This window comes from Diadema antillarum, unplaced genomic scaffold, assembly GCF_040938485.1.
Source record: "Diadema antillarum isolate AM-2024a unplaced genomic scaffold, OU_Dant_1.0 scf00000107, whole genome shotgun sequence".
Taxonomy (NCBI): Eukaryota; Metazoa; Echinodermata; class Echinoidea; order Diadematoida; family Diadematidae; genus Diadema; species Diadema antillarum.
The window spans coordinates 2,940,242-3,084,312 of NW_027270996.1; the positions used below are offsets into that span (position 1 = coordinate 2,940,242).

At 38.9% G+C, this 144,071-nt stretch overlaps 6 protein-coding genes and 1 pseudogene across 7 annotated transcripts in view; 3 read left to right on the forward strand and 4 right to left on the reverse strand.

The window, feature by feature from the left end:
• The window catches only part of LOC139719202 (solute carrier family 49 member A3-like), an 11,919-nt gene extending 5,037 nt beyond the window's left edge, over window positions 1–6,882 (reverse strand). Inside the window, exons 1-5 of the mRNA XM_071630633.1 lie at window positions 6,652–6,882; window positions 6,100–6,258; window positions 1,496–1,789; window positions 994–1,128; window positions 98–214 (exon numbers count right to left, since the gene is read on the reverse strand). Of these exons, the coding sequence (XP_071486734.1) occupies window positions 98–214; window positions 994–1,128; window positions 1,496–1,789; window positions 6,100–6,258; window positions 6,652–6,882 (936 nt within the window). The remainder of the gene's footprint in view (window positions 1–97; window positions 215–993; window positions 1,129–1,495; window positions 1,790–6,099; window positions 6,259–6,651) is intronic.
• Window positions 2,858–5,143, forward strand: LOC139719203 (uncharacterized; annotated as a pseudogene).
• A 7,844-nt stretch (window positions 6,883–14,726) lies between the features above and the next one.
• Window positions 14,727–33,627, reverse strand: LOC139719197 (uncharacterized). Its single transcript, XM_071630626.1, has 5 exons — window positions 33,267–33,627; window positions 23,665–23,790; window positions 22,573–22,738; window positions 16,925–17,073; window positions 14,727–15,553 (listed from the first exon to the last, which is right to left on the reverse strand). The coding sequence occupies exons 2-5, from the start codon at window positions 23,773–23,775 to the stop codon at window positions 15,509–15,511; spliced, it is 471 nt and encodes a 156-aa protein (XP_071486727.1). The 5' UTR covers window positions 23,776–23,790; window positions 33,267–33,627; the 3' UTR covers window positions 14,727–15,508.
• A 329-nt stretch (window positions 33,628–33,956) lies between these two features.
• LOC139719198 (uncharacterized) lies at window positions 33,957–67,451 on the forward strand. The gene is made up of 5 exons (XM_071630628.1): window positions 33,957–34,031; window positions 39,839–40,011; window positions 41,889–42,058; window positions 61,893–62,078; window positions 66,061–67,451. Exons 2-5 carry the CDS (start codon window positions 39,861–39,863, stop codon window positions 67,114–67,116), a joined length of 1,563 nt encoding a protein of 520 aa, XP_071486729.1. The 5' UTR covers window positions 33,957–34,031; window positions 39,839–39,860; the 3' UTR covers window positions 67,117–67,451.
• A 20,855-nt stretch (window positions 67,452–88,306) lies between these two features.
• Window positions 88,307–107,211, reverse strand: LOC139719248 (E3 ubiquitin-protein ligase NEURL1-like). Of its 2 annotated transcripts, none has more exons than XM_071630679.1 (4): window positions 107,038–107,211; window positions 103,045–103,725; window positions 98,797–99,498; window positions 88,307–93,139 (listed from the first exon to the last, which is right to left on the reverse strand). In XM_071630679.1, the coding sequence occupies exons 1-4, from the start codon at window positions 107,093–107,095 to the stop codon at window positions 92,646–92,648; spliced, it is 1,935 nt and encodes a 644-aa protein (XP_071486780.1). In that variant the 5' UTR covers window positions 107,096–107,211; the 3' UTR covers window positions 88,307–92,645. The 2 variants fall into 2 exon arrangements, with proteins under 2 accessions (XP_071486780.1, XP_071486778.1); XM_071630677.1 differs by having other exon boundaries at window positions 103,045–103,728.
• Window positions 107,212–121,825: 14,614 nt separating this feature from the next.
• Window positions 121,826–132,045, forward strand: LOC139719199 (protein TEX261-like). Its single transcript, XM_071630629.1, has 6 exons — window positions 121,826–121,954; window positions 125,015–125,094; window positions 125,751–125,904; window positions 127,120–127,187; window positions 127,774–127,879; window positions 131,123–132,045. The coding sequence occupies exons 1-6, from the start codon at window positions 121,885–121,887 to the stop codon at window positions 131,236–131,238; spliced, it is 594 nt and encodes a 197-aa protein (XP_071486730.1). The 5' UTR covers window positions 121,826–121,884; the 3' UTR covers window positions 131,239–132,045.
• Window positions 132,046–139,706: 7,661 nt separating this feature from the next.
• Window positions 139,707–143,445, reverse strand: LOC139719204 (uncharacterized). Its single transcript, XM_071630634.1, has 4 exons — window positions 143,254–143,445; window positions 142,317–142,516; window positions 141,226–141,390; window positions 139,707–140,744 (listed from the first exon to the last, which is right to left on the reverse strand). Exons 1-4 carry the CDS (start codon window positions 143,443–143,445, stop codon window positions 139,850–139,852), a joined length of 1,452 nt encoding a protein of 483 aa, XP_071486735.1. The 3' UTR covers window positions 139,707–139,849.
• Between the last annotated feature and the right edge of the window lie 626 nt (window positions 143,446–144,071).

Genomic DNA, 144,071 nt, shown 5'->3' on the forward strand with positions numbered 1-144,071 from the left:
ATGCAAAGTGAAATTCTGAGTTGCAAATTTGACAATGAGGAAAGATGATAATTTCTGCAGCGAGATTCAGCTTGATGGTTCAAATGTCATTACTTACATCGTTGAAGCCGATTGGACAGACTATGACTTCCACGAACGTGCTAACGGCGCTGAAGATTCCGTACCCTGCCCCAAAGGAGAAAATGAGGATCCAGAACGGCCTGTTCTTCATGCACTGAAGTAGTAAATGAAAGATGCAGACGTTGGAAGAAAAAAAACAACAACTATTAATGAGGGCGGAAAACACTGAACTGAATAAGAGACACACAAACATACTCCTGTAGACAAATCAATGGCAATGTGCTTTACATTTCAAAGTTTAACAACAAGTAACATTTTGTGCAAGAATCCTAAGAGCATGATTTCAGGGGTGAGGGACAGGAAAATGAACAAACATAGTTTTGTGAAAAGTAGACACTTTTAGAATGTAATTGCACACCAGCTTTTTTTTTTTTTTTTTTTTTTTTTTTTTAGGCATCACTGGTAAGATTATCTCCATTGTAGACTCTTGTATGCTCTAAATCTGGTAGGCCTAACAACTGTGCTTTGGTCGTTGCAGGTATAAGTCAATTGTTTGCATATGATTACCCATATAACACATGCATATATCTTCTCATCTACTTTGCACAAACTAGCTTCCTTGTATGGAAAATCATCAAATTACCAAACAAGTCTACAATTACTCATGCGCTCACCCAGTCACATTTTACATACAGTTCATTTTTTCATTTTAATATTCATATATAATCATGTAGTCATAAAGAAATATATATTTTTGTAAGTACATGTATGTTATGATGACGGGGAAATAAATAACAAGTGAAATATTATCACTTTTCTACTTGGCCCGAGATATAAACATGATATGTTTTGTTTCCTCCAACCTGAACTTCTGTGGTGGAAATAAGGCTTCATATTTTCTTTTTTCTTTCAAGCGGGAAATGGTCCACCCACCTTCTTGAATCCTTCTGAGAAAGGCTCATGTTCGCTTTTTGCACTCGGAGAGGGAGGGGTGGGTGGGGCACTACTGCACACCCCAAGGGTTGCCATGGCAACGCCAATGGCAGCAGGCGCTGCAAACACTCCAAGCTGTCGGAAAGGGCAAAACAAGGCAAGAATGGATATCAAGACAGAGCTCTTCAAAACTTTGCAACTCCAAACATTCCTGATGAACCAGCCACTTGTCATTAATTGCTAGTATTAAAGTTGAAAAATCAAATATATTTAACCAAGCTTTTTTTTTTCCTCAAACAATTGTCAATTCATGAATATATACAAAATCCTTCCTATTCTACTTTATTCCTATCCTGCACTGTTGACAGTTTAACATGGCACTCATTACATCAAAGACATAACTATCAGTATGACGAAATAAGAGACAGACTTACATAACACAAGACCATAAATTATCATGCTCTGTTCCTATGGAAACCGGCGTATGTTCAGCCGGACTCACCATAAGAGGGATATCTGATGCGGAGCTGACGAGGCCGGCAGAGAGAGCAAATGAAATGAGGATACCCAGAGGGTTGGCCATGGAGGCCAGCATGTTTGCGGTGGCACGCTGGTTGTCAGGGAACCACAGAGCAGCCATCTTGGTTGGCGAGAAGAGGAGGAAAGGCTGGGACAGGGCGCACATCGTCTGACCAACCATGGCCACAGCATACTGGGAGGTGGGTGGGATTCCGAAGACGGTACCGAGGTAGCGCAGCAAATTGCCGAAAAAGTTTAGCCACGCCCCACCAACAATCTGTGGATCACGGCAAGATGCAAATCATTCGCCTTTAAATCTGTTTCATTCACATAGCTAACTCTGAGGCTCAGTAAGGTTTGAATAAGAACTCTCTAAAGTGCACTATTACTGGTACATGTATAGAATACTGTACACGTAAAAAGAAGGAAAAGGATTTTGCAAAAAAACACCTTTTGGCAGAAATAGAAGCTGTGGAGAAAAAATTAAGTACTGATTTAAATAACAATGATCTTATTAATGAAAAAGAATCTTTGATACATGCTTTGAATGATATCTTAGAAGTTGAAGCCAAAGGTTTAATTGTCCGTTCACAACTACGATGGGCTGAAGATGGGGAAAAAAGCTCCAAATATTTTTGTAACTTAGAAAAAAGAAGTGGAGAGAAAAAAAGTATTTTTAAAATAAAGAATGATGATGATGATATAATTGTTAATCAACACACTATAATAGAACAAATTAATTCATTTTATCAAACCCTGTACAAAAAACAGTGTGATCAGGAGAGTAATAAAATAGAACATTTTTTAGACTCTGTTGAATTCCCCAGCTGTGTGACGCCGATAAGGTCTTACTTGATAAACCCATCTCTAAAAAGGAATTATTTGATACAATTGTTTCAATGAAACACAATAAATCACCAGGTTTAGATGGATTACCAGTAGAATTTTATATTGTGTTTTGGAAAGATATTTCTGATATGTTTGTTAACACATTTAATTTTTCTTTACAAAATGGACGAATGTCCAGCTCACAAAGAAATGGTGTTATTACCTTGATACCGAAAAAAGACAGGGATGTCTCCTATTTGAAAAATTACAGACCAATATCTCTCTTAACAGTAGATTATAAAATCTTAGCCAAAACTTTAGCAAACCACCTCAAAAAATATCTTTCAGACTTGATTCACTCAGACCAATCTGGTTTTTTGAAAGGAAGGCATATTGGAAATAATATCCGACTAATAATCGATATTATTGAATATACAGAATTGAATCAAATTCCTGGTGCAATCCTTCTCCTTGATATCCAAAAAGCCTTTGACAGTGTTTCCAATAATTTCCTTTTTCATGTACTTAGAAAATTTAATTTCAGTGATGGTTTCATTGATTGGATAAAGGTTTTTTATTCAGATAGAAAAAGTTATGTTTCAAACTATGGATATTTGACCAAACCAATTGATATGGAAAGAGGTATTTTCCAAGGGTGTCCCATATCCCCATATTTATTTTTGTTAGTTATTGAATGTATGGCTCTTGCTATTCGTCAGAACCCCAATATCAAAGGTATCCCAGTTTTAGAAAACGAACTGAAAATATCTTTGTTAGCAGATGACTCTACTTGTTTTATTGATGGCTCAGATAACTCCTTCAGAGCATTATTTGACACTATTATTTTCTGAGTGCTCTGGCTGTAAACTTAATATTTCTAAATCCGAAGCAATATGGATTGGCTCTATGAAAGGTTCTCAAAGATTTCCATTTTCTGAGAAAGGACTTAAGTGGAATAAATTTACTTTTAAAACTTTAGGCATTCATTTTTCTTTAAATTCAGACCAGTTATATGAACTTAACCATAAGATAAAACTCAAATCCATTGAAAATACCTTAAATTGTTGGCGCGCAAGAAATTTATCTCTGGTTGGGAAGATCTGTGTCATAAAGACCCTATTGCTGCCACAAATTCTTTATTTTTTTTCAGTGCTGTGTACTAGAATTCCTAAGAAATTTTTTAAAGAGCTGAATACAACACTGTACAAATTTGTGTGGAATGGTGGCAGTGATAGGGTCAAAAGACAACTGGTGTGTAATGACTACTCTTTAGCAGGTTTGAAAATGATTGATCCATACACATACCATGTACTCAGTTGCTCAAAAAATGTCATGGGTCAAAATGCTTCTTGATGACAACTTTCAAAGCATGTGGAAGTCAATTGAATTGTCAAGTTTAAATAATTTTTCTACTATAAAAGATATATTATGGAAATCACATGCTCTGACAAGTGCCTTAAGCAAATTGAGATCAACTCAGTTAGCTGAATCTCTTCAAACATGGTAAATATTTAGAGAAAATTTTGTTAAAAACGAGTTTGATACAGTTTTCTCTGCACTTGGTTCTTGTCAGTGCATATGGTTTAATAAACATATTTCCTCTAAGTCTAAGCAGTATTTTTTGTATGAAGAGTGGTTAGACAAAGGAATTGTATATTATATTAGTGATTTACTTAATCCTCCCCACCCTGGTTACAAATTATTTGAAGAACTTATTCTTGATTATGATATTAGTAAAAAAGACAGGCGCAAATACAATTTCCTATTGAGAAATATACCAGATGATTGGCTAGTCACATCCGACTTAACCCCTGACAATATATTTGACGACGCTAAAAGCAAGCTCTTGAAAACTCCCAAAATTCCGAAATATGCATATGATATTATGTTAGAATCATGTACTCCAGAACGACAAATTTCATTTTGGAATACCCTCCATGAACATGATGGAGTTGATTGGAAAAAGACTCATATAAATAACTTTAAATGCACAATAAGTACTCGAATGCGTTCTTTTTATTTCAAGTTATTTCATAGAGCCATTGCCTTGAATGATTTTCTGTATAAAATTAAAAGAAAGGACTCCCCAAACTGTTCATTTTGTAACACTGACCCTGAAACCTATGTACATCTTTTTGTTGAATGTCCTCTAGTTAAACCCGTCTGGAATGAAACTATAAACATCATTATTCAGAAAACTAAAAAACCGCTAAATGTTTCAACTTTTGAAAAAATGTTTGGTTTTGAACATGATGGGGGAGGGGGGGGGGGGGGGGGCTAGGCAGTTTACTTTTCTGCTGAGAAGACTGCTCGACGCACAGAGCCGGTCTTGCCGGAAGGTATCTTGTCAGCAAACAATCAGTGGACCAAATAGCCATCCAAGCAAAGGCCATCAAATTCTTATTAAATTCCATGAAGAAAGTGATGAAATATATCAATTTGAAAAGAGGGAAAAATAAAATAAAAAGGAACCTGGCGTAAATACTCAGTCTAGAGTGATACATGCCATTAAAACCAAAACAACAACAATGCTTGCCAGAAATACAAGAGAAATTTGTCAACACCCATCATGGTTGGAATTAGATTGACGTTTACTCCACTAAATTTTGAACTCACTTTAGAAATGTCCCTTTATCTTATTGTTGTTCACCTTTAAAAAAAAAGAGAAAACATCCAGTAACACTGATACCATCACATTTTTCCCATGGCAAGACAATAGATACACTGTATTATGGCAATTAATGACAACACAAATGTACAAGATACATGCATGTACCTCTCCTTCTTCATATCAGATATGTAAAGCTGTTCAAAACATGATGCATATTACACTTTTCAAACTAGAATACAAAGGAAACCAATACCCATATATAAATGTGGATTGAGTGAAAGCAGCAATCTCAGCAGAACACATCAGTGAAAGTTTGAGGAAAATTGGACAATCCATTCCAAAGTCTCAGTGCTGACATCGATGGATAAGAAGACAACTACAGTTTGTTATGCCATTATGGACAATTAATATAAAGAAAATACAAGAGTATTCCCTAAAATTTCATAAAAAGTACACATTCCATCGACTTGTCACTGACATATCTTAAGGGTAATATTATTCTATCTGCTTTTTGAAAGCGTAAAATCAAGCGCTATTTCACTATGCTAGAAAAGTGAATATACATTTTGTATACAGTCATATATTATATATATATAGATATATATATATATATATGTGTGTGTGTGTGTGTGTGTGTATTCATATTTGGGTTTTGGTGTCCTTCAAGCTGGCACGATGCCAACTGGTTTAAGTTTGCTATCCATGACTTCATGCTCTATAATCAAATTGAAGACAATATAAATTATCAAATATATACGATTTCATGTCAGGGGTGAACATGATGGTAAACCTACTTGCCAGTATATTGAATAATTTACATTTTCTGAGGAGATGCTATCATTTTACATTTAGTCAATTGCATTACATGAAACTACAATTTCTTTTACGTCAGTCAAATGCATATATATGGAGCAATTAACACCTTTTCTTTGCAATTTGATTTCTTTATCATGCAATGTCATTCACATTAAAGGAAAACTCTTGACTTCTGAAGGGCAACATTGTCAAACAATTTTCTTGTATATTTTTCAGTAGAGGTTGGCAAGGGCAAATGCTGTAAAACTGTAGTTCATGTCATTCACATTATTTGTTGTGACTAATATGCAAAGGCATTTCATATCTGTACAAAGATTTCAACGTTTTATTACCGCTAGACGCAGCCCATATGTGTCTAATTCCCATGCCGCTAGGAAGCCCCCAGGGATCGACACGATTAGGAAGACGAGTGAAAAGAAGCTGACGGCGTCGATGGAAACCTCAAAATACTCCGCAGTGAAGTTTGTCACCGCTGCGAAACAAATCCATGACTGCAAGAGAAAAACACAGTGAGAGAGAAATATGAATGATTTCACTTTCATTTTTAACTGCCTGCCTTCGTTAAGAAAGAGGAACCTTATGACTGCAACTGCATGGCAATGATTTCCGATTTCACTTCAAATGAATATAACTGAGGGAAGATAAGACTCATCGAAAACTGGTGATTCCATGAGTGATGAAATGGGCTTTTAGGGCCTATCGCTATGGCTATGGAGAAAGAGGCGCACTCTCATCCGATGCAGAGGCGCTGGCATCGCCATTGCATGGGGTGTGTCGCCGCGGCAGCTAGAGTGGTTACCACCACGAGCCGGTTGCGCTTGCCAGCGCTGTGCGGTCTTAATTACTGCTGCAAACTTCGCTTCAAAGTTTCAACAAAATCTCACCATTGCGTTGGATATATTCAAAACAGCCATAGTCGAGAGAATATACCATCTTCTCTTGTACGTCTTGAAAGGCGACGGCACCAAATCTTGCCTGCTATCGGCACTGTCTGCACTCAAACTGTGATCTTGAGAGTCAGCCATCATAAATTCTGTCTTCACCTCCTCTGCAGCTCTCCCTGTCCCCATCCCGTTACAATCGGCGTCGGCAACCTGCGGCGTCTCAAATTGCATACTACTGGTGTAGACGTCAAACGTAATACACCCACCCTAGTCCTTCATGCCCAGATGCGTTTCTTCTAGCTTGCTTGGTCGAGCAGTTATTCATGTAACGTACTGAAGACACCAAAATCGCCTCCGGATTTATTAAAAAGAATGGTACCCACAGTCGTATGCCGAGCTTGGAGATCTACATTAGATCCTATCGGGTGCTTCCCTTCCCTGGGCCACTCACTGGGCTTGATTGCTTGATGAATGAAGCGTTGTTGTGACTCTGTACTCGACTGCAAAACACACAGACACACACAAGCACACACCCACGTTTTGGGATGTGTACGCGTGATACACATGTAGTAATGCGCGAATAGTTTGTTTACCTTTGTGGGTACTCACATGCCACCGTCAGGCTCTGGTCCACACTCAGTTGGCACGCGTCATATGAACATTGTAGCACATGATGTGAATCCACAGTTTCAATACAAGTACTCTGTCTGTATTTTAAGTCTGTTAAATGGGTACTTTTCTTTACAGGTATAGATCACTCATCTGTGTGTCATATGAGACTCATATGATTTTTACTTGGTTATGACATATAAAAAACAGAACTTGTGTTCGTGTACATGATTGTAAGGTACTCATCTGCTTTTATCTTTTTCATTTTTTTTTTTTAATGATTAAACTCTGAGCTAGTTCTAATGCTCGTTTGTTGTTTCCCTGGTTTGTGCCTGACATTTCATGCCACAGCCTAATTAATTCAAAACTTGAATAGAAAAAAAAATCATGCATGCAGGATGCAGGAAGTCCTCAAAAAGACTGCTAATATACTGTAAAAGTGGAAATTTTCGCTCATTTCGCTCAACCAGAAATTAGCGCGAAAATAAAAGCCCGCAAATATTTTTGCTTGCCATATGTTCCTGTGCGTGACATCAAGATTCCGCGGAATTAAAAACATGCAAAACTCTTGTGACCCGGCCAAGCGCGAAAAATTAGTCGTGCGAAACTATCCACTTTTACTGTACTTCTCAACTGCCTATCTTGTTTATGCAACCATGATTTTTTTTTTTTAACCAGTGAAAGAGATAAGTCAAGTTGTTTAGTCAAAAAGCATTTACTTTGACTGTCATTCTCAGATCTGATCCTAAACCAGGGAGCTAGAAAAAGAAATATTCACAAATAAATGCATGACAATTATTCATATCATGTACTTGTGGGGGAGACACTTTCCTGGGCAGGTTAGACTCATGTAATCTATTACCATTGCTCTTTCTTTTCTTTCTTTCTTTTTTCTAAGAGGGTCATGCACCATTAGATGTCCCATCCATTTTCATTCTCACCCAGAACATTAAATCTAGCTGGTGCTAGGACCTTCACAGTCGCTGCATCAAAACAGATGAATGACCTCACATGTATCACTACATGATCTGTATCCATGAACTTCTTTAAATCTTCTTTCAAATCCACTCTCTAGCTCTGTACACTGCCAGGTAATATTTTTGCCCACATGAACCCACGGCGTGATGTCCAAGTAATGACTGAAGCTTGCTCAAAATTGTTTTCATTTGTTATTCTCTGAATTGTGTCTATTAAAGTATAAATTTTCTACACGTATTTCTGAAATTTTGCAAGCACTTTGAGCTTACTAAACATCAATTATAAATTGTATTGTACTGTACTGATGACGATCACTTGCTTCAGGAATGTTTATGCAAGAATATCTACACTTCCCTCCTGTCCATTTCCTGTAATGACTACCGGTACATGCCCGTTTAACCAGTTGAGGATGAGTCCCGAGTATACTCAGGAAGGAGTCTATGGATAATGAATGTTGTGGCAAAATCAGTCCGTCCTCAACGAGTTAACACAACACACTCCCCACTCGTGGCACACTCTGCATTTCTTTCCGCAGTACCGGTACCACAGCAACACTGTTACAGCATCACACACACACACACACACACACACACACACACACACACACACGTACACGCACGCACACGCACACGCACACACACACACACGCGCACACACACACACACACACACACACACACACACACACACACACGCACGCACACACAATACCTTTTTTTCCGATCTTCGCGTCACTTTCTTTTTCAACACCTCCACAAATTCTTGAAACCTTGGAGCCATCTCTCAAGTACTAGTATCACTTACAGTTCACTCAACAATCAAGTCTAGTGCAAGTTGGGTTTTTTTTTCAAAATAAGTGAATTTAATACACTCTCTTTGAATTCAAACATATACGTGAGCAAATGTTACAACTGCTCGTTTCCTACAGCACAATCTTGCGTGCAAACCAGTTACAGCTACAGCATCAGAGGGAATTTAAGGGAAAGAATAGGAATTCACTTCTTCTGCGTACGGTGATTTCATCGATCCTTGAAATTCCAATGTCTGGGTCTAGAAAGCAAATCATCACAATAAATCAAAATGGCAAGAACGAAACCTTATAAACAAAATTATGTTGTGAGACGTTAAAACTAACAACCGACAGCAGCTGGGATTCTCTTACATCTTTTCATCTGCCAAGGTACATACAGTGTTCTGTCACATCCTCCTTAATGTCCAGAGCCTCGAAGACTTGTCTTTCAACTGACGTTGACTTCAAAATACTTGGATAACATAAAAATATACTCTTCTTTTTTGTGTTGTTCTTAATTTGCCAGATACCCTCAATACCAAGAAAATATCGTCCCTGGGGTGGCAAGACCTCGTCTCTCAAAATCATGAATTTTCAGAACAGCAAAAAACTTTTCATTTTCTGCACATTTTCTCATAACATCAATGTTGACATCATATAATGTATAAACATTGCTTTGGATCACATATCAACAATTGTAGTGTTTTAAAGCTCAAATCAGTATTTTCAATACTCAAAATTGACTGAAAAATACAGCAGGTCTGTATCTTGTCGTTGAGGATATGTTCTGCAGAAACTACGTCTGGTTTCACAGAATCCCCTACCTCCTACATACAGAGGAGAGCCATAAACGTATTAAAAAAAATGATAAAAACTCCTCCAGACAGACAGATTTTTCTGTCTAAACTCAAAACTGTGTTACATTTTCAAAGAATATATATGCCAACTAAGACACAAGGTCTTGTCATCCTGGGCACGATATATTATGCTCAAAGTGCCTTCATTGCTGTTAGTGTTGTTAGGCAGCCTTACAGGTACTTCACACACACTGAGAATCTTTGAATTCATACCCTGGATACATTATAACCTCCTGGATTTTGATCTTGTTTGCATAAATGTCAGAGACAAACTGCTGGGCTCCTCGCAAGTCCAACAGCAGCCTGCCCATGGCGAGCACCAAGGTATCACAACATCGACAGTGATATGATCACTTGATAATGGGGGTGAAAGGCTGCAGTATTCAAATGATGCGCAGGACAGAGTGGAGCGGTGAGAATTGGATGCGCAAGTTTAACTTTGAAACTGTTTGAACCCTTGAGCGCAGTGAGTGGGTTTTAGACTGTTCCAAAGTTAAACGAGAACATCCAATTCTCACTGATCCATGAAATAGGCCTGTGCATCATTTGTGTTATAAAATGGGCCCGTAAATTCATGAAATACAACCATTTTCCCCATCATGCGTCTGGTACACCTAGTACACCACACAAGACTTGAGCCATGCGTTCGGATTTTACCAGACGCATGGCTCAGTGTGGATCAGTAAAAATCAATGTATGACAATTGACCAATTAGATTGCAGAGATTCTAAGGCCTATTTTATAACACACACTGTTCCATGAAGTATTAGTACCAAATCAGCGCAGTGAATAGCTTTTTTGCCAGTACCACAACTCAGCAGGCCAAGCATTGCTAAGCAGCTGCTGCCAAGATTTTTTTTAGTGGACAGTTTATTCAAATAGCTTGACTTAATTTATGGAGAAAAAAAAACCCAGCAAAAACAAAACTGATTCCTGTTGCAACATGCAAGGCATCGTACCATAACAATTTTGAGTGTAGCAAGAGGAATGATGAGAAACAGAGTGAATGTTTGTATTTGCAAAAATCCTTTTAGACGAGCACCATCAGCATAGCCCATCATTTGCATTTTGTGGCTGTAATGTCCTCCTCATTTCACCATTTACACTGGCTGACACGAAGATGTGGTGCTGGGATGACGATACACAACACCAGCTTGGAAGTATAATGCCAGCACCGAAAATAAGTCTGTTAATCATGATAGCTCCCTCCATAAGATAGACCATGAGCTGACACAAGGCGCAACATATGGATAGTGAGCGGTTAAAGGTGATCACATCGTTCTCATCATTTGTCCCTCAATGCTCTCTCTCAAATGTCATGTTGGGTTGCTTTCACATCGCTTGCTTCATTAGGGAAAACTTCCTCTGTCTTTCTTCGTATATAACTACGTATACCTGCACAACTGGTGATGGCAGCGTATTCAGCCATGCTCTGTCAAGTATCATGGTGATCTTCAATTAAAAATGCTGTTTCGTTAAAGTTCAGCCAGTCTGATTGAAAACAGTTCAAATGTTAAGGTCAAATCCTAATAAGTGGCTGACGGTGAATGGAAAAAAAAAAATCTTTCTCCTGCATTGATTTGCAAGACATAAAGCTGATCTACTCATTACCTAACTAAAAGTAAGCTAATGATGACCACTGCATTTTGCAAACTCAGCGGTTTAAACTTCAACATCTGGAATGCAAAATGAAAATTATCTGGAGAGTGTTAATTCAAACACTTAACATCTTGTCATAACATATCACAACACATACCACCATTGGGTCTCAATTACGGAGTGTTTTTTACTTGGAATAATACACAATTTTACCGCTGAGAACCAATACACATCATGCATATTACTTTGCATTACTACTACATTTTTTTTAAAACCCCATTACTGGTTTCAGTTGTGATTTTTTTTTTTTTTAGTTCAATCATATTGGTATATGAGTTTTATGCCTGTAAACCTGTCATTCTTTTTTTTTTTTTTTTTTAAGCACAAAGCATTGATATATTATGCAACTGCCTACAATTTTTTGTTTCTTTTTTTCTCTCATTTTTTCCCTTACATTTTACTATACTTGGGAGCTAATTTTTACTATACACTACATGTACGTCAAATCTCAAGTTAGTGTCTTGTATTGTATAAGGTACAGGATAGTGTTGTATCAGTATTTTTACTATACATCCAGCTCTTGAAATGGAGATATATACCATGCTCTCAAACCTTATTCATATAAACTTGAAGAGTCTAAAAAGAATTGTGGATGCAGTAATGAATTTTTGTATGTTTCCAATTGATTACGATACCAGCATGTTGCATGATACATTTCTACTTGGCATAATGCAGCAGTATTGAAAGTCATAGATGAGTTAACCTGCAGTAAATTTTCATTAAGATATTTTTTTAATATATATGTATATTTCACATTATTTCAAATTTCTTGTCTAATACGTATAGTTGAAATATGAAACCAAACTGAATAGTATACTGGACCCAGGATACATATAAATAATCTACCAACATAATCCTTTTCTTTTTTTAAGATGTCTTGATGTCTAAGCATGTTTTTGATCACTTTATCATCTTTTCATTTTACCTCAAATTCAGGCAGGGTGTTTGGTTGTTTTGTTTTGTTTTTTGGTTTGTTTTTGTTGCCATAGCCATTAGCATTCACCTCAAATGCTTTTATAACTTGATTTTTACTGTAGACAATGCCTGCCAACTGGAGTAAGGACTTCCATTGCCTTCTCACATTGAAATACAAAACAAAACAAACTGTATAGCTGTCCTGTAATTACACCTTGTTTTGTTGGTTTGTTTCATTTTCCACCTGAGATGGCTGGATAACCCACCTCTAGGTATCGCTGGCATTTACTTTGGTGTGTGACAGTGTTGCTATATAAAAGGTGCACTGTCATTAGAACAAGATCTTATAACAAGATTTTATAACGAGATCACTTTGAAGAGTGACTGTTGCGCAGGAGATGTAAAGTCAATGTCAAAAGAGTTTGCAAGATCAGGGCCCCGTTTTATCAAAAGATAAAATCCATTTCAAATTTCCTTACCACATAGACTGCCACAGACTTACAGCTGAAATCATCTACATGTATATAATCAATTTTAACTCTTCATAAAACAGGGCCCAGGGGTGATAACCCAGAGGTGAATACGAGGTGGGGCAGGCATATTTCAACCACAAAGAAAATCATCCCCCTCCCCCCTCACCCATCCCCTCCCCCAAATGTCATATCTTAGAGCATTGCATATACCAACAGCATCTGCCCAGAGTATGGTGGTCAAAATGTATTTCTCACTAAGACAGAAGGAGACGTCTCCTTCCAACAGAGAGAAATTTGCCGAGGCCTCACAAACCCGACCCCAGCGCTTGCTGCTCCGTGTCCGGCGCATCATCAAATCACATCTGACACACGTGACACAGAAAGCTGCCATTTTTTTTTTTTTTTTCGCAGCGATGGAATGAAAACCAACTACGAGCGGCCCACCCAGCACACAATGCCCAGAAAAGAATCTGTGGCATACTGGTACATACCCACTGTGTTAGCTACAAAGACTTCACAGGTACTGTTACAATAAAATTATTGGTTTGTGCTCTGAAACAAAAAAACCTCAGAAAGATGGCCTCCCGCCCTTAATTGCAACGCTCGGAAGAAAACACAGCATGGAAGTGCTCAGTAGTTGTGTAAATGCAAACGCAATAACTTACAAAAACGCACGGTAAAAATAAATTATATCTTTGCCTGCTTGCCAACAGTGGAATTGTCCAATATTTACAATTTACACTGTACACTATACACAAAATGATGAGTACACACGAGTACACAAACACAAAACACAAAACGGAAACTGCTCTGAAAGTATCATGGTAACGATTCTCGATTGTTCAAACAGAATGATAACCATAGATTCAAGTCACCTATGGTCTTAAATCACTCCTTGATATATAAACCATAGAAAAAAACAAACCCTGATTTATCCTGGATGAAGTTCAAAAGGGCAGCTAAGAGGAACAAGAAATCTGTTGAATCCTGTCGACCATTGCAATCATTGGACAACCAGTTGGTCAACCACCGTTGTGTCTTGTAGACATCTTCAACAATACACTCCACAGCCACATAGCAGTGTGTCTAGTCTAGTATACATCTATTGCATTTTTTTTTTTTTTTCAATGCAAGATAGCGAAGTAGTTTACACTCTCGCTCCATTTCAGGGAAATCCATTCTTCTGGTAAGTTTGCACACGAATGCAAACACAGACATCATGGCTGTATGAAAGCCCCATATTGACTGACCCCGGGGAAAACCCCCGACAGGTGGTCGACAGACATTCAGTTCCAAATGTTTCCCTTCAATGTCTGACTTCACTTATTTTTCCTCACTCTGTTCCTTTTTATTCATTTTTTTTTTGTGGTCATTCTGAACATCTTTTCTCTTCTGTTTTCTGGAATATTTCCTCTGAAAAGGGGTTTTACAAAGCACGAAGGATGGTATTATCTTATGGCACTGTGATTTAAAAAAAAAACGACAAATAAAATGAAACAAAGAAATACTAAAATAATTCAAATAGCTGGATAACTGAGAATCGACATAACATAGTTCCCACTATGGCACAGGATTCCTGAAGCCAGGATAATAATAATAAAAAAGTGATTATAATGATAAATAAAAGCAGACCATGTTCTCAGAAGCAATTAGAGTAGATATGAGAACATTTGACAAAACAATGCAAATCATTCAACGTTCCCTTGACAACAAGTACTTAATTTGGTCTTGATGCAATGTGTATTGAAACCTTGCCTTCGAATGTATGTTACTTGTCTTCTTTGCGACTGCAACGAAAAAGAGGGAAAATGCCATTAACTCCTGGGTAGTCTCTCCAACCATGCTTGGACCTTATGGATATGCATATTCAAACATGATAACAAGATTAGATTTGTGATATTCAACCAATGTGAATATAGTCACTTTTCTGCATCTTCCAGCCTTTTGCATCTAAAGGAGTAACCACAGAGTAAATTTGGGATGGATTGGATTTGTGCTTTTGTCAGGACTAGAAAAGCTCAGCAGCATTTACAACCTTAAGAAAAAATAAAATCAAATCACAACATTTACTCATTAACTTTGGCGGTATTTGACAATTATATTTTTGCACTTGTTAAAGAGTGGTCAGCTTCCATCGCAAAGCTGCGCATAGCTCCAATGGAATACTCTTTCTCACTTACATTATCATCAAGGTCAAGAGAACGAAATACATTCATTGGTGCATACAATGTAAATACATTCCAGAATACGTCACAAGTGCTCAACCTCTGAGGCAATTATATATTTTCTCCGGATGCACATCAATCCCAAATCTCATCCCCCTCCCCCGGGGGGAAAAAAAAAAATCCAAAACGAAAACACAAAACGCGGTGAACACAGTTCATCACACATTGACAATCAATAAATCACAGATGACCTCAAATATGTTTTCAACATATATAAAAGACATTAAAACACAGTCATATATCCATACTTTTGGTTATCAAGACATTTTTTCTCTTTTTTTTTTTTTTGTTGTTGAATGACAGGAATGCATGCAGTCTCTGGTGCAGTGTACTGGTGTCACTGGGCCCAGGCCTATCTCTGCGGTGACCCCTCGGACGAATCAGAATCTGACGCGTTCTGTTGACCAGTATTAAAGAGAGAGAGAGAAAAAAAAAAATCACAATAATTGGGCAAAACAAGACTGCCATGCTATGCTTGAAATAACACAAATGGGAGTAGTCACCATGCATGCATAGACCTTATACAGACAATACATGGTGAGGACATACCGGTAATAGAATAGCATGTTTGATAGCAGTAATTGCCAGTAAAAGATGTTAGAAGTCATAAGTAGTAATTTTTCCCTCAAACTTTTCACTGATGTGTTCTATCACTATTGCAGCAATCACTCAATTGCCAAGTTTATTTGGGGTTTGTTCCCCTTTAACCCTAAAAAGGCCGGGGGGGGGGGGGGGGGGGGGTCGAATCAACCCCCCTCGACATTTTTTTGCGACTATTCCACCGCACTAAATTTTTTGACTGCGCTGTTTGCTGACTTTTTACATTCAAGTTTCGCATATCTTTTGACACCATTTTCGCGAAAATTGTGCATAACATTATGACACTGCACGACCTTTTATACATGCCTGTCAGACGAAAATGGCTCAAAAATGTGATTTTGTGTATAAAGTCTATGCAAATGGAGTTTTCTCACCTTATTCATAAAAATATAATTATTTTCACTTTCAAAGACTGAAATCAATTAATTTTAGCATAATTATGCTTGAAATAGGTTCTGTCATAAATTTCGCAAAAAAAAATGATAAAACAAAATGTTGAAAAACAATAAAATACATAAGAAATTAATTTTGATACGAGATTTTTTTTCTAGGACATTGTTAGGAATGCTACAAAGAACGTTATCACCAAAAATTAGGATTCTAGGAGCTTTACTTTCTGATTTAGAGCAAAATGTTTGATTTTATGCATATATTAGCATAATTAATTAATATAATGAAAATTTCCATTTCTTTTTGTATAGTTTGGTAGATTACGCCACAGGTAATGCATGTGCCAATTTTCATGGCGATTGCGCGATCGACGGCCGAGATCTCGGGGGGTTGAATCAACCCTCCCCCGGCCACAGAACACTCCAAAAAGCCCGGCCTGGTTAGGGTTAAGTGGGCAATATCTTCATAGACCACTCTTACATTGGCGACACACTTCATAGAATTTTTATACAAGTTCCCTTGTCTCTCTCAGATGGGCAAATATTTGTAAATTTCTCTCTGATTTTGGGCAGACCTTTTGAATTTAACCAATTGTATTCAATCTGTCTCTAATATTGGACTAACAGCAAACAAGCCAATTTTGCCAATTCAACAAGTACAAAATGAAAAGTTTAGAAGCAAAATAACCCTCAGACTTTATTGGTTAACATAAAACCAGCATCTCACTTTAATAGCAGTGTGGATCAGGTCAGCAAAAAAAGCTTGTATACATCAGTACCTCATTCTTCCTGCCCAAGGTGTCATCAGTCAAGTCGTTCAAGGTTGGTCCCAGCTCTGCATCGCCTCCTGCTCCAGAGTCGTAGTTGACATGATTGGCTGGAATCAGGATGACATCTCCGTTGCCATGGTGACCATTCTCTTCTCCATCTGCATGCACAAACATGGAAAACACAAAGTTTCAGAATGTCGAGGTCCATGGAATTATGGCATCTATGGAATTCCAATACATAAATTCCATGTATGACTTACAATGTATGTCTGTTTGCATGTTCTAATGACATGCATGATGAACATATAATACTTGTTGCATATATAAAGCATCAGGTCAACTTTATTGATCTGCAAAGTATCGGCTGCATGCATGAGTATGTGTATAGTAAGCATACAATACAACTATATTCTCATGCATGTACACATGTTGGTTGCAACTGGGTGCAAGCAGGGGCCAGCAATATGTACATGTATGTTGCTTTACATGTACATGTACATCACATCGCTTGCACTGGATGATCGTAACTTGCAAAACGTGTTCATGTGTGGTATATCTGTCACATAGCACAAATAAAGCCCTTGTAATGCCTGTCTGTAACTTCGAACTTCTCTCGCGAAACTAAAATAATTTGGTATTGCATAATTATGTTTTATGTTGACAGTGCCAAGATGACAGTGACACTTTCATATCTGAAGTCAGTTCTTGCAGTAACTTGATAATCCAACCTTGCTTGTATACTTGTAACTGATCAATAAATACAACTTACCCTGATATACTTGAGACTTTTTATGAATTTAGGTAATCCCTAATTCTTGCCTCGACCCCAAATCCTAATCCTGACCCAAATCCTCAGAACATCCTTACATATATGTAATTATAACATTTGAACAACTGCACTGGATAAGATAACAATATACAGTGTACTATGCTACAGGCAATGCATATCAAAAGCCAGCTTTCTTCGTCATGGACAAAATGCCCTCCCTTTCTTCAGAAAAGCCGACATGGACTATGCCTTTGCATTTAATAGAATGGATAATGCTTAACACAAAGTCATCAAAAGGTACACAATAAATGATAAGGAATAATTCATCGAGTCACATAATCAGCCATTCTTCCCCACTCTGTCTATAATATTTGTAAATATTCACCTGGTAATGCTAACAAATTGTCTAGAGCTTGCAACAAATCAAAGGTAAGAGAGAGTTTTTCATTGTGAGATTGCAGCCATGGTGACTGGATGAGAATGGGGAGTGTTATTATGTAATGATCTCTCCTTTACATCTTTCTGACTATCACAAAGGATCCCCCCCCAAGTATTCTGTGAAAAAAGTGATGGTAAAATGTAACGCTCTTCACTAAACTATGGACCTAATATACGAGGACATTCATCGTATCGTTAATTGATTCATGCACCTGTACATCTCCAAAGCGCCACAAAGACATTTTAAACATGCTTCACTGCTTTGATCCCATCATCGTCACCGCCAGCAAGCCGGGAGAAGAACAAGATGGAGATTCTAAGATTCGAGAAATCTAAAACTATATGCGCAGAAGAAAACAAGGAAAAGTAGAAATTACGCGGTGCGTAACATATGTCCCCGCCGGAAGTAGCATTTTGTAACAAAATGTGCAATATAGGTAAAAAATCAAGGTCAAAGGTCAAAGAAGTCAAAGGTCAAAATTCTGTGTAGAAGTTTTGAAGCCCTCACCTAGTGCCATCACATAAAGCAAATGGAATCGAAATTGGGTTAGAAATGGCGAAGGAGTAGCATTTTGTAGCCAATGTACAATATAGGTCAAAAATCAAGGTCAAAGGTCAAAGAAGACAAAGGTCAAAATTCTGTGTAGAAGTTTTGAAGCCCTCACCTAGTGCTATCACATAAAGCAAACGGAATCGAAATCGGGTTAGAAATGGCGCAGGAGTAGCATTCTGTAGCAAAATGCACAATATAGGTCAAAAATCAAGGTCAAAGGTCAAAGAAGTCAAAGGTCAAAATTCTGTGTAGAAGTTTTGAAGCCCTCAACTAGTGCCATCATATAAAGCAAATGGAATCGAAATCGGGTTAAAAATGGCGAAGGAGTAGCATTTCGTAGCAAAATGTACAATATAGGTCAAAAATCAAGGTCAAAGGTCAAAGAAGTCAAAGGTCAAAATTCTGTGTAGAAGTTTTGAAGCCCTCACCTAGTGCCATCACATAAAGCAAACGGAATCGAAATCGGGTTAGAAATGGCGAAGGAGTAGCATTTTGTAGCAAAATGTACAATATAGGTCAAAAAATCAAGGTCAAAGGTCAAAGAAGTCAAAGGTCAAAATTCTGTGTAGAAGTTTTGAAGCCCTCACCTAGTGCCATCACATAAAGCAAATGGAATCGAAATCGGGTTAGAAATGGCGAAGGAGTAGCATTTTGTAGCAAAATGTACAATATAGGTCAAAGGTCAAGGTCAAAGGTCACGACTGAAATTCTGTGTAGAAGTTTCAAAGCTCCCATGTAGTGCTATCATATAAAGCAAACAGAATCAAAATTGGCTCATAAATGACAGAGAAGTAGCAAATTGAAGATTTTGATCACACACGGACGCACACACGGACACACGGACACACGGACGGACGGACACACGGACGGACGGACACACGGACACACACACGTACGGAGCCCGTTTCATAGTCCCCTGCTCGAACTCGTTCGGCGGGGACAATAACTCACAAAAATCAAGTAAAGTGAATGTGCAGTTAATCATGCCTCACACAATTTCACTTGGAAGAAGCAGGCAGTTTTTAAAAGAAAGTTAACATTTTGGCAGAATGATTGTCATTTGTGATCTCAATATTTCACTTTTCCGCAGCTTATTCCACTGCAAAAAGGGATGGTAATGGTAAAGAACAGGTATATCTTGCCATTAGGCAAGGTCTTAAATGCATCATGCGTGTGCAAAAATGTGCGAATCAGCAATTACCCATCTTCTGACACAAAATTTGTCATGTTCTCAGGTTTTGCTGCTCCTCATCATTTGTATTTATACATATACATGCCAAGTTTTATTAGGATACCTCAAACGTTTTTTTTTAGTTACGCTGTCCACAAAATTGATTACGGATGGAAGGACGGACAGATGGACAACCCAACAACATAATGCCTCCCGCGACACTTCCTGGATCTGCCTCCGATACCAGTAATATTAGTAACAGTACTTGTAGTAATAGTAGTAATGAAATAAATAACAATAAAAATAGTAAATGATAATGATGGCAACAACACCAATAATAATATTGATAAAAATAATAACCAGAGAAGCACTCTGATAGCAGAGACCTCCTCCGCCAAGCAGCTCATTTCCACCACTGATCTTGTTCTTCCATAGAGATCAGTGATTTCCACCCATACATATGCATGCAGAAAATCGCCCACCTTCCAAATATAGAAGTCTCAAATACGCGCAGCTTGAACTCCCTTGTTCATTGGCCCTATTCACCAATGATAATCCTTTAAAAAAAAAAAAAATCCAAATTCCAGATGGTGGACAAGATCAATACCAAATTTAATCAACTGTTCCTTGTGTCATCATCAACGTTTCCTTTCAGTTTCATCCAAATCCATTCCCAACTTTTTGAGCCATTTTGCAGACAGACAGAAGAACCAGCAATGGCAAAAACATAGTGTACAACATGATATATTCGCGGCATGAATTTTTCGCGAATTGGAGCTGACGGTCTTTTTTGCGGCATGAAATTTTCGCAAACTGCCACTGGCATTCAATGCATACAATGTAGTGTAGACAAGAACTTTTGTGTGCATTTTAATTTCGCGAATCTTCGCGCTCGCAAAATTCGCGAAGTTAAAATGTACGCGAAAATTCCTCATTTTACAGTAACTTCCTTGAAGAAGAAGAAGAAGACTAGAAATGTCGCTATGGCGACTGGTATGCCTCCGCCATAATGCATGATTCTCCTAATAGGTCTAGATGGTACATGTGGACAATGTGTGATTACATTTTCACAAAATTGGCAAAATATTGAAATGACAAGTTTGTCACAAATGTGTTGAATGTTCACCTTCCTTGACCTAGGTTTAATTGGATGAATAGGAGAGCATGTATTGGGGGATTTAAGGACTTTAACTTGACTTTGGCCCATTCATACATTTATGCACTGAGTAATTTTCAAGGTACCGGTATGGAGAAAAAGTGCAATTTCTGTACTGAATAGTAAATTGTTACCATTTTCATCTGGCATTTGACCCTAAAATTCATAAGATAATTACTTTCAGGTAGAAATGCATAAATATGCAGTAAGTTTTAAGATAAATTGAGCCACTTCCGAGATATGGAGGAAAAATTTAGTTCAGCACTTTCACTTGATCTTTGACCTTTTGACCTTTGAGGCAAAAAAAAAAAAGAAAAAGAAAAAAAAAACTCTCCAGAGAACTTCTATTTGGTTACACATGCATACACCAAGTGTAAAAAAAAAATAATCCTGCTGGCATTGCATAAACATGAGGAAAATAGTAAAATTTCGAAGTGTTGCACTTGACCTTTGACCCCATGAACCCTACATTCTCTAGATAATCACTGCCAGTCAGTACATGTATATACTATGTTCCATGAAGATACCTTGAACAATTTTCCAAGTTACGGAGAAAAAAAAGAAGTTTTAATATTTTTACTTGACCTTTTGACCTTTGACCTTTGACCTCATGACCCAAACTTTCACCAGAGAATCTTAACTGGGTAATACATGTATACAGTAAGTTTCAAGAAAATATCTTCAGGCATTGCATAGATATGGTGGAAATAGTGAAATTTTATGTATTTGACCTTGACCTTTTGACCTTTGACCTTGAGCATGTGCACCCAAAAGTTGATAGGCACAACTTCACCCCCTAATACACATACATGCCAAGTTTCATGCCTTGTCCACAAAATTCATTACGGACGGACGGAAGGACGGACAACCCGAAAACATAATGCCTCCGGCACCACTTTGTGGCGGAGGCATAAAAAAGAAAGTAACAACATTAAAGCCAAAACATAGTTCTCATATGCCAGCAGAACTGTCCATTATTGCTGTACGTAACCAATATATGCATACGAAATGCGTAAAATAACTCTGTAATAATGTATTAACACAATTTCAGTTGGGTAACAATGAAATGCAAAATATTAGCCAAGAAGGTTTGCCCAAAGTCAATAATCTCTGATCTTACCCCATCGTGGTTGCTATGTAAGTTTTCATACTTGATTATCAGTAATCGACAAATCAGGCCACAGCGATATCCATCGATCTTCTACGCTAGAGTGAAACGCATGCAGCTTTTTGGAGAATATGATTGTGAGGACACGATCGATCATAACCTTACATTCTACCTTTCCAAAATGCTGAATGCGGGGTTAATGAGGATGGCTCTTCTGGAATTAAAGTCATGTACTATGATCGAAATTATTCTTCTCCTTTGATCTCAAAACACACTAAAACAACTCATCATCCTGGCATATCCCGTTAGCCAGGCCAGTTTCTTGGTAGACCCTTTGTATGTATTGGAAGCAAATTCCAAATGATGGAAGATGAATTTTGAGCCCTTCTGAGAACCATGTTTTGGCTATTATAATGTATGACTTGACTGCGATGGAACCATATGGGAGAGCTAGCCACTCACTGCCGTTGCCAATACTGAGGTTCTGGATGGGCGGTAGACTGGTGGTGGACGTCATTGTGGACGTCGACGACACAGGGGGTGGGGTGAAGAGCCCCAGGGCTTCCTCCTCAAGCATATCCTGGAAGCAGTTTTCAATGTACTCTTCTTCTTCCAGCTGAGCCAACACCTGCATTAAGCACGGTATGAAACAAAGAGTTCTGACTTGAGGTGTTTCGAACAGAATCATCGGACATAGTGCAATCTATTTCATGTTTTATGCTTACAATATGAATAACAAATATCATAAGGTTTCGTGACATTACTTCCTCTTCTGGTTTTTTTTTCTTATCTTTCAGCTTGTTTAAAAGTATACAAAACATTGAAACTTAATTGCTTTTAAAAGTCAATCCTGACCTGACCTAATGAAATTCTTCCTTTAATTTTATTACTGACACTTCACTATTGATAGTGTATATTCAAGAAGAAAAATGATAATATATTCATTTGCAAAATACTGTATACGCCATATATTTCGCGAGTCTAAATTTTCGCAAATCGGGAATTCCCGACGATTTCGCAAGTGGTTAAATTCGCGATCGTGGAGTCCTGTACTGAATGGAGAAGTGTACACTCGTACATCACATTCACATCGGGATCAGAGTCAATATTTTCGCGTGTCTTTAATTTCGCAAATAGCACCTGATTCACGAAATTAGCGAAAATAAAAACCTCGCGAAATATTTGGCGTATAATACAGTATCCTCTCAACGACATTTTCAATATCATTTAACAGAAATGTAGACATAGAATATTTCATGGTGTGAAAATTTTCATGAATTCCACACTCAACCAAACTATCACAGAAACCACAACACACATAGATTTCTGGAGATATTTAATTTTGTACGAGCATACTCTTGACTGCATATTCCCACTAGACACAGGATAAGTTTTCGCCCCAGGTGAATACAAATGTAGCAACAGTCACTAAACAGTTAGTATCAACCAGGCACATTGTGCCATACAGGATGACGAAGACAACATAAAAGTCAAATGAAATTTATCGCACAAAAAAAAAAGTCTCCACTATGATGGTGCGACGTAACAACTTACGTCTAGGTCAAACTCATTTTCTTCCTCTCCCATCCACATGTAATCGGCATACGGGTTCTCATCCTTGGGGTTGCTCTGAGATTCGGTTACCAGGGCTAGCTCCACCGACATCTTCACGTCTTCTCTCTGGGTACAGGACAAAACAACAACAACAACAAAAATCAACAAAAATTGATACTTCAAAGATGAGGGATTAAGTGATATTTGCCACATATACATGTATCTGAATTTATATGCATACTGTAACAGTATTGGTGAATGGAAGTGACATACAATTTCTCCTGAAAATGATCAAATCACACAGCATCACAAAATCTTGATTTTATTACAAAAAATTGATACTCTTCAAAAATGAGGGGTTTAAGTGATATTTGCCTCATGTATTTGGATATGAATGTATTGTAACGGTAGTCATGAATGGAATCCTGAGTGACATACTGTAGTTCTGAAATATGAATTTCTCCTGAAAATGATCTTGAGTCTTGACAAAGTAATCCCCATATGTAGCAGCTGTAACACAGCTAGATGTGGATGGGTTGGTGCAGTGACAATACATGTACAATGTATGTGATGGTGTACATGTGTAGTACCAAAATATACAATCAAAACATGAGGATCAAAATACACTAAAAACATTTCCCAGGTCTGGTCTTGGTTGGAGCTTTGTCTGACAGGAAGAGGGAGCTCTGTGCGACAGGAAAAAACAGTCTACATGTATGAAGTTTCAAAGTTCTAATTCTTTACATAACATTTCATTCAGCATGCATTACAGCACTTGGTAGTTTATGTCGATGTGCTTGGTGTTCGCTGAAACAAGCATTTTAACCCCTTGAAGACGAGTTCCAAGTATACTCGGGCAGCTGTCTATGGGAAATGCGTGTTGCAGCAAAATCAGTCCGTCCTCAGCAGGTTACGGAGAGTTTAGAAACGTCCCTGTTTCTATTGAAGGCCAAAAGGTCCAATCTAAAAGCAAAGTATTTTTAACATTTGCAACGCTATTTCAAGTGTACTGCTATGAACCTGTGAGGCCACAACTGAAAGGATCACTTACAATGTAGTACACACGATAGTACCAAGCAGCTCCCTATGTAAATGATGCGTACTCTGTACCTTTCATTGAACCCCACATCTTGATATCATTGCATTACCGTTAAGTGCTAAAATTGTGAATTGCAGCATGAGAATCCCACCTAAAGCACAACATCATAATTAACAGCACATGCAGTGGTGTCTAAAGCACCAATATGTTCAATGTGCATATATAAACTCTCTATGTGTCATGTGCAACAAGAAATGCCCTAACAGTTGGCACATAGTAATTGCACTTAAAGTGACTGCAATTTGCACCATCAAAAAGTGCTTCCTGTAAGTGTAAATAAAATACCAAAATTACCACTGGGCATGAACAAGCATGCTTGCAATGAAATGCGGTGTGCTACAATGTATTGCATACAAATCTTTGATGGAGCCCTTTTTATACATGTACGGTCATATTTTCCACTATTTTTTTTTCAGATGTTGCTCCTAAAACTTTTAAAGGCATGTACACTAAAGTTGTAACTATATTGCTTTCTATTCACTGTGATGACAGGGTGATTAATCTTTCCTTGGGATACAAGGGTGTCACAATTTAAAAAACTGGAAAAAAAAGAGAAATGTTGCTATGGCGACTGGTATGCCTCCGCCATAATGCATAGTTCTCTATAGGTCTAGCAGTAGGTCTTGACATGAATTAGGTATATGAGACGACAGTTTCAATTGGCAAAAAATTAAAATGACATGTTTTGTCACAAATTTGGTGAGTGTTTACTTTCTTTGAACTAGGTTTCATTTGGATGGGTAGCTTTAATTGTTTAAGAGAGCAGGTATTCAAGGATTTGAGCATTTTCACTTGACCTTTGACCCTTGCCTTTTCACCCCATGGCCCACATTTCTTCCAATAATCACAAACTGGCAACATCTATTTTCATGACAATACTGAACTCTCAGAGTACTTTCAAAATGTGGCAAAAATTGTGTCATTTGAACATTTGTGACCCGCGACAACGGTTTCAGGCAAAAGTCGCAAGAGCAAATTCCTTCCTAGGCGGGGTACAAAAATTTTGACCAATATCTTTGTCGATTTTGGGTTTTTGCAGAAATTGAATCTTTGATATGTTTTCTACATCTACACTAAATTTCACAGCATAACACTAAGTTTTTCCTACCGAAAATAAAATTTTAAACACCCTATGTTGGATCGCACTTGTCAGTTTCGATCTTCTTTCGAATGCCACGCCACTATGCCCAGTGTTGCTACGGCGCGGCATCTCGCGTGCCATTGGATAGTGCGTCGCACACATTTACATAGTTCGGCTTTCGGAGATACACCTCGCAGCGTGTCGGAAATGTTTTGTCCACGCATGTATGCTCCATTGTTGTTGATAGATACCAGTACGCTCCGTCTTTTAGTGTATGCTCTTCGTTTGGCTTTCTATCAGAGCTTTTCTACCGCAATGTTCCGACAACGGAAGTGAAACAAAAAGTGAACAGCGACACTAGGCAGCACAAACTTAACGTGAAAATAGATACGATAGGGAACATGGTTTAAGCGTATCAGAGTGGCAAATCGCCACACAAATCGTGCAACATACGATCGGAAACTGACTTGATAATAGCTTGTAGTAAATATGACAGCAATTTGACTAAAAAAAAGACAGTAGAAGAGAGAAAAGGAGTGGTCATAAATGATCAGTTAATGTCAAAATTGCACCAAACTGAGTAAAGTCGTGTTTGTTTGTTTGTTTGCTTGCTTGCATGTTTACCGCACAATGCAAGACATGCATGGCTTGACAAAAACAAAAACAAACAAGGAAAAGTAGAAATTACGCGGTGCGTAATATATGTCCCCGCCGGAAGTAGCATTTAGTAGCAAAATGCACAATATAGGTAAAAAGATGAAGGTCAAAGGTCAAAGAAGTCAAAGGTCAAAATTCTATGTAGAAGTTTTGAAGCCCTCACCTAGTGCCATCACATAAAGCAAACGGAATCGAAATCGGGTTAGAAATGGCGAAGGAGTAGCATTTTGTAGGCAATGTGCAATATAGGTAAAAAATCAAGGTCAAAGGTCAAAGAAGTCAAAGGTCAAAATTCTGTGTAGAAGTTTTGAAGCCCTCATCTAGTGCCATCACTTAAAGCAAACGGAATTGAAATCAGGTTACAAATGGCAAAGGAGTAGCATTTTGTAGCAAAATGTACAATATAGGTCAAAAATCAAGGTCAAAGGTCAAAGAAGTCAAAGGTCAAAATTCTATGTAGAAGTTTTGAAGCCCTCACCTAGTGCCATCACATAAAGCAAACGGAATCGAAATCGGGTTAGAAATGGCGAAGGAGTAGCATTTTGTAGGCAATGTGCAATATAGGTAAAAAATCAAGGTCAAAGGTCAAAGAAGTCAAAGGTCAAAATTCTGTGTAGAAGTTTTGAAGCCCTCACCTAGTGCCATCACTTAAAGCAAACGGAATTGAAATCAGGTTACAAATGGCAAAGGAGTAGCATTTTGTAGCAAAATGTACAATATAGGTCAAAAATCAAGGTCAAAGGTCAAAGAAGTCAAAGGTCAAAATTCTGTGTAGAAGTTTTGAAGCCCTCACCTAGTGCCATCACATAAAGCAAACGGAATCAAAATCGGGTTAGAAATGGCGAAGGAGTAGCATTTTGTAGGCAATGTGCAATATAGGTCAAAAATCAAGGTCAAAGGTCAAAGAAGTCAAAGGTCAAAATTCTGTGTAGAAGTTTTGAAGCCCTCACCTAGTGCCATCACATAAAGCAAACGGAATCAAAATCGGGTTAGAAATGGCGAAGGAGTAGCATTTTGTAGGCAATGTGCAATATAGGTCAAAAATCAAGGTCAAAGGTCAAAGAAGTCAAAGGTCAAAATTCTGTGTAGAAGTTTTGAAGCCCTCACCTAGTGCCATCACTTAAAGCAAACGGAATTGAAATCGGGTTACAAATGGCGAAGGAGTAGCATTTTGTAGCAAAATGTACAATATAGGTCAAAAATCAAGGTCAAAGGTCAAAGAAGTCAAAGGTCAAAATTCTGTGTAGAAGTTTTGAAGCCCTCACCTAGTGCCATCACTTAAAGCAAACGGAATCAAAATCGGGTTAGAAATGGCGAAGGAGTAGCATTTTGAAGCAAAATGTACAATATAGGTCAAAGGTCAAGGTCAAAGGTCACAATTGAAATTCTGTATAGAAGTTTCAAAGCTCCCATGTAGTGCTATCATATAAAGCAAACAGAATCAAAATTGGGTTAGAAATGGCGAAGGAGTAGCATTTTGAACGTTTTGATCACACACGGACGCACACACGGACGGACACACGGACGGACGGACGGACGGACGGACACACGGACACACGGACACACACACGTACGGAGCCCGTTTCATAGTCCCCTGCTCGAACTCGTTCGGCGGGGACAACAAAAACCAGAACAACAGGAAGCGTGACCCTTTTTATCTTTCTGCCTTCGAAAGGGTCCCAATGATGAAATTTACAAGACAAATCAACCGCTATGAAAACGTGATTTGTAAAGATGTTGATACGAATGTGCCACCCGCTCCCGTGACATATACACACACGCGTAGCGTGTGGATGCTATTGAGTAATACGTGCACCATACACACATAACCAGCAGCTTGTAATTATCGTATCCGCCATCTTGAAAGACGTACTGGTAAACAAACCCGAGCGAAACGCATTGTACATTCAGCTCCATACGCTGAGTTCCGAGGAAGGTGCCCGGGAAATTTGACTCTCTCAGTGAGCCAATCAGAAGACGCTGTGGTTGCTAGAGGCTGAGCTTAATCTCGATTGGCACCATTGTACGGATGGGTGACTCTCACCTCGCATCGCCGCTGGGCATTGTCTTCGAGCATGACGGAAATCTTCAAAGCCCGTTTTCTCGCAATTTTGTCAGGCTAACAAATCAAAAAGTGCATTATATTTCGCTTTATATGTGTTTTATATCAATGTAAAGCTTAGGAAATGGGCAATGCGATTCAATGAAAAAATGAATTTTCAGAATTCTCCACTTTTGCCTGAAACCGTTGTCGCCGGTCACATTTTCCCTTGACCTTTGAACCTGACCTCTGACTTTTGACCCCATGATCCCAAAAATTCTAAGAAAATCACTGCCAGGCAGTAAATATATACTAAGTTTCATGAAGATACCTTGAGCAATTTCCAAGATACAATGTATGGAGAAAACTAAAACTTTCTGTATAGAACATTTATCCTGTTACTAAATTCCAGGAAAACACCTTTAGGCATTACATAAATGGGAGAAATAGTGAAATTTTGAGAATTTGACCTTGACATTTGACCTTGTGCACGTGTATCTAAAAACTGATCAGGCACAACTTGGTCCACCCATACATACATGTACATGTACATGTACATTGTACATACCAAGTTTCATTAGGAGGTACCTCAAACGGTTTCCAAGCTATGCTGTCCACAAAACTGATTACGGATGGACGGACAACCCGAACACATAATGCTTCCGGTGACAATTCGTGGCAGAGGCATTACAACAACAACAAAAATCTACTGAAATGGGACCGATCTATTCTAACATACTCCTGTTATACAAAAGCAATAATGAGAAAATAAACATTACTACCTGGCCAACTTCCAACATGCTTACAACCACTTATTGCCAAACATCTAAAATGCCATTATAAGCAAAGAAGAGTAACTACACAATATTCATGAAATAGGAAATCCCCACGGCAAAGAGGGGCATGCTTGCGTGACCTTTCAATTTTGAATACACAAAATTTGGCAATCTTGGAAAGGGACTTCCCAAAGTCTAGCACATTTTGCTGAAGGGCCATTCTTTGAAAAGTGAACCTAATTTCAAAAAAATGAAGTTTGTTCTATGACATTTTGAGTTGAATAATCATACAGAGCACTGTCTGAAGTTGCATGAATGATATTTTTATTTTCCAATTAGGGCCATTATTGTGCTCATTTGCATGTATTTGCATAGGCATAGATTTTACAGGAAATATTACGCATTTTTGCCATATTTTTGACTGATGGAATTGTGCGTCTATTAACTTCCTTTCTGTAATTTTTGGTAAAAATATGTTTGTCCACACCTATCTCAACATATCTAGCCCAAGAATGACAGACATGATTAAATCATAAGTAATTAACATACAAAGTTAATCATCTCTAAATGTCACACACGTGACCGAAAAACAGGAAAAGTTTAAAGGGGATGGCTAGCAACTGATCAGTGGGAATCAGTGGGAATGCAGGGGGATAATTGTTCCAATCCTCGTGGGATTCATTTAAGAGTACATTATATATCTATTGTTGTGTGAAAATTATTTGCTTCAGAATGGTCTCATATTCAAGTAATGTGCAGTTTAATGTTTCCAGGTTAGCATGCCTGTACAGTGACGAGGCGATCGTTAACGGCAATTTAAAAGTGGCAATTTATTTGGTAAATTAAGGCTTATCATGGACCTACTCACAAAAGGACTTTCAACAAATCCACCTACTGATGTATGAGATTCGCCACAACCTAATTATGCGCATATTAATGAGTACATACAGATGTCTTGAAAATGATGATGGCAATTGCATTTCATGCATCATCACTGACAAAGAAGTTGTTTCCGCGATTCCCGGCCATATTTGGCTGATGCACCTTTACAGATGGAAACATCTTCTGAGAATAAACATCAATGAGGAGAAGCAGCAAACCTCAGAACATGACTAATTGGATTGGAAATTACTGATTCGCTCACTATCGCTCACACATATGACCTTAACTAATAGTACAGCATACATATTGTATTCCTCATGAATTATCTGTTTTTACTCTGGAAAAATGTATGGAAAAGGTGGAAATGAGATTACAAATCATATTCCATTTATTAGCTAAAATGCTAGCTATCCCTTTAAAAGAACATAAAATGCATGCATTTTGCTACTGAAAAAGCCGGAGAAAGTCCGGGATTGCCAGTGGCTAAGATCATAAGATCAAGGCAGATGGTAAGAATGTTCAAAATATTTTTGCGCACTTTTGACACAGGGACAGAGGCATGCATGGATTAATGAAATGAATGAATGTCCATGTGAGGTAGGTCCACGGGCTTATGAACATATCGTAGATATGCCTAGATACAAATACATCTTTTTGGAGGTCAATTTGAATTGATGGGAGAGAGTATTAGTGGCCTTCTGCTCCCCATCACAGCAAATACATAAAACGAACAACTTCACAAGGTTTCAGGGGAGTGCTACAATAGAGGGCACGTGGTCTGGTTTGCGTCAGATGGCATATCGGACAAGCATTCACCGCACCCGACGTGCAATCTGCAGGTGCTGTTATCACAAAGCCTCTTATCTTGCGTACCGCCTACTGTAAAAGTGGACATTTTTGCGGTGTTGAAATTTTCTTGCATTTCGCGCAACCAGAAACTAGCGCGAAAATAAAAGCATGCGAATATTTTTGCTCGCCATATGTTCCAGTAGCTGATGTCTTGATTCCGCAGAATTTAAAAAAACAAGCGAAACTCTTCTCACCTGGCCGAGAGCGAAAAAATATTAGTCACACGAAAATATCCACTTTTACATTATACCCTCATGCTGCAAACCAGGAACACTCCGTCACAAAATCTGACATGCTGCCACAAACCAGTGCATACCCTATGACAAACAGGGACGCGCCAACTGCATATCGACTGGTCACTCCTGTCGAATTGTCTTGACCATGAAAAGTCCCATGCGTGATGGGTGAGTTACGTTTGTCACCGAAGTCACGCATGAATTAGTGGTCATATCACTTCACTTCTCCTGACTCTTTTACTGTTTCAGAGAGGGTGGAAGATTTTCCAAGATCACGAAAGTTGGGATGAAGTGCTGATATGAAGCAAACAGGGATAAATATTGTATTTCGTAAACAAACTGTGTATGTAACAAAAATCGCCGTGCGAAGTCGCCCTGATTCATATCTAGATCTATTTGTCAGATGCGAGATGGATGAGAAGTGAACCGGGGCGAGGGCCTCATGAACCGCTCGTGAGTATGGCCACGACACACGGTACTCATGAAGCACGCCGAGGTGAGGTGGGGGGATCCTTCAATAGGGACTTTTCGATTTCACCTCGTGGACATGGCCGTCGAGGTAATGACGTCATTTTAAAGAACTGCGCATGCCCAAGGTTCTCCAGCACGTCCAACGCCAGAATTGCAAACGCGTGTTCGAGGGATTTCACGGCCACCGCGGATTCATGACTTGATGACGTCATTGCGTGGCACAACCAATCGCCAGCCGGCTGGAGGGGAAGGGGTCCATGACGTCATGGCAGTACGTCGCGAACGGCATGCACTGAAAATCGAAATGGGTGATAACACCGCGGACGTGACGAGTGGACCGCAGCCATTTAGAGCCGCTCTCGTACGAGAATGGCAGCCACGTCCACACAATCGAAAAGTCCTTAATGAGCGGGATGGAGCACCCCTCATACAAGCGGGTTTCCTGGACTGAAAAAGGCCACTGCCAGGCCTACTACGTCCCCTATGATTTAACATTAGAATCTAACGTTGAATTTATATACAAACTTTGGGTGAAACTGTGTACCGTTGTGGCGTTTGGGCGTTAGACTGTAAACTATAGCTTTAAGTTTTAACGGTTAGTAGCTTTTTTACACGATGTCTTCAATAAAGAGTAAGAGTTCCAAATACAACATTAACATTACAGTTCGGGAAACCCACTCACAAGGGGGGCCCCTCCTTATAAGTAACCCGTCCCCCTTATAAGTAACCCCGTCCCCCTTATAAGTAACCCCCGGGGCACCCCTTATAAGGAGTCTCCACGCTTTTTTGCAATGCAACGCGAAAATGAAAGGACTGCGGCAATTCGCTTGATTATGTCCATAAAGCTTCACAAGTTTCCTAGTTACTCACGAAATTTGAGCAAAATCGGTTTGAGGCATCATATCTAAAACCATGGATTTAAATGCGATGTCAAACGACCCATGCGAATGCTGAAATGCGAGCGATTACTGGCGTGAGTGGTCGCCAGGGGCGGCGGCGCGGCAATGCAGACGTGGCGACTGAGTACGAAAGTCTCCGTACTCAGTCGCCACGTCTGCACTCAAGCATTGCCGCGCCGCCGCGCCTGGCGACGCTCACGCCAGTAATCGCTCGCATTTCAGCATTCGCATGGGTCGTTTGACATCGCATTTAAATCCATGATTTTAGATATGATGCCTCAAACCGATTTTGCTCAAATTTCGTGAGTAACTAGGAAATTTGTGAAGCTTTATGGACATAATCAAGCGAATTGCCGCAGTCCTTTCATTTTCGCGTTGCATTGCAAAAAAGCGTGGAGACTCCTTATAAGGGGTGCCCCGGGGGTTACTTATAAGGGGGACGGGGTTACTTATAAGGGGGACGGGTTACTTATAAGGAGGGGCCCCCCTTGTGAGTGGGTTTCCCGAACTGATTAGATTAACAAGAAAAAGAAGGGAGTCACCGCAATGCCAATGGTCAGGTTAGATTCCAGTGCAGTGCATTCTAATGCCGTAGTAATGGATATTCTTACCTCACATCTATTCCTGGTGTGGTGGGAAAGCTGGATAGTGCTGTTTGCTCACAATTAGGAAAGGCCAACTTGTACAGGTACCTTTGCAATATGACTTCGTCGACTAGCCCTGGCCCTGGACGAGAACGAGCTCAGTGTTTTTTTGCACCTTCGTGATACTGAGACCCGGAAAGCCTCGATTGCCCTCGCGCGCCCTTGAGTGGTGATGATAATAGGCCTACAACAGCAGCATGCATGCGATATGCAGTTTAGGTGGAATACCCCATACACATAACACCGCACTACGACGACGTGCAACAAATCTTGGGTTCTGACAATCCAAAACAACGAGTTGGTATGAACAGCATGCAACACACACAATGCATTCACTCGCTCAGCTCGCGAGCTCTGCTGATGCGCCTCGGTTGTTTCGCGTACACTTTGCAGAGTGCATCCCACTACCACTGTATGAAATATAGTTCTTAACTAAAAGAGAAAAAGAATGAAGGTTCATTGCTGATAAGTCATAGTACGCTGAGATTGAGATGGTAACCTTACAAACAGCAATTGGTGATGAAAACAACTGACTTTCAATCTATTGATAGTACAAATAGCAGGACGAGCGTATGAATATCAACGCTGGACAACTGTGATACCTACTGCAATATAATGTAAACACAACGCACAGGTGAACAGCTGATTACAGGGTTGGCACCAGACGTTTCTACCGTCCTGATGTTGCACCTGCTAGTGACAAAACACGGAATCTGAAACTCCAAAAGCAAGGTGAGATCACATATTATGATCTTTGTTCACACGTTTGCTACACACACTGTAACAAACAAATACTGGTCAATATGGAAAGGACACGTTTGATATGTTTCCTGTAGTAGGGTTAGCTAGGGGCCTAAACTGGCATGTGGTGCAGCCCCTGCCCCGCAGACTGTATCTGTGGTATTGCACAAGCAACGCCCAATCGGCCAGCTAGCAGCTTGGGGATAGCTGGGTACGCGTACGGGGTACGTACGTGTGCCCACCCGGCTTCGCTGGGTGTATGTACCGGTGCCTGGCTGGAGGCTTGTTATTTGAATATTTTGTTTGTCTTGTCTTGCCGAAGATGCCCACAATCAATAGGTTGATTAGCATTGCACTAGGGATGTAGACCAAGCTTGACTCGTCCTAATGTTGATCTTCTCTACTGATCTGCTATCAATCAAAATATGGCATATCAGTTCGGGAAACCCACTCACAAGGGGGGCCCCTCCTTATAAGTAACCCGTCCCCCTTATAAGTAACCCCGTCCCCCTTATAAGTAACCCCCGGGGCACCCCTTATAAGGAGTCTCCACGCTTTTTTTGCAATGCAACGCGAAAATGAAAGGACTGCGGCAATTCGCTTGATTATGTCCATAAAGCTTCACAAGTTTCCTAGTTACTCACGAAATTTGAGCAAAATCGGGTTGAGGCATCATATCTAAAATCATGGATTTAAATGCGATGTCAAACGACCCATGCGAATGCTGTAATGCGAGCGATTACTGGCGCGAGTGTCGCCAGGCGCGGCGGCGCGGCAATGCTTGAGTGCAGACGTGGCGACTGGCTATCCCGCGCCTGGCGACACTCACGCCAGTAATCGCTCGCATTTCATCATTCGCAGGGGTCGTTTGACATCGCATTTAAATCCATGATTTTAGATATGATGCCTCAACCCGATTTTGCTCAAATTTCGTGAGTAACTAGGAAACTTGTGAAGCTTTATGGACATAATCAAGCGAATTGCCGCAGTCCTTTCATTTTCGCGTTGCATTGCAAAAAAGCGTGGAGACTCCTTATAAGGGGTGCCCCGGGGGTTACTTATAAGGGGGACGGGGTTACTTATAAGGGGGACGGGTTACTTATAAGGAGGGGCCCCCCTTGTGAGTGGGTTTCCCGAACTGATATAGACTAGTCTACACTGAACAAATCCTTCTTGTTTGTTTGGTTTTTTTTTTTCAAACAATGATGGTTGATTATTTGCTGACCCTTGACATATCAAATGTGTGAAGGGTTGCAGCAGTCACTACTTCCTTTAGAATGCTGTTCCTGTCCAGTCCTTTATGGTCCTTGGTAGGAAAGATGACCCCCATATGTCCTGTGTTCTGCAGGTGACAAACTGGAATTGTTTGCTGTAACGATCAAGAGTGTCGTTGGCGAGGGGGTAGTGGGAGAAGTTTTAATTTGATTATTTTATGGGTAGTGGGCAAGGTCATTGTTGATCCTAAAGAGCATGGAGAGCTGTAAGATCTTCCTGCCGTGCTCCTGAGACTGCCAGCCAAGTCGAGCGCAAGGATTTTGATCATCTGGCTGGCACTTGATGTGTACAAGTTTATGTTACCTGTTTAGCGCAAAGCTGCAGATGCTGCAGATCACAAAAATGGATATCAAAAAGTAAGGACCTCCTGCATCAATCACCTCTCTAAGAAAATCTGGATGAGAAACTAATTTAAGCGGTACTTTCTAGTTTTACTTGGCTTTAGAGGACTCCATTTTTGACAGCTAGGGCCTCCTTACAAATCAGTGTGACATTATGGCTCAGGTATTGGCCTGCTTAATTAGGCCCCTCTACCAAAAATGAAAAAACAAACAAACAACAAAACACACACATGCAAGAAAACAAAGGCAAAGCAAACTTGTCATAACAGGCCTTGCATAATCTACAGACCCTGTTTTGCAACTGTGAGCAAAGATGCCAACAATGCTGCCACAATACGGCTGGGGAAAGAAAAAAAAAGTCAGCCATGCAGAATCCCCCATAACTCAAGGAGGTAGAATATGATGCAAGATTACACCCACTGGCGCTAATGCACTTATGTATCTTTGTAGATATAAAACTAAACCAAATTGCACCAAAATCACAGCAAGTACAGGGGAAACTCGGTATAACGAACACTGCTATAACGAGATATCGGTTATAACGAGGAAATTTTCTCGGTCCCAAATTTCCTTCCACACAAGTCTATGTAAAATGCTACTCTTATAGCGAGATCGGCTATAACGAAATAACTGCTATAACGAGATAAATTTTGTGACTTCCAAACAAAGAAAAACATAGTAAATCAAACCTGCTATAGCGAGGTAAAGCAAAATGCCTTCGGTAAAGCTTTACATCGCCTGTGTTATCATCTTCCGAGATTGTAAAGCTTGATGCGCCAAAAACTGTCTTGCACACACATAATCATTTTCTTCAATGCACTCCAGATAGCACTGCATGTTGTACGTGTGAAGTGTGTGTGTGTGCACGCACACTGATACATGCAGAAAATGTGGTGGGACGGCCATAATGTATGCATGACATCATCATGACGTTTAGCAGGTGTGAGGCAATCTGATGCTGTGATTGGCCTTCTACTTAGGGAATTCCCCGTCTTCACACACACGCAGTCATAATGTACATACAGAATGTGTCACATACACACACAGCATTGTGCAGACCATATTCAAGCTTTCCACACAACACACACCCATTCGATAACCACATACCAATCCACAGACGATCTTGATACAATCGCAAGCTATATAAATTTACAAATTCAAACATCTACAATTAATAAGAAACACATTCTTGATATTGGATTTCCTTGGCAAAAACATCTTCTTACCCATAAAGGTGAGTAATTCCCTCACACACAATATCAAGTTTTCAGTATTGATTGAAATATGAAGGGTAGTCCCACATGTGCAAATTAATGTCATTATTTTATGCCTTCTTTTATGCCTACTGATATAACGAGATATCGGCTATAACGAGGAAAATGACTCGGTCCCGACCATCTCGTTATATCGAGTTTCCACTGTACTTTTAATAGCTTATTTCCAATCACTCACTTACATTTGAACCAAAGTGGTTATCAGGAAACATCGATATCATTATCAACTTTCGTGTCATTGCTCAAAACTACTCGTTCTGCTCAAGCGATTATGACGTACGCTGCCTGTACAATCTGAAAGTGAAGTTGTGATATATGTGACATGTCTTTCAGGTAACTTAGAGCTAAAATCAATACAAATAGTTTATGGCAAGTTGAATGAAGTCTGTCGAGGTACATGTAGTATGCAGTTCTTAGAGTGCGCACAGTCACACACACAGACAGACAGATACCGTAAGTACCGTATGATGTTTAGGCTGTGCATGTGTAAAATTTTGTCTGTTTGTTGTTAAAAAAACAAAAACAACAAAACAAAACAAAAAATTGATGCAGCAGCAAATAATTTGGACAGGGACAAGAAAGTCATAATTTCTTCTCTTTTTTGTCTCGCCCACCGGAGGTGAAGGCGAGACTAAGGGATCCAAATGGCGTCCGTCCGTCGTCCGTCGTCCGTCCGTCGTCCGTCCGTCGTCCGTCCGTCGTCCGTCACAAATGTTAAAGTTTACCTGCAAGACTCTCTTATGATGCATAACTTGGCATCTGTTACAGCAATGGCAGCCACACTTGGGTGATAGAAGCACTAGGGGTATCTTCATGTTATGGTGTTGTCAGAGGTCATGTGATGATGTCAAAGGTCATTTGAGGTCATAAATTAAAGAGTATGTGCAAGACTCTCTTTTCTATGTTAAAGACTCTCTTTTGACAAATAACTTCACATAAGTTGCTTGGATTACAACCTAACTTGGGTCATAGATGCACTGGGGGTACCTTCATGTTATGGTGCCGTTGGAGGTCACAGGATAAGGTCAAAGGTCATTTGAGGTCAAACGTTAAAGTTTACTTGCAAGACTCTCTTATCACATGTAACTCGACACATGTTGCTACTGTACAATGGCAAGCAAACTTGGGTGATGGATGCACTAGGGGTACCTTCATGTTATGGTGCCGTAAGAGGTCACATGATAAGGTCAAAGGTCATTTGAGGTCATACGTTTAAGTTTACTTGCAAGACTCTCTTATCACACGTAACTCAGCACATGTTGCTACAATGGCAATCAAACTTGGGTGATGGTAGATGTCTCTTGGGAAGTTGAAGGTAACCACAAGGTCAAAGGTTACAGACAGGGGTCAACGAACTTTTAGGGCCCAATGTTAAGTTTTTAGGGCACATTTCGTTTATGGCTCATAACTTTTGATCCCTTTGTCCGTTTGTGACCAAACTTCGATGGAAGATGTCCCTTGGGGAGGTGAAGGTCGTCACAAGGTCAAAGGTCACAGACGGGTCAACAAACTTTTAGGGCCCAATGTTATTTTTTAGGGCACGTTTTGATTGTGGCTCATAACTTTTTATCCCTATGTCCGTATGTGACCAAACTTGGACGGTAGATGTCCCTTGGGGAGTTAAAGGTCATCACAAGGTCAAAGGTCACAGAAAGGGGTCAACAAATTTTTAGGGCCCAATGTTAAGTTTTTATGGCGGGTTTCGATTATGGCTCATTACTTTTGATCCTTTGTCCGTTTGTGACCAAACTTGGATGGTGAATGTCCCTTAGGGTGTTGAAGGTCACCACAAGGTCAAAGGTCATAAGCAGGTCAATTAACTTGTGGGAGTTATAAAAAATATTAATTCCTTGTACGCGAATGGGCGAGACACAATTCGGCGATTGCCTTGCTTTCTTTATCTGGTCTTATATACGGTGTAGGTGGATGATGTCTCAACATCTCTACTGTGTAAATGAGAGCAAAAAATATTTCCAACTTTATCAAACTGTGACACATTTTTTAGACACCTAGGGAATAACAGGTAAATTGCATCAATATGGAGCAAACCTCCAGATTGTGTAAGTTTGGTATGAAGTAGACTGTGAACAGAATAGTGATGTTGGCAATCTAATTGAAGAAACAGTGATCAGATGTATGCAGAGAATTCTTTTCGCCAATCTCCTTTGTCCAGTGTACAGTGAGGTATTTTCTATTAAATCTTGGAGGGGGGGGGGGGGTCCATTGACATTCATGGTCTTACTTTCATGTGCCTATTATGTATGAAACAAAACTGTCTTTTACTATTAGATCTCATAGGATGTTGTGAGTAAAATTGTCCAAACTTTTATTATCTTGAATCCTCTTTGTGTGTCCAGCAGCCTGGAATCATACTGTGTCTATACAATGTCAGAGTGTGGCTGCATGCCTGTGGGTAAATGTGATGGTCCCATCATTGAGCTATTACACATGTGTAATAGCTCCTTGGTCCCATATTCTCTTGTTCACATTTCAGTGGACACTTTCAAGATATCTCATGCTGTAATGATGTCATGATCAAAAAGAAGTAGAAGAATACAATATATGGTCATGCTTCTCTGTTATCATGCACAACAATGACAAATATCTTTAGAGTTTAACTTTCAGCAACAACTAAGAAAAAAAAAATTAGCTAGGTATGATTCATTATTGCATGATAGAGCTGGCAGTGGTGCATTTGATTCCTAATTGTTTATGATCAAGAATTTGTATCACTGGTTCTGTGGTGAGACTGAAATACTATTAATACTATTATTTCTGGCATGATTGGAACTTTTCAGTAATGCATCACTCAACATGGAGTCATGACTTTCAGTGCGATGTTCCCCCTTATATACATTTTATATTTATTTTGTTCATATGTGAATTGTTTTTTTCATCATTTTGACAGAGAATCTGAGGGGGGTGCCACCATGCCAAAGTGTACTACCATCGATTACTTGAGCCAGCTGTGTATCAACCACATCACAGCCAACGTTGACTTCTGGACCGGGGACTATGAGAAGAACATCCTGGACAAGGGCCGATACAGACTCATGATAGGACCATTTGATGACCTACCCAGTTAGTGCCTTTTCTGGAACTTCTGTGTCCACAGTTTGATACCAGTCTTATATCCATCGTCACACTTCATAAACTTGAGTTTGCACTGCATTGCTCCAATTGATGTTTAATAGAAAATGTGAAGATGTGCTGTAAAGAACAATTTGTTCATTGAAGTTGGTGGTAATTCAAAACTTGTGATAGTCATCGAGCACTGATGAAATCTCTCTCAATGTCATCTCAAGTTTGCATTCCCATAAACTTATTATTTAAGAGGAAATTGAGAAGGAAAGGAAGAAAACGTGTACACTATTCATTCCAATTTGAGGGCAATTGCAGTGATTATACCAGGCTTATTTATTCATCGCTGGCTCTTGTAACCTCCTTCCCGTGAATTGATTTTTTTTTATTTTATTTTTTTTTTTTTTGGGGGGGGGGGAGGGAAGGGGGGTTTATTTTTGTCAAGTACTTACAATGTATTTATCACTTTCATGGCTACTCTGACATATATACAGGAATTACCGGTGTACATCTGTATGTGCTGATATTTAGGACTTGATTGAAAGAAGGAAGAGGGATACGTTTTTCATGTTTTCATCGCCATTGATATGTACTTTCAAAGCACTTTGTACACTCATTCATCCCAAACAGTCCATGGTATAGGCATATTTTTATGCCGGAGGCATTATGTTTTCGGGTTGTCCGTCCGTCCGTCCGTCCTTCCGTCCGTAATGAATTTTGTGGACAAGGTAACTATCAAAACCTTTTGAGGTATCCTAATGAAACTTGGCATGTATGTGTATTAGGGGGTGAAGTTGTGCCTATCAACTTTTGGGCGCACATGCTCAAGGTCAAAGGTCAAAAGGTCAAGGTCAAATACATAAAATTTCACTATTTCCGTCATATCTATGCAATGCCTGAAGATATTTTCTTGAAACTTAGTGTATACATGTATTACCCAATTAAAATTCTCTGGTGAAAGTTTGCGTCATGAGGTCAAAGGTCAAAGGTCAAAAGGTCAAGTAGAAATATTAAAACTTCACCTTTTTTCTCTGTACCTTGGAAATTGTTCAAGGTCTCTTCATGGAACATAGTATATATACATGTACTGACTGGCAGTGATTATCAAGAGAATTTAGGGTTCATGGGGTCAAAGGTCAAGGGCAACACTTCAAAATTTTGCTAAAAATTTCCCTCATGTTTATGCAATGCCAGCAGGATTATTATTATTTTTTTTTACACTAGGTGTATGCATGTTTAATCTTACAGAGATTCTCTGGAAAGTTTTTTTTTTTCTTTTGTTTATGCCTCAAAGGTCAAAAGGTCAAAGATCAAGTGAAAGTGCTGAACTAAGTTTTTCCTCCATATCTCGGAAGTGGCTCAAGTTATCTTAAAACGTACTACATATTCATGCATCTTCCGCCTGACAGTGATTATCTTATGAATTTTAGGGTCAAAGGCCAGATGAAAATGGTAACAATTTACTATTCAATACAGAAATTGCACTTTTTCTCCATACCTTGAAAATTGCTCAATGCATAAACGTATGAATGGGTCAAAGTCAAGATTAAAGTCCGTAAATCCCAAATACATGCTCTCCTATTCATCCAATTAAACCTAGGTCAAGGAAGGTGAGCATTCAACACATTTGTGACAAACTTGTCATTTTAACATTTTGCCAATTTTGTGCAAATGTAATCAGACATTGTCCACATGTGCTATGTAGACCTATTAGGAGAATCATGCATTATGGTGGAGGCATACCAGTCGCCATAGCGACATTTCTAGTTCTCTCATATTACTGGGTTCTTTTCAAACTTCAAGTAGAGCTTGGAATTGTGTCTTGCATATTGTCTCTTCTGGTGATACAAGATAATCTTCCCATTTTCTCTCCACAGGCCCATCTTTGGCTCACGCTTTACTTGCCAGACTGATTGACAAGCGCAAGCTCACTCGACCGGCTCTTCACCTTCTCATCAATGGGGGCACCCTTCAGCACCTGGACTTCAGTGAATGCACCAAACTTGTGACAGATGAAATCGTGTACATGCTTGCATCCAGGTGCAAGGTGTGTTCATTCTTGTGATCAAACGAATGAGTACAGTAAATCTTTTAATCCATTAAAGGAAATCCAAACCCATAGAGAAATGTAGATTGAGTGAAAGCAGCAACATTAGTAGAACACATCAGTGAAAGTTTGAGGAAAATCGGACAATCGATGCAAAAGTTATGAATTTTTATACCCCCGCCAAACGAAGTTTGAAGGGGGTATATAGGAATCAGCGGACAGTCGAGCGGTCGGGCGGTCGGTCGGGCGGTCGGTCCGTTGCAAATCTTGCGTCGCGAACTACTTCCTCAGTTTTCAACCGATTCCCATAAAACTTGGCACAGATGTGTGCCTTGGGTTGTAGATGTGCAAGACGTATTTTTTGACAGTACCCAAAAGTACGTTGCCATGGTAACGGCATATTATGGGCAAAAATGGGTACAAATCTTGCGTCGCGAACTCCTCCCACAGTTTTTGATCAATTTTTATGAAATTAGGTACAGATGTTCATCTGAATATGTTAATGTGCAAGACACATATTTCCGCAGTGGCAAAAAGTGTGTTGCCATGGTAACGGCATGTTATTGGTAAAATATAGGGCAAAATGCTTCATGGCAAAACTGCTTCATCAGTGTTCTTCCAATTCTCATGGAATTCATATTGAATGTTTGTCTTAGGATATAGGTCAGCATGACACATTTCTTGACAGTGACAAAAAGTATGTTGCCATGGTAACAGCTCACATATTATGAGCCAAAATGATGGAAAATTTTGTGTTGCAAACTACTTCCTCAGTTTTTGCCCAATTTCCATGAAACTTGGTACAGATGTGTGCCTTTGGTTGTAGATGTGCAAGACGCATTTTTTGACAGTACCCGAAAGTGCGTTGCCATGGTAACGGCATATTAATGGCAGAAGATCAAGGAAAGATCTTGCGGATTTAACTACTTCCTCAGTTTTTTGACCAAAGCTTATGAAATGTGGCACACACCTTGATCTTGGTGGGAAGATGTGGAAGACATATCTTTTGGACGTGTCGGAGGCTGCGTTGCCATGGTAACGGCATATAAATGGCAGAAGATCAAGGAAAGATCTTGCGGATTGAACTACTCTTTCTGTATTCGACTGAAGCTCATGAAATGTGGCACACACATTGGTCTTGGTGGGAAGATGTGCAAGACATATTTTTTGGACGTGTCGGAAGCTGCGTTGCCGTGGTAACGGCATATTAACGGCGGAAGATCAAGGAAAGATCTTATGGATTGAACTACTTCCTCAGTTTTTGACAAAAGCTTATGAAATGTGGCACACACAATAGTCTTGGTGGGAAGATGTGCAAGACATTTTTCGGACGTGTCGGAAGCTGCGTTGCCATGGTAACGGCATTTAAATGGCAGAAGATCAAGGAAAGATCATTCCTTGGGTAAGACTGTCGTCATGGGGCGGGGGTATTAATCACCTTCAGTGATATTTCTAGTTAAAGTTTTGGTGTTGGAACCGCTGGATGAGGAGACTACTAGAGGTTATGCCATCATGTGTGAACAACATTATAAAGAAAGTAGAAAGGGAATTCCACAATAATTTCTTTTTCATAAAAATTACACATTCCATCAACTTGATACTGACATATGTTAAGGGTAGCAATGATATTCCCCCTGCTTTATGAAAGCGGTTAGTCAAGTGCTCTTTCATTATGCTGGAAAAGTGAATTTTTGTGGAATTCCCTTTATACGTGTATTTTCTTTATATTGTTGTCCACACATGACATCATAACCTTTAGTAGTCTCATCATCCAGTGGTTTTAACACCAAAACTTTGAAAATTCATAAGTTGTGCAGTGATTGTCTGATTTTTCTCAAAATTTCACTAATGTGTACCACTAATGTCGCTGCTTTCACTCAATCCACATTTCTCTTTGGGTTGGGTTTCCTTTAAAGGGGATGGCTAGTATAACTGATCAGTGGGAATGGTGGGAGATGATTGTTCCAATCCTTGTGGGATTCATTTAGGAGTACAGTTAAACTTGCCTAAGTCGACATCTCATATGTCGAATAATCGCGCATGTCGATGATTTTATAAAGTCCCGATTTTTCCCCATTGACTTAGGCGCACCTGGTAAACTAGGGACGGCGAGCGACGCGGTGCGACGCTTCTGCAAATTTCTTTCAATTTCCGACGTCAAAGGACACCCAGCGACGGTTAGCGACGGCGTACAGTCACTAGTTTAGACTGCGTGTCGGCGGGCGCCGCCGAGCGTCGCAAAGCGTCGGCTAACTCCCAAGTATACTTGTAAAAGACGAGCCCTCACAAGTGGACCGTTGCATGTACGAAAAGGAGCTTACCTGGTGGCCGTCTCGCTGCGTCCGCGAAATAAGCTCCTTCCCTCTACCCTACCGATGCGTCCCGATGCGTCTCGAGGCGTCCCTCGTTGAATGGCGACTATTGTTTCGTAATGAATAGAAAACTAAAGTGCTACTACTAGTGCTAAGCGGAGAAGCCATCGGCAATCCAGGATTTGGGGCCACGCACTGTTTTGACATGAAAATTACACTTACTGATACATGTGCAAAATAATTAATGTATTTTAGGTTACAGAAATGAATTGTGACATGATTCAACTCCTCAGCAATGCAACTGCGAACCAAATTCGGCAATTAGTATTAAGGAGGAAATGCCATAAATATACTATTGCTTGATGCTTTAAAAAATCGCGAGTTTACCGTTTAATTCGCGCTACTCGCTCGCTACTCATACGAATCTCCGATACGCGTGCGTGTACGTAGTGCAGCGTCCGAGTATACTTGGGCACACAATCTGCGCCCTGGGCTTGAGATGAAATTTTATGAAGCACAGCTGTGACTTGTGAGAGCTAAAACATCAAATGCAAGTCCCCGCACCGTACGTAAATTTTCATTTAAACGCAAGGAAGTTCATTGCTAAAAGGAAGCGTGATTCCGTATAGGCAAATATCGAACGCAACCTTCGCTAATCAAATGGAATAGAAAGTGCTACATATTACTAGCAGACGAAGCGGAGAAGCCATCAGCAATAGAACAGGGTTTGGGGCTACGCACTGTTTTGACCTGAAAATTACACTTACTGATTTTCTAGGTTACAGAAATGAAGTCTGACATGATTCAGCTCCTCAGCAGTGCAGTTTCGAACCAAATTCGGCATTAAGTATGAAGGTAGAATTGCTGCCCGATGCTTACAAAAATCGCGAATTTACTGTTTCGCGCTACTCGTTCGCTACAACTCCCGATATCGTTCCGAAAATCCCCGATACGCATTAAGTATTGTGTTATAATATAGCGTGTGGTATAGTGCACATAATCTAAGCACTGAGCTTGGGAAATTTCAGTAGTTGTGAGAGGTAAAGCATCAACACATGCAAGTTCCCGCCCGAGAGCGACAAGCAAGTTCATTGCTAAGCGGACGCTCGATTTCGTAGGGAAAATATCGAACGCAACCTTGACGAATCCAATGCCAATTTGCGTTTGTTTCTAATTCAACGCACAGTTTCAGGCAAAACTGTATTACTTATTTGCAGTTGCAAGTCAAATCTCTCACAGGGCCAGCGAGCCCTGGTCCCAACAACTTTTGTTACTGTCATTTTAAGGCACGACGGACATCCACTCGTTGGTATTCCAGAATGCGTTCGGAATACACTTTGTACCTTTTATCTCAGTGGCATGCACTCGAGAATGCGCCCATTCTATACCCATTCCGGCCGTCGCCTGGGAATGCTCAGCTTAACAGGGCCTAGAAATAAGCCGGGCATTCCGGAATGAAACTGAGAATGCATCAACAATAAGGGTGACTTTGTCTAATCTCTCTATTGTCTGTTAAAACCTAACGGTAACACTACCAACAGGATTAATTTACCAGGGTTCACAACCTTTGTCTTCTAGCATGCATTCCATCAGCCCCACGCTTTCACCAATGAGGTGCATTTTGTATACGTACATGACGCTACTAGCTCACCGTTTTGCTTCCTTCGCTAGCTCTCAACGATCGAACATGTGGCTGGATCTCTAGCTGGCCTGGTATTGCGAAGGTACCAAGGTAGTCTTTATACAGGCATGCTAGATTTCGAATTTTCTATCAAAGGACATTTAATTCAGTTTTCGCCGAGAAGGAATAAATCAATCCTTTTGCATGGCTACGTGAACATTTATGATATCAGGGAGGTGAGGTCTGTTCGCTATATGCTTTTTTTTTAGGCGAAAAGAAAGACAAAACAGTATCATATGACGTTTACAGGAACTCAAAAGGGGCTTTTACTCAAGACTAGTGCTAGAGACATGTCCCTGGCTCACTCCCACTCCCAGGCCAGACTGTCTAATTGATATCTACACGTGGTTTACAACAAGGGTGGGGTGTGAAGGAATGCATACGCGCATTCCTTTGCTGGCAGGCAACACTAACTTATTGATTGATCCACTCTGCTTTCATGGAAATTTCCACAAGCTTTGCCTGGCTGGGGCATAGGTATCATTCCCATTTATTCAGCTAGCACATGTTCCTTTGTTTGTTTGTTTTAGTTTTAGTTTAGTTTAGTTTTTGTTTTTGTATTGTACCGAACTTCTTCTTTGTCGGGTGGGCTGGGGAGAGGAAAGATCAAAGTGAGCTGAGAGGGAATGAGACAGGGAGAGGGGAATCAAAAGGAGGAATCGTCTGCTGAGCATGTTGTCTCCTATACTTTTGCACAGTTCCATAAATTGTCCTCAAATGCCGATCATGTGAAATTAACCGGATTTGGATCAAACAGAATTGAACTGATATGAATAATAATATGAAAATCAGTGCTGATGCTACAATACAAACGCATTCTACGTCACTACGAATGATTACAAGTTACTGATCTTATACTGCAGGACCTATAATGTATTACAAAGCGTTTTTAAAGCGACAGGGCTGTTATGAAATTACAGACCAGCGTGGCTAACGAGCTACCCTCACAACCATGAAGCAAACGGGCAAATTACAGATAGGAAAATTATTCGACATGTATTCTAGCATGTTCCGGAGCTGCATGTTATTGCTATTTACTTTCGAACGTAAAAGCAAACATGTGACATTTATTTTATCGTCGTACGGAGTTGAATATTATCGTTATTAATTTCCGAAAGTTAAAGGAAATATTCCACATTTATTTTAGCATCTTCCGGGGCCGAATGTTATTGCTATTTACTTTCGAACATAAAAGCAAACATCCGGCATTTATTTTACCATCGTCCGGAGTGGAATATCATTATTATTCATTTCCCAACGTCAAAGCAAACGTGCGATATTTATTTCAGCATCTTCCACAGCCGAATGATACCCTTATTCATTTCCCAACGCAAAACCAAATACTCGACATTAATTTTAGCACCGTACGGAGCTGAATCTTACTGTGATTCATTTCCAAAAAGTATAAGAAAACATCCGACATTTATTTTAGTATCATACAAAGTCAAATATTACCGTTATTTATATCCCAAAATTAAAAACAAATATCCGACATCTATTTTAGCATCTTTCGGCGGTAAATGTTATTGCTACAGATTCGAACATAAAAGCAAACATCAGATATTTATTTCATCGTCGTACGGAGTTGAATTTTATTGTTATTCATTTCCGAACGTCAAAGGGATCATTCGACATTTATTTTAGCATCTTCCGGAGCTGACTGTTATTGCTATTTACTTTCGAACGTAAAAGCAAACATGCGACATTTATTTCAGCATCTACCAGAGCCGAATGTTATCTTTATTCATTTCCGAACGCAAAATCAGATATCTGACATAAATTTTAGCACCTTAGGAAGCTAAATCTTACTGTAGTCATTTCCAGAAGTATAAGCAAACACCCGATATTAATTTTAGTATCATAAAGTCGAATATTACCGTTATTCATTTCTCGAAAATAAAAACAAAATATCCGACATTTATTTTAGCATCTTATGGAGTCGATTGTTAGCGCTGTTCATTTCCAAAAGTATAAAGGCAAACATCCGACTTTTCTTGGTGGCCCGATCGGTCCACCAAAATCTTCATACAGTTTGTATATGAAATTCTGGTGCCCGACGTGCGTTTTTTGATGGCCCCGGGCCACCGCTAGTATCGAGACCTGACGGTATACCTGGTAGGTACCTCCTAGCAACAGGGTTGGCGTCTCAATCTGGCAAGAAAAAATACGAATGTATCGAACTGCGGTACGAAACGCAATTTTAGGCGACGAGTATTATATCGTAAAAAAACAAATTAACCAACATACCAATACAGAAAATCGAATAAAAACAAAATCTCTGTGTTAGAAATCAGTTTCCAGAGACACTTTCACTCATTTTTTTTTTCACACTGAAACACAACGTGTATAATGGCGCGACTTTTCTTTCTCACAACGCAACAGGGCGGCGTGTAGTTCTTTTGAAGGTCAAAGACAATAGTAGAGGTGCACGAGGCCGCTATCATTCTTCGTGAATGAATGGTTTCAGTATAACGCGTCTGCATTCTCGGACGCATTCCGGACGCCTTGAATAGAGGATTTTATAATCCCCATTCTCGGAATACGACGGAATGCCTCTATTCACAAGGCTGAGGGGAGTAACAATAGGGCATTCTCAGTGCAGGCAGAATGCGTGGACCGGGAATGAAGTAGAGAATGCCTGCATGCCGGACGCATTCTGGATTACCAGCGACTGGATGTCCGTCGCCACAGCATACACACATCACATTTTATTTTGCTTTCTGCTTAACTGCGTCATCATGCGTCCCGAGGAGTCCCTCTCTGATATGGCGACTGCTGTTTTTTAATGAATAGAAAGCGCTAAACTGTACTGGCAAACAAAGAAGAGAAGATTAATCATTATCTTACAATGTCTTAATGAAGCGTAAAGTTACTCTAAATACTACGGATTTGGAAGTAAAACGTGATTCGTTTTCTTCTCTTAAATGCGTTCTTTGAGACCTTCAGCAAATTGTGATAGTCCCTTACGTGCTACTAAGTAGGTTATAGCTCGTTATTCCGAAGGTTCGTTATTCCCGAATTTCATTTTCGGATTAACGAATCTCCGGAATAACGCCACAAATGTTCGGATTAACGAACGTCTAGATATAGGGAATTTGCGTATTTCGGATCAACGAACCTTCGGAATAACGAACCTTCAGAATAGCGAACCTTCTGAATTTTGAATTGATTTGATTTGATTCATTTCATTCTCATTTTCATTTTTTTCTTTCATTCCACAAAACATAACACAAAGTAAATCTCAAATTCAATCATAAGCATAATTATATACATTACAAAGTATAACAATCAATGGTAATCAACAAACTTGCAAAGATATGCACACATACTGGAATTACAAAGTTATGTTTGAAGGATAAAAAAATGAGAACTGAGGGGTCCACTAAAAAGCATTGCTTGTAGATTGTGGACCACTCTAAAATATCTTCAAAAATACTTGTTGTAAGTACAAGTACATGTACATAATACAGAAATAAGACAAAATGAAACAAAGAACAGAGACACAACAACATGGCATGACTAAACTGAGGGGGATACGATTGAAAGGAATACCCTTAGCAAAAAAAAAAAAAAAACACACACACACACACACATTTAAGGGAAGAAGGGAAAGAAAGAAATAAAGAGAGTGCCTGCACGCTGGACAGAGAAACGGAAAAGGGGATTGTGGAAGTATTTCGGACAGCTGGTGACTGCACGCAGCTGTGGAAAAGTTAAGGATATAAAATGCCGAATTTCTTTATACACTTGTACTTTATAATGCCATTCTTTACTTTATAATGAATAACGAACAGCACCCACTAAGTACAGTTGTATTTAGTGGCAAGTATAGATACGAGGCCGATTGTAGTCATCATCATGAAGCATACTAACGTAGTATTTAATCTTCCAGCGCGCGTTGGTGCGTTGTTTGTAATTCTTGGTAAAACCATTGTTTTCAAAGAGAGAACATCATCTTGCTGATATAGATCTGCTCTACAAAGCTGTCACATTCATGACAGCAGTTTTAAATTCTGTATTAAACCTATGTCATTAAACTTTTCGTCTAAATTTCGTCTTTATATACACACTGATTAAATACGAAAAGGTTTAAAATGTTCATCAAAGAAGGGGGTCTGGACATTCACATGTTGGCATCAGTGACTGTTCATTCATCACGATTTATTTTTCTCTGTCCATTCACGAATCAACAGTATCATCATTCATCTAGTATTAAGACAAAAAAGTAATGTATATAGATAGGGAACATAACTGCATCACCAATAAAATGTTATTATCGATGTGTATCACAACATACCTTGGTACCAGCGCTCACACTCGTGTTCATTCGTTTGTTTTGGTTTTCATAAAATTCATTCTTTCCTATCTTGGTGGTACCTTATAAGCAGCCGTTGGGTTTGCAATTCCCTCGTCGATTGAACGTCGACGGACTCTTCGATAATTTTCAGCGTCGATTACTAACTTACCTTAACACCCACAGACACGCACGACAGCTTTCAAAGTCCCTTGGCTGTAAACTTGGAGAGGTGCTCACATGGACTGTTATCTCGGTGTCGTAACATGCCGAAACACAAATTCCCTATGCCTAGAGGTTCGTTAATCCGAAAATGAAAAAGGGTCTGTTAATCGGAACATTTTGTGGCGTTATTTCGAAGTTTCGTTATTTCGAAGGTTCGTTCATTCGAAAATTAAATAAGGTTCGACCGCATACAATCCGTTCGTGTTTTTCCCCTTATTTTTTTTTTCCTTTGCTGGTAATGAACATTTAGTTTTAACTTAACGAAGGTGAGGTGTATGTATTTTTCCCATCATTCATGGGAAGAGAAGAAGAGTGAAAGAGGGAGAAATGAAATCAGACGGAGGACACGTAGCTCAACAAGCTGTCTTTTACACCAGCATCAGTAATATCATTACCATCGCTTGGCCCTTTTCGTATCAAAATTAGGAACACGACCACCATCATCACTCGAGATAACACTTAAGCAAACTAATCACAAAGTACCAACAACCTCTCAGACAACAACACAAACAGTACAAAATATCACACAGCACACCGAAGAGGCTGGGATCGAACTTCCTTCGAAATATGCAGTACTACAGCAAATTGGAGAAATCGCCGTTACGAAAATACATGTGCAGTAACCGAGACGGGTGCTGTTCGTTATTCCGAAGGTTCGCTATTCCGAAGGTTCGTTATTCCGAAGGGTCGTTAATCAGACGCAGACACGCAAATTCCCTATACCTAGAGGTTCGTTAATCCGAAAATGAAAAAGGTTCGTTAATCCGAAAGTTTGTGGCGTTATTCCGAAGGTTCGTTACTCCGAAGATTGGTTAATCCGAATCTGAAATTCGGAACAATGAACCTTCGGAATAACAAATCTTAGGAATAAAGAGCCTTCGGAATAACGAACCTTCGGAATAACGAGCTGTAACCAGAGAGACACCTGAAAGAATTTTTACATACCGGTACTTCGAAACAAAGGGAACGAATAAAGTGACATTAAACAAAAGAAATCGTACCAAACGAGGTATGAGAAACAGAGGAAATAAAACAATGAGTAAAGGCCCTCGCCGAAGTTTGCAGCAGCGAACACCACGCGAAAATTATACAAAGTCAACACGTGGCAACTCGCTATGACGAGATCTTGAGACAGACATATTTTGTTCTTTGTAATCTTTATCAGTACACAATAAACAATACAAAACAGAAAATGAATTCGTTGGGACCGGAGAAATTAGTTTGTTATATCGGGTATTATTTTGTTACATCAGGATCTCCTATGCCTAATCGAGTTTCCACGGGACACTGGAAACAAAGTTCGAACGCTTTTTCACATGCACAAAATACATGCAAGAACAATTATCGCAGGAGCAAATGTGTTATCATCCAGTTCATTCCCAAAAATCTTCTTTTTTTTCAATCACAAAATAATTGTCCCGAAACGAGAGAGTGCCACAGAACTTCTTTAGAGTTCTGCGGAGAGTGCCCGTCACCTTCTTCTGAGGGAATTGCTAGTAAGCCTGACCAGACGCAGTGCAATTCTATGCAGCGACAAGGGCTGGGTAGTTAGTGAATGAGTTGCCTCCTAATCCGTCTTTTGTTCGCACGAGGCGTGGCGTGGACATTCTGTTTTGAAATCGGCAAGCCGTAATTGTCTCTGATCAAAGTTACTCTGTACACTGTACTTGAAAGTCTGTGGTGTAGGGGGTGACTGAGACACCTTCCTTGCAAGACACAGTGCGATGCGTAAAAAAAAGACAGATTAGTGCTTGTTCATTAATTTTCTACGCCACCACGCCAATGTGCTGAATACGCATTGTATCACGTTATGTGCACCATCTTGTTGATGAACCCTATGAATTTGTTTATCAAATCGTTGCTGACCGTAAAAGAGAGGTGGAAAATATAAGTCACGAACTGCCAGCCGCATGACAGAAATGTACCAAGCAAGCAAACAAGCAAGCACCAGTGAATGCCGTTTACAAACGCAAAAACTTGAACTGTTAATAGCAAAATCGACTGAAATCGTGTTTAGACTAAGTAAGAAGCTAAAGGGCCTACTCGTACATTAATATTGCAGAGATCAGTTACTGAGGATGATTTAACAGAAAGAAAACTCGCCTTTTAAAATGCAAGGTAAAACTCGCTCCACATCACAATAGGGCAACGAGTAAGTTCAGATGTACATGTTTGTTGATTTACAGATCAGCAGTTGCGATCTTAACAAATTTAATTTGTAGAGGGAGGCAAAGTGAAGAAACTCGCATCTGAACCTTCACCCCTCTGAATAATATCTTTCTTTCAATGCAAAATGTTTTGGGTATATCCAGTTATTGTTTACTATAAAACATAGTCATGTGTTATTTACAGGCTTTTTCATGTTATTTATTGGATTCTATACATCTTAACTATTCCAGTTTCTTTCCCCCTGACTGATATCACAAAGTCTGCCATAACGATGTTCGCTAAACAGTTTACGTTCCATACGAAGAAATTATGTCTTTTAAACGAGGAAAAAACAAAAACAAAACAAAAAACAAAAACGAACGAATGTTGATAGCCAAATAACTTCACAGTTCGTAGGTGAAGTTCCTTCAAATTTTCCAAAGTAATACGTAGTTTTGAGCGTGAAATTGTCAGGATTTTGCTGTCTAACCCGGTAGTGGCTGCATCACATACTCGTAGTGAATTTGTGTGGGCATACGAGGCCTTTCGTATATTTCTGTGAGTAACCAATCCCTTCCTGTACAATTTGTAGTTCAGTAAACATTTAAAATACTCAATTAAGTACACAATAATAAACTGTTCGATATTTCTACTAACGGTCAAAAGAAAGGCTATAATTAGAATCATGATCTTTGCGATGACAACTCATGAGCTAGTTCTTCGATCGATATTTCCAGGCTATTTACACGCGGTTTATTCCAGTGCGCGCATTCTTTCGTCTGGCACCTTGGGTCTGGCACCTGGTTTTGTGGAAATTTTCCACAAGGAGGGGAGAAGGGTGGGGTGTCAAGTTTCTCGTAAATGCCAGAGAGTGCCTACACAATCTCTTTGCTTCAGTTACTGTTGTGTTTTTCCCCTTTGCTGGTAATGAACTTCTAGATTTAACTTTACGAAGGTTGCTAGCACGTGGTTCTTTTTGTTGTGAGGTGTATGTATTTTTTTTTTTCTTTGCACCATTCATGGGCCGGAAGGGAAAGAAGTATGTTCTGCAAGCTGTCTTACACTCGCATTAGTATAACTTATCATCACCATCACTCAGATCACTCAGCCTTTTTCTATAAACATTCAGAAACATGACCAACATCATCATCAATCAAAGATTATTCCTCCCGTCTATATTTCTTTTCTGAATTATCCTCCACTACTCGCTTTAATGATTAACAAAAAATCGTAACTGTTCGTTACTTTGAAAGTTTGCAATTTCCGAAGTCTCGTTATTCGAAAAAAAAAAATAAAAGCAACAACAAAACTGTGTTGCTGTTTTGAAGATTCGTCAATTCAAAAACGAAGGAAGGTTTGGTTTTCTAAATGCTGTTAATCCGAAAACAAAACAAATTTTTGACCACATTATTCGTTTTCAGATTAACGAACCGTATTTCCCATTTTCAGATTAACGAACCTTCGGAATGTCACAAAATGTTCGGATTAACAAACCCTACTACACTTTCAGATTACTATAGTAACAAACATGGAATTTGCGTTTTTCGGATACGGAAGAACGAACCATCGGAATATAAGTATATACACCTATCCGGTATCATCATACCTGACTCTTTTTGGAATAATAACCACCACGCAAAGAAATTAACAATGTCAAACTGAGAAACTGATTTCTTGCCTCAAAATTTTCCCTGATGCCGTCTATATATTTCTTTTCTGAATTACCCTTCCCCCTTTCCAGAATACACACATCACGCAAAAAAAAATGAACGATATCAAACTGAGAATTTCACTTACTTGTATTTCTTGCCTCAAGATTTTCACTCCCTTCTATATTTATTTTCTGAATCACCCCCCCCCCCCATCCCCTAATCGACTGAAAAAAAAAATAAACGTAGTTACAGTCATTCCGAAGGCTCGTAAATCCCAAATTGACGAACAAGGGGGGGGGGGGGATCGTTTTTTGAAGAATCGTCGACTCGAAAACGAAACGGGGGTCGATATTAAATCGTTGTTAAACTCAAAAGATAAATGAGTGAATAAACAAATAGATAGATAAATAAATAAATACATAATAAATAAATAAATAAAATTTCGTGCCGGATTAAGAGTGTTCAGACTAAGGCACCTTCGGAATAATCCCACACACTGTTAGTTACTTAAAAGTTGATGCCTATTTAGGTGGTCAAATCTTACGTTTGAAATGAGAAAGTGGGAGCATTTGCAGACATTTTAAAAACATCCGACATTAACGTTTTAGCACAATAAAGAGCCGAAAGTTATCGTTATTCATTTCCGATTGTAAGAGCAATCATGCAACATTTACTAGTATTTTAGCACCTTACGGAGCCGAATGTTACCGTTAATCATTTTCAAATGTAAAAGCAAACTACCGACATTCATTTTAGCATCTTAGGGAGCTGAATGTTATCCTTATTCATTTCCGAACGTGAAAGCAAACATCCGCTATCTATTTCAGCATCTAACTGAGCCGATTGATACAGTTAGTCATTTCCAAAATTAATGTAAAAGCAACAATCTCTTACTGTTTTAGCATCGTACGGAGCAGAATATTACTGATATTCATTTCCAAATTTAAAAGCAAACATCCGACATTTATTTATCATACGGAGCCGAATGTTATATGCTGCTGTCCACTTCCGAAAGTGAAATGAATCATCTGACAATATTATTTTAGCATCGTACGGAGCCGAAAAGTAGGGCCTACTGTTGTTCATTTTTAACGTCAAGGCAGATATCAGACATTTACTTTCCCATCAAACGCAGCTGAATGTTACTGTTATTCATTTCGAGATGTAAAAGCAAATATCCAACATTTATTTTAGCATCGTATGGAGCAGAATGTTACTTCTATTCACTTCCGAACGTAAAAGCAATCATCTGACATTTATTTCAGCATCTTCCGGAGCCGAATGTCATTGCTATTTACTTTCGAAAGTATAAGCAAACATCCGACATTCATTTGATCATAGTACGGAATTGAATATTATTGTTATTCATTTCCGAACGTCAAAGGGATCATTCGACATTTATTTTAGCATCTTCCGGAGCTGAATGTTATTGATATTTGTTTTCGAACATTAAAGCAAACATCCGGCATTTATTTCACCATCACACGGCGTTGAATATTATTGGTATTCATTTCCAAACGTCAAAGGGATCATTCAACATTTACTTTAGCATCTTCCAGAGCTGAATGTTATCGCTAATTTACTTTCGAACGTTAAATTAAACATCCAGCATTTATAGCATCTTCCGGAGCTGAATGTTATTGCTATTTACTTTCAAACATAAAAGTAAACATCAGACAGTTATTTTATCATCGTATACGGAGTTGAATATAATTGTTATTCATTTCCGAACGTCAAAGCAAACATCAAACATCAATTTTAATGAATCAATGTTACTGTTATTCATTTCGAAATTTAAAAAGCAGACATCCGACAATTATTTTAGCATCGTATGGAGCAGAATAGTACTGCTATTCGCTTCCGAACGTAAAAGCAATCATTTGATAGTCATTTTAGCATCTTCTGGAGCCAAATGTTGCTATTTACTTTCGAAAGTAAAAGCAAACATGCGGCGTTTATTTATTATCATCGTACGGAGTTGAATATTATTGTTAATCATTTCCGAAAGTCAAAGCAAATATTCGACATTTATTTCAGCATCTTCCGGAGCAAAATGTTATCCTTATGCATTTCCGATCGCAAAATCAAATATCTGACATCAATTTTAGCACCGTATGGAGCTGAATCTTACCGTTATTCATTTCCAAAAGTATAAACAAACATCCGACATTTATTTTAGTATCATACGAAATTACCATTATTCATTTCCAAAATTAAAATGAAACACCTGACATTAATTTTAGCATCTTGCGGAGCCGATTGTTGCCGCTGTTCATTTCCAAAAGTAAAGGCAAACATTCTGACTTTTTCCTACGGGAGAAATAGGACGACTTCGTAATACACTGTATTTAGTTCTTGAGTCACTTGACAGATAAAAAAAGATCTCACCTCATGCATGCAAAATTTTACATGTATGGAGCTGCCTAATTAAGGCATACATTCGCGTTTAAGTGTAGACCTACATGTGTTTTCATAAACCCTCTTCGATCGCTACTTTCAAAAGGGCTTTTTACACTTGCGTTTCTTAACCCCGGACTTTCTCTGACCCAGGACTATCGTTAGTCCCGTACCAATTTTTTCAGCTTTTTACACTCGCCAATTAGTCCCGTACTATCTCTTGTCCGGGGCTAAGGAGAAAACTGACCTTTTTACACTTGTATTTCTTAGCCCCAGACTTTCCAAACCACATGAATATTCATAATTACGCTGTGTACTGTACACGTACACGCACGCACCGGCAGCACTTGATTACCTCGTTTCTGATTGGTCAGTGAAGGTCGGACTTTGTCTCCGTCGGTTAGCCCAGGATTATTTTTTCGTTCTGTTTACACTCACTTGCTTGGCACCGCAATTGCGGTGCTAGCACCGCAATTGCGGTGCTAACCCCTGCTATTTTGCAGGGCCAGATAGTACCGTACTATCGGTGGGGCTAGCCCACTTTGGCAAAAACGAGTGTAAACAGAAAGCGGGCTAAGGATAGTCCCGTACCAACGGTGGGGCTAAGGCCCCCCCTTAGCCCCACCGTTGGTCCGGGGCTAAGCAAAAATTTACAAGTGTAAAAAGCCCTAAAGTGTTCCCCGTTCAGTGAGATCACACCCCATAATTACGTTTTGAACTCGTGGGTTGTTACAACGCCGTCATTACCGACCGCGAATTTAAACACACGCGAAAAAGTCGGCACCGATGGAAACCGCGAAAGTTTCTGTACGCGAAAGAAACCACTTTTACAGTAGCCAAACGAAACGCAAATCAACTCATAACCAATGTTGAGACAAAGGAAAGCGTCGGGACACGTCGCTCATCGTCGGGCTATCACGAACATCATTTGTAATCTGGAGAGGCGCGTCTGGACACGTCGCTCGCTATTCAATTTGAGCACTGGCCGTGACCATTCAGAAATCTCGCTACATCTCAAGCGCCATGTCCCGAAACGTCGGCGCTATTAAAACGAACACTTGCGTGAGCGGAGGTCACGCAACATAGAAAAAATCAACAGCTTCTTTCGAGGGTGTCGGCAAGTGTCAGCAAGCGTCGGCAAGTGTCGCGGTATCATCAAAATGATGGCGCGTACTGCTTTGACCGACGCTTAGCGACGGAGTGAAAACATACTGCGACGCACTTCATTGTTCTCGCAATATGTCCCCGTCGCTGAGTGTCGCTCTCCGTCGCTCGCAGTCCCTACTTTACCAGGTGCGCCTTACATGTATTAATTCATTCACAAGTCGAATTTTGCAAGTCGAATACTTGCCTAAGTCAATGAAATTCCAAGAACACTTTCACGGAAAAACCATTGAATTCACTGTGCCTAAGTCAAATAAGATTTTATTGTGTAATAAATCACTGTCAAAATCACGAGATGCCAGTTTTTGTTTACATACAGTATGTACAAAAAGAAACTTTGCGTTAATAAACATTAACATTTCATTAGCGCAAGCGGTTTCACCTGAATCGTTAGTAACGCAAACTAACGATCGGGAAAATTATTGTTTGTAGTAACGATGAGTAAAGATCCCTAGCGCAAATTAACGATAGGTAACGCAAGAACTCACGCGAGATTTTGGTTTTGTAACGAGACCTGGTGAAAGGACGACGTAGCCCCTGCCGAGAGTAGCGATCTATGCCTTATATTTAGCGGAGTCTTTTCGCGAATCGAATCACGATTTCGCAAATGGTTAATTTGCGACCGGGTTCACCAAAAATGCATGCATTTGCTATTTAACATTTCGAAATGAATAACAATAACATTCAGCTGTGTTTGATGGTAAAGTAAATGTCGGATGTCTGCCTTGACGTTCAAATATGAAAAACAGTACAACATTCGGCTCCTTACGATGCTGAAATAATATTGTCAGATGATTCATTTCACTTTCGGAAGTGGACAGAAGTAACATTCGGCTCCTTACGATCATAAAATAAATGTTTGGTGTTTGCTTTTGAATTTGGAGATCGAATAACGGTAATATTCTGCTCCGTACGATGCTAAAATAAGTGGAAACAGATTGTTTCTTTTACATTTGGAAATGATTAACGGTATCAATCGGCTCAGTTAGATGATAAGATAAAAAGCGGATGTTTGCTTTCACGTTCGGAAATGAATAAGGATGATATTCAGCTCCGTATAAGATCATAGAATAAATGTCGGTTGCTTGTTTGTATATTTGAAAATGATTAACGGTAACATTCGGCTCCAGAAGGTGTTAAAGGACAAGTTCACCTTCATAAACATAAGGATTGACAGAATGCAACAATAATAGTAGAACACATCAGTGAAAGTTTGAGGAAAATTGGACAATCGATGCAAAAGTTATGAATTTTTAAAATTTTTGTGTTGGAACCGCTGGATGAGGAGACTACTACAGCTTGTGAGTCATATGTGTACAACAGTATAAAGAAAATGTAAAAGAAAATTCAACATATTTTCACTTTTTTCGCATAATAAAAGAGCACTTGACTTGCCTCTTTGTGAAGGCGGGGGGAATGATATTACCCATAACATATGTCGGTAACGAGTCAGGGGAATGTGTACTTTTTTCAAAAGACGGAATTTTGTGAAATTCTGTTTATATTTTCCTTATATTGTTGTACGCATGTGACATCTAAGTTATACATACACTGCAGTAGTCTTCTCATCCAGCGGTTACTGCACAAAAACTTCAAAAATTCATAACTTTTGAACGGATTGTCTGATTTTCCTCAAACTTTCACTGATGTGTTCTACTAATATTGCTACATTCTCTCAATCCTTATGTTTATGAAGGTGAACTTGTCCTTTAAAATACTTGTAAATGGTGGATGATTGCTTTTGTTGCTTTTACAATCAGAAATAAATAACGGTAACTTTCGGCTCTTTACGATGCTAAAACAAATGTCGGATGTTTACGAATGTCTGCAAATGCTCCCACTTTCTCATTTCAAACATAAATTTTGACCACCTAAATAGGCATCAACTTTTATAATAATCTATAAGCCTATTTGCTAAATCTTAGAACTCAGAATAACGGTATAAGATGATTAAATTTTCTATTTATTTATTCTAGACGTGATGGGTACCGTCCTGTATCACTTCAGTAATACTATGTTTAGTCCTACTATGTTCAGTAGGACCGATTTAGTTTTGCTTGGGTTTTTTTTTTTTTTTGGGGGGGGGGGGGCCACCAAAAAATAAAAATCAATCATTTTGGTGGCCCGATCAGGCCATCAAAATAAAAGTTAGTGTGGAGCCCTGGCCTGCATCAATGTGGATAAAGTGTCTTGCTTAAGGGCAAACATCGGGCACACCGCTCCAGCTCTCGGCTCCAGAGTAGACAACATACATACATTATACATATGTATGTGTGGTGTAACTGTAAGTCAATTTTTTTCGACTTACGCACAAGTCGAAAATTCCCTAAGTCGATGTGTTTTGCTCAGTCCCGAGAAGATTGACTTATGCGAGTTTAACTGTACATTATATATCTATTATTGTTTGAAAATTATTTGCTTCAGATTGGTCTCATATTCAAGTAATGTGCAGTTCAATGTTTCCAGGTTAGCATGCCTGTACAGTGACAGGGCGATCGTTAACAGGCCGTTAACGATCGACGCTGTACAGGCATGCTAACCTGGAAACATTGAAATGCACATTACTTGAATATGAGACCATTCTGAAGCAAATAATTTTCACACAACAATAGATATATAATATACTCTTAAATGAATCCCACAAGGATTGGAACAATCATCCCCCAGCATTCCCACTGATTCCCACTGATCAGTTACTAGCCATCCCCTTTGAGGACGGGCTATTTTTCTACAACACCCATTTCCCATAGCCACTTGCCTGAGTATACGTGGGATTCATCCTCAATTGGTTATTTAAAGTAACTGTTGTGACATCATTGTGACTTTAATCCCAGATCCCCTTTTTATCTACTGCAAATATGAAATAAGGTATGATATCCAGAATTCTCACTATGCTATCACTTTTAAACTACCCTTGGATTTGTCCATTTAACCCTTGCTGTTCAAATGAGCCAAATGTACACAAAGTTCACAATCATGCATATATTTCACATGCATACATGTACCTATAAAGAGGAAATTGATGTTGCACACAGAGGTATGAGAGAGGTCTATCATTCATTGAGTATAAACAATGGATAAATGAATGAATAGCAAGTATTGCCTGTTTCCCTTTCAGTATTTCTTCACTAGATTTTGCTGAGGTGTTACTTTTCCCTCAAAGTAAAGTACCTTGCATTGGTATCTGTAGGCAAGAGATGTCGTTTAGTACAAGGAGCCGTTAGCTTCATAGAACTTGAGCAATATGTACCACTGTTTTGTCAAGAGATAATGCACACTCATTTTTGCAAGTAAAATGTAGAATATCTGAATGAGATGCATGCTGCTGCTATTTAACCCATTGAGGACGGGCTGATTTTGCTACAACACGCATTTCCGATAGACACTTGCCCGAGTATACTTGGGGCTCGTTCTCAACGGGTTAATGAAGCATTTATTTGCTGCCACATCAAAATACCGTAAAGATTCATCTGTCACAGAATTGAAGATGTTAATGTAAAGTGCATGTGTGCCTGAGTAGAAATAAACAAAGAATCTGTGTCGCAGGCGAAATTGTCTCTCTCTATATTTTCAGAAAGTGAGCCACTTGGAAATTAACCTTGTTTACACACAGAGGGTTATTTCCAAGTAAGAACTTTCATCCCTTTGTTACGCAGATAGTGAATGCCTTTGTTACATTTGAAAATACCACACCTTATAGTATGTGATTTACCCTGAAACTCCCGTCCCACAGAAGAAAAAAAAAAGAATGCTGAATAGCCCGGTATATCTAAAGAATCATTCAGGATTTAGAGATACAATGTATCAACAAAAGAAATATGTGGTCTGCTAGAATGCAAGGTACCATTAAAAAAATCACATTCACTTTTGACACCATCTACGTGTAATATGAACGTCCTTTTGAAATGGCATTTTCTTCAGTCAGACAATTCTTGCGCAACGTTTTGTTTGTCTGTCACAGAAAATCAAGTCCCTGAACCTGCGCGGGTGCCGTCGTGTGACGACGTCAGCTTTGGAGGTCCTAGCGAACAACCTGCCCTTCGCTGTCAAGCTAGATTTCTCCAAGACAAAGATCAGTAGTCTGGCTGTCCAGTCCCTGTTCCGTCTATGTAGTGACCTGCAAGAGTTAAGCCTTCAGCACTGTCAGGTTTGTAATAATGATGATAATAATGATAATAGTAATATTGATAATAATAATAATAATAATAATAATAATAATAATAATAATGATAATAGTAATATTGATAATGATAATAATAATAATAATAATAATTATAATAATATTAATGATAATAATAATAATAACAATAATGATAATAATGATAGCAATAACAACGACAACAATAACAATAATGATAACGATAATAATGATATTGATAGAAAATTATCATATAGTTCATTTCAGACTTGAAAAAATTTTCAATGCGCTGTATATACAAATTATAACATATTACAAAATATACCAACAAAAGCAGTGGCTGCCCAGGATAGGGTGTAGAATATGATTTTTGTTACCTTCCATATAATCGCTATTCATATTGTTTATGGAGCCTAAATCAGGGAAATGTCCAGTTGTTAGCTCACCTGAGCCAAAGGCTCAAGTGAGCTATTGCGATCGCCCTTCGTCCGGCGTCCGTCGTGCGTCGTGCGTCGTGCGTCGTGCGTAAACTTTTTACATTTTCATCTTCTTCTTGAAAACCCCAAGACCGATTTTCATCAAACTTGGCAGGTAGCATCCCTAGGGGGTTAGGAACTCAATTTATTAAAATGGGCACCATGCCCCACCCAGGGGGCCCCCAGGGGGGCCCAAACCCCCCAAAATTAAGGAATCTGTAAAAATCTTCTTCTCTAGAACCAGAAGTGATAGAGCTAAGTTCATACTATGAGTTAGTACATTGATGACTGTAGTTTCAAGTTTGTTCATGGCAGAATCAGGGGTGCCCCCCTTGGGACCCAGGGGAGGGGGGTGGGGAAGGGTTCTAATGGGGCCTAAATTGTACATTTTCATCTTCTTCTTGAGAACCCCATGACCCATTTTCACCAAACTTGGCAGGTAGCATCCCTAGGGGGTTAGGAACTCAATTTGTTAAAATGGGCACCATGCCCCACCTAGGGGGCCCCCAGGGGGCCCAGACCCCCCAAAATTAAGGAATCCGCAAAAATCTTCTTCTCTAGAAGCAGAAGTGATAGAGCTAAGTTAATACTATGAGTTAGTACATTGATGACTGTAGTTTCAAGTTTGTTCATGGCAGAATCAGGGGTGCCCCCCTTGGGACCCAGGGGAGGGGGTGAGGAGGGGTCCTAATGGGGCCTAAATTGTACATTTTTATCTTATTCTTGAAAACCCCATGACCCATTTTCACCAAACTTGGCAGGTAGCATCCCTAGGGGGTTAGGATCTCAATTTGTTAAAATGGGCACCATGCCCAACCCAGGGGGCCCCCAGGGGTCCCAAACCCCCCAAATGAAGGAATCTTTATAAATCTTCTCTAGAATCAGAAGTTATAGAGCTGAGATAATATTATGAGTGAGTACAGTAATGACTGTAGTTTGAAGTTTGTTCATAGGAGATCCAGGGGTGCCCCTCTTGGGTGGGGGGGGGGGGGGGGTGGTTGGAAGGGTCCAAATGGGGGCCTGAATTGTACATTTTCATCTTCTTCCTGAAAACCTTATGATGGATTTTTGTCAAACTTGGCAGGTAGCATCCCTAGGGGGTCAGGATCTCAATTTATCAAAATGGGCACCATGCCCCACCCAGAGGGCCCCAGGGGGCCCCAATCCCCCCAAATTAAGGAATCTTTAAAAAATTGGGCCCTTATTGTACATTTTCACCTTCTACTTGAGAATGCCTGGTCAAATTTTAATTTAGATTAGTGACTGCGTGAAAGGTGAACTTGCGATACTCAGGTGAGCGCTAGACCCGCGGGTCTCTTGTTTCAAATGACAGCATCTATGAATAGAATGAATGGATCATACCCCGCGTTGCGGGGACAGTCACCAGAGATCTTATCTTTTTTTAAGACTGACTGTCCACACTTCTATCTCATCTGTCCCCGAGCTGTGGGGCGAGCTCTGCCACTTGAAATCAGGCATAGCGCATGCGCACATTTCATTAATACAGCTGGATGCTATCAATTGCGCCCCAAGGTCACTCTCCCCTCCAAATCTTGTCCCCGGACCCGATTTGACAAGTCCCAGCGAGCGTTCACATTATAGTTTTTGAGGAGAAAGTCCCACAGCGTGGGACTTTCCCCGTGTCACGGGGACTAATGTGAACGCGGGGATTATTAACCCGTTCCTTACGGGAACCTGGCATGCCAGGTTCCCATGATGTCAACTGATGTACGGGAACCTGGTATACCAGGTTCCCAAATTGTGGACAAGAGTGCCTGCATACGTGGCCTAAATTCATGTTTATTTGTGTTATGCTGCCTAGAAAAATGGCTTTAATAGAAAGATTACAGTTTCTTCTATGAATATCAGTTTTCTTTCTGTATGAAAACTGTGTGTTTCCCAGTATTATTTTCCTTTTTTGTAAAACTCATATGAAGATGTAGGGCCCTACATAGCGATCAAGGATGAGCTCAGTAGTTATTCGCCTTCACTGGCTCCATTCAGGTGACTCTTTTGTGTAGAACAAAAGAGTTTGTGAGACCATCAGCGCACGGTCTATTCATACTTGGCACCCGATCGATATTTTCATTGTTCATAGTGACACATGTAGTTGACCGTGGAAATGGAATACCTGTACTGTTTGACTGCTTTCGCACAGGTTGATCACCAACTTGTCTGTTCTCTGTCGACCTGCAAACAGAATCTCATTTGGGGGCATTGGAGGCTCTCACAGAATTGCGGGAGGAATGGGTTAAAGTAGGACTTTAGCAAATACTTGATGTAAAATTCTTGTCAAGTAACAAAAAAATCAAATTTTCTGCATCCGAAAGTCATGGGGTTGCAAATAGAAGTTGCATTGGCGGATAGTTTTGTACTGTAAATTCAGTGCATGGCAACTTGCATGTTGTTACAGCTTTAATGACATAGGGGCTAAGGGTACATTCAGTGTTTCTTTCCTTTCAAAATCGTTAACCAGTAAATCATGACCATGGATCACCAATGTTTTTGGGTAGGTCACCTGCAGGCAATTTTCTGAGGTGCCGCGTTTGGTGCATTAACATTGCAGTATGTCCTTCACAGTTGTATATCAAACATCATGGATTATGCAATCTGTGAATAAGACTTGCAATGTTGTGGACCAACACTGCAGCTATACAGTTCTCTATTTCTCTGCTTAAAAGGTGGATTTCTACACAAATCTGACACTCTGGGGCCCGTTGCATAAAAGTTACTATTATGGTAACTTTGCCATCCAATGGTAACTACCATGGCAACAATACTCAACAGCCAATCAAAATCAAGAATTCCATGGAAGTTACCATTGGATGGCAAAGTTACCACAATAGTAACTTTTATGCAACGGGCCCCTGGTCCATGATGGCTATTGATTCATCAGATGGCCCATCTGATAAATTAATGTATTTGTTTGTCTTGACAGAATCACTATGTGACAAATGCTTGAAATACATTCTTTATTTTTCTGGATGATTCAGTTTGGATCTGTGAATAAAAAATAAAAAATAAAATGTATACATTTATAAGGGCTCAACACTTTTTTTTTTTCCTCTGGTGGCCCATTCAAATCATTAGACTTTAAATGTTGGTGGCCAAAAGAAGAAATGTAGAAGTGCTAAATGAAAGGAAACAAAGCTATCTATTTTTAATATTAGTTGATAAAAAGGTACGGTATGCAAAAATAAACTTTTTAAAATTTTGATGGCCCAACACCAATTTTTAGTGGCTTTGGGCCATCAAGCCACCGCCAATGTCGGGCCTTGCACATATCATAAGGTGAGAATGATAATAATAATAGTAATGATACATTACATTTGTAATGTGCTTAATACAATGTTTCTAAGCCCTAGGAGAAAAGATGAAAGGAAAGAAAAGGGAAAATGAAAAATGAGAGATAAGGGCATAAGTTGCCACTGAAGCCATTGTGTTCAAGGCACCTCAACGTCGTCCTCATTCTCAACAGACGATATATCATATAATCACGTATGTTATCTTTGCAGGTGTGTGACAATGATGTGGGGATTCTGTGCAACCTGGCCATGCAGCACCAAAGATTCCAGCTGCGCAAGTTGGACCTCTACTCCTCCATGGTGACAGAGACTGGCATCCGGGCCTTACTGAGGAGCATCCCGCAGCTCTGCGAGCTCCACAACTCAAACCTCATCTCGAGCATCATTGCCGAGTCGCCGATCACCGAGGAGTATGCGGCCCAGTACCTCCGCACCTTCTCGCAGTCATCAGAAGACGGAAGAGGACCAGGGAGGGACTGTGTGGACCGGGAGAGAGGCCAGAATGGACTGAGGTTGCTGGAGTGCAGCGACTTCACCACCCTCTCGGACAGTCACCTCAAACTCATCTCGTTCCTGTGCCCGCAGCTCACCTCACTGGATCTGAGATTCGCCCGTGGGTTCTCCTCCAGGGGAGTCTCAGATCTTGCCAGCCTGGAGCACCTGCGGGAGCTGAAACTTGCCAGCTCTGGGAATCTGACGGTGCTCGGGGTGTGGAAGTACCTCGAGAAGCGGGGCGCTCAGCTGAAGGCGCTCTCACTGGAGGACTTTGATGGACTGGATCTGTTGCGCATCGGCGTCCTGTGTCCCAACCTGTGCAGGCTTCTCGTGTTCATGATGCTGGATGATATATGCTTCCACTCGGGTGACGAGACTCCGCCCGGCCCACAGAGGCCCTTCCAACACCTCGAGGACATGGCCCTCTGGTGCACCAACACAAACATCACCCTCACAGAGGCCATGCTCAGCTACGTCTTCCCGCGATGCCGCTCGCTGCGGACCCTGGAGGTCATACGCGTGGCGAGCTTCAATGACGCCATCATCGCAGAAACCATGGCGAGCCACGGCTTCCGCGAGTTGCAGTCTCTGACGCTCCATGAGTGCAACGCCGTCACGAGCCAGGGCATCTCGCAGCTGGTGTTAGACGGCCAGAATAGTCTGGAGGCGTTGACCCTCATGGACTGCTTTGCCATCAACAGGAGGGACTACGAGGGCTGGTGCAAGGTGGCAAAGAAGCTGAACTACAATCTCAATATATCCTGGAAATGAGGCCAGTCTCTTTTCGCAGCATGCTTTGGGAACTTTGAGATTGAGTTTTAGGGTTTTTCCTGATGAATGGCTGCGTAATGTCTCAAATGTTTTCTCCAAACTGGGAAACAATGAAGTCCAGTCTAAGATTAAAATTGTATCAAAAAGTTGAATACTGATACCTTGTCACAATTTTCAACTATGACAGTATATTCAAGATTTTTATTAAAAATTGCATTTCTGAAATGTGAAAAATGTGATGCATTTACCTCACACTCGCATTGCTGTATTTATCGAGAGATACATAAAGTCCATATATGTATATAAAGAAGTGAGTTTTATTTGAGTCGTGTGTGTGTGTGATGAGTGTTTTATTTATCTTCCTTACCTGATGTGTGTTTTGAGATGACATATGCTGGAAGTGTTAATTGAGTGGTACCAAGATTTTCACCATTTTCTAGCAACTGTGTAAAGTCCAGAGTTTCACCTTGTGCCAGTCCTTGAGACGTTTTTTTTTAGAAAGGTAAAAGTGATGTAGGGATGAGTCTTGTGATGATTAAGTTGTCCTGTAATTTTTCATAATTATGGAAAGTCAGCTGAGTGTGTGCATGTCTTAGCAACCAAGTGCCTTTTAATTTGCCTTATTCTTTTTTTTTACATAAATAGTATGCTGTCTGGGAACTTCCAGTAACAGAGTTAATAAAGACACTACCGTATTTAAGATTGTGGTGGCTAAATTCCAAAAATTGTCAAAACTTTGCTGACTACTAAGCTGTAAGATGTTCAACTGCATGAAATATACACTCCAGCATGCAAATAGTTGTGAGAACTATGCTATAACTATCAAGAGATCTATGAACAAATATTGCCATGCACATGAAACAACTTCTAGATGGTGTATTTTAGCACTGTTGTAGCTTTCAAATATTGAAGCATTTATTTTGAACTTTATTTTTTTTCGCTTCTCAGTTCTACAATATCAGAGATTAAAAGCACAAAGGACGATGCAGCTCAAATTTTTCAAACTAGAACCATTGTAAAAGTACCTTTGATGTAGATTGCTATAACATTACATGGATAAAATTAATGCTAATGCAAGTAATGAAACAGAATCAGCATGTCATTGACTTTGAGCAAAATCGTACATGTAAAAGGTGGGGGGAGAAGGTGGTTCTGGCCATGGTTGTGGACAGTGACGTAATTGTGTAATTCTACTCATTGCAGATCATACGATATCACTAGTGTCTCATTTTCTGAATAGGAACATTGTATCTTTGATTTTGGTGTGGATGACATTTTAAGTAGGACTATACTTTATTGTTCCCCCCCCCCCCCCCCATGAAAAAGTATTTGTGGTGCCCAGCAGGCCCTTGGTATTGCTCGGTATGTGTAAAATAATGGAACTGAACATAAACTTGAACTAAAAACGACCATTTCATCTAATTCTACCCCCCCCCCCCCCCAATAAAATTCTAGTTACAGGCCTGCCCAGTCCAGTATGTGTACTAAAAACAATTTGCTGTGGGATGAAAGTCTACTGCCTGTATAACCTGCCAGTTTCTATGCTGTGCATGTTGTAAAGCAGTGCAATCAGCAGCCATTGCTACGTAAATGCTGCTTACAGCAAACAATGGCTGCCCCCACAAAAAAATTATTGTATTGCAATTTGTCACTTCGATGTAGGATGTGAGTACTTTCGGTCACTTATTGATTCCTAATGATTTGTGATACTGAATTAAGGTTGAATGAACTTTCTACCACGTCGTCATGTGCTTCTGGATAAAAGATAATACAGTAACTTTCAGTTTTGCCCAGGATGTTGATGTACCTAGTATTACCTAGATACGTTTTGAGCTCACCACTCCCGGTGAATGTTCAATGAAGTCCTGGTATAGTGACAGGAAACCACTACAAAAGCAAAGAAAAGAAATGAAAAGCAGGTTTCATTTTCATATTGCAGATGAGATACTGGAGACATACATCCAGCATGTGCTTGTAAGGTTTTGCCAGAGTTTGCATAAAGTTCGGAGGTTAATCAAATAACTTACATATTTATTGTGAGAGAGAAATACTCCAAGTCTGTGTAGATAGTATGAACTTTGGTCCACTTAGTGGCTGTGAGAGTGTCTGATCTTCAGCATTTTTTTTTTTTCAGTTTTGTCGAGGCCTATACCTGACATTGTATGTGGGTTATCATATTTCGTGCATGCTCAGTCATTCTGTCCAAAGCTTTCGCAAGATCTTTTGCAGTAGACTGTGATTTTCCAAACCATTTTGAATCCTCAAGTTGCATGCTTAGCCATTATCTGAAGAAAAAAAACAAACAAATTGAAAAATGGATTTCTTTGTACCAGTCGACAAAGGTTACATTTGATCCAAGGAAGCTGAATATTTGATGCCGGGAAGTTGTTCAAGTTCACAATGCTTTGCCATACCTGAAAAAAGGTTACAAAGGTCAAGGATTCCACTTTCTTATTTCCTGTAGAGAATTAAAATGAGTCACCATATATGTTCTCTTTCGTAGGCTTCTAGATTGTCTACTATATATAGGAGCTTTTAATGCGAAAAAAAAGAGGATGTTTTGCAAGCTGGTACTGGAAAGTCAAGAGGAAGGGGCATGAAAGATAAGACTATTCAGGAAGAGTATTGGAAGAAGCATTTGCTGAAATGCGAGTGTGTAAAGATTGAATGCAAGATATTCTTCTTTCTTCCTGCTAGATTGTGGTGAAATGGTCATTGTGTGTTGTGATTCACAAGCCAAACAAAGTTCCCAGAAGAGCTCAAAATTCATCTTACACCAGGGTCTACCCAGAATTGTGTCTGGCCGACGGGATTTGCCAGGATGATGAGTTGAGCTGGCGTATTTTGAGATCAAAAGTGTGAAATAATTTCAATTGTATGCATACAACTTTTATTTCTGAAACATACATGTATCCTCCCCATTCAGTAGCGAGTGGGTGGAATGTTACATGATGATCAACCATGCCCTAGCAATCATATTTTAAAACAAGCTGCCTGCGATTCATTATAACATGGAAGAAATCGACGGACCCTGCTTTTGTCAATTATCAGGTATGCTCACAGCCCAGCAGGGTTCTCAGACTGTAGTACTTCCGTTGAACCTGTTTAGTTGATATTTCACATTTTTGTCTTTACCCAACTGAAATTGTGTTATCATAGTGTTATTTCAAACATTTCTTATGCATAGTGTACATTTTGAGCAAAAATCAACAGTTGTTCAGAGATATGTGAACTATATGTTTTCCTGTTAACTGGTAAATCAACTGCAGCATTATATTTTTATTTCAGATAAAAATGATCACGACATACATGTATGTGACTCAAAAGACAGATGATATGAAGAAAGTGATAAGTCCTATCTTTCAGATTTCAGATTGCACCAAATTTCAACCGCTGTGCAATGATAAAATTTCAGTTGCCAATATCATGTCAATTTTACCCTTTAAAAAGAGCAACAATTTTGAATGACTTTTACACTTACGTATGTGAGTGAATGATAGATTTGGCACAATTGATCAGTATGGTATGCAGGGAAGCTGTAGCTGTCAGAAAGATTATGAACCTTCTTGGGTGATTTCAATAAAGTTTGTTTGACCCAGGACCACTTCTGTCAAATAAGAGCATCCAACAATGTACTGTGATTAAGGTTTTGCAGAGGCACAAAAGATGTCTCTGGTGTGAAGTCTCTTGAGTTATGCAATTTTTAGGTGGACTATGCAGTGAGTATGTTTTATAGAAATTTTAGCTGTAAGAGATGTCAATATATATGAGGGACGAGGCTTAATCAACATTTTGAGTTTTGACTTTTTAGTAGAAGTCTACCTCTTTCTGCTTCTCGCACAAAGTACGGATTTAATCAAATGAGTACAACACACGTCTGTACTCACAATACTCAATAGATCTTATGCTATGTGCAATATTAAATTTTTTATATATTTATGAATGTGGGTTTTTTTTGTAAGCAAATCATGAATTCAGGCTATCTGCTCTTTGTTGCTTTTTGGGCTCCTTTATTTGTAAAAGTGATATTTGTGGTAAGATAGGAGTCTTCTTTTGGAGCACAGTAGAGTAAGTTGTCTCCTTCTAACGAGGCCTCATGTGATTCTTGTACAGTAGTGCACCCAATGCAATTATCAGAGCATCATGTCCCGCAACATCTATTCAAAGGTTAATGGTCAGTACACTTGTATCTCACAGCAACTAGAATATGCCATTAAGTGTAAGAATTGGAAGGTGCAGAGTGTATACTCATGTTGTTTTGCATAAGTCGGGGAACAGCTTGAGGAAGTTGAATTGTGATGGATATAAGCTGCTATGTCGTCGCTGGGGCGACAAGACCTTGTATCTACGAAATGTCAAATGTTCAGGAGAGCAAAAAACATGGCGGCCAAAGCACTGTTGCGAATGGGATAGCCTTTCCTTTGACATGCTGTGGTGGCTTCATTTTTGGAGTAAGATAGTTGGGATTTGGACAGGACATCACTTAACCCATTATTTGACCATTAATCCAAAAAAGTCATTTTCACCAAATTTGCAGATACAAGGTCTTGTCACCCCAGCGACGATATGCCAATTGCCATGAGCAGGTGCAATGCCCTTCAAAGTGGAGAGCACATAGCAGCAGTCATGATAATTGTTTCTAAACCATTGTGATACAATGAAACCTGTCAATAAACCACACTCAATGGAGGAGCCTACACCTTCCACCCCAAAGGATTTCCTGGGCAAGTGTTCTTTATGTGCATGTTTATTAAGGAAGTAAAATGCTATGTGAAGGAATACAAATTTAGTGGTCTTTACACACAGGTGGTCACTAATACAGGTTTGACATGTCAGTGAAATTGTATGTTCCTTGTGCAGCCGGAAGGATGTCTGCTCTGAATTGGACTCTGTGTTTACAGTTGTTACCTTCCGAGCTAGGCGCAAAGCCGACATTTATCAGGGTCTTCTGTAAACAGTCTGAATGTAACATTATAACCTATCCCCTGCTAAGATGATAATGCTTTTAAAATGTTAATCTTTGGTCAAGGCAATTCCTACCTTGGGGAGGAAGCTGCTAGATACACAGATACCAAAATAGGAAATATGGTTACGTTTTATGGCAGTATTTTCGATATGGGATCGTACTACCTGAATGTCTTAAATTCAATCCCACATGTGCAATTGATTTGTTTCTCTGCTTTTTTATTTAGCATGATGCAGGGACAGCAATATGTGGAATGGTTAGGCAAATGATAACAGATTTATGTAAACCTCTTGGCATAGTGATGTTATGTTCCTTCAGTTCTAGGTTTGTGTGTTTGTTTTGTCAGTATGGTTTGGTATGGCTTCATCAAATTTTGAAGCATCCAGTGAACAATGCTACACACACGCATGCCATGCATAAAAGGAGAGAGAGAGGCAACCTGCACAGTCCTGGAGTAAAGGGAAGGAAGGGGATCGAAAAACTGTGGATTAGTTTAGTTCTGCCTTGGTATAATGGGTAATACATTCCATGTTACAAGCAACACATCTCTCCACTGCATACATTACTTCCCCACTACAAGCAAACGGAAGTTGCTTCATGACATCAACAAATTATTCAGGGAATTTCTGACATTTGAGACCAAGAAAAATCTTCCTGTTGTAAGAGTTCCATCCTACAATAATTCCAATGTGCTCCATGCCCAATAGATGGGTTCTTGTAATGTATTCGGATTTTACGCTTGCTTTCTTCACAAAAAGTTGCCCTTAACAACCACAGAGCTTGCCGAAGGCTTGCCCTCCCTAGCAACAACTAAGTGAATTCCTGCCCATGGCACTTAATGGCAGGGAGCAGGTGAATGAAATACGCCATTACTCTGCTGTTGGAAAAGAAACATCCATATATTGTGATACATTACGAAAACGGTCTCTTCTACACAATTAAAATGTCAAAAAAGACTTAAGTATATGAGCTGTAGCTGTGAATAGCAAACACATGCATGTTATATTTGTGCACTTGTGTTGCAAGTTGCAGGGATCCATATATTGATGTGGTGCTGACGAATTCATCATGTTGCAAATGGACATATTGCATGGTGTTATATCAAGTAGTCCAGTCTGGATACTGGTACATAGTACTGAATCTACCAAGATGTTTGATGCATGTCCAGAAAGTACTGTTTTGCAATTGTAGAGCTGTGATTTCATTTCTAATGTATAATTAATGGCTCTCCTTTGATGCTCTTGAGCCAGATTGAGCATGTTTGGAGGTGTAATTAAACCAACTGCTGATACTAAAAATGAATGACATTGCAATTTCTGAGAGGTTTCTTATGTGTATATGTGTGTTAAAACTATAACTTTTGTAGCTACCAAATTTTCATTATACACAGCAGAAATACAACATGTTCAAACATTCTAAATGGTATCTCACTTACTGGTTCTTCATCACAGGTTACCTCTGTACTAGGGGGGAACCTTGTTACCTTTTGAATCACGTTTCATCAGTTTCGTTTTTTCCCTCTTTTTCTGGCAACGTTGTTTACCTGGTATTCATGGCCTTCCCACTGAAAGTGCCACAAGCATTTTGTTTTCGTGTAGCCATATGTTTATCTTTCCAGCTCTGTCAATGTTTCCAATATTTAATGATGATTTAAAACTTTAGGGCAAGGATGGTGTTAGATTGGGCATTTCACAACGAAGAGTTAAGGAAAACATTTCCTGTGTGTAGCTAGGGCAGAGGGTCAAAGGTGAATGTCAAATTGTATATATTTCACTTCACACAGTGCACTTGAAAGAATGCCGATGACGCTGTGTCTGTGGAATGTGGCTCAAAATCTGATTGATTTAAGCAGCGGTAGAAATTTCCATGTAGTCTGCTTGATGATGGAAGCTATTTCATCTTAACTTAGCTACTTATCTACGTAGAGCACCTCATGGAAAGGTAACAATGACTGCGCGTGTAAGAAATTACAATTACATCCAGATGCAGCACCAAACCACAAAAATGTAGTTTCTTCTTGAGCGATTGTTTGAGTATAGATCTTTGGCAGAATGCAAGGAAGGGCATCACATATGCTAACTTTGAAAGCCACCAGCTGTTCTATATAACTATGAGGTGGATATATTTGACATGTAATAAATGTTTAAAAAATGTAGAATGTAGCTGTTTGTTAAGGCCAAAAGCTGACTGTTGATGTGGGCTAAAATGTGAGGTCAGGATGTAGTTATTTGACTGTGTTTGCATTAAACATAAAGTCCTATTTTCTTATACTAGTGTGGGGGATTAAAGGAGGAATTAAACCTGAATACACTGTATAATACTGTATATGGAAACTGAGTGAAGGCAATTAAAGCAGCAATGTTAGTAGAACACATTACTGAAAGTTTGAGAAAAATTGATGGAAAATCCATTCATAATTTATTCATTTTTGAAAGTTTTGATGCAGCCATTGCTAGATGAGAAGACTGCTACAGTTCATGACGTCACATATGTCTATGAAAAATGCTACAAAGAAAATATATAGAGAATTCAACAAAATTCATATCTTTTGTGAGAATTATACATTCCCTCGACTTGTTACTAACAATGTTAAGGGCAATTCCCCCTGCTTCTTGAAAGAGCTGCACATTACTCAGGCGCTCTTTCAGTTAGCTAGAAAAATGCCAATATGTTGAATTTTCTTTGTTTTCTTTATATTGATCTCCATACATGGTGCCACAAAGTGTTGTAGACTTCTCGTCCAGGTATGAATGGCAGCACCAATACGTTAAAAAAAATCATAACGTATGTGACCCGCTACAACAAAAGGATCCTAAAGTCACTGACGGCTGAACAGAGAAAAATCGAGTTTGAAGTCACATCTGTTTTCTGTTTTTGGCATAATTCTGTACTCTAAAGTTTTGTCTATCATCTGCTGAAATTTCGAAGCTAAATGATCAAAAGAAAGGCAAGAAATCAGCGTTTTTCTGGGCCATGATTTTCCGACTTTCAATGTAACAGAAACGTGTCCGAAGATTTGGATTTAGCACCGCAACTGGACTCCGCCCCTAGCAACGAGGGAGTGATCTTATTGGTCAGTGCGTGGCATCCTGATTACTGATTGGTCGTGTGTAGACTACTGGCGCTAAGCTTGAATGAACATCGCGGAGGTTGCTAGGAGCACACCTTCTATTGTTAAGCGGTGAAAACTGTCTTGCCTCCCCGTGATCATGACAGCGTCAGAAGGATAACTTTGAAGGCGTTTTTCTTGAAACTCTAATTTCCTCAACCACTTGACATGCTAATAAAATCAGCGATATCTCTGCAAGCGAGTACTTTTATGAGTTGTGCTATATATGAAATTAAAGTAGAAGAGTAAAGGGAATAATGTCATGCAATTTTCAGAAAATTGTCCTTCCTCGACTTTCGGATCCTTTTGTTGTAGCGGGTCACATATTGTTAAGAATTGTCTGATTTTCCTCAAACTTTCACTGATGTGTTGTGCTAATCCCTAGCTGCAAGTGGAAGGAGGAGGAGAAGAAGAAAAAGTTGAAGTTGAATGAGGAAGAGGAGAAGGAGAAGACATGTTGAAGAAGATTGATTGAGGAAGAGAAGAAAAAGAAGAGAGAGAAATGCTGCCTTTCCTTTTGATGATATGGCACGTCTACAGTATGTCGGAGTGATACCATCTGCTGGCTATGTTGCTGGTCGCCTGGGGGTAAACCACATGCGTGGGGACAGCATGCATCCAGATCTCTTGCTAGTTTTCTGGTGTTTCATGGAGTATAGGAAACCCCCTGCTCTCAGTGAGAAATGAATAAAGGATCTGTGACATGCATGATTTGTGTCTATTCTCACACATGGGACTTACATTTTGTATGTCCTTATCCCAGCAGCTATAGGAACAGAGTGTTGGATTTTTGCCTCTGCCTAGAGGGGGCAGCATGCTAGCTAGGGTTCAGCTCCATTCACTGGGAGTTGAACCTGAGCCAACTGATTGTGAGCCAGATGTGCTACACATTAGCCTTTCTCAAGGACCGTCATGCTGTTGTTAGCACTGACAGCCATCTACCACGAGAGTGTAATAAAGAGAGGTGAAACCAAGCGCGTCGGGGCCAGAGACCTTTTGAGATCTGCAATTGTGATTATTATTTGAGATTGGAGGAAAGACTAACCCACAAAACCCCTCGTACAATTAAGGACATGTCTGCCCAAATATATGTGTGGATGATATTTACTGCAGCAATATTAGTAGAACACATATCAGTGAAAGTTTGAGGAAAATTAGGCAATCTGTTCAAAAGTTACGAATTGTCGAAGTCCCTGCACAGCCATTGGTGAATGAGAACACTACCCCAGTTTTTTATGTACATTGCAATAATCTAAAGAAAATATAAAGGGAATTCCACATAATTTCATTTTTTCATGAAAAGCATACATTCCCCTTGATTGTTACACATGTTAAGGGTATAATATTGTTCCCCTTGTTTTCTGAAAGTGGTAAGTCAAACATTCTTTCATTTTGCTAGAAATATGAAATATGTTGAATTCTCTTTATATTTTCTGTTTGTTGTATATACTTGACATCACAACTGTAGTACTATAGTAGTCTTCTCATCCATTTACTGTCAAAATTCATAAGTTTTGAATGGATTGTACCTCCCATTTTCCTCAAACTTTCACTGATTTATTCTACTAATATTGCTGCTTTCACTCAATCCACACTTATATTTTGTGAATTTGTCCTTTAATTTTTCCAGTTAGTCACTTTGCCCAATAAAATTGGTTGATTTCACCCATTAAGATGACCATCAATGCAAAACATGCCTGCATGAGCCTATTACATGTGGACAGTGCTCTGCCGTCTGGTTGTGCTCTTTGCTATACCACAGGACGCTGGTATCTAAATTTGGTTATTCAAAGGGCATAAGTTTAAAAAATTGATGTGAGGCTTTTGACAAAGGCTAGATAAGCTGCAGACTGAGCCACCCACTGCCCTAGGGAGTGAGATGGAAAGAGAGAGAGAGAGAGGGAGAGAGAGAAGGGGAGATTAAAGATGGGAAAAGAGAGAGAGAATTTTTTTTTAAAGGTATTGTTTACCATTGGCAGCAGTGATTTAAAAAGATATTCGAGATGTCACATTTGATGCATATGTGTAGGTCAGTTGTATCACAAAACATCCTACCATATAAAAATTTCATGATTTTATAAAACCTAAAATATAAGGAGATACATGTATCACTATTTTCCCCCATTAAACCATAACTGTAGATGGTTCAGTCTAGAAACATTTTTATCATAACTATTGTTCACATTTTGTATATTTAACAATAGTCAACATTGACTATACTGATTCAATTTTTTACATTGGTTGTTTCTATCCCTAACTTACATTTTAAAACAATTTTGAAGCACTAAAGGTGGGTCTTTGTTTCATCTGCAAATGGTAAATGGTGCCTGTAAGGGATGGTGTAGTTCTAGTTGAGATGGGAATGTAGGTTTTAAATTGTTGCAAAATAATTAGAAACTACTTATATGAAATATCAAAGAGCATACAATTCTGAGAGAAATTAAGAGTTGTTTTCATGAAAATCAGTTTTGAAATATCCAAAACAAAACAAATAAAGTGGTCTCATAATATATGGTGGGTCAACCTTTTATTTTTTTACCGTATATCTGCAGGGATATCTCAACCATTTCAAAACCCATTTATAACAAATAAACTTTTAACTCCTCTTAGAATTGTATGCTCTTTATATTTCATAACAGCAGTTTCTATTTCGCAGAAAGATAAAATTTGAATCCCCATCTCAACCAAAACTATACCATATTCCATTAAGCTTGAAAAACTTCGTGGTACAGTGATTTCCTCTTCTGTTTTACTTGCTTCTAAATCATAATCACTTTCAATGCTCTCAGCAGGATTTATCCACTTGTGTGATGTGCTGTGATGATGAATATGAATATGAATGTGCTTTTTATTCGATCTCAAAATTCCTGGAATACACGTGTCCTGTCTCATTGCAAGCGTCATGTTTTCATGTATTTTTGTTTCTCCTCGCAAAGAAGTTACCACCAATGACCAAAACTGCCTTTCCAGTTATCCCACCACTATACCTTGAAACTATACAGAATAATTCCAAGGTCATGCTAACCTCCAACAAGGATATTTCATAAGAGGGGTGCAGAGATCATTCACCCACACACACAATCTTGCACCACGTGGGTGTATGGGAGTTTGTTTTTACCCTGATACCAGCAGTAGCAGGGCAGCGCCCACGTGTGGCGACCGTATGTGTCAAACACGCCTCTATTCTTTGAACATGCAAACTCAATTATCATGGACATTATCCTGTTTTCTTGGTATTCCTCCTCATTAAGTGGGTGAAATAATATGATACTTTTCCACCCCACACAAGTATGTCTGGCAAATGGAGAAAAGACATTTAAAGTGATAGTTGGTTGGGATGGGGCATTAACCTTTTTTTTTTATTTTGAACATATAATTGGAAACCACTCATGAAATATGTAAGAGCATAGGCCTACAATTAATTCTATAAAGAGGAATTCAGAGTTTATTCGATGAAAATAGGTTTTAAGATGGCTGAGATATCAACAACAAAAAAGTAAAACAAAGAAGTGGTCCTAATAACAGTGGGTCCTACCCCTTTTTTAGGACCTCTTTGTTTCTGGATATCTCGGCCATTTCAAAACCAATTCCTCTTAATATTGTATATGCTCTTGCTTATTTCATAAGAGGTTTCTCATTATCTCACAAAAATGCTGGAAACCTGATGCCCCATCTCAACCAAAACTATACCATCCTTTTCAGGGGAAACTCCTTAACTATTTCCACAGGCACGTCATTATTTCCCTTGCTGATAAGTAGAAAAGGTGACAAAGTTTGAACCAAGCTATATGATAGTGCACTCTGGTTCGCCATCCATGATTTGTTTTGCAAATCGATCCTACTCACCATGGATTCACTCTCTGTGCTCACTGTTTATTTGTTCCTGGTAATCCTTTTATGTCATCTTGCCATATGGCAAAAAGAGATGGAAGAACTGGGAAGAAGTCCATGCAAGGAGTCTAACTCAACGATGAGTCAGATAATGTCAACTATTCTCCACAGTTTTTTTTCCCCCTTCGCCCTCCTCAACATGCCTTTGGCAAGATTGGCATGATTCATAGTCTGCACTTACTTTCCTCATGTTCATTCATACATGCACACACACACACACACGCACGCACGTGCACACACACACACACACACACACACACACACACAAACACACCCACTAACTCATGCACAATGCACTGCATTCCATCAGACTAGCATTCACATTTTTTCCAAAGTGAACTAGATCTAGATAGAATTAAATCATCCCTTTAGAAATTCTTCCCAATTTCATGAATACTGTAAAAGTGCAGGGTTTTGCTTTCATGCTTGACTAGTTGAGATGAATTTTGCATGTATTTTAATTCTATGGAATCAAGACATTTATTAGTGGAACATACAACGTGCAAAAATATTTGCATGTTTTTATTTTCGCGCTGGTTTATGGTTGCACAAAATGCATGAAAATGTCCACTTTACAGTAAAATAGTGATAGTAATTCATGTACTACTAGTAGTGACAGTAATGACTGATCACAATGATTGTGATAATAATCATAATGATGATGATGTATATAATAATAATTGTTTTGATTACAGTGATGATGTTGATAGTAGTAATAATACTGATTGTCATTGTTCATAATGGGCCATCACTCTTGCTTCAATGTTCAAAAGGTAGTATAAACAGTTGATGATCACCAACGATCAGTATGCACACAGCTCAAAAAATAATCAACAAAATGAGAGAATGTAAATCTACCCTTACAGGGGGGCTTTGTCTGGAAACTTGCTGTCAATAAATAGAGATGATCTAATCCCCCTAATCCCTCTTGTGTCATCATGTTCTTCCTGTCGAACAGAGGCACATTGCTGCACGCGAGTGGGCTTGCTAATCGACTGACAACTAGGTCAAATTTGGATGGCTTGATACTGAAGTAGACAATGTGGCTGGGTGCATAGCAAGCTAAACAAGTTTGCTTCCATGTTCTGACATTATTTCTATGTCTTTTAATGTAGTATAAGTGTTCAAGAAACTGCGCATACTCATGAATATTATTTTTGCTGGTCGTGACACGTTTAGCTGGTAAGTGACTGTTTAGCTATCATGTGCCACATACATCTTATCTACACTTGATTTTGTAATTGTCATCTAGTCCATGATATATATCTATATGTTTATCTCCATCTTTATATCTCCATCTATATCTATATATAAAATAGCTGTATTTATGTATCTATTTTTATTCTGAAGATAGAATAGATACATAATAAGATATATAGACATAGAATATATTTATGATACATGTTTACATATTCAGCCACATTTTGTTATTCATAATGTAGATAGTTACATTCGTAGATTAGATATTGACAGATATATGTGTATGTATATCTATATTTATAAATATATATAAATATATACTTATGTTCATTTATTTATTCATTTATCTATTTACTCATTTCTACACCATAGAAATTGATTGTACCCTAAACAGAGACCCACACAGTCATAATTAACACGCGCATTACGCAGAAACTGTGAATCATCTCCCAGTGATAAGGGATTGTGCTTTTAAATCTGCCCGATAGGACAGTCTTGATTAATCTCCGCGGCTAAATATAACTGCTCATCAAATTTCACATCATCAGCTGTATACCCACACAGCACTGCGCAAGAAAGACGCTGAACTGAAATTGGAGCTTATAATTGCACTGTGTTTGAGCTTGTGTATGTGTTGGCTTCCTTGTATCATGCACATGACATGTGGTGGAATGTAAACACACCAAGGAAAGTAACTTGGGACTGGAATTCGAGAATAGGTTTACTGGATATTAAGTAATTTTCTTCTTCCCCCCCCCCCCCCCTCCTTCTCTCTTTCACATCTTTCCTTGTCTCTCCTTTTCCCCTGGCTCTTTCATGTCTCCCCCTCCTCTCTCCCTCCTCTCTCAATCTTTCTCATTTCTCCCTCCCTCTGATTCATATATCTTTCTCCCTTCTTCCCTCCCTCCCCTTTTAATCTCTCCCTTTCTCCCCCTCCCTTCTCTCATCTCTCCCTCCCCTCTCCTTCTCTCTTACCCTTAACTCATGTCTGTCTCCCCTCTATCTCTCCATCTGAATCTATCTCTCCCTTTCTATCTTATCTCTATCTTTCTATGGTATATTTCTCCCCCTCTATCTCCCTCTCTATCTCTTATATCTCTCTATTTCTATTTCTATCTCTTTCTCTTTCTCTGTATATCTCTCTGGTTATCTCTATCTCTCCCTTTTTATCTTATCTCTATCTTTCTATGGTATCTCTCTCCCCCTCTATCTCCCTCTCTATCTCTTATGTCTCTCTCTTTCTATTTCTATCTCTTTCTCTATCTCTGTATATCTCTCTGTCTATCTCTATCTCTCCCTTTTTATCTTATCTCTATCTTTCTATGGTATCTCTCTCCCCCTCTATCTCCCTCTCTATCTCTTATGTCTCTCTCTTTCTATTTCTATCTCTTTCTCTATCTCTGTATATCTCTCTGTCTATCTCTATCTCTCCCTTTTTATCTTATCTCTATCTTTCTATGGTATCTCTCTCCCCCTCTATCTCCCTCTCTATCTCTTATATCTCTCTCTTTCTATTTCTATCTCTTTCTCTATCTCTGTATATCTCTCTGTCTATCTCTATCTCTCCCTCTATATCTCTATCTTTATCTCTACCTCTCTATATATATCTTTCTTTCCATCTATCTCTCTCTCCCTCTCTCCTTCTCATCTTGTCTTCGTTCTATCTCTCCATCCATCCCTTCAAACATCGTAGTTGGCTAGCCACAGGCAGAGGGGTTTAGTCACGGCATGAATCTAGCGCTATCAAATGACGATTAGTCAAGATCTACGCCTACTGTCCCCGGGAACTGATGCAGGCTGGGTTTTTCTGGGCATAAAGCTCCCTGCAAAGGGAATTAAATTACACTCTTTTTCCTATCTTCCATCCCTCTCACTCTACCTGTATACACACACACACACACACACACACACACTCACACACACACACACACACACACACACACACACCAATGTGGTATTGCCTAAAGATTAGATTCCTGCAAGTAACACCCATTCCAAATGTCGGTGGTTTCTTAATTTGCCTGAAGAAGGTTTGTGGAATGCCAGACCAAGCATCGGCACACAATATTAGTGAATTCAAGCAGACATCGGAGTCAAAGACAACATGGGGGCAGTACTGGCATGACTCATGCTCTCTTCACCGACATCATGCCCTTCATTATATCCCTTATATACGTGCGGACATGATACTATAGTATCTACGTGAGCTGCCAAAATTGTTGGAACAGTCTTGTACTTAATTGCTATGTCGGATAGAATAGTCACCAAAACACAAACTGAATACCTTTAGCAGCTTGCTCTGTGCTTAACAAGTTGACTCAACTTTAATATGTTACTGTATACGCCATAGATTTAGCGAGTCTAAATTTTTGCGAATCGGGATCTCCCGACGATTTCGCAAGTGGTCAGATTCACAATCGTGGAGTTTTAGTACTGAACGGAGAAATGTATACATGCACGTCACATTCACATCGGGATCATGGTCAATATATTCGCGGGTCTTTAAATTCGCAAATAGAACCTGACTCGCGAAATTCCGGAAAATTAATATGTATACAGTCATTGTAAAACAACACAACCACAGAGTCTCAATCAGGAGGTCACTGGTTCAAATCGGCGCAACTCTAGCAGAAGTGGTGGTATCCTTTAACAGACAAGACGCTTTTTTCCTCACTGCCCAGCATGGCCTTCAGAGGGACTTGGGCTATTTGCCCATAGGTATAACTAACTCATATGCATGCAAGTACTTAATTCCTTTGTAAAAAAAAGGAAGCAATAAAGAAAACGAAAAGTAAACTTGCTTCTGATGCAAAAATTTAAGAAATATTAGAACCGGTCAATATATCTTCCTTTAACTCTGTTATCATGATTGTCAGTTGACCTGTTTGCATGCAACGTTAATCAATAAAAGTTTGAGGAATGGACCCGATAGACTTACACCCAACACCCAAAGATATTGGGTTTCATCAGGCACAGTCACCATGATGTGACAAAAGTCCACCCAAATATTAGCTTGCATAGGATAGGCTTATACACAAACACACATATGCACACACAAACACACTGTAGTCTTCCTGGAAATTCTTAGACAATTGAGATATAAAAAGGAATTTCAATAACAACACAAGTGCCCCCACAGTGATGTACTTGGCAGGTACCCCACTTGGCAGCCATCTTGTGTTTCGTTTGTCGACAAACTCGTGGACACTTAATTCCCTGCGTACGTATGGCATGTCTTTAAACAAGGAAGAGAGTGTGAAATAACAAACCTCAAATACACTATACACTCTTGGTCTTGAAACTGTCAGCTTCCCCTTCTGCTTCCAGAGAATTCAAAATAAGCCTTTGAAAAGCTTTACCAGTACTTTTTCATAGACATTGCCAGTGAATCAATTCATAATCAACCCTTGAGCACCTCAAAAAGCTTCTTGCAAATGTCAGCCACTACTCACTAAGAGAAGGCCAAGACAACTTGATCATGAATTCATTCTGGAAAGTTATATGAATGAATGAATTCATTCATTGGAAAGTTATTTGATATAATATATGTGTGATGTGATGTGATGTGATGTGATGTGATGTGATGTGATGTGATGTGATGTGATGTGATGTGATGTGATGTGATGTGATGTGATGTGATGTGATGTGATGTGATGTGATGTGATGTGATGTGATGTGATGTGATGTGATGTGATGTGATGTGATGTGATGTGATGTGATGTGATGTGATGTGATGTGATGTGATGTGATGTGATGTGATGTGATGTGATGTGATGTGATGTGATGTGATGTGATGTGATGTGATGAGATATGATGTGATATATGATATGATATGATATGTTATATGAGATTAGATATATGATATGAGATAAATGATATACATGTATGATGTGATTTGATATGATATGAACTACATATTTACACACTGCTCCCTAGGACACACACATACCTTTGCAGCACTTTTTGTTTGAGTTTGTCTATGTGTGTGTGGGTGTGTTTCTATCTATCACTGCTGCTTTTTGTTTCGCTTCTGTCACAGCATTTACATACAGTTCTGTAGCAATCGAGGTCTGGTAACCAAGAGTACTCGTCCCATTGAAAAAATGCTCCACAATGCACATGTAGAAAGAAAACTGTTGTAATTTACAAAGTCTGTGGACAGACACAAATGCAGAGGACTGATGCACGAAATGAGCAAGTTGTACTTTGTGACTTTTAATGACGCCACGTCATGGCGAGCACAAAATATATAGGCCATGTCTGTCATTGATGCTTTGTCGACTGGGATCAGAACAAGTTTACAAAATGAATGATGAAGAATTTGATATTGATATAACACAGGAATATTCCTCGTGACTTGAATGATTTACATAAACTTCCATGCTTGCCTTCAAAGGAGTATTCACAAACACACACACATACACAACAGCAGAAATCGCACTGGGTCTTCTCACAAAACATGTCAAATCAAGAAATGTACAAACACAAAAACACATAAATTATACCTCATAAATAGGCTTATTTTAATTCTATCTATTTGACCAGCATACCAGTCTGATCAAATTGAATAAGTCTCAGTTTTTAATCATTTTGAAGTATTTAAACTCAAACAGCCATGCACATTTTTGCATAGTTCACAATTCTAAGTCAAAATATGAAGTGTAACGTACAGTGTCCAGAGAATAGCTTTTTCTGAAGTTGACACCCAACATCTGAAGTTTGACGACCCTGGACTTTACATCAAATTAACTGATGAAGTCATCTACTACTAGTACTCTTTCAAGCACTTCTATCACCTAAGGTACTTTTCAAAATTAAGGTACATTATTCGGAAGGTTCTTTAATCCAAAAATGAAATAAGGTTTGTTATTCCAATAATTATTCTGAAAGTTTGTGAATTTGAAAATAAAATAAGGTTTGTTATTTTGAAGATTCGTTTATCCGACATTGAAATCAGGTTCATTATTCCGAAGGCTCTCTTGTACACACCTCCTTTTCATTTTCGGAATAACAAACCTTCGAAATAACGTACCTTATTCCAATTTTTGGAATTACGAAACTTCGGAGTATTGCCACAAATGCTCAGGTTAAAGAACCCTCTTTCATTTTCGGATGAACAAACATCTATGAACAGGAAATGGTGTGTTTTGGAATATTGAACCTTCAGAATAACAAACCTTATTTCATTTTTAGATTAATGAACCCTGGGGATAACGAACATCACCCTTTTCACAAACGGAGGCATGCTACTCTAGCCAAGTAGGTGATGTGGACTCTCCCATATCAAGGACTCTACATGACAGACATGGAGATTTCGCAAAAGACGAAAAGAAATGATCTGTAGGATGACACCGTAGTCCTGCTTAGCACATGCAAAGGGCTCTGTTTTGCAATGCTGTCTGAAAACAAAATGGCTGCCTCTGGTAACAACATGGCCGTCATGGCTTTACACTGAAAAGGGACTGACATTATACAGTATTACAGGAGGAGCACATGAATTAAATCACCAATCATCACAACCTGATTCAAACAATGTTTTAGTGCGATTTAAAGTTTGATGGGTCACTGCGGAAATCACAGGAAAGTGAATATTATTTGCTTTCTACAAAAACGGTATCCTTACGGACAATGATCTACTGTAATATCATCATCATCCCTCAAGAAGCATTGTGAATCATAATATGCAAACACACATCTTCGTATCATGATTCCATACTTAAAAATAAACAAACCTATCAAAACATTACAGTATAAGCAGTTGCAATATGATTTGGGAGGTCTACACAATAAAAAGAGCAAAACATATATGAAAGTAAAATATGAAGCATCTGTAATTTCTATTCAACATGAGCTACTTGATTGGTCAGACTTGACACAGGAGGAAATCATTTGATGAAAATCAATATCCAGCTGCATTTGCACCCAACTTGGTAAGTTGTAAGAGTTTGGTATACATAATTCCAATTTGTTTTTTTGTTTTTTACTTAAGACATCATTAGAGTCTATCACTCTGGCAAACACAATACTTTCCTTTTTAAAAACTAGAAAGGCTTATTCATTTATTCCACACGAGTATGATTGTATCAAATAATTTGACACACTTTCTAGAAAGAAAGCAAGCAACACCATTATGAAGAGATGTGCACACCCTGCTCACCTCAACATGCAGCTTGTATGCACACACACACACATATATAATCATGTATATATGTACATGACTGCTCAATATATTACATTTATTTATGCATTTACATTACAATAATACATGGTACAATATCTCTTTGTGTCTCTAAGCACAGCCATAAAGGGGATAAAGATTCTCACAAGAAAAGAAAGAAAAGTGAGAGTACAGAGATCTACAATCTTGATCAAAACGGTACCGTGAATTCCAGACAACACGTTTGTGACTCTTTCTATTTTGCCTTACACACTGGAGAAGCTTTTTTGCAGTGCTCTCTGCTTTCTTTTGCTGGTTTTTTTTTGTCACTTCCTTGCAGAGATTCAATATTATGTTTGCAAATATATATCAAATGTATTCATTCACACGGGATTATACCTCAGTGAAACACACGGGTCTATTCTGTGGCTAGTCTATATCTCCAGTCTCTGTGGCTAACATTTACATACAAGACTACATTTAGCAAATGCCAAGACTTGTGGAAGTTTGCCTACTTGTTGGTAAACACACAATGTATGTCACATAGTACTAGGCATACCGGGCACTAGGCACATCCAGAAGATCAGTCTCATTCAAGACTAACGCATGCTTCAAATTCGAGGCAAACACATAAAATTTGTTCTAACAAACAAACAAACAAGCGAATTCCCGTATCTACAGCTTGGATACTTGGACAACACTACAATTAAGTATTCAAGAACTTAGTGCCCAAAGTTTGAAAGTGTCTACTAGTACAGTACCATCTGGTTGCATGATACAAGCAGTCTGCAGGTATCAAAACATCCGATTCTAAAATTTTGATACATTGAGCACTACTCTTGGGTCAAAGGTCAAGTCTGTTCACAGACATCCTCTACAGAGCTTATGGCCTTAAAGGCATACTTGTACTGCAACGCCACAATAATGTTATCAGGTATGGCATGAACTTGGTGACATCATTTCCTGCGCATTCATTCTGGTAGATTTTATGCTTAATTTCCTTAGAACACATAAAAAATACAGTGCACTTCCGTTATAACGAACACAGTTAGAACAAAATAAGATTTAGGCCATAACATTTTCTGCTCTGTTTTTTATTGTTTGTTTATTTCGTTATAACGAAATTTCGATATAACGACAGAAAACTGCCAGTCCTGAGGACTTCTTTATAACAGGAGTCCACTGTACAGCAAAAGTCCTAGGTGCTTATGAACAAGAATAATTTTGCAATGGCCAAGACTGTCATGAGATGTGCAAACAAAACAGTATGATATTTGGCCTGGGCACATTAAGTCTGTGAGTCTACCTTGTGTGATGTTCTATCATATCTGTTTCAGACCGACAAAATCACAGCCTCTACATGGACTTTAACCGTTTTCAGCCCTCACCGGGGAGAGCCACATCTGGGGTAATATTTGGAGCATCAAGGGCTGACATCTGTTGAAAGCAGGAAAAGAACAACAACAACAACAACAACAACAACAACAAAGCTAGAATGCTGCTCTTTCTTATTGATATGTTCTGGTTTTGTTTTGTTTTTCTTTCCTTTCCTTCATTTCTTTTTTTTTTTTTTGGGGGGGGGGGGGGGAGGGGGGGGGGGGGGGGGGGGGGGCTGCAATATTCCACAAGATAAGCTTGTAAACATACGTACTTGGATATGTTATCTCAAACAGAGCAATTTTGGCAAGGTTCCCGGTCGTACCCTGGCAGATATTCCAGCTTACAACAAACAACATCCTTATCGCTTGCACTGCTTCCTCTGCATATAAGACCAGGAACTATGCTCCTTGGTGCAGCATGAGAAGCTGCAAATGTTGTAGATGGTGATAACAATGCAGCAATGCCCATGATACGACACACACTGCATTTCCTTTTATTGGTTTCTTCAAATTTTTCTCTATTGCTTCCTAACTTATCATGTGCTACCCTACCCAGAGGACACTGCTGGATCCTTGCCGCATTGACCACAGTACCTAACCACTTCCAGGACGAGTAAGATATAGCATCGCAGATTTCGTCATTGCAGAGTGGTCAACACGGGGTGGCTTTCCTGGAATGCGTACCCAATGCCATATATTGTACTCAAACAGTGCAGAACACATTAAGATTCGAGAAGCAAAGTGCACAATCGCCTACACATTTCAGAGTAGCCTTGACTTATTGGTTTCATTAATGATGTACTACATTTGTATTACATGATATATATAAAACAAGGCATTTGACTTCCTTCTTCTACAATCTAATAGGAATATGTTTGTCATTGTTGGGTTGGCATTTTTTTTTTTACTGTGATGTCAAGTTGCACCCAAACTCCCCCGGAAGTTGAGACCATGATATGAAGGTATCTTGAGTTTCAATTACTTATTCCTCAGGGCCTGAACATGGCTTTACTTTATACAGGTAGAATTTGAAGCACAGTTACATTCTATATGACATGAAAGTGTCAGATCTGTATCATTGATATACATTGTAATTACTCTGTCATGACGACAATGCTCTCATTTTTATTATTAAAAAAAAAAACAGTGAGTGTGGGGGAGAACAGACCTGATATGTGCACTAAAAGTATGAATGACAATAAGACAAGCTTCCATGAATGTGTGTTGGTTCGTTGTTTTTTTTCCACAGCTGTAAGCCACTGCTCTGTAAGCCACAGCTCAATTTACATCTACTTAGTGATGAAGATGACGGTTTCAAACGAAAAACTCAGATCTCGCTCAGCCCTCTCAGAACAAGTGACAGATTCGCCATCTTTGCGCATTAGTTTCATTATCTTCCACTATTGCTGTTTTGACTTTCTTCTAAGAATTTCACGCACAGATGAGGGTGGGGGGAAGTAGCAAGCTAAATGATACCATAACATCACACAGACATGTTTGCTCAGTACCAACCTAGAGTGCAGGATACGTCCTCAGCTCTAAATACCCTCAGTGTCTCATTAATAACCTCTCTATAAACAACTGTCAAAAAATGTCAATGAGAATGCACACAAGCAGTTCACCAATTGTAATGACAAGGGTCTCAAACAATCGTTCTGATGGTTCGGTCCTGGCACCAATTGAGTTATGTTCAAAGTACAGTGTGCGAGGTATTCACAGGGCCTGAGGTTCTGATACATTCACACATCAGTAGAGTATTCTCCCAATCCTATACTGTATTTACTTCGGCAGTGATGCAAAAATCATAGGACGTGTGAACACTAGTTAAGTTGACGCATGGTACGGAAGGGAAATTTAAAATCTAATTTGTTACACAATGTTTCCAATCTGGTGCTTAATATATCATTAATCATCCATGTACTATCCATAGTGATCTCTTGGTCTTCACAGAAGAATAGACAAGCAAAGATATGAGAAGAAAATTACAGCTGATAACCATATCTGCGACTGCAGAATCATCAACATCACACATAATGCTCTGCTGTACAAATTTGTTACATCTATTCAAAAAAAGAATGGACAAATTGAGATGTTTCATTCTTAAAGGTGTTATGTCAATGATACAAGTACTCAGTAATTAAGATGACCTTCACAATATTTCATTTATCAATGCCAACAATAATATTTGCTAGATTTGCATTGAATTATCATACTATTTCCACAACATATACATTATATTTTCTGTAACTATAAAACAAGCTGATATTTGCTATGTAGATATCTTGTCCATGCCAAGCTTCGTTTTGGACGTACACTTACATTTAAGTAAAGGAATTCACATCTGATACACGTACATGTATGTTACAACTGTAAGAGATGTAATATAGATGCCTCTTTTTTGTATGACAAAGGGCGCTGTTACCATTGTAATATGTGAATGCATGAAAGACAATTATGAAACCCTCTACTATTCATGTCGTGACATTGGTTGCCACGGCAACTGCATAAACTTAAGCTATACTTCAAAGTGTGATTAATGTCATTACATGAAATGCATGGATAAATGCTCGGCAGAAAATGTTGGCTCGCCTTGAAAGCGGTACACACACATAGAAAAAAGAAGAAGAAATAGAACCCCTTCCTACCCAGCATTCAATGTGTGGAGTGTTGGGAGCATTCAGGTAGAACGACCCTTTGTTATTTGACAGCAATGCTTTTTAGAATTCTTTTTTTTTTTGTTTTCTACACATTCCTGTTTTTGTCTTATGTTGCGGCAACTGCAACATGACATGATGGCTACATGTCTTCGTCATCATAATGCTGAGAGTATCAACCCACCTGGTACATGTATACTCTGGTGGCAAGGAGCTACAATGGTGCATACAAGCAGCAGAGCGGCTGTGAGCATCCACGGTGGTGCATTCCTCAAAAATCAACTAACACAGGTAATAAAAATGCAATATTATTTCAGGTCATACTTGCTTTCTAGATTCAAGCATCATTATTCTGCTTTGTAATGTCATTTGAAGCATGAAAGTCAAAATATATATGCACTTGAAAAGAGAATAGTAAATGCTTCTTTAAATACAATTTCATAGAAATCCTTCTTGTGAGTACACATATTATATTCACATCATATACTCCCAATTTTTAACATTAATGTAAATAAAAATGAAAAAGGAAATCTGATAGCAAGAGAGTTTCATTACAAATTTTCAGTTCACTTCCAGGAAATATGAAACCATGCTTTGCTAAAGCAGCAGAGATCAATACCAGATTCAAAACCTTTGGTACTGTCAAATATTTGTCCAGTATTTTATGGCAAAATGTTGACCTGGAAATTGCTGCAAACACACTTCATCAAGTTGAACCCAAACACAAAGTTTGTATAACCCACTTGTCACACAGTTCTGCCTTCTGCCGCGTAAAAATTAAATCTCAAGGGCAAATTTCATTCTACGTGATATCTTTATCTTCAAATTCATCCACCACTTTTTGAATTGAGACAACTCTTGAATTTCCTGCCAAACCCCACCCTTATGATCATACATGTGTAGATCAGACCGATCTGGAATAAGCTCAGAGGACCAAGTACCTTACTTTCCAGTTTGGACTCAGGCAAACACGTTAGACCCAAAGATCGTTGACTATGCAAAGCTCAATTTCACACCAAATTTAAACCTCTCTAACTTCTTCTTAATGCCTTAACAACAACAACAAAAAAGAAATGTGACAAATTTTGATCAAAATTGAATGACTGCACCAATACCACATGGCATCTTACTACAAAATATAGACTTCAGGGAATTTTCATCCTTTTGTCTATATGAGACAGAGGTACATAGACCTCGTCTACTGTCTGAAGACTGCATGAATAGTCTTACTTGATGGTGACACTGTAATGCACCAAAACAACATACAGACCAGTGCACGCAATGCAGACATGAAAAGGGTATATATTATCAAACAAAATCATGAAATTTGGTTCAATAAACAAAAGAGCATGGGTCCCACTAGTTTCAGATCTTCTCTAAGAGAGGAATATGAGGTAAGTTTGTACACATACCAGCATATTACTGTAAAAGCGGAAATTTTAGAACACGAGATTTTTCGCAATTGGCCGCGTAAGATTAATTTTGCATGTTTTCAATTCTGCGGAATCAAAAGAAAATATAAAGTAGTGCTGCATATAACAAAAAAACAGTGTGCTTTTATTTTTGCACTTCTTTCTTGTCGCGCAAAGTGTGGTAAAATTTCAGCTTTTACAGCAGCATTCTTAAGAGCATCCTGGGAGTTTCTAGCCTCTGCACATGTGGTTACACACACACACACACACACACACACACACACACACACACACACACCCCATCGAGGACATTTGGTTCAACCCCTGTGAAAGTGAAGTCTGAATCACATGTCACCAGTCTCAAGGACTCAAATTTATTCCAACAGGGAACAAACAGACGTGATCACCACCGGACGCAGAACTTCTGCATTACTTTCCCCATCCATCTCGGTCATTATATGCCTTTCCCTTTGATCGCAGATGACCGGGAATATCATGAACAAATTTTGCAGTCACTGCAGCAGGACAGAACCAAGGAGTAACCTTTTGTCTGTAAGTACACCGTGTTCATTTAGCTACGCCTTACCGTATCGTCATCTCCGTCTGCAGTATACCAGCATGTGTTGACATGAGATTTGATCCCAGGTCTGCTGACACCATACTTCTTTGACGGCACAGTCCTGCAAGCTGACGGATACAGTCGATCACGTGACCTTGCATGTGAGATGGACGACAAGCCCCTAGACACACATGATCAAGCGCTATGGTTTATACATTCTGATGATGTCCGCGATAACCGCCCGACATATCGGGCAGGAGGAACCGCGCATCTTGTTGGCGCACTCGAAGCAGCAGCAGACATGGCCGCACTTGTAGAAGACGGCGTTGACGGGCGCCTCGAAGCATATCGAACACTCCTCCTCTTCCGACACGCCCGCCGACGGGGCAGGGGGCGGTTTCTGGGGGACCTTGGCCCCTGCAGTCTTTGTCGGTGGCTTTGACGGGCGGGGCGGCTTCGGCTTACTCGTTGCTGCCGCGGAGGCAGATGTCAACGGTAACGACTGGCCAGAGGATGCAGTCCCCGTGATAGACTGTGACGATGACGACGTTGTCATGGTTAAGCTCAGAGAAGAAAGAAGCTCCGCAGTAGCCGCGGCCTCGGCCTCGCTAGCCGATGCTGTATTCAAGTTGGAGGTGTTGCTCTCTGCAGTCGTCTCTGTCATACCAGTACTAGGAATGCTGATTGTCCGAAAGCCTAGAACAAGTGAAAACACATACACACACACACACAAAGTGTGTAAGTTAGATGTAACAGGCTTTGTGACAGAAACAAGCAGCTGGTACAGCTTGTGTCATGCCGTTTAAAAGGTCCCAGCAATCCAAATGTATGTTGACCTCTATTGATGTCTTTTGGTCTATACATACAGTGTAAACCAAATCAATAAAACATGAATTATATGCATCATATATTTTTACAAACTTTTTAAAAAGAATTTTTCTGCACCCTGTTAAGGCCCACATCTTTAAAAAAAAAATCATCCAGATCTTCTTCATAGTATTCCAGCTGTGATATCATCCTGCATAATAAAATTGAGCTGAATACTGTATAGACACAGTTATGTGCCTTACCATTCATTGCTATTCAATGCATGCACTTACAGTACTCATAACAGCATCACATGTTCTTTTAAATGTAAATGTTTTTCTTTTTTTATATTTTTCTTTTTTTTTTTACATAGCATTAGCAATGAATGTCCTGTACACATATTTATGTTTCAGAGAGCCATTACATATGATCGCACTGACATTTTCTCATACATAAATGGCTCTTACCTTTGTAAGTCAATTGATATGTTAATATCGAGAGAAATGCTACTTTTTAAGAGGAAATCTTGCAAGATTCATGAAAGAATGATTCTCTCTTCTTCATGTTCTGAAAGCAATTGGATCACACTCAACACAGTCAAGAGGGATATTGTGCCTTTCTAACATGATCACAAAAAAGAAAAGACAACTCATTTGTATGAGATTCAATCTGTCAGCCTTTGACACCTTGACCCTGACTTTAAGTTTGACTTGTGAGTTTGATTTGTAATCCCCTTTGCACTGAGAAAATGTACATAAATTCCTCCATTTCAGTCTATATCTCCTTTACCACAATTTATTCCCATTTACGTGTTAAGCTCTCTCAGCCAAAGGTATTTCTTCAAGACGAACTAAAGTGTACTTAGCCAAAATTCTGTAACTTTTGACCTTGATCTGTGACTTGCATCTCTACTATTCTACCAATTTGCTTTCTTCCTTTCTTCCACATTATACTCCCAAGGAACATGCCAAGATAGGGTTAGGGCTGGTATATCGATTATATTTTTCAGTTCAATAACCTTTGACCCTCTAACCCTGTCATACCGTATATTCCAACTTATTGTCTATTACATGTACATTGTACACATGTACTTCCCATCCTCCTTACAAAACATATTCAGCTGGAGAGTCCTACAGTTGTACATGTAGGTTAAAATGGTAGTTGAGTGACCTTTCACCCAAGCTCATCTCTGTATCATGTAGCGCATACATTATCAAGAAAGCCCAGTAGAATGTGTTTTTTTTTCTTCTTCTTCTTAAATCACAATATTAATAAGATCTGGGGTAGATGGCCCAGCAAAAAAGAGAGAGAGAGAAAAAGGCATAACAAACAAATGTGATTCATGAGGCACCCTTTGTGTCCACAGCATCAAAATAGACAGAAATGGAACATGCCCTGGAATGCATCTGCTGCCTTTCACTGCGTAGATATCTCTCAGTTTTCATGAAAATGTACATTGTACATGTATCAGTATACAGTTACACTCGCATTTAAGTCGATCTTCTCGGGACTGAGCAAAACACATCGACTTAGGCGAGTTTTGACTTGTGCGTAAGTCGCAAAAAATTCGACTTACAGTTACACCACGCGTACACATGTATAATGTACATGTATGTTGTCTACTCTGGAGCCGAGAGCTGGAGCGGTGTGCCCGATATTTGCCCTTCAGCAAGACACTTTATCCACATTGAATATTACAGTTATTCATTTCCAAAATTAAGAGCAAACATCTGACATTTATTCTAGCATCTTATGGAGCTGATTGTTACCGCTGTTCATTTCCAAAACTGAAGGCAAACATCCGGCTTTTTTTTTTTTTTTGGTGGCCCGGCGTGCGTTTTTTGTGACCCTGGTCGCGTATTAACCATTCGCGAAATCGTGATTCGATTCGCGAAAAGACTCCGCCAAGTATATAAGGCATAGATCGCTACACTCGGCAGGGGCTACGTCGTCCTTTCACCTGGTCTGGGTAACGGAAACCAAAATCTCGCGTGAGTTCTTGCGTTACCTATCGTTAATGTCAACGAAACATCGTTAATTTGCGCTTGGGATCGTTACTCATCGTTACTACAAACGTTAATTTTCCCGATTGTTAGTTTGCGTTAATAACGATTCAGGTGAAACCGCTTGCGTTAATGAAACTTTACTAGGGAGCTTTAGGTTTTGACGCACGGACGTTTGAGCCGACGCTTGCGCTGGACGTTCTCCTCTCCCTGCGTCGTGTGGAAACGTAGCTTTAGATTACGCTGGGACGCAACGTATAAAAAATAAAATCGCGCCCCCATATGATCAGTGCATGAAGAAGCTCTCTACGTCGCAAACTGTGCGGACGTGAAAACAGCCCAGTACGCGTAGTAAACAACTCAGGCGACGCAAGCTAAAAATAGATTGACTTTACGCGCGCTACTGCGCACGCTCAGACCATGTTTTTTTCCTTTGAACGTCCGCGTGTCTAAAATCTAAAGCTCCCTAATGTTTATTGACGCAAAGTTTCTTTTGGTAATACTGTATGTAAACAAAAACTGGCGTCTCGTGATTTTGACAGTGATTTATTACACAATAAAATCTTATTCGACTTAGGCAAAGTGAATTCAATGGTTTTTCCGAGAAAGTGTTCTTGGAATTTCATCAACTTAGGCGAGTATTCGACTTCAAAAATTTGACTTGTGAGTGAATTAATACACGTAAGTCAATGGGGAAAAATCAGGACTTTTTAAAATCTTCGACTTGCGCGATTATTCGACATATATGCGACATCGACTTAGGCGAGTTTAACTGTATTAGAATAAACTGCAGAATATTAAAGGTCAGTTGAGAAACAATTGCGCATCGACCACATTTCAGCCAGGAGGAAGACTTCACTATCTTTTACAAAGTAGCTAGGTTAGTCTCTTTCTTTGCTTTTCATCCTTGGGAAGTATTTACTGCTTCTGTTGATATCAGTCAGTTGACTTAATAGTACATAGTTAGTGTTACCTGTACCGTTCTTGTTTTGCTAATTATTTTACCTGACTTGCTCTGGTACACATGTAATTGTGATGTTTCATTTACAGTCTTTCATAAAGTAAGCAGGATTCCTCCTCTGGAAAGGCTTTTCTTTCATTTTATTTTTTGTTCCATGATAAAAAAAAAATAACATCCAAACAAACAACAAATATTTGATTTCCTTTCATTGATAAAAAAAGAGAAACTTCTGTAGCATAGACTACACTCTGGGGAAATTCCCAGTGAGACCCAATTGTTATCAAAAGTGTGACAATCGAGGAAATAACAGAAAGAGATATCTAGTGCTGAAGCTGTGTCAATTCCTGATAAGGTTTCCATTGTCACTATCATGACTGTTTTAGTTTTATAAATGATATTAATGCATCATGCACGCGGAATGGTCCAAGTTGAACTAAAAGTGGATATCAAATATGAAAGCTATGTGGCTTTTCACAAAACAATGGGGTGGGTTACAACCTACAATATAATTATGATGTGATGTGAGGTGTAATGATGTCATACCTCACCTCACATGGCTCTGATCAATGTGTGTACCAACCGTATGTACCGTAAATCCAGAAATGTTTGCACACATTTTACTTTCGTGAAATTCACAACAGCCAAGATTCACAAAATCAAAATGCATGCAAAAGTTCTTGTCTACACTATATATGCATTGAATGCCAGTGGTAATTTGCGCAAATTTCATGTTGCTAAAAAGGCCATCAGCTCCAATTCTCGTAATTTTCATGCCGTTAATATATTGCTATACAAATTCAAGTTGGAAAATCATTCCCTGAATGATAATGTTGAACTAGTCCAGATAATCTATATTTCAATTTCCTATCTGAATGCTAATACAAAATTTGTATGTATACATCCAAAATGTAGTGTACTTGGCCATGATATTGCAGGAGTCAGATTCAATTTACTGCATTTAATTCAAAATATAAAGATTTAAAAATACATACACACACACACACATGTACTCATATTGAGTACAACTGTATGTGTACGTTCCCAGATACATGCATGATGCTGAACAGGTAAAAAGTTATGCTGCAGGGCAATGACTATTCAATGCATTTTTTTTTTTCCATGCAACATGTGTTACAGAATGATACACACTGTCCTGCAAACAAGATAACGAACTTGGTAAAAAACTGTACATGATAATGGCTTTGTTGCTAAAACACACACACACATAGTTTGTATGCTTTTGGACACAGATGCACAGTGCACATGTACAAATGAGCTGCTGTTATACACATGCTATTGTAAATAAAATTGTATGAACCTTTCTCTCTCTCTTTTTGCTATGTCCCCAATCAGTATTCATTGACTGATATACAGTTGTACTTTACAAAGTAGTACAGAATAATGAATTGTCATAGCAACACGACTCTAAACTCTTCCTGCACTAACCATTACTGGCACTTCCTTGTAAACCCAATAGCTCATTTAAAAAATAAAAAAAAAAATCATACAAAATCAGCCATAAAACCATGACTATGGATGTTTGCACAATGTGTTTTGCTCTCAATTTGTCATTGCACATGTTTATACACGGAAATCACATTCTCAAAAGTAAAACTGTGAAAGCTGACTTAACTGCCATTTTCAATTCCAAGAAACGAAGGCGTCACAAGCGTTCAAATTCTTTGAACTCAACCATTCAGACGGCTCACTTCATCATACTCAGTCGTTGCAACTTACAGTTATAGTTTAACAAATCTTTGACTTTCATGAGGAATGAAACTGAAACTTAGGCAACTTTATCACCTTTGGAATTGATTAGTGGGTAACCAACTGCAGATGTTTTGGGTCATATTTCGTCAACTATCTATCTAGTGTCTACAGCTATAGATCTATTTCTCAATAAACCAGGTTACTCACATGTATTCAAAGTCTAAGCATGCCTTTATGACTAAGAATGTTTTTAACAACCAGAAAGCTTACTAGCAATATCAACCAGACCTGTTCCTTACCGGGACCTAATACAAAATTGTACATACCAGGTTCCCAAAGTGTCAACTCACATACACCTGTACGTGAACCTGGTATACCAGATTCCCAAAGTGTAGACAAGAGTGTCAGCATTCATGGCCAAAATTCATGTTTATTTGTGTTAAAATTCTGACGAAAAAAATCACTTTGATTGAAAGATAGAGTTTGTGCTATCAATACAAGCTCTTTTTCTGTATCACAGCAGTGTGTATTTTGGTCTTTCCAATGTACACTGTAGAAGTGCACTCATTTTGATATAAAACTTGTATGAAGAGGCTCGTAGCCATCCAGGTTGACCTCACCATATTTTCACTTTCTCTGACCCAATTCGGTTACCCTTACATGCTTATGTCCCCCCCCCCCCCCCATGAATAATGAACATTGAGTTGAGTTGTGCATCAAATGAAAGAAGAGAAGCTTATCTTTCCATTCATGTATATCTCATAATAGCACATTTACAATTTTGATAGAACAAATTTGCAATGAAACTCGGGTTTTGTTTTTTTTTCTTTTCTGGGAAACACTATATTTCAATTTATCAATCTGATTCTTACCTAAACTCTGAACGGCTTGTGTGGTCCCATAGACGTCAAAGTAAAGCCATAGCGGTATGGTTGTATCCACAAACATGAGGCAGCATCTGCTGGAGCCGTCCGCATTCAGCAAATGGACTTCACCTTCAGAATTGAATACAACCCCCAGGATGTCGTTCACGGCTGGCTGCTCAAATTCTCGCGTCAGCACCCAGTACTCTGGCCTGTCGTACACGTGCTCCGCATCATCCGGAATGGGGGCATCCCGCAGCACTTTGGGATCACAGTTGGTGAGTCCAATGCCCAAATGTCCAATGTATCTGTGGTTGACCTTCTTGATGGAGATGAAGACGGCTTCGTCCATCTTGAGCGACCTGCAGATGAACACCAGTCCTCCGCAGAAGACGTCACCCTTCCTCTCCGCCGTCATGAGGCCATCGCTGAATGAGATGTTTGAACCATGCACACTGTGGAATGGAAGGTGCTGTATATGGGGGTGAAGTGGGGCCGGTAGAGGGGGGAGGGGCGGCAGTTGCGACAACGAGCCCGGTGGTGGTGGGGGAGGAGGAGGGGGCAGAACAGTACCCTCACTTGACGAAGCATTGATGGTGGGTGGGAGAGAGTGAGATGATGCAGATGAAGTTGGACCCCTTGCAAGGATTTCGTTGTGAGGGTAACTTGAGGTTGGAGCTAGATTGAATGTGTTCGGCATGGTGTGCTCATCTGAAAAATTAAACAAAAACAAGTTTTCACCAAATTTACTATTTGTATAAAACTAACAACTGGTCTGTGTCAAACTCTTTAACTACATGTATACGGTGTAACTTAAAAGTTTATTGCCCAAGTCATTTCATGTCACAAGATACACATACATGTAAGCAATAGTCTGTTATGCATATACTACTCATTTAAATTTCACTTTGACCTGCATTCTCATAATGGTTTCATACACAACATGTACAAATATTGTAGCATCAATACCGGTATCCTGTCAAAAGTGAACATAAGTGGTGGATGATTTTTTTTTTTTTGCCAGATAGTTTCATTTAGAACCAGAGCCCATGCACATCTATGTGTAACCTTAAACCCTTAACTGTGGCAGATGTCAGATTTGATTTATGCATCCAATTGATAATCAACTGCCAACATCCCTCCATAAACAAACAAACAAACAAACAAACAAACAAAAAGGATTTAAATGGCACCCATGCCCATGGTTCCTCAAAAATCTACATTTTAATAGTTAATCTACCCTAAACAGGTCTAGGTTTTGGGAGTAAATGAAATGCAACTGTACTCTAATCACGAACAAAAACAAACAAACAGTACTAATATCACTTGCAATTGACACAATAAAGTCTATGTTTTCCTTTTGCAATTAATCACAACTTTAACCCGTCGAGGACGGGCAGATTTTGCTTCAACATGCATTTGCCACAGACACCTGCCCGATTATACTCGGGACTCTTCTTCAACGGGTTAAGAAAGTGAATTCTGTGGTGTCAAGATGTATGGAGGTATTAAATGCCCTCACACATACAAAATGCATACCAGTATTCACAAAGAGTCATACAGTTGTATATTCATGAAATTTAAGCAGAAAACAGTTCAACAAAACCCAAGTGCCATTTCCATGTAATGAACTTTTATGACCAATAATTTTACTGAATTCTTATGGAATTCCACACATGCAAAGGGATCTCAATAGCTACTTTCCTCTTTCTTTTTCTTTTTTTCTTTCTTTTTTGTAATTTCCACTTGCATGAAATCACAGTCAAGGCATATGACTTGAATGTCCATTAACTGCCAAAACACTTCACCCTCATGGGGCAAATCAATCATGGTACTAGAATCAATCATGGTCATAGAAAGAGGATCCTACAAGTATGTCGATTGCTGTTACAAAGAACCGTCCTTTGTCACTTGAGTCTTCCCGGAGAATTGAGGATGTGTCATTTCATTTGAAACATACATGTGTTTACAAAAATTCTCAAAGATACTTCCTTCTGTAAAGTCTCACCTGAAACAACACTAACGATTTCCAAGGTCAACATGGCATACTTACAGTATACTTCCTCAATGGTACTGCTTCTCATTTTCTCACAAAGATTGTACACAAATGTTGTTTTTCCCCTTTGGAAGAAATGACTTTTAATATATAGTCAGTTTCTTTGCTTTTACATCAGCTTCTGAAGAGCACAAAAGCATTGAAACATTTGTATGTCCAGTAAATGCAACATCCGTAGCATCTATTTGGCACAACACTGACAATAATTTCAGGCAAGAATTCATTGCACATCCCTATAACATGTATAAGTTTTGTTGGTTAATGTAAAATGGCCAGTCACATTCACACCAGGTGCAGCAATTTTGAAGAAGTTGGTTGTGTTTTTTAAACATTAAATCATTCATATCAACACTTAATGCATTTGTATTCTTACTTACATCACTCAATTCTAAATTTGTATCATTAAAATCCATACCAAATACACCAAGGTTGTAAACTGTGTCTGCTGCGCAATAACAGTACTGTAAAACAAGGAATTTTCGCGTGCACTTTAATTTCGCGAATTTCGCGAGCGGCAAGATTCGCGAAATTAAAATGCACGCGAAAGTCCATGTTTACATTATATGCATTGAACGCCAGTGGCACTTCGCGAAAATTTCATGCCACGAAAAAGGCTGTCGGCTCCAATTCGCGAAAAATTCATGCCGCGAATATTTCATGTTTTACAGTATTCTGGTGTTCAAATACACTTTGGGGAATTTAGTTTTGCACACTGAGCATTCAAAATCCTGAAATACTTCGAACAGATTCCAAAGATAACCCTTCTAGTATTTTCATGCATTGCTCATGAATTGTCTGGTCATGAGTACAAGCCTGTTCTCTTTATTGAGTAATACCCACTAACTTGACTAGATTCACTCTAATTCTATGTTTTTAAAACATCCTAGAATCCAAGGCTTTTTCATTTTTACATACATGTATAGAATGTTTCTAAATGAATACAAGTGTACATACAAATTGTATGTTTTCTCGCAGCAATTTGATGAGTTGTGGTTACGTATACGTATGTATGTGACTAGTGGGTCCATGATGTGTATGTACCAAGATACATGTAGTGTTAGAGAGCGGAGAGCAATCAAATGTAAGAGCATGGAATGGAAGCGCAAGGTGTTGGGAGTAATACAGACTTGGCGTCACTTGAATCACAAGTTTACAGACCACACTATGGAATGGAATTTACACATGCTACCAGTGCATGCTACCTGCACTGGCAGCTTCAAGGGATGGTACAGTATTGGTGGAGATGAGAATTGGGCTTTTAACTTTTTTGCGAGATACCAAGAAAACACTTATGATATGTTACAGAGCATACCAATTTAAGAGGAATTCAAAGTTTATTTGATGAAAATCGGGTTTGCAATGACTGAAACATCCCAAAACAAAGTAAAACAAAGCGATCGTAACAAAGTGTGGGTCCCACACTTAATTAGAATCGCTCTTTTTTGGATATCTCAGCCATTTCAAAACCAATTTTCATCAAATAAATGTTGAATTCCTCATAGAATTACATGCTCTTTCATATTTTATAACAGGTTTCTCATTATCTCATCAAAAAATGTTAGAAACCTGAAATTAGGTCTCAACCAAAACTACACAATCCCTTTAAACTATTGAGCTTCAAAATATTTTGTACTCTTTTGGAGATAAATTATAAAAACAAAAGTTAAACTAAAGTACCTATTGTAGCATGCATGCTGAATTCAATTAACTTGAGTTCATTATGAATTTGAATGCCCACACAAGATCTGAATGCTCTTATCAAATCAAGTGGGGGAAAAAGATACAACACTGAGTGCAAAACCCTACGGTGTACAGTTGTACATTGAAACCAGTCTCCATACCTACTGTAAAACATGATATATTCATGGCATGAAATTTTCTTGAATTGAAGCTGACGGCCTTTTTCACAGCATAGAATTTTCAGGAACTGCCACTGGCATTCAATGTACTGTATAGTGTAGGAAAGAACTTTTGCGGGCATTTTAATTTTGCAGATCTTGGCTCTCGCAAAATTTGCGAAATTAAAATGCACACGTACATTCTTCATTTTACGGTGTCAGCCGGCACTACAGAGATTTTAACTGCATCTAGAAATTGAAAACACAAATGTTACTTACAAGAAAAGATTAAAGATTAATCATATAACATACAAGAGAATATTCTGTGCAGCTTCTTCCCAAATTATGTAGTTCAATGCTTACCCACTATCCTAACTCCAGTAGTATTGCCGTAGACATCGATGAGTGCCCATAAAGGTTTGCTTACATCCACTCCATTGAAAAACATGTGAAAGGGTTCATTGTTCACACTGTAAAACACCTCTCCTCGCGAGTTCACAAAGAAACTGAGCACATTGCCATTGGCTGCCAGTGTCTCCCTCAGCGCCTTCACCCAGTAGCCTGGCTTCACAGTCAAGTCCGGGCAGGCATATTTAGGCAACATGTGAGGCTTGAGGCGGTCGGGACAGTGACAGGTGAAACCGAAGCGGATGACACCGCTCCAACCCTGGGTGCTTTGGATCAGCTGGAGGTGCAGCGGATCTTGCAGCCTGAGAGGCCGGTGCGTGAACACTATGGCGTTGCAGAAGCTTCCATTCCGCGTTGCAAGCTTGTGGTTGGGCGACAGCACAATGTTCTTTCCGTGCGTTGTGTGGAAGAGGTGGTTGGGGGTGCCGCTGCTGGGGCCAGCAATCTCGCTCGCTGCCGTTGGGATGGTGTCCGGTGGGTGAAGAATGTTTGGCCAGCTCTGGCGAGTGGACATACCAGTGGTGGTGTGCTGACGAGGTGACTTGGGCCGTATTGCTGCAGTAGGACCCCCAAAGGTCACTCTCCTCCTATCATTGGCATGGGCATCTCCACCAGAAGATCCCCCATTCCCTCCTCCTGCTGGTTGTAACACATAAAATGACAAAATCCATGACATTCATAATTTTCTCAAAAACAAAGCATAGAGAAAATACTGGTCTTTGATCACATGGGAAGTCAATTTTGGTTTCTTTTGGTTTCTAGAATCACAGCCACCATGGAAACAGCTAAACTCATGATAGCTAATTGGGGGTATCTTAGTAGAATGGTTGCGGCAGAACATGACTACAAGATGTATAAATTTTATAATTATGTCACTACCGCTAGTCTTAAGGTTAATACAAAGGAATGTATTAACCTATTCCGTACGGGAACCTGTGGTGGCCTGCATATTATTATTAAGTCTATGGGCATTTCAGAATTCAGTACAGAACGGGTCAAAAGAAAAGGTGCACTCATTTGGCCGAGTCAGGCAAAATGGATGCAACACTATTATAGTCTACTGTGATAATACTACACAGGAATACACATGACATGGCAGACACTAAACAAATGTTCAAGTCACTTTAACAACACATTACCATTCTTTTTACTACGTTCCTACTGTAACTATTCACAACAACAACAGTGCACTTTCAAACTAGACTGTGTCTAGGGCCCTAGTAGTAGTAGCGTTAGAGGGGTTAGCTGAACCTGAGGTAGACACGTCCGTCTACCACCATTATTTATTACTACTAGCAGCACCCGTGGAAATCCACGGGTCTGAGGGGTTTTATTTTTTTTTTTCTCATAATACGATTTTGCACATTTTTATTGAAGAAATAAAAAGAAAAGTCTTCTCATTCTTTCGTTAATTGTGCTGTCTTCTAAATGACCACCCTTCCCAGAAATTTTATAATACATTTTTGTAGTATATGCCAGGCGATCCGGTCCATTGGTAGGGATCATTCCCGCCACTACTTGCTTTTATTATAAAACTTGAGTTTCGAGGGGTTATTTGCACCCGTTGAAGTCCAACAGTTGTCTTGTTGCCCCTCACCCCTCCCCCCCTCACGCACACACACATTTCCATCTCCGCAGGGCAAAAAACAAAAACATTCAGGGAAAAATTACCAAAAACGCAAATGAGATTCCCCGAAAGTTCTGCCCACAGGTTGTTCCCGTTGAAACGGGAAGATATTAACACTATGACTTTGATTACCCCCTGCTCTTGCATCGATCCACGCGGGCACCCGCGGGAATCCACGGCTGGTCTCAAGGCCTCGGTTTGTTTTGTGTTTTTTTTTTCATGTTTCTTTTCCCCACGTTATGAGAGAAAAATAAGATATTTTCGTCTTCATAATTTTGCTCCCTCCTTGTTGTTTTTAATCACCAAAACTTGGCTTGATATATCATATCAATATAGAACTACATCTGCTTCAGATTGTACATTATTAGGCCTACAATTATTGCTCCTATTATTGTTATTATTATATCATTATTATCATTATCCTTATCATTATTATTATTATTATTATTATCATCATCATTGTTATTATTTGGGGAGGGGGAGATCATAGTCATCAGGTTTAATAGGCACCCGTGGGAGTAGGTTCTCACGACCTCGTATTTTTTTCTTTAATATTTTTCCTATGTTATGGAAGAAAGAAGAATATATACATCACTGCATTCGTCTTCATTTGCTCCCTCTTTTTTTGTCACCAAAACTTGGTTTGATAGACCATAGAACCACACATTCTATTTCCACTTGCAATTTTAAAAATAGGCGGTCGGCAAAGCGAGGTTTTCCTCTACGTCCGCTCATCTTATGAATATGTATGATTACAGCAGCTCTGCAGTAAACGAATGGACACAGCTGCGCGTGTAATCTGATATGTAAGGGTACGATCGGCAAATATATTTAGCCGCGTCCTAAACAGTCTGCGTACAATGACACCGGACTTGAGAGCAAACGGCGAGCAAACTAAATGACGTACCTGAGCTGCATATAGTATTCTGCAGTTGTGCAAAATACAATTACATAACCAACGTTCGTTGTTTTCATTTGGGGACGCCAATAATGGCGAACTGTACGTAAATGCCCTTGTAGTCCATGTCACGCACACACAGATTCGTGTAACCATCGTCAATACATTCAGTACACGTAACAGGCGGAGGCAAAGGTACATCACAGAACTATATACACACAGTGTTATATGTAGAGTGTGTATAGAGTTCTGCGAGGTACATTGTGTGTGTGCGTGCGCGTCCGCCGGAAGATGTCAGAGATTTCGCTGCACCATCATCTTTAGTATCCCCCAGTGTCTCTGCAAGCTAAAAGATGGAAGATCGAGAAAGCAGGAGGCCAGCGCAGGTTCCGTGAATATTGAAACGCTCGGCTCTTTCGTCACGCACAAAAATGCATTATGCATGTAGCTAATTAATTTTTCTTTTTCGTCCTCGACGTCGACACGGAGGCGGAGAGGGGACGAAACCCACGCCATTCGATGTAGGATACTCTCCTGCGGCCGACGGCACCGGTCGCAACTGCCCGGAGCCGACGGCTCGGGAGGAGATAGAGAAACCAGCAACGCCGAAATAAAACAGGAAATACATAAGGCCGCGACAACAACAACAACTTCGAGTATTATAGTATAGGAAAATTAGTTTATAGTTTACTTGTCTTAGGTTAGGAGAGCATGGCAGCATTACAATGTATATATTTCATTATATTTGAGACCATCGATCATATCATGAGAAGTTATGAGTTTCTGCAGGGGCACAGACCAGACAGCAGGATCAGGGGGGCATTTCATAAAGCATTTTGGTCAGATATTTTTCTGACAAACTGTTAGTTACAAGCTACTGAAATCCTTGCATATGATCTGATTGGCTGAGAGGAAATTTGTCTGACAACTTTGTCAGACAAAATGCTTCATGAAATGCCCCCCAGGAGTAGGGGCCTTTGTTTAGCAGTTAGAGTCTAAACTCTAGTCACAAGTGTGTCGCAATGTGTGTTTTCATGTGATCTCCGGACGGGCAGTGCTGGGCGAGGGCCGGGCTGTGCAGAAACCATAATATCTCAACTAGACATAACAGTTTTTAGGTTCTAATACCATTTTTGCCTTTTGCAAATACTGCCTTACAGTACACACTGCATAATACTAATAGTGCGAACGTAACGTTCGGTTTCTGCATTCACAAGACAACAACTTGGCTAGGATGGCTAGTCATGTAATACTAGTAATACTAATAGGCAGGCAACCTCAAACAGACGAGGATATCGTGCCGAAAACTCAGAAAACCACGGGTAGAAAATGCCGGACATAAAATAGGACGGCATCGATAGTCTGACATGACGTTTCTCTGAGACTGAGCTGATGCTGAAACGATTTCTCTCAGTATACTTACCGCTGTTGCGACTATTCTGAGTGCCGGGGTTCACAGGAGTAGTCGCTGTTTGACCCATGTTTGATCATCAGAGACAAAGAATCTAGGCGTCTTCTTCGCTATCTACAATTACTTGTGACAAAATCTACACAAACGAGACAGATTGACGTGCCATTTTGGTCGCTCGACATTGACCTTCTTGGAAAACCAATGGAGACTAACTAAAGTATAAATGAAGCTCGTTCGCTAATACTTATTACTTTTGTGTCGTAATTTTTATTATTTATGATCAAATGATGCAATAAAAATATTTTGAAAATGATTCTAATATGTTTTTGTTTTTTAATTATTGAAAATATACATTTTGTAACCTTAATATTTTTAAATTTTTAAAACCGTCTCGATCTCCGCTCCGGTCCCGTGGTATTCGGTAAACCACTGTCACTGTAGGAAATATTTCTGTAGGAAATATTTCCTGAAGATATCATCATCAGTGAGAAAGACAATTATGCTGTATCACCATCTTCGTTGGAAAAAGGTGTTTTGGTCAAAGCTTGTTTCTTTAAAAGCTACTAGTAGATGTCATGGTAGATGTAATATTCAGACCCTTTTTGATATGTTATAGGTGTGTCACTTTTCATCCCCCCCCCCCCCCTCTGTGAGTCTCTCGATCTCGAAGTTCTTTGTTCTTTTTTTTTTTTTTAGAACGTCTTCTTCTTCTTTTTCTTCCTCCATTTTTTTATAGGGAGGGGGGGGGGGGGGGGCAGGGCCATGCTTGTGTAGTAATACATTAAATAGTCATGATCCCTGAGCTTTTGGTCTCCAATGTATACATTGCTTCGATGGGTCGATACACGTTAAAGTACTGACACTAAAGGCGAGGGTGAATGATATGCATGAAAAATGTATAAGGGAGAAAAGCATTGGTAAATAATATCTGCCTAACTTGCGGTTTTCTGGGCTATAACGGATTAAATTGGAAGTTTCTAAACAGTTCTATCATTCAACTTTTATTTCGTTTTATTGTCTGTCCAACGTCAATTCTTAGAATAAGTTCAACATTTTGTAAATTTCAGCACCATCATTCTGCATTTTCAGTAAGGGTTGCTACGCATACCGGAAACATCACAATCAACATCATACAGGGTGACTCAAGTTAGCAATTTATTAGCGAGTTATTTTACACCCCCTGGTCTCTTTGCTCGTCATCATTTTATTTTGTACCTCGCGTTGTTTTAGTCATTGATTTTTATCTTCGCATCTGAGGCTGTTCAGAGGCAATACAATGATCTGCGTTACTTAGATTTTAAAAAACCCAACAAAAACAACATGATTATGATTACTGGGTATAGGTCTATATATCGCTATAGCCGCATGCCATACACTTATATACCTACAACAATGAGACTAGCTCAGTTTCGGATAATCCTAACCCCAAAATGATCCTAACCCACTCAAATGCATGAGTCAAGAAGCGGAATTGGCCAGCCATGATTGTTCTGAATCAGATTTCAACAACGGTTACACGTGGGCCGCGCAACAATGACGAGGAATTTGTCGATTTGTCTATTTTTTTTTTTTGCTTCCTTTTTTTTTTTTTAAATTGGAATAGGTACAAGGATGTGGGTGTGATACCAGTGCGCCAGCGTGTATAGGTCTCTCATCATCTGTGGATGATTCTCCATGAAAAGAGAGAGAGAAAAAAATAATATTAAAAAAAGTGAAATACGAGAAATATTCGGTGTCATTCGTGTTTCAACTGCATGCCTTTTTGTTCATTCTAATCTTGAAATTTGCTCGAAGGTTCTCGATTAAAGAAAGACTGTGGTAATACCATGGGCATGCACTCATGTGATTTCATGGTTGTTTGAATCTGTTTGAACGCTGAAACAAAGTTTATTGTACAGTCTCCCTTTCGAAGTAAAAGAAAGCGTGCCCAGTCTCCAAATGAAGTGAAATATGTATCGAGATTCACCGTCATCAGCCATGCCTTGTAAGTTTACAACAGGCTTTTGATATTTTCTTCATTTTTTATCTTTCCCAGATTTATTTTAGTATATAGGAACGAAACGTGAAAAGGCAAGGGTTGCTCCACTTTATTTACAGGTGTATATAGGTTTGACCAATATTTGGGAATTTATACGACTTTCTCCATTGCTCGTTATCACTGTACTCTACCCAAAGCATTACTGTTGAAGAAATACAATGTTAACCACAATGTAAAACGGATACGGCCAAAAAACAAGCGGATATTTTGATGCCCCCCCCCTTATATACACAATGACTAAACTTTTAGCTTCGAAAGGATAACAGTTCTAACTTAACCCTATTCTAACTGGGGGGGGGGGTAAAATTGACCCCCCCCCCCCTTGACGTTTCGCGCCACGATTCTCCGCAACGCGCAAAGATTTTGCCGCGTCGTTTCATGACTTTTTTCATTGAAGTTTCCCATAACAGAGACCAAATTTGCGACGTTCAGGTACACCATTCTGAAGTTACGCAATGTTTTGCATATGCATGTCAACCCGAAAACGGCTCAAATTCATGATTTCGTGTTCAAATCCAATGTAAACTGTATCCTTTTTTTTTTTGTTTAATTGATATAAATTAGATTATTTCAACTTTTAACCATCGAAAATTCTAATGTAGATAAGCTTGAAAAAAGTGCCTCCAACAAATTTTGGAAAAAACAATAGAAAACAAAAGATCGAAAAAACAATGAAATACATAAGAAATTAACAAAACAATAAAAAACAAAAGAATCTGATTTTGATTGCACTATTTTTTACAAGAAAATTGTTTGATGTGTCTTGAGGAACTCTGACAAAAAAATTTAGCAATCCTTCAGTCTTTTTGATGGAGTTATAGGTGAAAATATATGATTTCATGCGTTAATTTGCATAATTAATTTAAGAAATATGAAATCAACATTTTTCTATTGTATGATCATGTAATCTTGTATGACATCCGGCTCTATGTTCAGGCAAAATGTTCAGTCAAATTGTCTATGTTCAGTCAAATTGACCCCCCCCCCCCCCCGTAAAAACTTGGTCTCAAATAGCCCAGTTAGAATAGGGTTAAACCAATAAAGCGCGGTCCTATTCCATAGAGTTCATCAGTGTCCGTTATTATAGACATTATTACGAAAGGATGAAAGAAAAAGGGAAGAGGTTTCATGATCTTATTCACAATCCTCTTTCATTAGTATGGTATCTTATGTCCATGTAAGGACCTAAGCAGAGCAGTTAGTGACATACACAGTATATTATGTTACTGATGATAGGTACTAGATAATAAAGACCGTGTAAATTGATGTTTAATATGTCCTCCTCCTCCTACTTTTCTTTTTTAATTTTCTCTCCTTCTAGTCTTTTCTCAATCCTTTTACTCAATCCTAATTTGTTGTTGTTGTTGTTGTATTATAATGTACATAATGCTGTATTTCAATCTAATATTTTTTTTTTGTGTTAAAAAGTCTAAGCGCTACACAAGTGTTATTTATTATTATTATAATTATTATTATTATTATTATTATTATTATCATTATTATTTTTTTTTATTATACTCATGATATGTTACAGGTTTAGTGATGTATGAAAGCTGACGAAAAAGATTTCATTTCCCTCTGATGGTGGACTTATGTATTCTAAAATGTTTAATGGCGCTTAGCTCAGTTTGCGATGAAACTCTTCTGTATACAATCCTTCTGGATATCAAAGTGAAATGGCACACTGCTGTGATGTAGGCCTAATATCGACTATAACTGTAACTATTTACATAACTTACATTATAACTCTAATATAGAGCCAAACGGGGTATCTCCTTGGTAGAGCGAAACGGAACACAAGCATTTTTTTCTTTATATTATGTTGTATTGATTTCAACTATTGGCATACAAACATAAATCATTTCTAATTATGGTATACATTTTAATAACACAAGAAAGAAAATTAAATTTGCGAGAAAAGAAATAAAGAAAAAGAGAAAAAGGCAGCAAAGTAGAGGTATGTTTGACCTTCAGCCCTCCATCAAGGGGAGAGGGGAAATAAAAAAGCAGAAGATTCGCGGTAGTTCATAACAACAAAAGGAAGAGATGATTTCTATTCACCACAGAGAGAGGGGCAAAGGGCAAACTCACTTATACTTTGAATGTATGACTATTGTGATAAAATATATAGATGTGGAGGGAGCATCTATTCCCTCCCAAACACTCTAACGTATATATAGTAAACATATCATCCTAACATATTGATTGTACGTACATACATACAACTATATACAAAGGTTCGGAAGAACTTGCCCTCTTCTCCACATTCCTGTAAATGCCGAAAATCTCGGGGAAAAAAAATCAACTACCGCTGTATAACCATATACAACTGGGTACTCTGTACGCGGAAATATTTATCAACATGTAGTTCCCAACACCCTTGGCAGAGGATAACTCGGTCGGCTAAGGTGCAAACAGCAATATAAAAGAAATATTTGACAGGATATATAAAATATGACGAGGTAAATACAATTCATGTAACAAGCGTGGTTTCATGGTGTAAAAGGTACTACACTATACAATATGCATATGCACGTTACAATTCAAACTTCCATCTTTTGAAATGGGTTGATAATTTGCCTCTCTTTTTCGCCAAATAATATTCTGTTTCCTTCAGATTTTTAATAAAAGATTTTACTGCCACATAATTACGATTACCACCTTTAAATTTGCACACATAAATGAAATATCTAACAGCCAGAAAAAGAAATGTCAAAAATTTATCTTTAACAACCCCCCCAAAAAAATTTATTAAAATCTGTTAAATTGAAATTAGAATCATACTTTTTATGTATGATGCGTAACAACTATAGAAATGTCATGGAAAACAATACGTCACAAATTGCGAAAGTTGTATGTTCGATGACTTCGCATGTGTGTGTGTGACTGTGTGACTGTGTGTGTGTGTGTGTGTGTGTGTGTGTGTGTGCGTGTGTGTGTACACTGGCGTAGCCAGGGGGGGGGGGCGATGGGGGCGGTCGCCCCCCCTAAGATTTGGACCGGGGATTTGGGAGGCGGAAAAAAAAATGCGTGTATACTGTATGCATGCACATGAAGCGGGTCTCCTTTGCAACCTTTCATCAAATAAGATATTTTTTTTGAATATTTCACTCAAAGTGTGCACCAGATCGTTGAATTTCAATTCAAAGTGTGCACCAGATCGTTGAATTTCAATTCAAAATATGCAAAATCTCTCGTGCTTGGGAGGGGGATACCCCCTCCCAAACCCTCCCCCTCTGTGCCTCTTTCCCTAGCTTAGTACACTTTTTAGATTTGCAAAAAAATCATGAATAATTCTGAGTGCACAAGACTTATCACTTATATTCCGAAAACTCAAGGTTCCCTCATGTATAAGGGGAGTTTCCCCTTTTAATCGACCCTTTCCTCCCTCAGTCCCCCCCCCCCCATCAGTTTTTTTTTTTTTTTTGTGATTTCCCAAATGTTGATTCCATCAAATATGCGTATACGAGATATCTCAATTTCAACCTTAAAAAGGCAAAAGCTCCATCGGAAGGGAAGGGTGGAGATAACACTCGCCCACGCCTTCTTCCTGCTCGCCCGCCCCTCCCCCCCCCCCCCTACCCTTCCGCCATGCATAGAAGTAGACTGTGGCTATACCCAGATCGCTTTATTTCAATTCTAAAAGCGCAAAAGCTCCGCGAGCGGGAGGGGAAATCCCCCTTCCCCTAAGCTCTACCTCACTAGATTTTATACATACACACAGATGGTGCACATTCGGAATAAGAGCTAAATTCCGTGATTTTAACACTTCGATGAAAAAGTATTGCACCAAAAATGTGCACCAGATCGCTGAATTTCAGGTCTGAAAACGCAAAATCACGTTCGTGTGGGAGGGGATATGCCCCTATCTACACCCTCGTGTGCATGCTTTTTCTGTTTGATTGCTGAACAGACAGCGTTCATGATATTCAGTGTAAGAATTAATACAAGAAGATTATTTAAATGATACCATTTTATAGGCAAATTGTTCAATAATAATCTACACTAAAATATACTGCAACCTTAAACAAGTGGGACTGTTTCAACTCGTTAAAACACGCAAAAACATGCATCAAATTGCACCATTTGCAACATCAAAATGCAAAAAGTTCTTACCGTGGGAGGGGGGACACCCCCTCCCACACCCTCCCCTCCCCCTTCGCTCGCTCCGCTTGTTCGGGTTCAGTCGCGTTCATGATATTCAGTGAAAAGAATTAATACAAGAAGATTATTTAAATGATACCATTTTATAGGCAAATTGTTCAATAATAATCTACATCAAAATACACTGCTACCAAACAAATTTTACTGTTTCACATCGATAAAACGCGCAAAAACATGCATCAAATTACACCATTTGCAACATCAAAATGCAAAAAGTTCTCCCACACCTTCCCCTCCCCCCTCGCTCGCTCCGCTCGTTCGGGTTCAGTCGCGTTCATGATATTCAGTGAAAAAAATTAATACAAGAAGTGTATTTAAATCATGCCATATTACAGGCAAATTGTTCAATGATAATCTACATCAAGATATACTGCAACCTTAAACAAGTGGGACTATTTCAACTCGTTAAAACACGCAAAAACATGCATCAAATTGCACCATTTGCAACATCAAAATGCAAAAAGTTCTTACCGTGGGAGGGGGGACACCCCCTCCCACACCCTCCCCTCCCCCTTCGCTCGCTCCGTTCGCTCGGGTTCAGTCGCGTTCATGATATTCAGTGAAAAGAAGTAGTACTAGAAGTGTTTTTAAATGATACCATTTTATAGGTAAATTGTTCAATAATAATCTTCACCAAAATATACTGCTACCTTAAACAAGTGGGACTGTTTCACATCGATAAAACGCGCAAAAACATGCATCAAATTGCACCATTTGCAACATCAAAATGCAAAAAGTTCTTACCGTGGGAGGGGGTCACCCCCCTCCCACACCCTCCCCTCCCCCAGCGCTCGCTCCGTTCGCTCGGGTTCAGTCGCGTTCATGATATTCAGTGAAAAAGAATTAATACAAGAAGTGTATTTAAATCATACCATATTATAGGCAAATTGTTCAATGATAATCTACAGTAAAGTATACTGCAACCTTAAACAAGTGGGACTGTTTCAACTCGTTAAAACACGCAAAAACATGCATCAAATTGCACCATTTGCAACATCAAAATGCAAAAAGTTCTTACCGTGGGAGGGGGGACACACCCTCCCCTCCCCCTTCGCTCGCTCCGTTCGCTCGGGTTCAGTCGCGTTCATGATATTCAGTGAAAAGAAGTAGTACTAGAAGTGTTTTTAAATGATACCATTTTATAGGCAAATTGTTCAATAATAATCTACACCAAAATATACTGCTACCTTAAACAAGTGGGACTGTTTCACATGGATAAAACGCGCAAAAACATGCATCAAATTGCACCATTTGCAACATCAAAATGCAAAAAGTTCTTACCGTGGGAGGGGGGACACCCCCCTCCCACACCCTCCCCTCCCCCAGCGCTCGCTCCGTTCGCTCGGGTTCAGTCGCGTTCATGATATTCAGTGAAAAGAATTAATACAAGAAGTGTATTTAAATCATACCATATTATAGGCAAATTGTTCAATGATAATCTACAGTAAAGTATACTGCAACCTTAAACAAGTGGGACTGTTTCAACTCGTTAAAACACGCAAAAACATGCATCAAATTGCACCATTTGCAACATCAAAATGCAAAAAGTTCTTACCGTGGGAGGGGGGACACCCCCCTCCACACCCTCCCCTCCCCCTTCGCTCGCTCCGGTCGCTCGGGTTCAGTCGCGTTCATGATATTCAGTGAAAAGAATTGATACTAGAGTGTATTTGAATGATACCATTTTATAGGCAAATTGTTCAATAATAATCTACACTAAAATATACTGCTACCTTAAACAAGTGGGACTGTTTCACGTCGATAAAACGCGCAAATACATGCATCAAATTGCACCATTTGCAACATCAAAATGCAAAAAGTTCTCACCGTGGGAGGGGGGACACCCCCCTCCCACACCCTCCCCTCCCCCTCGCTCGCTCCGCTCGCTCGGGTTCAGTAGCGTTCATGATTCAGTGAAAAGAATTGATACAAGAAGTGTATTTAAATTATACCATATTACAGGCAAATTGTTCAATGATAATCGACATCAAAATAAACTGCTACCTTAAACAAGTGGGACTGTTTCACGTCGATAAAACGCGCAAAAACATGCATCAAATTGCACCATTTACAACATCAAAATGCAAAAAGTTCTTACCGTGGGAGGGGGGACCCCCCCCCCCCTCCCACACCCTCCCCCCCCCCCCCCCCCCCTCGCTCGCTCCGCTCGCTCGGGCTCGGTCGCTTCGCTCCCTCGCAGACTAACCGCCCCCCCTAAGATGAAATCCTGGCTACGCCGTTGTGTGTGTATGTGTGTATTTTGTAAAGTGATATGCTGATAGGCTACTGTTATATGCAAAGAGGCCATGTAATTCACAAGTCATGCCCCCTTATGATACACAAATCTGAGCAAAATGGTATTGAATGAAGGAGCACTTTAATTTTGCATTAAAAAGACATAAAAAGAATAAAGTCCGAATCGTACATCTACGTATCTTTCAGCACGCATTATGTAAAATAATTTACAATATTACGTTATAAAGTCAAAATTCCTTTCTGTTAAATATCAATTTCTGCTAAAGATAGTTTCGAAGATTTTCTCGGCTGAAACTGAAATGACCTGCCATTTGTCTGCGTGGTCTGTTTCCGTATAGGCCTACTTGGAGAAGTGTCCTCTTTGCTGATATTGTCAGAATAATCATGTTTCACGATGAACTCAAACAAAGTGTCTGCTTTCAGAAAAAAAAAAAAAAACAAACAAACAAACAAAAAACAAAAACTAACAAAAACGCTTAGACCAGAACTCCATGCCTGCTCCTTCCCTTGATAACAATAACTTGACACGTTTTTGTTGCGTATTTCTTTGATAAAGTATACAGACATGCACAACTTACTGTCTTCCCATCCGCGGCCGTCTTTCCCTGTAATAATTTTAAAGCGTTTGTTCGTGATACTCTTCCTAACTTTACCCTGTAAAAGCATTGACAATTTGCCTATTTGATAGACCTACAAACCCATGCTCTTTCTACTTTTATTTGTAAAGCCTTTGTATATACTAAAAGCAGGGGCGGCACCAGTTTTTCAAACATATTCGATTCGGGGCGCTCTAGTTTCCTGCCACTTGTCTTATACCTTTGAGCTGCCACTTCTGCTGCTTCTGGGTGCTTGTCAGCTGGGCCCAGTTTCATAAAGAGTTGCGATATATCTCTCTAAAAAAATTGAGTAAAAATATTCACTCTTAAAAGAGTGAATACAAAAAAGAGTGAATTTAGAGTGAAATTGGAGTGAATTTTGAGTGAAAATGTTCATTTTCACTCATTTTGGAGTGACCTCAGGGATCACTCGAAGATTTGGAGTGATCCCTGAGGTTACTCTAAAACGAGTGAAAATGAACATTTTCACTCAAAATTCACTCCAATTTCACTCTAAAATCACTTTTTTTTTTGTATTTACTCTTTTAGGAGTGAATATATTCACTCGATCTTTTTTAGAGAGTAGATCTTACGCTCAATTTATTGAGAGTAAGTTTAAACTTACGCACAATCTTTATGAAACGGGCCCCTGGTACACGATATCTCACGACTCCTACCGAATATGACTCAATCGCCGCAGAGGGCGCATTACTGGTACGTGGAAGGGACTGTTGGCATAGGGTCTGGAAATTAGACTAGGGGTCTGTCTTATAAAGACTTGTGATAGAAATCAATCACAAGTTTATTGAGAGCTGCAATGCAAGTTGCGATTGATTTGGGGACTTGTGATTGATTTGAAGGCTTCATAAGACGGGGCCTAGGTCTGTAGCGATTCGATTTCTTCACTTTTTATTTTAAATAATAAGAGTATTATTATTTCCTTCCTCTTTGCATACTTTCAAGACATTACATCAAATAATGATAGATTCTCAACACACACACACACACACGCACACACACACACACACACACACACACACACACACACAAAATCAAACGATTACATCTAAAACAAGACAAGATCATCCTCACAGAATAGGGCCTATATTGAAAAATACTTCATTGTTTTGCCCATTTATCGAGAAGAAAAACCCTCATTATTTTACTCAATTCACTGTTTTTCTCATAATTTACCCAAAAAAACCCTTACAATATACTTTCTCTCGATAACAATTCAAACTTGTACATTGGTTATTATCTTCTCTCTTTTTTTTTCAATTCAAATAGCTTACAATCGAAGTAAAGGAAAATGTAAAATTTAGCCATAGAGACACTTGCACTTCATATTAGATCTAGCCCAGAAATTATGGGAATAAAGTTAAGTGTACACGAGGAAATAAAATTGTCTATGTATGCTGATGATATCACCGTTTTTTAAACAAATGATCAATGTTTTCTTAATCTGGCAAAGATTTTAGATGATTTTGCTATCTGTTCGTCTTTATCAATTAATTATGATAAGACAAAAGTGATGCGAATTGGTCCATCTGTGTTTACTACTGCACCTAAGACGGACGTGCAACAATTTAGGAATGTAGAATTTGTATCTGTTCTCACTGTTTTAGGAATAGATATTTCGTATTCTTTTCACGACCGAAAGGCACAATTACAACGAATTTTGATGAATATTAAATATCAACTGCACAGGTGGAGATTTAGAGATTTATCCCTTTACGGGAAAATTCAGATTGTTAAGACTTATGCTTTATCTCAGTTGCTATATATCGCTAGTATAGTTTCAGTGCCAGATTCTTTTATACATGACGTGAATAAAGTTATTTATGAATTCATTTGGAGAGAACCAGATAGAATAAGGCGCGATGTTTTAGTAAAAGATTATGAGGAGGGAGGTTTGAAAATGTGCTGTTTAAAGTCAATGATGCAAGCTCAAAAAATAAAATGGGTGCAGAGGTTATTTGGGTCATGTTCAAAAGGATGGAAATCCATTTGTTTGAATTTGTTAGCATCTGTAGGAGGAGAATTTTTGTTCTTCTGCAACTTCGATGTTTCAAAGTTAAAGATTAATGTTTCACGGTGGTTTTTAGAGGTATTAGAAACGTGGTCCCTCCTTCAGAACAGAGAATTAAGCATACCCAATCAAATAATCTGGAATAATAAATACATTTTGTTTCACGGGAAGTCTATGTTTAATACACATAGTCTATAGTAGAGAAAGGTTTTTTGAAGGTAACTGATATGTTAGATGAATACGGCCGACCTCTGCGTTGTATAAGGATTGTAAGGGTAAAGGCTTACAGTTTACTCAGTATTTCACTCTTCTTGATTGCTTCAAGAAGATGCCAAGTGAATGGAAGCTTTTTTTTCTTCGTCAAAATGATCACCCCTTTATTAAACCCCTGAGTATTATTCCTTTAATTTGGGTTAAGGGTAGATGGTTGGAATTACATAACGTAACAACAAAGCATTTATGTAATATATATCTGCATTTGAATAACCCTGGAAAATCTAGTGTTTTTGATCGTTTTGACGTTATGTATGACATTGGATTTGAAGATGTTCAATCTCTTTTCAAATTACCTGCCCGTTTGACAATTGATACAAAATTAAGAATAACGCAATATAAGATATTGAATAATTTGATCCCCGTTAATTCGTGGTTTGTTCGAATAGGAAGAAAAGACGACTCAAGATGTTCCTTTTGTAAAAGTGAACCGGAGACAATAGAACATTTGTTTTTTGATTGTCGGAAGGTGTCGGTATTCTGGGAATCATTGTTTAAAGAGGAAAAAAGGAAAATTGATTCCTTGCAATTGTTTTCATGTCAAAAGGTGTTATATGGTGTCATACATCCGAGGAACGATTTTGTTTTTTCATACAATTTCATACTATTATTGGGTAAACAATTTATTTTAAGTTGTAAATATCAAAGTTTATGTCCTCAAAGGCAACATTTTGTGCAATATGTGAAAAAATATAGTTTGATAGAAGAAGAAATAGCTAAAAGCAAAAATAAATTTGATTTGCATGGAGCAAAGTGGAGGAAAATAGAACAAATCTTTATAGAAAGTCAAATGCCCTTCCCACTCTCTTCTTCTTTTCCCTTGCTCTGATGGTTCTTTCTTCCTCACCGCGGTTTATACTCCTTTTTCTAATTCCCTCCCCCCCCCCTCTCTCTCTATCTATCTCTCTCTCTTGTCATGGCATTCACGGTATTTTATGTTCATGAAACAATTGTTCTGTCCTGCATTATCACCTCAAAGATTTGCTGCGTCGAATACCCCCCCCCCCCCCCCCCCCATGCCGGGAGAAAGGTCAGGAGACTTCGCATCTGCAGCCCAGGGCTGGGTGTATAATAATGTTATCGTACAAAGGAAGTTACGGAGAGTGCATAAATGAGCTAGGTGAATAGTACCTTTGTTTTGTTTTGTTTTTGGTTTTTTGGTTTTTTTTAAAGATTGTAGTGTGTGTTCTTACGCCTTTGGTTTTGTTTTGTCTGGTCTTTGGTAATATTTGGTGTTTCCATTGAAGCCTATTTTTTCCCCCTCGTTTTCTGTGTATACGATTCTAGAACTATTGGTGTTAACGTGTATTAGAGACTATAGTCCAAAAAAGGATCAGACGCCTGGTAGTTTTACTATCATTGAATGCTATCAAACTTTTGTTTTGTGATTTCAAAAATGTATTTGTCATATACCCTGTGAAAAAGCACGATGTTCTTCGATCTGATCAATAAAATCCAGAAATACAAAAAAAAAAATGTAAAATCAAATTTCCTACCTCAATAAAGGTCCTACCCAATTAAGGGAGGTATACGAATTTAACACTTCCCTCACATCACAAAACACCTTTCATAAACATTCCCGACAAAGTCATAGCCCCTGGCCCTACCCCTGTACACACCAAAAGACCCCCCCCCCCCCCACACACACACACGGACGCACATACACATTCATACAAACAAGGAGTTCCGGTTTATCTGTCTGCACATAAAAACAAGAAACAATTCCATTCAAGTAAAATCCATTAAGTTGCTCCCGTTTTTGTAAATGCACCCTCAAATTTCCTTTTTAAAATGTTTTTTATCTCTATAACATTTCATCATATCTCTTTTACTTTTTGCACAGATGAAAGAGTGGCTTTACGCACTAAAGTCCTATGCTTCACTAAGAAAATTAGACAATGTTTATTACATTAAATATTGGGACGTCTGTAGTGGGTATCCCATCCCCCGGGCACCTCACAAAAAGATTTTCAATCATCTCTATCAACCTTCTTTTAGATACAACCATTACCTCTTGTCATAATCGTTTTACTTTAAAACTATCTAAAATAAACGTTCATTATACTTTTGTCTACAAAATGAAAAAAATGATATGACTCTTATAGGAAAATCTAAATCTGAAAAGTTCCTGTTTCGTATATGCAGCCCCTTGTATAGTTTGTATCAAAGTTCCCATTGCCTACTATGATTATAACATTAATGGCGCCCCTGTTATCAAAATTTGTCTTCACTCTCAACATTTTCTTTTATTTCATTATTTTCCAACCATGTTATAATTTCTTCTCCCTCTCTCCCTTTCGCTTGCTTTTTCCTATTTTCTGCATGACAGCGACTTAGTGTTGGGGTTAAGTGTCTGGGTGTTTGTCCAGGGCAGTGCCAGGCCAAGGGCTAGTCAGGTTTATATTATGTTCGTGTAATTCACTTTGTATATCTAATTTCATGAAACAAAGGAAGATCAGTGATATATGTATATTGTTTTACTATATATGTTTCAAGGGGATTGCACCTTGCAAGTATCGCTTTTTAGCATTCCTCCCCATCTCCTGCACTTTCTAAACTTCAAAACTTTGTGGTTTTTCTTTTTCACCCTATCAAAGTGTATTTCCATAAATTTCATTTATCATATTTTGTACTGTTGACTATTCATATCATGTAATTATATCTTATGTAAAAAAAAAAGTTTTGTTGGAGATGGTTGAATGAAAGAATGAAAAACTAACAGCGTTTACCTTCTTTTCAATAAAATGTCTACATTAAATTCTTGCTATATTTTCAACATTTCTGTATAGAACATTGGTATTATACCTTTCAAATCCCTTTTTAAATGATAATATAAATCAACCGCCAATTGAACCTATAAATCATGAACCAATTAGGGACTACCTTCCAACCTTATTTTTCTCTTACAACCGTTCGGAATCATTCTCTTAGTCTTAATAAATACTTTAAAATTCGCTACATTAAGGTCCCAAAAGCAACAATATTGATAGAATATTTTCCGTGTTATTCTGTACTTTCCTTCCCCAAAATGAAATCAAAGTATAATTGTAATTGCTTGGAAAACAACATGGGGAGCTGTCATAAGAGACGAAACATAATTCAACTTTGAAAACATCATGTTCAACAGTTTGATTTGTTCAAACATTTTCAAACTCGCTCCTTCCACCAACCAGTCTATATTTTGATTTTAATCACAATTTCCTTATAGTTCATACATCATTTATCTTTAAATTACGCATATTTTTTCCACTTTCACTCAAAGAAATGCACAATGTCATCAGTGAGTCAATGGGAGGTGAGCTAGCTACCCTTTCTGCTGCATCAGCTACACACCGAACATGTATTCGTAAATGTGCAAATGCGCGGCGGCGACGTTGATCTCCCCTAGATAGGATCCACGAATATTCTCACGGCCCGGGCGGACGACACGCATGGTATCGGTACCCAAGCACGGTAGCAGAAAATCTTTTTCGATCTCCAGTTTTGCGGCATCGTTACAAGAGATGTGGTTTCTGTTTCTCTTGTCGTGGGTGGCAACCTTCGTGCAGGTTTGCCTTGTAACCTTAGCATTAGGTAAATATGTTGATTTTAATTAGATATTAATTTTATTGTCCACGCAACTTACAACCACAATGCAATGACATCGACATGACGTGGCCGTGGTGGGTTCGTGCTTGAGCGTTACATGCCAGTCCCATGTATAGATTATCGTGTAAGTTAATACTGGTGGTAAGACAAGAAGCTCGAGCTAACTAAACGTGCTATGCTTCGCACAGCGTCTGGTCGTGCTAGAGCTAACTAATACTTGTCTTTAGTCTTTACAGGACTTGATGATGGTAGATCGGTGGTGGTGTAGTTTTGGTTGAGATGATTTGCGACTTTTTGCGATATAATTACGAATTCGCAATTCGATTCGCAGACGATTGTGTAGTTTACCGTCCCATTTAAGACACATAAAGATTGTGTCATACTTCAACAAGATCTACGTACCTTAGAGGCTTGGGGGAAAAAAATGGCAAATGAAATACAAGCTGGACAAATGCAACGTTATGCGCTTCACAAGGAAGTCTCGTCCCATTCATCACACGTACACCTTAGCCGGTCACCAGATAGAAACAGTGTCCAGTCACAAATACCTAGGAGTTGTCTTATCAGACAATTTAAAATGGAATAGACATATTGATATAACTACACAGCCAGAGCAAGCAGCATGATTGGCTTTCTCCGTCGTAATCTACATAATGCACCGAGAAATGTTAAATTACAAGCATACAAGAGCCTAGTGCGTCCCCACTTGGAGTATTGCTGTACAGTATGGGACCCCTTCACTCAACGTAACATCTCCAAGATTCAAGCAGTACAAAATAGAGCAGCCAGATTCATTTGTAATGATTACAAGTGGCAATCTTCCGTCTCCGGAATGATAAAGGATCTCAAACTTCATCCACTCCCAGAACGACGCAAGCTTTTAAGGCTATCAACATTTCATAAAATAAAGCACAGCAATATTGATCTAAATCTCGAGGATTATATCAGTCCTGCTCAAGCACCGAGAGGTATGACAACCCGAAGTTATCATCCGGACAATTACTCTACTTTACACGGTTCCTCAACTGCTCTCGCCAACTCCTTCTTCCATAGAACAGCGAAGGATTGGAATAATCTGCCGAGTAACATAAAGCAGATTCATAAATTTGACACATTCAAAGAAGCGCTCCAGCGTCACCTCCGTTGTGATTAGCTGCACATCACACACCACAGTGCTGAGTGATACTCTATCCAGAGTTTTTCAGCGTATTCATCCAGATCCAGATCCACATAACTTTACCCATGCCATATGAAATCAATGACCAATGACTGACTGTGTTACAGTTACACAATAAATGTGGCAAGATGAAAGAAGTCAGTGTAGAAATACATGCATGCAATGTGTGTGTATATACGTATGGAGCTGGAGGTCTGTCTGTCTCGGCTCTGCTCTGTGTCTTGTGCTGTGGACGTATGTACAATGTACTATGTCTATGTGTCGCTCGTGTGTGCTCTGTTTATAAATATAAAACTGCAGCCAGCGACCCCAACACGTACTGGCTTTTACAGCTACAGCGCCCCGCGCCGGGGTTACTCTGTTTAGTGCATTTGTCAATTTACTTCATTCACCTAGACGTCCTAAAAATTTAGATTGTAGAATCGACATTGATTTTTTTTTTTTTTTTTTTAGTAGCTCACACTTAAAATGAAAGATTTGTTAGACTGAGCACTAACTTCCGTTTCAATTCATTCAGATCACTCGAAAGAGTGAGTTGTTTTGAGCGACACCATGAAAGTCGGCATCGATATCAATGCTTCTTCATAATTGATATGGTTCAAATTTATGCGAGTGATTGGAAATTAGCTCATGAGTACATATCCTATGTTTTTGTTGGAATTTGGTTCAGTTATGGTGGAATTTGGTGGAATTTGGTTCAGAGATACAAATTGTATTTAGAAGTACTCTACATGGATACAAAAGTACGCTAGTGCAGAAATACATATTGCCTCTCTCCACTATATGTATGGTGTGTCCAAAGTTTAGATACAGCTGCATCAGTTCAATGTCTGCATGTACTGGCAAAATAAATGGTGGGGCATGCAGTGGCAACAGAAATCACGAAAATGCTTTTACTTTTGAAAAAGTGTTTTTTGGGGGCTGACATTGTAATGTATGGTGCAAATAGGGAATGCTGCATCAAGCAAACAGAAGATGCACATATGGCATACCCATGCTGACTTGAAATGTCTGATAATGAGAAACAACTACAGCTACAGGGAGGTGACTCAGTGTGGTTCACAACTTGAAATTTGAGTGTGTTGCAAGCTCAGAATGTGAGAATATTGTAGACACTTGTAGAAATTGTATGCGTGCGGAGTGCACATCACGAGCACTATGCAATATTTCGCAGCTTACACTGTATCGGTCTTTGTGCTGCTTACAAGATTGTATATTCAATGTTCTCTCTCATATTTTGCACTCATGTAACTAAGTAACAGGTAGTTTGATATTTTGCAAATTTTGCACATGTTTTTCACATGTTTGAATACATTTTATTTTGAGCTTGTTGCAAATTCTCGAGGATGTTGCATAGCATGTTGCTGGCTTTTGAGGATGTTGCACAAGAATTGAGCATGTTGCCCAAGAATTTTAGCTTGTTGCAGAGACACACTGAAACCCCTGGCCTTGTGGACCACCCTATCTGGAGGTCATAGATATAATGTATGAATAATGTCACAAGTAAGGTAATTGTGGTACGCCCTCTCTGTGTTCCATATAAAGCATGTGCCAACATTGCATAACTATACATGTAATGAACATATAATATAGTTGGTTGCTGAGCCATGAAGCATACTTCTTATACCTTGTGCAGTAATGGTGATTACATAACAAATTGTAATACTTTTATTTATTTGATGTCATAGAAAGAAAAAATAAAGAAATCAGATGAACTCATGATCCTGAATTATCATCACTAAGGTGAAAAATTGCCCTTGATTTAATTCAAAGTATATTGATATTCAATATGATAATGATTTGGTATGCAAAATGCTCTTAACTTTCATTCAATTTCATTTAGTTATTTTCACAACATTGATTCACAGCTGCAGGGCTGTACTATCTAGCAGAACTGGTTGAGGAATACACAGTGTTTGCTGGGAAATGCATTCGATGGCTCCATGTGGTAAGTAATACTTTCACAGTGCAATGTAGAATTCAGCAGATATCCCATCTTTCTTCTCTGTATGAAATCATGGGACATCTTACAGTTCAATGGTGAAGAGTAATTGATATCAAAGTACAATACTGTAGTGAATGGTAATGTTAGATTTGAACTGATGATTTTATTACCAGGATTTATACTGTGGACTACATGAATGTGCAGCTACAAAAGATTTGACCAGCCTGCTGTCATACAAGTGTAGCATAGATCCTGTTACGGGAAAGTAATTTCCAATAATTGTGTAGGCCTAAAACATCAGACAGACCAAACATGTTTAAGAGTTATTTTGCAATTAAATGACATTTCAGAATGCCTGTGGTGTGGCTAAAAGTTACACAAATTCAACTACCCACGCTTTACACATTTAATAAGTAATATTTGATAAACATACTGAAAGAGTACGTATAGAATTTATTCTCACCTAGTACAATAGTAGCAGTTTGCTACTTCACTCTGGAGATGGCCTATATCTTCAGAATGAAGTCTTTGAAGATAAGGACACGAGAAGATTCAAGTGAATTGTATTTTATTATAAGATGTTTAGCTTTCAGAAAGCTACACTGTGTTATTGTTTGAAATATCTAATGTGTATGTGCTTTTCCTGTGACTTCTTCCAGGGCACTGCTGTGATCTATGTGGGTCTCATTCTGTTTGAGGATCTGCCTTACAGCATGACCTTGGTCGGACTGTTCTCTGTCTTTGTCTACTCATTTATGTTGAATACTTTCCCTTTTATTGAGCTGACTTCCCCATCCTTCATTGCCAGCACATGTAAGTATGCACAGATGCAGTGCAATCACATGACAGTACTATAAATGTTTATGTACATTTCCTTTTAATGACTTGATTCTTCACATTTTGACTGCCGCCATTTTGTCTAGTTCAGGGTACCTTGTGCCTTTTGTTCTGCTTGTGTGTTGTTTCATAGTCTTTGCTATATATTGTTAACAGCCCCCCCCCCCATAATTAAACCAACAAACAAGCACCTAAGATTATTTGATTCTCAAAATACAGAGTGTTGAGTATTTTGGGTCATGTTAGTCATGGTTTTAACTGGTATTTGGTTGTGGCATGCTTTTAGGGAGTGAGTAGAATTCACTCTGAGGAAGGAATTGTCATTCATTAAAATCTTGATCAGGAGCAGATGAGCAAAACTTTGTTTGAAATTTGATAGACAAAAAAAGAAAAAAGAAATTGAGGATGTATGTCAGTATATCAGCTAGAATAGTATTTCTGGATCGCTGCTCACACCATGCCTGTTTGGTCATGTAACATTAATGTTTTGTGCTATGTATTTTCCTTACGCCCACGGGGTGTTGACTTTTCTGTCTAGAATCATTAATGTCAGAACATGCGGCTGAAGATATATTCCCTGCAATTACAGCGAAAATTATCTAAGGCAATGGAGAGAGAAAGCTGAAATCACTATCGTTTCATGCAATAGTACAAGTGATGACTGAAATGAGGAGGATGTACACTTGTACTGTGAAACTAGAAACATTCGTGGCATGCAGCTTTTCACAAATTGGAGCCAAAGGCTTTTTTTTTAATGCCATGTAACTTTCACAAATTGCCAATGGCATTCAATGCATTGTGTAAAAAGAAAATAGTGTGCATTTTACTTTCAGGAATCGTGGCTCCTAGCAAAATGTGAGTTTTATGCATGCAAAAATTTATGGTTTTATAGTTACAATAACAGCATTATGATATTTTTCTTTTTAGATGATTATCCTAACATATGGTGAATATGTTTTTGAGCATTTTATCTGATTTTGTTGTTAGCTAGAAGTTTCTCTAAGATGGTTGTATTCTTTTATTCCTATTTTTGATAAAGAAAATCAACGTGGGGTTACTTTCACATCGAGATGTTAAATGCATTATCTCTGCTGGTTACAAGTCTGTTTAATAATGATTTCTATTGTTAAGATTCTGATTTTTCTCTTGCCTTTTAATATTCTTTAACTTTATTGATTTCTGTCCCTCTAGTACTGGTCATTGTCAATCACTATCTGGCTTTCAGTTTCTTCTCGGAAGTGTGGCATCCATTTTCGGAGGTGAGAGTCTCTAACATGCCTTGTAACCTGTAGCTACGATTGACCAGTGTGTGAAATAATGAATGATATTATTATTCTGTAAGGTTCTTTGATAGTGCCTCACACATTATTTCACTGAACAAAACACGTAGCTATTGTTTCATGTAGCTTTGAAATGTTGTAAAGTATGATTAGTCATCATCCACCCATCATCTTTACAATCATTACCATTTATTAACTCTTTTTCATCCTCTTCTGTAAGTCCTTTTGATTAATTCGCAAGATTTGTTTGTTATATCAGCAACATCAGTTTAAGACTAAATGTATCAATAAGAAAAGACACAGGGAGCCTTTGGTCTACGCAGTAGCAAGTTAGATATGATAGGGATTTGATTTAGCATATGTACCTGAGTTTCTGAAAGCACTCATCATAGTTCTGATAGTTATTTTCAATTTCATTTGTTTCAGAAATGTTTGTCATTGATTATTGCTATTATTATTATTGTTATTATTATTATTGCTGCTTTTGTTGTTATCATCATCATTATTATCATTGTCATTATCATTCTTGCTTTTATTCTTCTATCTCTTCTTCTCTAATAACCAGGTTCTAGCATATTTCACCCTTTGCCTATGGTTAGTCCCATTTGCATTCTTCGTCTCGCTCTCAGCAGGGGAAAATGTTTTACCTACAACAAATAGACCAGAACCAGGTAAGTATCTTCTATCCTCTCTTGTCTTGAAGCTTTCCAAACCAATGTTTTTAAACCAACATTGGAATCAGAGTCCAGTGTCTCCTTTCAGTTAAGAAGCCTGAAAGTAAATTCTCCATTCATGTATTTTTTTTTTGTCCCCGCCGAACGAGTTCGAGCAGGGGACTATGAAACGGGCTCCGTACGTGTGTGTGTTTGTTTGTTTGTTTGTTTGATTTATTTTTCTTCCAACACAATTTCATACATAAATCAAAATCATTTTCAGTAATATCACATGGAATATCAGTAAGCAGATTACAAGTACATGATTCAAAGAAGGAAAATCTATGTGTAAATTAATTTCATTAAAAATTATGCGGAAGAAGGACTGCCACTATAAGCTAAAGCTTGAGCACGTGGCAGCCCAGGGACCTATCTACATAATACACAAAAAATTATATTTTTTGCGGAATGGAGAAATACTACAAAATATAAAACACTGTAAATACATTATGTTTTTTATATATGTATAGTGCATAGGTATGAATAAGAGTAACGTGAAATATGATGATGATGATGATGATGGTGATGTATGATGATGTTGACAGGGTAATGATGAAGAAAAATGTGATAATGAAGATGAAAGTGATAGTGATGATGCTGAAGATAATGGGAATGATATGAAATGATAGACACAGAAACATTGCGTATATTTATTGTAGTTTTAAATCCAATTTACAGGAAAAGAAATGTGATCATACAAAAAAAATATATATTCAAATGCTATATTCATAGATTGTAATCTGACAGTAATGTAGTTTTCAATCTAGCCTTGAAAGAATATAAAGTTTTACACGATTTAACATAATCTGGGAGTGTATTCCAAAGATTTGGTCCATTGTGTCTTATAGATTTTTGTGCAATTAATAATCTGGGATTTACTAAATGAAAATTTTGCGAATTACGAGTGGGATATGAATGAACGGTATAATTCAGTTTAAAGATATCGTGAAAAATGTTTGGAAGTAAGTTGTTCAAATACTTATACATAAAAAGCAAAGAAAGTAATGTATTTATATCAAATATATTCAGTGTTTTTAACTGATAAAAAAGTGAACTGGTGTGGGCTAAGTATTGTGATCCAGTACAGATGCGAATGACTTTCTTTTGTAGTAAATAAATAGGGTTGAGTTTAGTTTTTGAACTTGTAGCCCACACTAGATTACAATGCATAATATATGATAGGATTAAAGAATTGTAAAGCATAAAATGTGTCTGTGTGTCCGTCTGTCCGTCCATCTGTCCGTCCGTCTGTGCGTCCGTGTGTGATCAAAATGTTCAATTTGCTACTTCTCTGTCATTTATGAGCCAATTTTGATTCTGTTTGCTTTATATGATAGCACTACATGGGAGCTTTGAAACTTCTACACAGAATTTCAGTTGTGACCTTTGACCTTGACCTTTGACCTATATTGTACATTTTGCTTCAAAATGCTACTCCTTCGCCATTTCTAACCCGATTTTGATTCTGTTTGCTTTATATGATAACACATGGGAGCTTTGAAACTTCTACACAGAATTTCAGTTGTGACCTTTGACCTTGACCTTTGACCTATATTGTACATTTTGCTTCAAAATGCTACTCCTTCGCCATATCTATCCCGATTTTGATTCTGTTTGCTTTATGTGATGGCACTAGGTGAGGGCTTTAAAACTACTACACAGAATTTTGACCTTTGACCTCTTTGACCTTTGACCTTGATTTTTGACCTATATTGTACATTGGCTACAAAGTGCTACTCTTCGCCATTTCTAACCCGATTTCGATTCCGTTTGCTTTATGTGATGGCACTAGGTGAGGGCTTCAAAACTTCTACACAGACTTTTGACATTTGACTTCTTTGACCTTTGACCTTGATTTTTTTACCTATATTCTACATTTTGTTACAAAATGCTACTCCTTCACCATTTGTAACCCGATTTCAATTCCGTTTGCTTTAAGTGATGGCACTAGGTGAGGGCTTCAAAACTTCTACACAGAATTTTGACCTTTGACTTCTTTGACCTCTGACCTTGATTTTTGACCTGTATTGTACATTGGCTACAAAATGCTACTCCTTCGCCATTTCTAACCCGATTTCAATTCTGTTTGCTTTATGTGATGGCACTAGGTGAGGGCTTCAAAACTTCTACACAGAATTTTGACCTTTGACTTCTTTGACCTTTGACCTTGATCTTTTTACCGATATTGTACATTTTGCTACTAAATGCTACTCCTTCGCCATTTCTAACCCGATTTCGATTCTGTTTGCTTTATGTGATGGCACTAGGTGAGGGCTTCAAAACTTCAACACAGAATTTTGACCTTTGACTTCTTTGACCTTTGACCTTGATTTTTGACCTATATTATACATTGGCTACAAAATGCTACTCCTTCGCCATTTCTAACCCGATTTCGATTCTGTTTGGTTAATGTGATGGCACTAGGTGACGGCTTCAAAACTTCTACACAGAATTTTGACCTTTGACTTCTTTGACCTTTGACCTTGATCTTTTTACCTATATTGTACATTTTGCTACTAAATGCTACTTCCGGCGGGGACATATATTACGCACCGCATGATTTCTACTTTTCCTTGTTTACCATTTCTGACTGTGTATTAGTTGCATTCAAGGGGAGAAATTGTGAGCGCACAACTTTTCTAAACTACCAAGGGAACGCAAAATGTCAAATTTTTAATGTTTTTCAATGTCTTCTGTCTTTCAGCAGATGTTAACAGTTATGATGTACATGTATGTTCAAACTTATTGACAATTCTTGCATCGAGATCTTTTTAATGCAACTGATTGACAAATTCCCCTTCATCAGTGTTAATAAGCATCGATTATTCAGTGTTTTAGTAGTAGCCATGACAGGAAATCATGGGCATACATACTTGGGTTGGACTAGAACAACAATCTTGTGATTGCCAGTACAAGACAGGTGTCATAACCACTGAACGACTGAGCTTCCGCCCGACAGCCAGTGCTGGTTCTAAGCCTTTTAGCTGCAGGTACTACATACAGTATTCATTCAAATTTAATGGTGAATTCTCTTGTGGAGATTGTTTTATTGCAACTGAACTTACCAATTGACAAATTGCCCCTATGATGCATGTATATTCATTCATTTGCAGTAGGCAAAACGGAAAACAAAATAGAAAAAAAAAAAAAAGAGAGAAATACTCTAAAAAGGCACTTTTTAAAATGTCTGTGTTTATGCAGGTAAGGATGATGTTGTGACAAGCTACTTCAGTAGAAAGAGCAAGAGGAAGGGGCTGCTGGCGGGCTTCAACTACATGAAGGATTCGCTGCTTCCCCAGCGCACAAAGGCCTTCTGAATCCGCTGGCATTTAGAAAGCAAGGAGAGGAGGGAAGATATCTCGAGCGCAGAGCCGTTGTCATAAAAAAAAAACGGCAGCGACTTGCTCTTCCCGGTTTGTGTCTGTATGATTGTGCGCGAGTGACACCTTCACTCCAGCCGGCCTCATCAGTCTGCTGAAAATGGGGTAACCAATTTTTTGTTTGTTTGTTTACATGGCAGCGGAGCTGTGTGTTTTACCATCTGTCAGCTCCAAGAGGCGTCCACAGTCAAAAATCTGTTATCTTTTCAAGGTAGCTTGCTCTCTCGATTCAGACAGAGATGCAACACTAGACTTGGCACCGATTTATTTATAATAATCATATCTTTTTGTTTTTTTGCATGCAAAGTGAAGTGTAATAGTGTTCTTTGCAGTATTGTACCAGACATTACACGTATGTAGGGTTATCGTCATTTCCAGTGAGCAGTCCAATGGAATTTATTTGTTCAAAGATAGATGCAACACTAGACTTGGCGCTGAGTTATATCTATTTGTTTTTTTTATAAGTGAAGTGTAATAATGTTCTCTGCAGTATTGTATCAGACTTGACATGTACGAAGGGTTATTGTCCTTCCCAGCGAGCAGTCCAAGGGAATATGTTTGTTGCATTGTGAAAGCCCCTTCACCAAGTAAGATTTCATTTCCAGGTGCTGATTTGATATCAGAGTAATGCTTGCCATGTTGGAAAGCATGTTGTTGTTGTTGTCGTGTTTTATTTTTTTCATGTATGGTATCGTTTCCTACTGTAACTTCACGAAGAAAAGATGAATTGCCTTGCAGCGTCATATTATGAGTGCGATGTGAAGTTTGTGTTTTTAGATTTGTCCGATTGTTTTTAACTTGAATTGATGTTGGGTGAATCTGACTGCTTGGGACTATTGCAATAGCTCCAAAGTAGGATTCTGAATGCCAACCAATAGGTGGACAGATTAGAACGGTGGGTTCTTGTCCAGTGCATTGAAGGCATCACATTCTGTTGTGTTTTTTTTTTTCCCATATTACAGGAAGGTGAATGATGTAATTATGTATTACAGAGTAAGACACTACATACATGTCAAGGTGCTACATGACAACAATGGATAATCTGCACTTTTAATTGTGTATTTTCTTACTAACAGTCCTCTCAGAAAGATCAACTCCCAAAAATGTTCTGCTTGTGGCCAAACTATCCACGTTTCTTGAACATTTCGAGATTGTGGATAATCATCGTGCATTGGTGAGCATTGAGGAGATATCTGTGACAGTTTTGTAAAAAAAAACTACACAAAACAAACAAAAACAAAATAAAACAAAAACAAACAAACAATTGAAAGAATTTAAGAAAATTCTCACACCATGGTTGCAACAAGCTGAGGAGAACCAAATGACCATGTGACAGGCATCTCAACAGCTACAGTAGCTGCAAAATCGTTGTACCCAATCATTTGTCTTTTATATGTTTTTTGAGAATGAGAATGCGTACTTGTCTTGAGTGCAGAATTTGGTCACAGAAGTTGCTACACAGAATGGCATTGCAATGAAAGTAATGATGATAATGTAATTACATTTACAGAGTGTATATTCTACATGAAACAGATGTTAAGAAAGTGGCAGAATAAAGAACCTGAAATACCATGCCATAGGCATTAGAGTCCTAACTTATTTTGGCCAGCACACACTTCTGATGCTGTTGTAAATTATACATTGCAATGTAGGAGTGATTTTTCTTTTTTTTTTTAAACTAGGGATGTCAGTAGTTTGTTGGCCATTAAGTATCATACTGTATACGCCATATATTTAGGGAGTCTAAATTTTCGCGAATCGGGACTTCCCGTCGATTTCGCGAGTGGTTAAATTCGTGACCGTGGAGTACTGTACTGAATGGAGAATTGTATACGTGTGCGTCACATTCATATCGGGATCAGAGTCATTATTTTCGCGAATAGCACCTGACTCGCGAAATTACGCGAAAATAAAAACTTCCCGAAATATTCGGCGTATACAGTAATTTATTGGCAGCGTAATGGCACAATTTGTGCACAACTTCATGTTACACGTAAATACTGATTATGAGGGAAAAAAATCTTTCCTGGATCACATCCATGTAATCTTCTATACTTGAGATGACTGTCAATAGTTTCCTCTACAGAGTCACAGGATTATGAAATGTCTGCAGATCTTATACACACTATGGTGTATCCAATTTTTGTTGCACAATCGGTAATTATGGAGCTATAAACGGTTGCAGAGTTGTGTAATTTTTGCTGTGGTTGCTATACAAGCTCTGCCCATCAGGTTTGCTGTTGGGTAAGGGTATGCATGACTCTTGGGCAAACTTTCGACATTCTCACGTTCCCATTTTTATGTGTGGTCGATATTGGTGTAAGTGTGTGGAGTGGACTGAACTGTATGGATCCGAGTATTCTTTCCAATTATCATGCTCCATTTGCCTTTTGTCTGTATGCTTGATACTCATTTGATTTTCACAAAACACTGAGCTTCCAATCTTGTTTTCAATTTTGTGTCAGGCTGGTGATGCGCTTGGTGCAGTGCTAATAACTCACTACATCCTACATGTAAAGAATTTTGCTGTGTATGCAATATTAGAATATTAAAAGGAAAACATGGTCTTTTGCACTTTATGACCAAGATCAGGGTGACAGTAATGACATGCAGTTGGAATCTCTTGACCAAAGCATGTGAACTTTGATATTGCAAGCTCCTCAAGTGCTGTTTGTAAAGACAAAAGAAGAATGTAAACTTGTCATGATAAATGTAGCTAGACTATAGATGTAGCAGTCACTTTATCACGACACCATTAAAGCAGAACATTCAGATGATTAGTTTGCGTGGGCAGGTAATACGGTCAAATGCCTAAGACTGAGTCACTGCTCTGAATAAGATAATGATAATGATGATGAGAGTGATTTTCAATAGTTGGTCTTATTCACCTGGAGAGTCACCTCTTTAGGGAAAGTACTGTTCTTCTAGAGAGCCCTGCTGTTGTCAAATCATTTCCCCAGCATTGCTAGGTACATGTACCTGTGTATACCTCTGTGTCACGAGGGAAATCTAGGGCAAAATTTGTATTACTGTTGAAGTGGAAATTATCATGGTGTGGAAATTTTTGTACATTACATGTGATATGAAACTAGCATGAAAATAAAAATACACAAAATGTTTTGCATGTGTAATATTCACTTCTTCTTTTGATTCCGCAGAATTCAAATACAAGCAAACTTCATCATAGCATGTCAAGCGCGAAAATATTACTGCGGCGTGAAACTTTCCACCTTTGCAGTACTTCACGAAATGTCTACTATGTATGTTTTATATGTAGCTGTTAACCCTAACTAGGCCGGGCTATTTAGGTAGTTGATAGAGCCGGGGGGGGGGGGGGGGGGCCTCCCAGGCCCCCCCTCCAGATCTCGGCCGTCGACCGCGCCATCGCGACGAAAATTGGCACACACATTGCCTATGATGTAATCTAAAATACCATGAAGTTATTTTTTCAAAAAAACATCATTTATGCTACATTATGCTAATTTATTCATGATGATGTATAAAATCAGACTATTTGGTATAAATCACAAAATAAAGCTCAAAACAGGCACATTTTTTGTGTAAATATTCTTTTTAGTGTCCTTAGCAAATGTAATGAAAAAAAATTGTGATATCAGAAAAAATTCTTAAGTATTTTATTGTTTTTTGGAATTTCTTATGTATTTCTTTGTTTTTTCGACTTTATGTTTTTCATTGTTTTTTCGATGAAATTTGTCCGCGACATCGCTCCGAACAAGAAAATATGTTATTCATTGATTTTAATCAATAAAACACCAAAATAATCATGCTTTTATGAAATTTGCCTGTAAGCACAGTTTGCATTGAAATTGTACACGAATTAACGTTTTTGAGCAATTTTTGGTCTGACATGCATGTACATATTTATGTGTAACTTCGGAACCGTGCGCCCGGGCATCGCAAATTTGGTGTCAAAAGATGCGGGAGACTTGAAAGAAAAAAGTCATGAAACGTCGCGGCGATAGCTTTTTGCGATTGCGATACATCGCGTGGAACGTCTAGGGGGGGGGGCCTTCGAGGCCCCCCCCCCCCCCCCGGCCTAGTTAGGGTTAAGGAAGCCAGTTGATGCTTGTAAAGCGAGGGATCGTGGGACCAAGGGCTTTAAGTCCCCTCCAAAGGACTAGGCAATGAGGGATAAGGTGCTTTGCCTCGGGGTATAACCACTGCAGCAAGGGGAATGGAATCATGGACCTCAGATTGACAGTCCCATGTCTAATCCGATGATCCCCAACAGCTCTTCTGTGATACAATATGTACGATGTATACACCATATGTTTTGCGAGTTTTATTTTTTTGCGAATTTGTACTTCCCGACAATTTTGTGAGTGGTTAAATTTGCAAAATTAAGTTCTTTATTTCTGCTCCAAACTACAATGTACATGGTATTGAGTAATTTGTGTCACCTGCCCCATTTGATTTGTACGTCATTTGTGTGCTACATCACTTGCTGTCAAATGCGACACACTGTGGGTAAGCATGGCAAGGTTTTTACCCGTATGTACCAAGGTAAGATTGTTTGGATAGTGTCTAAGAAAATTAAAATAAATTATGAAAAAAAAGTTTGCTTATCCCATTCAGGACTGGTGGCACCCATAGATATAGTATGACAAGATATCTACATAGAGTCCCGATGTTTGTTTGTTTTGTGGACTCTTCTCAGAAAAAAAAAATGCTATGTTTGTGATTCTATAATAATTCAGCACATCTGTGAAATGATGTTGCTGTAATGAAGTAATGCATTTGAAAGAAGTTGGGTATTTGACAGCACTTCATAACGTATAAAGTGGACTGTCTTGAATTAGATAAATGATTTCAGCTTTTTTTCTCTTTTTGGTTATTGTTTATTCAATCTACAAGGTTGAATTAAGATTGCTGAACCTTCTGTTTGTTGCATGTCAGTCCTGAAATTATGTAATGCAAAGCAACAAATTTAAGTAGAATTTTAATGTGTCAGTTTTGTTTTTTGTTCTTATAAACATATATGTAACATTAGGCATTGGACTGTCTGTCCTGTTCCTGTGGAATACTTATCATGTGCATATAATATTCATTCAAAATACTTTACTTAAATCTGCCATTTGGACATGCATGGGTAAACCCAAGCTGTAGTGTAGGAAGTTTTCCCTGCATATGTTTTTGTTTTTTATCATTATCATTATTATTTATTCAATTTTTTTTTTTTGTTGCTATGCATGTACACAAAATCACAGCATCCCTGTTTATTAGCTGCACTGTTTGTAACTTTCAAGTTTGCTTACTCAGTATCTGCGAGAACCAGTGTCTGATAAAGGATAACATGTTTGACCCTCATATATCTATTATTTGTTTTAATATATATACATTGGTGTATATGCATGCTCTATGCCAGCAGTGTGGTGTCCATAGTGTTGGAAATGAATGAAAGTTAATGGGAAATATTTTGTTTGCGTCACAAGACTCTTGTAATATACTGACTGCAAATGTCAAGAGTTGGTGTTTTTAATTTGCCTTTCTCACTTGGAAATAACAATCAAAATTTTATTCTGAATTACGTACAGGAGGCATTTCATCTCATCTGCGACATGCCAAGCTCATGATGGAGTAATGAGGAAAAGAATGAAAAACATATCAGTTCAGGAGAGTAGAACATCTCTTGAAGCGCAAGAGATGCTCTTGTATGACAAATATTTTATGCTTGAAGAAAAGTTTTCAAACTTCTGTGTTCAACGCTGTCCTTGTTTTTCTTTTTCTTTTTTAAAATAGAGCCAATTAGCTCTGGTTGTACACCCAGCATTGTCTTTTTTTATCATCATTCATGTGCGATACTAATCTATGATGCTCTAATGTCATCTTTGTTTTGCGTATCTCAATTTCTGTTGGGAGGAATGAGAGGAAAAGGATATGAGAAAGAATGACAGAGAGAATGGTTTTGAGAATACAGTACATCTGTAATTACAGTCTGTAGTTTTACTCTGAACGAAAGTATGATAACGTAATATGATAGCTTAATTTAGAATGCCTTCTGTATTAACAAAAGCAGGCTGCTATATGACACGTTTGAGCCAATCATGCATGTCATTATTAGTGTGAAAGTTCCACTCAAGGTCTTTTTGGATTAATAGGTGCTCTGTGAATTGGAAAATGCTTGCAGTGTTTTTCTTTTAAAACTGAGCTTGACTGCAACTTGCTCAGAGACATCCTTGTCAAGTTATGGATGTCAGATTGTATGACGTTCTGAACATGACAATTTAATGCAATGATGTCAGACATTCTGCCATTTACGTCAAATCTACAAAGAATGTGGTACTTTGAAGCATTATCTGATGCCTTTTTAGTTTCCAAAAACATGTGTTTCACTGTGCAAATAAACTCTCTTCAGTACTAACAACGCATTTCTCTAAAAGTAAAGTTGTTCGCCCATGTCTAATCTTGTAAGTGATTGATATTGTAGAATGAACTGCTGAAGATATTGCCCATGTTTGTCAAAGCAACAGCGACCACAGCTTACTGCCATTTGACTGCCATTTTGTTTATAGATCATCAATGACAGTAAATTCACCAGTGAAAATTGTCTACATATCAAAGAAGATAGCTTGGAACCATTTTTGTAAGAAGTTGCTATGATAGCAACTCTTGGATGCATTGGCAAGTGTCATGGTAATGATATGAATCCTTCCTCCAGATTGACTGTTCCCACAAGAAGTTGCCATTGTAGCAAGAATTGCTATCATAGCATCTTTCTCAGGATATGAGACCCAGAAGTTCTATAAAGTTTGAAAAGTTTGAAAGACTGAGTAATGCAGTAAGACTATCTAAGCCAAGTATCCTGCGAGACTAGTAATGCAGTAAGACTGTCTAAGCCAGGTACTGTAAAACATGATATATTCGCGTTATGGAGCCGATGGCCTTTTTTGCGGCATGAAATTTTCGCAAATTGCCACTGGCATTCAATGCATATCGTGTAGACAAGAACTTTCATGTGCATTTTAATTTCGCGAATCTTGGCTCTTGCGAAATTCGCAAAATTAAAATGCATGCGAACATCCCTCATTTTACAGTACACTGTATCCTGCGAGAATGTATGCCACATTGGTTTATGTATGCTAGCATTATGTCATTTCCATACAGTAGAAACATTGTTGATGTATTAAAATTTGATACATTTTTTTCAAAGTGCAACAAATACTGTCTCTGTTACTTCTTTTTGTCATTTACCATGAGCATTACAGACATTCTTGAATTAAGTTGAAGTGTGTTGTTGTAATTATGTGAAATGCCAGTGAGTGTGTACAAACGAACAATCAAACGTGCTGAAGTGACCATCTTTTCGTATACACCCCTAGATTTGATTCCTTTTGACGCACCTGTACATTCATTTAGATGTCTGTGTAATGACAACCCAAGAAAGTGTACAGTATTTAAGAGCAGTTTACACCACATTCTTGTATATAAATGGGTTCAGTGAATGCCGATATATTAGTAGAACACTCAAATAAGTTTAAGCAAAATTGGATTAAAATTTGATTAAATCTGAGTTTTATTTTGTAGAGGGATGGTGGGGAAGTATATATTGAAGCATACCACCTTGCACTTTACACAAAACAAGTACTGCACTTCACACAGTAATGGTAAACACATGCACACAATTTTCTTCAAGATCTGTATTTTATTAAGGGTCAATTTTTGAAGTACTTGGTACAAAAAAAAAAAAAAACAGGGTTTCTCTCCATCTTACTTTATTCATGTGGTCCATTTACTTGGCATAATTCATGTCAATTGACAACAGTTTACAAAATTTGATTTACATCTTGGTTTCAAAGTCACATAAGAATGGCAAACCTTCAGTCATTGAACACATTATCGGATTGAACCATCAAACAATTTTAGTCAAAAGGTTTAGTAAGATTACATTGCAAAAACTTAACATAACTTTTTGTTGACCAAAAACATGCTCATATGGGGGAGAAGGAGATCATATGGAATTATTTCAGCTGGCATTAAACCCTCCATGATTTTGTTCACAAATGTTAGATGATAGTAATGTTTTCGAGAGAGTATTTGGGACATATAATTTAATAGCTCCTCTGTCATCTGGACAAATACTTAGAAAGAGGTTTATACACCCTGTGTAGAGTGATGGGCTGCTGTCTAACTAACAAGCAACATAAACACAGTACTGTTGTCATTCCAGTCAACTTTGACATACCACCACAATGTTGTAGTACTAGCACTACATTTGGAAGATTCTCTCCAGATCATTTGTGGGAAACAAAAACGTATACCCTGTGAAGACATTGGATAACACAAACTCTAACGGCCTGTCAGTTCAACATCTGCATTCTCGTGACTTGAGCTCGTTCTCTTTGTGCAAGTGTACTGATACACACAGGTCTGGACTGAATCTGGTACACTCAGTCAATGCTATAATCCATCATGTATCTGTTTATATGTCCCCTTCAGTGCTACGGTAGACAGGTGCAGTAAATGTTGAAGTCAGCCCTGGCATTTCTTTTGGCAGTGTTTCTCATAGAGGTCACTTGACAGGGGAACTTCATAATACTTCAAATCCATAGGTATAGTCCTGACCATGTAGTTGAGGAAATCGATATGGCTTGGCGATGTGTTTCAGGGCATCGGCAAGTCTCTGGTTGTTGAAACTGTCCCCGTCGGAGGAGCGACTGGACTTTGAGGATGCTGTCGAAACCTTCACCTGCTGACCCGGGAACAAGCTCGACGAATTGTCATTTGAGATGTGAGCGTAGACCTCCTCCATCGGCTTTGTGCTGGAGTCGTACAGACGTTTGTGCTGGGCATCGATGATGTTCTTGCACTTGAAGAGCAGCGGACGTTCATGAGGGGACAACTTCTCCAGGAGGATTCTGTCAATGACCTCCTGGGTGAGGTCAGGCACAGGCTGTGTGTACAGCGTGGCTTTGTCTCTATTGGGCTCACCGGTAATCTCGAGAATGGGAACTTTGACCTTTGCAATGGGCTCCAGAGGGGGTTTCTTCTTCCCCTTGCACACCCTCTCAACGGCAGCACCACCTTTCCCATCAGCCTTCTTTGTCTCTATCTTTGCCTGCGTCTTCGGTTGCCCTCTTTTGCTCTGGGAGTCTCCCTTTTTGCCCGTCGTCGTCTTGTCCTTGCTGGCTGGCGCCTTGACCCGCCGCGGACTGTTGGCCTGAAAGAGCTGATTGGCTGCGACCCCCAGGGCTACGGGCTCCCGTTTGGTGGAGGTGGCCGCCGTCTGCGCTTTGTGGGCGGTCAGTCCCTTGTTCTCCAGCCACTCGTTGAAAGTCTGCTCCACCTGGATGTCTCTGTAGGCCTGCTGGTCCTCCCGCTCCATCTCGTCCACGACGTCTTTCAGCTCCTTCAGCTGCTGCAGCTCGGTCACCTTGACCAACTCGGACTCCTTCTCCCTCTTCCAAGTCTCAGAGGCAAGGATTCTAGAAGGCGGGTGGGAAAACAAACATGCTGTTCACATCAAGGAGCAACAGTCTATTGAGAGGGCTGACCCTTAATACATACATTGTTACTTTGCCATTAGTAAAAACACAAAATTAAAAGCTTCTGAAATAAAACTTTACTCTCTGTAAAAGATGAATAAACAGCTCTCTGACTGTCCAATTCAAATTTGCTCAATACTGACACAGCTACCATACCTGGTATTTGTATACCAGTTTTGACCTCTAATGAATTACACATAATTTTTTTTTTAATTTTTTTATTTAAGCAACTGAACCTCAGTATGAAACACAGAGTATCATCTCTCCCATGTCATAAACTTACTTTGCACCTCTGTAACACAGCAATAACTTCTTGTGTGTTGCTGCATGAGTGGAAGTTGTGATCTGCCACATGTATGCAAATATATATAGTTAGCTGTAAATATAAACCGTTACAGAAGGTAAGGTGATTTAATCTTACCTGGCACACTTTCTGTGACCCCAAATTTTGGCGTAATCCAACGGAAGGTGATCATTACTGTCCACTTTGCTGATGTCTGCCCCTCGCTGGAGCAACACTTCGAGGCACTTGACGCTGCCCTCAATGGCAGCCTGGTGGGCAGGAGACATCAGGTCCTCGTTCACACTGGGAGGGAAAAATCATGCCACATGTTTGGATTATAATCTTGGCAATAGTTTAGTTCGAGATCCTCACATCTCATCTACTTTTAATCAAGCAGCTAGCTATGTGTATTATCCACCAACCATCTTAGCACACTCTAGTACTTCTTTTAAAAAAAGAAAAAACATATTGATGCAAATTTTTCACACAAAGAATTTTAAAACTGATACATGATAATGAAGACATTAACCATGAGACAGCTCTGTGCATTCTGTGTTCATTCTGTATGATGGTCATAGTTGACTTACACCATGCAGGAGTATAATAATGATTAACAAAAGACATTGTATGGAAGCATGCAAGTTATACTGTGAAAGTGGAAATTTTCGCAGTGTTGAAATTTTCGCGCATTTCGCGCAATCAGAAACTAGTGCGAAAATAAAAGCATGCAAATATTTTTGCTTGCCATATGTTCCTGTAGTTGATGTCTTCATACCGCGGAATTAATAACACGCGAAACTCTTCTTATCCCGCTGAGCGCGAAAAATTAGTCGCGCGAAAATATCCACTTTTACAGTACTCGGTCTAGGGGAAGATGCATTCCAATGTCTTATGGTAATCATATCAGTGCTTTAGCAGTGATTGACAGATGATGCCATCAACAAAATCGTGGTTTAATTGGAAGTTTGTTTGTTTGTTTGTTTGTTTGTTTGGGTTTTTTTTTCTTTTGGTGGGCATATCCAAGTAATCTGAAGAAATATACATTCAAAAAAATATATATGGCACATATTTACAATAGATATTCTTTCGGCTACTTGAGTGATGATCAGGGTATTGTAAATCAACACAAGTTAACATATATGCATTTGCTTTGCATAGGTCCTTTGAATATGAAGTAATGGTATGAAAGAGGAAGATTTGTGTGTAGATAGAATTATCTCGACACTTACGCAGAAGGATCAGCTCCCATGTCGAGGAGGTATCGCAGGCATTCCAAAGCTCTCTTTCCTGTCCTGCTGTTGATGCACAGATGGAGAGGTCTCCATCCCGTGGAGCTGGCAAGGTTGACATTGACGTGGTATTTCTCTACCAGGAGTCTGAGGCACTCGATTCGTCCGTGGAGAGCGGCGAGGTGGATTGCTGACAGACCCTGTGACACAGAGGAAAATGAAACACTGCATAAGTTTGGAAGTTTTTGCACCCTGAGCAGTAGGTTGCATGTTTCCCTGCAGCAGACAATTTGATATTAAACCATCTTAAAACTACTGTCACCTAAATCCACTGTTCATATAAACAGGATAGTACCTGGACCTCTAGTTTTTCCTGTGGGTGTGACAGGGTTAACATATGGCATACAAGATTGCTAGGATTAAATGTAAGAAAAGCCTGCATTTTACCCATGATAGGTGTGAATCACTATACTCTAGTCAGTTTTATTACACTTGGCACTTTGAGATTTCAGACTGAACAGAATCCAACACTGAATTACCAGCACCATCACTATAATCCAAATATCCCTTTCAAGCCTTCCTGTTTAAAAAAAAATATGGAAAAGAAAAACAAACATACAATGCTGCATGGTTAAGTCAGCAGGCAGTCAGTGTTTGCACTGCATTCAACAGAGTCAGAACTAAGTTAAACAATAAGAAGTAGAACAAAAAAAAAAATTGATGATGAACTGTGTAACGTTACATGAAAATGATCAGTGATCCTTATTGTCACACTGACCCTACACATGCAGCATGCAGAAAACCACTTGGTCTACCAGGTACACTTTAACGTTAGATTTTTACTCGCAATTACAATACAATTACAATGTCGATGACCATCGTTTGTGCAACAGGACAGATGATATATTAATTCTACAAGGATTTACTTTCTCCTTACGTTTTTGTCAAACAGCGCTGGATTTTTGCCTCCTTTCAGGGACTGCCTCAGCCAAGCTGTGTCCCCGATCGCTGCAGCCATGAACTCATCGCCACCGAGAAGCCCTCTTCGGGTTCGTTTTGAGGTGGAAGTCGACGGAGCACCAGTCGTGTATCTCGAAGCACTCCCCGTTCGTGACACAGATTCCGACATATTTGTTAAGACAGTGACAACCTGAGAAAATAAGCTGTAACAGTTAGTACTGTACTTCTAACTGTGGCTGAGTAGGTCTATAGAGACTAGAGTCTATAGACTATAGACATAGTATAAACAACCCTGTTGTTGTAATCAATGGAGCACTACACACAAGTACCAAGGTCTAACAAATCTTTAAAACAACCGCTGTATAGGTTCAAAATTGTGAGAACTCCTCAGGAATTTTCAACGCAACATGAATAGATTTCTACTGTTATCCATCGACGATCCATCGGCATTGCAATCAGTCCTTCTGATCCTTGGACAAACTAGTCACAACAGCAATACAGAATGTACACAGGATCATTGCCGATCACAGGATTTATAAACACACTCACGCGGGTACACGGAACTGGCAATCTATCGGCCGCCGGATCTGGCCGCCGCCGATGATTGATGATCGAGCGAGAGAGATAGATACGAGAAAGTCGGTCAGCAGCTGCTCTTGCACGTCGTCGCACGTTCCCATGTTGACGAGTGTTGCTAGGCAAGCATCAACGCTTCCGGGTTTTTATTGCCAATTTTTGCTATTTTTTAGTCAATTTACTTCAATAAGATTTTTTAAATTGTAGGATATAATAGAT

What these genes read in the sequence shown, in the direction of transcription:
- LOC139719197 (XM_071630626.1), bottom strand. Translation starts at nt 23,775, where the DNA reads ATGTCGGTGGAGCTAGCCCTGGTAACCGAATCTCAGAGCAACCCCAAG. An exon ending in AAAATGAGTTTGACCTAGAC is followed by an intron (nt 22,739 to 23,664) that starts GTAAGTTGTTAC and finishes TGCTTAATGCAG; the next exon opens with GTGTTGGCTCAGCTGGAAGA. An exon ending in CCTTGGGCAGGAAGAATGAG is followed by an intron (nt 15,554 to 16,924) that starts GTACTGATGTAT and finishes ACTGGTCAACAG; the next exon opens with AACGCGTCAGATTCTGATTC.
- LOC139719198 (XM_071630628.1), top strand. Translation starts at nt 39,861, where the DNA reads ATGCCAAAGTGTACTACCATCGATTACTTGAGCCAGCTGTGTATCAAC. An exon ending in ACCATTTGATGACCTACCCA is followed by an intron (nt 40,012 to 41,888) that starts GTTAGTGCCTTT and finishes TTCTCTCCACAG; the next exon opens with GCCCATCTTTGGCTCACGCT. An exon ending in TGCTTGCATCCAGGTGCAAG is followed by an intron (nt 42,059 to 61,892) that starts GTGTGTTCATTC and finishes TGTCTGTCACAG; the next exon opens with AAAATCAAGTCCCTGAACCT.
- LOC139719248 (XM_071630677.1), bottom strand. Translation starts at nt 107,095, where the DNA reads ATGGGTCAAACAGCGACTACTCCTGTGAACCCCGGCACTCAGAATAGT. An exon ending in TCAGAATAGTCGCAACAGCG is followed by an intron (nt 103,729 to 107,037) that starts GTAAGTATACTG and finishes TGTTACAACCAG; the next exon opens with CAGGAGGAGGGAATGGGGGA. An exon ending in TACTGGAGTTAGGATAGTGG is followed by an intron (nt 99,499 to 103,044) that starts GTAAGCATTGAA and finishes TTAATTTTTCAG; the next exon opens with ATGAGCACACCATGCCGAAC.
- LOC139719199 (XM_071630629.1), top strand. Translation starts at nt 121,885, where the DNA reads ATGTGGTTTCTGTTTCTCTTGTCGTGGGTGGCAACCTTCGTGCAGGTT. An exon ending in GCATTCGATGGCTCCATGTG is followed by an intron (nt 125,095 to 125,750) that starts GTAAGTAATACT and finishes GACTTCTTCCAG; the next exon opens with GGCACTGCTGTGATCTATGT. An exon ending in AACAAATAGACCAGAACCAG is followed by an intron (nt 127,880 to 131,122) that starts GTAAGTATCTTC and finishes GTGTTTATGCAG; the next exon opens with GTAAGGATGATGTTGTGACA.
- LOC139719204 (XM_071630634.1), bottom strand. Translation starts at nt 143,445, where the DNA reads ATGTCGGAATCTGTGTCACGAACGGGGAGTGCTTCGAGATACACGACT. An exon ending in CAGCGCTGTTTGACAAAAAC is followed by an intron (nt 142,517 to 143,253) that starts GTAAGGAGAAAG and finishes TCTGTGTCACAG; the next exon opens with GGTCTGTCAGCAATCCACCT. An exon ending in ATGGGAGCTGATCCTTCTGC is followed by an intron (nt 141,391 to 142,316) that starts GTAAGTGTCGAG and finishes TTTCCCTCCCAG; the next exon opens with TGTGAACGAGGACCTGATGT.